This window comes from Vigna unguiculata, chromosome 6 (assembly GCF_004118075.2).
Source record: "Vigna unguiculata cultivar IT97K-499-35 chromosome 6, ASM411807v1, whole genome shotgun sequence".
Taxonomy (NCBI): Eukaryota; Viridiplantae; Streptophyta; class Magnoliopsida; order Fabales; family Fabaceae; genus Vigna; species Vigna unguiculata.
Genome location: NC_040284.1, coordinates 32,623,381 through 32,734,921, shown reverse-complemented (window position 1 = coordinate 32,734,921; position 111,541 = coordinate 32,623,381). Strand labels below are relative to the sequence as shown.

Sequence of the window (111,541 nt, the reverse complement as noted above, 5' to 3'; positions counted from 1 at the left end):
TAATTAATTTATAACTATGTTCTTTTAGTAATTGCATTTCTCTCCATATTAATTGATTGAACCAAATTTGGTTGAATTGAGTCTACGCGCCTGAAGATTGTTTCACTATTTCACTATTGCAGACAGTAATTGTATTATATCATATTCAATCTATTTGGACGAAAAGATTTATTGGCAAAGATAAAATAACTAAGATAATATTACTTTAACATTCTTATTTTTCTCTCACATTCAACTTACAACTTCATATCATATTATTTCATTATAATATTTTGTTTATATTTATTTTTATACATAAAGTATAATAATATTTTATTATAAATCAATTCTCAAGTGTACGTAGTTTAAAAAGGAGTGTCAAACAATATTTTTCCAAATAACTATTATCTCATTTTACAATTGTTATAGAAATATGGGAGAAAATAGATGAAGTTACTCCCAATTAACTTCAGAAAAATATTTCTTAAAGAACCTATGTGATTCTAGATGTTTAAGTCTTGGCTGGACTTTATCAATATGATATTCAAACCTTCAAGGAAACCAACCGTATAGAATGAAGAACATAAATAAAAAAAAAAAAAAAAAAAAGAGACTTGATGGAGAGAAAACATGAAAATGATGTATATTATTGAAAGATAGATAGTATCTCTATGGGCTGGAGTAGATGTGATCTAATTTAACCGATCTAATATAATTTAAATTTTTTATTTAAAATTTTATATTTGACGGTTCGATTTATTGGATTAGGCAGATATGAATTATTTTTATTGTGAATAATTTATATTAAATTAATTTTTTTAACAAAAATGTTTTAAAAATTATAATTTTAATAATGATGAAATATATAATTTTAATAGTAGTTATTATAAATTATAATTTCGTATAGTTTATAATAATTTTAATAATTCTAATAGTTTTAATATAACAATAGATTTTAAGTTCATTCTATCATTTTCAACGTTTTGAATTTAATTTGTTTTTGAATAAAAATATATGACACTAACATGAAATGAAAGATAATCATTTAATTCACTCGCGACTTTCTGTGTCTTTCGTTTTGCCAGTCAAATATCTACTGACAAATAAGGATCTTTCACACTGATCTGATAACAAAATGAGAATTTTCTCCTTCATGAAATGGAAATGGGATAAGGACATAGGAAGTACTCATACATTTTTTTTTTTTATCCAAAGAACAAATAAAACAAAACAAAAATTAATATATTGAGGAAAATCATTGATTGTTTTGTCGAAAAAAGAGAAGAGGACAAGGTTACAATTAAAAATGGAAAATTATCTTTTGACAAATTTTTTTAACAAACTTTTTGACAAAGTTTCTATAAATAGAATTAAATAGATTATTTTTTTATTTTTTAATCAAAATAAAGTAATAATTATAATATTTTTTTACTTAAAAAGGTAATTTGTCAAAAAGTTTGTCAATTTTTTTGTTAAACTATCATCTTCCATTAAAAATATATATTATATCACTGACTAAAAAGATTAATTGTGAGTGTTTTATTAACAAGTAAATTTTATTTAAAAAATATGAATAAAAAATTATCCAAAAAAAGTATTCATGCTACTTGAGGTCGGCACAAGATGAAGCGTTTAGACTTTTTATAATTTTTTTAGTAATAATATTTTTCTTTTAAATTAATTATAAAATTATATTTAAAAAAAATCTAAAATATTTTTTTAGTATCAATATATTTCGATTAAATTAATTATAAAATTATATTCTAAATATAAAAGATTTTAAAAAAATATTGATTCTAGTATATTTTTATTAAATTAATAATAAATTTATGTTTGAAAATAATAAAGATAGTATATTTCATTAAATTATTATTAGTCTCTGTTAATTTTTTATGTTAAACGAGTTAAAATAATTTTTCAATAAATTTTAATTTTTTTTAGGAAAAAGATAATAATTACCTATTTTTATTATTTTATAATCAATTTTTATTCTATTTTTTTTTATTTTTATGTGATATCAAATTTTTATTTTATTTTATTTTATTTTACTTTTTTATCTTTAAGTGACTTTTTATATACAAATTTCACTTCTTGCATTTCTTTGTTTTCTTCTATTCAAGAGTTATTTTTTTAGGGACAAATATCATTCATTGAATTTCATAATATGTGTGTCTACCAATTTTTTTATTCTCATTTTTGGTTAGTACGCTTTTCTTTTCATTTGTGCTGATGTTGTTTTTATTTTATTTAATGAATTTTACTAGGATTTAAAATGTGTTCCTTTTGTCACGTTTTGTTTTGGAATATAGTCCATAACAAGTTTGCGGATTTATGAGAAAGTTGAGACTTGAGAAAGAGAATGAGACTTTAAGATACTACAAGACTGCGGATCGAGTTTACTTTCTTATAATCAAAACTAGGTTTTATCGTTTTAAATCATTCTTTATATATACTTATTTTTATGATTTTTTTTATTTTATATAAAAATATAAAGATATGTGTTAAATATAAGATATAAGATATTAGATTTCTAATATATCTAACAATATGTCAACTAGAAAATTTGAATAAGGTTATGCAAAAATCTATAAGAGGAAAGTTGAGGCTTTAATTGCATCATAAAAAAGAATTATGAATAAATTTACAAATAATAGATGAGAAAAAGAAGTTTATTAATTTAAAATTATACTTTTTGAATGAATAAGATAATAACGATATATATATATATATATATATATATATATATATATATATATATATATATATATATATATATATATATATATATAAAACAATAGAATAAGGGAAAAGTATTAATGAGGATATGTCGAATCCTCAAAATCATGATAACGATTAAAAATATATGAAAAATATTAAATGGGTTAACTTATTAACTATTGAAACAAAAATGTCAAATGAAATTGATTTTAACAATCCTATAAATATTTTTGCATCAAAACAGCTCGGAAAAAAATTGAGAATATATATATATATATATATATAATTGAATAGAGAATAGTCGACGACAAATTCTATTTCTTGGCTAGAATTAATTATTAAGAAACTAAATAGATGCAAGGATGGTTATCTAAAATATAATATGAAATTTTGTAATATGACTATGTCTCATTTTGTCATGTTTTGGAACTTTTCTACTTTAAGCTCTAAATTTTATTTTTCATTTTTCACTTTTATTGTAAAGGTAATATAATTGTTCGTATTTGTGTTTGTAGAGATGATATTGTTAGGATCAATCATTGTTTGTAGAGGTAATATTGTTAGGATCATCATTATATATGAGATATTGTTTGTTTTGTAGTTTATAGTTTCGTCATTAAAAAGGTGCATAAGAAGGTTGAAGAAAGGAAGAATATTTAAAGTATGATTGACCTCGACTCTCAAATGATTTGAAACTACTGGGTGTACTGGAACAAGCCACCTAGTTGAGGGCTAAGGGGGCTTTCATATCCACATATGATACAAATGTTCCGATCTCAAGTCTGATGAGGTAGCATTGCAATGGTCAGTCTTTGCATCCCATGTATTGTATGTCATGTCTCATTTTGTCATGTTCTTGAGTTTTTCTTCTTTAGCTTTAAAGCTCTAAATTTGATTTTCAATTTGGTCTTTCCACTTTTATCTTAAAAGTAATATAATTATTTCCATCCAAGTCTGATTAGGTAGCAACGCTAAGGTCAACCATGAGGAATTGTTTGGTTTGAAGACTGGAGCTTTGTTACGATTTTGTCCTTAAAAAGTACTTCAGGGTTGAAAAAGGAAAGAGCATTTAAAGTGTCGTTGGCTTCGACTCCTAAGTGATTTGAAACTATTGGGTGTCTAGATCAAGTCACCTAGTCGAGGGCTAAGGAAATTCTCATTCTACATAAGATGTCAATGTTCTCATCCCAATTCTATGATGTAACCTTGCTAGAGTCGATCAACGCATCCAAAATATTGTCAGTTTTAGAGTCTGGAACTCTGTCACGATTTTGTCTTTAAAAGACTTATCAGAAGGTTAAAGGAGAAAAGATTGTTTCAAACATTTTTAATCTCCATTGCTAAGTGATTTTGGACTATTAGGTATACCGAAACAATAATCAATATTTTTTTTATTTATAAGAAAAAATAAATTACGAATGACAAAAAGGCATATGTAAAATAAATAAATGTAAGAAATTATTGGATATCAAAACATCTTAAATCATAAAATAGAACTTTCAAAATTGAAAAAAGTGGTACAACTTTTGTAATACTCAAAATTAGTAACCATTTCTGACACTATACACCACACTGAGAAAGCACACCCATATTCAATGACAAGTGCTATAAACCATGCAACGCTATCTATTTACTTGAAAAATAGTGGTCCTTTATCTTTTACATTTTCCATATGCTACAAACAAGTGTTTTTCATGCGTGGTATTGTAATAAAAGCCTTAAGAGGCACAAAACCTATCACTACTTTACGGGGCAACCATCAACGATTACGCCTTTTGCAGTTGGGCAAGCTGCGAGTGGACAATGTTCACCATCATTTCCCCACCAATTTAGACTTTTGTTTTCCAAACCCAATGAAAAGTATATTAAGACGGTCATAAAAGCAACCCCGCTGTCAAGTGCTGCTGACAGAACATAGTTGTACCTCTGCCACCACTTCTTTCTGTAACGGAAGATAAAGAAGTTGAAAATTGTCCCAACCAATATCCATGCATTGTAGTTCAATGGTGTTGCTGGTGGCATCGTCGCAGTTGCTCCCAGGAGAACTGGGAGATTGATCAGTGGAATCCATGACTGTTTTGGAAATGCTTTGTGCAATACCCAAACAATTATGGGTCCCAATGCACCTCCAAGAAAAAACCAATTCAATGCACTGTAGTTTCCTAGAGAACCGAAGATTCGCTTTGGTCCCACAAGGCCCCAAATAACTGATGCATCAAAGAATACACGGTCATCAGGGCATGTCCAGGGACTATCTGCTGGAAGGAGATCGTCATGACATATGTTCTTTATGGAATTCAGCAACCACCATGCTACCCAGATGTTGATGGTTCCAGCCAACACTGTACCTATGAACTATGCATTTATACATATATGTGTGAATAAATGTAGTGCACAGAAACTACAGAATAAATGCAATATCTTTGTCAGCATTTATACGAGGTGAATTGTTGTTGTGCGCGCGCTTTAAGAACGTACCTGAACTAAGAACATTGATCTTGGAGGGATTTTCATGTACTGCCCAAGTTTGAAATCACTGAGGAACGAGACAGCCTGGGCCATGCTTATGTAACCAAAGGTTTTGAAGCATACATTTGCAATCGGTCTTCCCGGGTAAATGAGACCAAAGACATACTCACTGATGACATTCAATCCTGGTGTCTGAACAGATAACAAAGAGGGCGATAGTTCAAACTTTAAATTTTGTGGTCCCATGAACTACGAACCTAGTTTAAAAGGCTAGGAAAGCTCTCGAGCTAAAATTAAATACAAGACGTAAACGCTCTATTTTCATCTTATCTCACATTGTTCAAAAATTCCCAAGTAACCATTGAGAATTACTACCTGAAAAGATGAAGTTTCTAACTCCATGTCAAAAAGGAATTCTTTATGTTTATCAAATTGAGATCGTATATATTCATATCATTTTGTGGGTAAACATTAGAAATAAAATATATCATACTTATGGAAAAGCTCAAGCCTTTTAGCATGGTTAGTATTTGAAACAATATTAAAATTCCTATGATGAATTGGCTTGAAGCTCGATCTATACCTTGTGTGGTCTTTCAAGGCATGTTTAATTTATGCACGACTACACATGTGCTATCATATAATGGGGGGCGGGGGCAAATGTTACACTCTCTAACCTGGTTTGTGGTGGCAGTGATGATGCTAATAGGGAGGGTAAATCCGAAAGCTAGGGCTGCAGCAAAGAGAAGTCCCCACCATGGCATTTGAACCTGGTCATTGAGAAAGATGCATAGTGCGAGAGAAACCACAAGGGTCACAACTAGCAATAAATAAAACCACCAGGAAGGTATGTCTTTGTATCTTTTCATCAATTTTGCGTGAATATCTTCTTCCCCGTTGGAAGAAGCACGATAGCGCTCCATAATCTCTCTGCATATTTAGTTATAGATCAGTATATATATATATATTTCGTTCAATAATATACCAGGTAGTCTAAATACAAATTGTTGTCACAATGTTTGATTTTGAGCTTCAGCTGTTTCATGAATTGTTCTCAAATGTTAGACATTTTGGTTTGGACAATATGTAACTGTAAAGGCCATGACATGAATGTTCTTTACTATCATCGGATATAGGTTAATACAGTATGAAATTAGGCGTCAGGGCAAAAGAATTTGAGAGGCATTTTACCTTCCATAGAAGCAGAACACATGTGTGAGGGTGGATGCTATGGTGGCAAATCCAAATCCATAAGTGAGGGCGAAAAACACACTGAGATGAATTCTACCTTGCTTTTCATACTCTGCAACATTCAACTCAAAATGATTGTCTACAATAGCAGGTATGTTGTACCACTGACCTTGTGCTGTAAACAAGTGTGAGGAGAAAATGGGAAACCTATTGGCATTGTAGACATTGAGTCCCCAGTATGCTATAGGAATAACAACATACACCATGAATGCATAGCCCACAAAAACATTGACAATGGCAAAGAAGGGTGATATAAGAGGGCTGGACAAGAATGATGACAGAGCAGCCCAATCAAGTGTGAGGGCTCCAACTCCAAGGCCCCTCATGCCTGACCCTATTTGTTGAGCTGTTACTGACTTGGAGAATATCCAACACACCCATGAGATATTTGTGAGCGTTGTGAACAAGTATCCAGGGATGACGTACCACGATGAACTGCACAATAGTGCATAGAAGAAAAACTTTGTTCTTGCTCTGTTGTCATTCGTTTCATGCATTGCTCTGCATGACAACAATATGTATAAGTATGTCATGATCAAGGGAAAACGTGACTCTTTATACTACTAATCCATCCACCCATAGAATATTCAAGGTAAGTCGAAATGATCCACAATCGATCTGAAATGACAACACCAAACATGTTCCAACTCAAGTGACACTCACATCACTTTCACTTGCTCGCTTTTAAAAATTTTAAAGAAATTATTTAAAAAAATAAATAAAAAAAACCAACACTCACACACCGGTAGTCATCTCTATCTGAAAAGATCTAATTAAAGCATTTTATTCAAAAGTTAGGATGTCATTGACATTCTTTTAAAAGTGACAAAACACATACCATACGAATAATTAAACTCGATTCAAAAAGATAATTTTTCAATTTTTTTTTTAAATTAGAATGAACTTTTTGATCCACCATGTTAAACTAAAATATATTTTTAATTAATGAAGGTAAAAAAGGATTTTGAACGGTTAAAAAATTCGTAAGTATTTGGATTTATATTTTTTATACTGGAGTTATGGTGATTGAAAAATCGTGATAATATATATAAAAGTATTTATTTTTATATAATTTAAAGTTTTATCTATTTTATTTGCTGAGACTTTGATTCATATTTAAATTATTTATAAAAATTTAGTTATATTTTTTATTTTTAAGTTTGTCTTACGAACTTTTAAACTACTTTGTACTATAAAACAATGCACCGTTTCAAAATAATAAAATGTTTTATAATAATATATAATCACAATATGAGAGACTAAACATAATATTAGATATAAGAATTAAAACCGATGACATAGGACATAGAAAAAGTTGAAGAACGATTTGATAAAAATAAATTATTAAAAAAATTTATCCGAAAGACTAAAATAAAAATTTGTTCCAAAAAAATTATATATATTTATCATATTATAATCCACTATCAAAATATGGTTGTCCGTAATTATTTAATAAAGATTTCTAATTATATATACCAAAATCATTACAAATTCAAACTAGGATGGTGAAATATTAATTGAGAGAATAAAAACAAAAATTTAAAAAAATCAAGGCACTAAAACATCGTGTTTATGCGAAAATCAAATTCAATTTATCTCTACCAATTTGGTGCATGTTCAAATGAGATACAGATGCATTTTGTAAAGTTACTGATTGACATCATATGTGTAATTTATAATGATATTTTGTTCTTCTTTCTCACCTCGTTGTTATGTATTTTTATTATTAAACAAGAATGTCTATCTGATTATGTTTAATTATCAACATATTATTTTTCTTTTGTAAATTTAGTTATTCGTGAGTAATAATATACCAACCGACATACATGCTTGATCAGCAAAACATGGATTTGCATTTTTAAAAATTTTAAAAGTTAATTTCATTTGTTATTAAATAAAACAACGAAAATTTTATAAAAACATTTTTTGAAAAAATAAATAAAAATTGAGTTCAACGATTAAAATTAACCGTTATATGTAGATATGCCTAAAGATATTTAAAAAAAATCATAATTATATATATTGATATAAATATGATTAAAGATTATGAAAAACCAAAATCTTTCAAAAATATTTTAATTTATCTTTTTTCATTTGATGTAAAAGAAATTAAAAAATTTAAAATTAAAATGAAATCCTTTCAAGAAAATCGTTGGTTAAGTGATTTATATATGTAGATAAAATAATTATAGTGTAATTTTGAAAACCAAATAATTGTACACACTAAATAAAATGATTTTCGTAAAAAATGTTATAGATAACACCATCAATTTAGTAGCTAATATTTCTTCTCTATTTTTTTATCACCTAGGAGTTTGTTTTTCATTTTGTAAGTCTAATAAAAATGCTGAATACTATTAAAATAAATATTGAACTCAATTTTATGAAAGTTATAATTAATTTCATATTGATTATTAACATAAAAAACGGGTCAATTATATTTGACTTTTTAGGTAACAATAAGCTCAAATAGATTACGAACCTAGCGCCATCAGTTCTATCCTGTACCGTTTGATTAGGGTTTACGTGGCCCATAGTCTTTGACTTCGCTTATACTTTGTAAGTCTTTCTATGTCGCTGGTTGGAAAATTATACTTTAATCACCTACTACTTCTCATAATAATAGGGATGGCAATCAGGGTCTGTCTGTGGGTCTGGTTTGCAAGCCCGTAGAAAAAATGCGGGACGAATCAGGGTAGTGAGCTCGCAGGCCCGTGCAGACCAAGTCCACATAGGTCTGCAGGCCGTGCAGGCCGGCCCGCAAGCCCGCATAAAATAAAAAGATAAAAAAAATTGCATTTGTGTATATTAATTACTTCTTTTATGAACTCTTGCATTAACGTTTCAAATTCTTGTATAACTAGAAAAGACAAGTATTATGTAATTTTTAATGTGCTAAAATTTAAAGAATACATTTTGTATGTCATAGTATGAATATGATGAAAATGTTGAATTATCAATTTATCATCTAATTCCCCAAAGTCTTTACTTAATTTTGTGAACTTCTTAAAGTTTCCCAACTTTTAAACATTAAAAGTTTTATCATAAAATAATTAAAAAAATAAATAAAAAAAATTATATAAAAAAAAAACGGACCGGCCCGCAAGCCCGCGGGCCAAAAAATATGCAGGGCAGGGCGGACCAGCCCGCGTTGTGCTGGCCTTATGCGGGTCGCGCCTAAATGGGCCGGGCCGGCCCGCATTGCCACCCCTACATAATAATTCACTATAATAATATAATAATACATTAATATTTAAATTTAAAAAATATATACATAATTGTTAATATGTTGATTATCGAGAGGTAATTTTTTTTCTGGCAAATTGATATATTAATTCTTGGACCACCAGATTACTTTTTTAAGTTTACAAATTTAAATATTTTTGTCTTAAATTTTTCATTTATTTTAAATATTGTTTTCTCTTACTATAGGAGCTTTTTTTTATTTTCTTTTTATTTAATGAAAATTAATAATTATTTATTTTAAATTGTTCACTCTATAGGTAAAAGCAGCAGTAAAATAAGAAAAAATAATTTGCATATTAGTAATGTTAAAAAGTTCATATTATTATTTAAAAAAATATTATTAATTTTAAATTTGTTAAGTTTTATAATTTTTGTTTAAAGAAAAGTCAATGATAATTTTAGATCGGTTTATAGTGTAAAAAACTGACATTAAACTATTAAATAATTGGGAAGATATAAAATATGTCTTGATTGAAAAATAATAGTTATAAATAATTTTGATTGACTTACCGGAAAAGTGATACTTGGACGAGGGTGCTGGGCCACCACATATGGGCTGGTTCAACAACGTATTTCCTTAGTATCCCAGCCCACCCGTATCCTAGCACCTGCACACGCATCTTATTACGTGAGTCAGCGAGTGAGTGAGTGAGTGAACGAGTGGTGATGTTTCACTTCTAAACCTGTGTAGTAACGATGAGAAGCCAAGAGGCGAAAAAAGAGATGCTGCGTCCGTAAAAGACTTTGATAATGGTAACGATCAAAACCGCGTACGGAGACCCGGTCCCAAAAGCGCTTCCGGCATTGGCGAACATGGTAATGAGCACGTGCTCCTTCACGTTAAACGGACCCGGGTTGAAGGAGAAGGTCCTGGGCCCAAACCCACGGATTGTGAACTTGGTCTTGGGTAGAACCACGGCCATGATGTGCGCGACGGGGAGGACAGCGACCTGAACGGAAATCTGAGTTATGATAAGAGGCTCGGTGCGGTAGGCGAAGAACTGGTTGAGGAAGGAGAGGAGGGAGCAAGAGAGGAGACCCAGGAACCACATACGGAAGGTCCATATCGGTTGGGTCGGGTCGTCAGTGTTGGGTACCGTGAGACGAACCTCCTCAACGGGAGACACCTCGTCTTCGTCCTCTTCCCTAGTGGTTGGGTTCTCTGTGTCGGACCACATGTTGTGGTGTAGTGTCAGAGACGATAGGTTTTTATGCTTGAGGTTTCAGAAAGTTTGAAAATGTTGTTTTTGTTCGGTTAATTAGATTTGGAAAGTGTAATAAGGAAAGAGTCGAGTTTTTTCTCGGAGTTGACCACATCATCCATGGTCGCAGACTAGTCTTCCAAGTCTCACAAGATCTTTCCATGCACACACATTTCACAATTGGGGGAAGACTAAGAAGTAAGAGTAAAGATGGGTTTGAAAGAATCGTTTTCCATCTCATTATGCTTAACCTTGTGTTCAGACGAAAGGATTTCAACAATTAAAATAATTAATAATTAAATAATTATTTTTTATGAAATAATTGAAATATTTTAAATTTCATTTTTTTATTAAACAAATTAATTTGTACTTTTAAGTCGATTTAATATGGTTCAATTTTTAATTTGGTATGATATATCTTGATTTTTGATTCAAGTCGATCTTAGGTTTAATTGAGCTCAACTTTCAGTTTGATCAGTCTTACTCAATCTTTGGTGTAGAACAACTCGACTTAATTTTTTATCTGGACTGGCCCGGTGCGACATTCGGTCAAGTCCGACCTAGCTCAATCTTTGACTCGACTTGGGTCGGACCAAAGACCGAGTCGACTCAACCTTCGACTCGACCCGTGCTAGCTCAACCTTTGGTCCGACTTTCGACCCAATTTGTGTTGATCCAACTTGACCTTGTGTTCAGCCTGAATTGATCTTTTGGACCTATTGACTTTTTTTTTCTAACCAATGCCTAATTCCAAAATTTGAGTGTTTTCTGTTTCCTTATTTTTTTAATGAATTTCAAATAGGGGTGGTAAAACAGGCTGGGTCCAATGGGCCAGCTAGGGGTGGCAATGCGGGCCGGCCCGCCCCGCATAAGGCCCGCACACCGCGGGCCGGTCCGTCCCTCCCCGCACATTTTATGCGGGCCGCATACTCTGGCCCGTCCCGCATATACGTTGGCCCGCGAACCTGCGGGTCGGCCCGCTTTTTTTTTTATTTTTTTATTTTTTTTATGATAAAACTTTCAATGTTTAAAAATTGGGAAACTTTAAGAAGTTCACAAAATTAAGTAAAGACTTTGGGGAATTAGATGATAAATTGATGATAAATTGATAATTCAACATTTTCATCATATTCATACTATGACATAGACAATGTATTCTTTAAATTTTAGCACATTAAAAATTACATAATACTTGTCTTTTCCAGTTATACAAGAATTTGAAATGTTAATGCAAGAGTCCATAAAAGAAATAATTAATATACACAAGTGCAAGTTTTTTTTTTTAATTTTATATGGGCTTGCGGGCCGAGCCCACGCGGGCCGCGGGCCTATGCGGGCCGAGCCCACGCAGGCCTGCGGGCTCACTATCCTGGCCCGTCCCGCGTTTTTTCTGCGGGCCTGCGGGCCAGGCCCTAATTGCCATCCCTACGGCCAGCCCATCAGTCGTGTTAAAAGGTACGGGTTGGGTTGAAGATTTCAACCCGTGAGTCCGTTTTGACCCATTCCATCTAACTCGTTAACTTCACAGGCCAAAGTATGGGTCAGTCCATCCTGACCCGTTGGCCCGTTTTAAAAAATTAATTAAAAAAGTTAATAATTTCTTTGTAGAATTTTATAAAAAAATTAAAATGCAAAAGGTATAAAATTCAAAAAGTCAAATTTAAATTCAAATTCAAATTAAATAATCATTTGTTTAATTTATTAGTTATTTAAATTAAAGTTAATAATTAGAAAAAATAAGTTACTTATTACTAAATTTTTTAGTTTTGGAAAAAAGAAGTTAGTATTACATGTTTAGTAAACAAAGAGTAAGATGAATTAAGATAATTGATTTGAATAAAATTTGACAAATGTAATTTACAGAGTTAAAAATTTATATAATTTTTCTAACTTATTACAAAAAAAATTACATAAATTATTTTAACCAAATAAATATATATTTATCAAAATTAATTTAAAAAAAACATTATTACAATATTTTATTATGATAAATTTTTTATTATCATAAATACAATGTATTTAAATTATCTTATTTATTATTACCATTTTTAAACTTTTTATTCTCAATTAATTCATAAATATTAAATTAAATATATTTTTAAAATTTATATTCAAACGAGTTTGTAAACAATTATAATTTTTTAATAAAATTAATTATTATAAATAAATATATAAATCTATGAAATTAGGAAAAAAAAATTGTTAAGAATTCGTTCCTAAAAAATATAATTTCAACCGCAAACAATCTACAAAATTAGAAAAAGAAAAAGAGAATTTACTCTTACGAAGTTATACTTGCAAAATAGAGAAAGTGGGACCATTGTGAATCATGTAATATTCAAAATTACTAGCCATTTCTGTCACTAGTTATACACCACACTGAGAAAGCACACCCATATTCAGTGACAAGTGCTGTAAACAATGCAACGCTATCTATTTACTTGAAAATAGTGGTCCTTTATTTTTTACATTTTCCATATGCTACAAACAAGTGGTATTGTAATGAAAGCCTTAAGAGGCACAAAACCTATCACTACTTTACGGGGCAACCATCAACGATTACGCCTTTTGCAGTTGGGCAAGCTGCGAGTGGACAATGTTCACCATCATTTCCCCACCAATTTAGACTCTTGTTTTCCAAACCCAATGAAAAGTATAGTAAGACAGTCATAAAAGCAACCCCGCTGTCAAGTGCTGCTGACAGAACATAGTTGTACCTCTGCCACCACTTCTTTCTGTAACGGAAGATAAAGAAGTTGAAAATTGTCCCAACCAATATCCATGCATTGTAGTTCAATGGTGTTGCTGGTGGCATCATCGCAGTTGCTCCCAGGAGAACTGGGAGATTGATCAGTGGAATCCATGACTGTTTTGGAAATGCTTTGTGCAATACCCAAACAATTATGGGTCCCAATGCACCTCCAAGAAAAAACCAATTCAATGCACTGTAGTTTCCTAGAGAACCGAAGATTCGCTTTGGTCCCACAAGGCCCCAAATAACTGATGCATCAAAGAATACACGGTCACCAGGGCATGTCCAGGGACTATCTGCCGGAAGGAGATCGTCATGACATATGTTCTTTATGGAGTTCAGCAACCACCATGCTACCCCAATGTTGATGGTTCCAGCCAGCATTGTACCTATGAACTATGCATGCGTACATACATGTGTGAATAAATTTAGTGCACAGAAACTACTGAATAAATGCAATTCAAGGTGAATTGTTGTGTGTGCGCGCTATAAGAACGTACCTGAACTAAGAACATTGATCTTGGAGGGATTTTCATGTAGTGCCCAAGTTTGAAATCACTGAGGAAAGAGACAGCCTGGGCCATGCTTATGTAACCAAAGGTTTTGAAGCATACATTTGCAATCGGTCTTCCCGGGTAAATGAGACCAAAGACATACTCAGTGATGATATTCAATCCTGGTGTCTGAACAGATAACAAAGAGGGCGATAGTTAAAACTTTAAATTTTGTGGTCCCATGAACTACGAACCTAGTTTAAAACGCTAGGAAAGCTCTCGAGCTAAAATTAAATACAAGACGTAAACGCTCTATTTCATCTTATCTCATATTGTTCTTAAATTCCGAAGTAACCATTGAGAAAGCCTTTTAAGCATTACTGTATCTAGTTTTGTCACGAGACACATGAAAAGATGAAGTTTCTAACTCATGTCAATTCAGAAAGGAATTTTTATCTATATGAAATTGAAATGTGTATATATTTATATCATTTCGTTGGTAAACATTAGAAATAAAATATATCATATATGCATGGAAAAGCTCAAGCTTTTAGTACAGTTAGTATTTGAAACAACATTAGAATTCCTATGATGAATTGGCTTGTAGCTCGATCTATACCATCCGTGGTGTTTCAAGTCAAGTTTAATTTGAAAGAAAAGTTGTAGTCTCTAACCTGGTTTGTGGTTGCAGTGATGATGCTAATGGGGAGGGTAAATCCGAAAGCTAGGGCTGCAGCAAAGAGAAGTCCCCACCATGGCATTTGGACCTGGTCATTGAGAAAGATGCATAGTGCGAGAGAAACCACAAGGGTCACAACCAGCAATAAATAAAACCACCAGGAAGGTATGTCTTTGTATCTTTTCATCAATTTTGTGTGAATATCTTCTTTCCCCTTGGAAGAAGCACGATAGCGCTCCATAATCTCCCTGCATGTTTGGTTATACGATATTTGTTTAATGATATACCTCATAGTCTAAAAAGAAATAAATTGTTGTCGTAATGTTTCATGGCGTTACATGTTAAGACATCGAAGATGAACTTCAAGAAAATTGTGGAAAACATAATATGGTTTTAACCTGAGTTAACACAACTTTTCAAGTTATCCTGTAAAGCATACAATTTATTAAGCTCCAGCTTGTATAAGTATATTGTCTAATCTAGTGTTCTGAGAATAATTCCTCAAATGTAAGACATGTATTGCTTTGCACAACATGCAACCGTAGAGTGTACATTACGTTAAATCACATTAAAAAAATTTACAACCTGAGCAATTTAGAATTTAAAACATTCTACTCTATGTTTATTCCAGAATTTCAAATGCAATAACATCAGTCTTCTTTACTATCATCTGATATAGGTTAATGCAGTAAGAAATTAAGCATCAGGGCAAAATAATTTGAGAGGCATTACCTTCCATAGAAGCAGAACACATGTGTGAGGGTGGATGCTATGGTGGCAAATCCAAATCCATAAGTGAGGGCGAAAAACACACTGAGATGAATTCTACCTTGCTTTTCATACTCTGCAACATTCAACTCAAAATGATTGTCTACAATAGCAGGTATGTTGTACCTTTGACCTTGTGCTGTAAACAAGTGTGAGGAGAAAATGGGAAACCTATTGGCATTGTAGACATTGAGGCCCCAATATGCTATAGGAGTAACAACATAAACTACTAATGCATAGCCCACAAAAACATTGGCAATGGCAAAGAAGGGTGATATAAGAGGGCTGAACAAGAATGATGCCACAGCAGTCCAATCAAGTGTGAGGGCTCCAACTCCAAGCCCCCTCATGCCTGATCCTATCTGCTGAGCTGTAACTGACTTGGAGAATATCCAACACAACCATGAGATATTTGTGAGCGTTGTGAACAAGTATCCAGGGACCACGTACCACAAAAAACTGCACACTAGTGCAATAAAGAAAAACTTTGCCCGTGAAAGTCCTCCTTCATCTTTCTCATGCAATGCTCTGCATATCAACAATTCATTTATGTAAGTATAGTGGTTTGTTAGTACATCAATACAGACTCTGCACACTATGTGATTGCATGTGAAACTTTAATTGCTTCGCACATGTTTCCCTTGTTACATACTTAATTTCTCGGTGTTCATTTTAATGTTGTTACCTCACAACAGTACTACACAGCTCATAAAGCTAGAGATGTACGAGTCTCATGTCCTACTTCCTTTAAGGTGTAGAAAACCATCCTAAACATCCACACAAGGAGAAATTAACGTTATGGTTGAAGACTTTGTGATTCCGGCGAAACATCATTTGAGACGTTTAAAAGAGTTATAAAGTTTTGATTGCATGTTATTAACAATTGGTCAAAACAAAATAGTCTGTATCATAGAATAATGTTTCCCATATATGGGTTGTCATTATCATAATATCAGAATCCAAGTCAAGTAAAATAGTGATGATAAAAAATCTTGTATCTATCGGTAGTCCATATCAGAATCCAAGTCAAGTAAATCTTGTAAATATTAATGGGTCAATTATATCTTACTTTTTAAAAATATAAATTCAAAATTGATTGCGAAATTAGCACGACGGTCACATGCTGCTGTTTCTTAGTGTCGAACGTAGCCATTTTCTCCATGTCTCATTCGTAGTTCGTAAGTCGTTTGCGCATAGCTGTTGATGCTTAATTGTGATCAATTTCAGGACCACATGTTTAAACAATATAAAAGGTGAGAGTAAATGCTTGATATTAACGTTATTTCAGTGAACTGTGAGGTAGTTCTAAAGTCAACTGTGATATAGTTAGACAAGAATCTTTGAAACCAGCTGGCCCAGCGCAGTGTCTTCGTTTGAACAAAAAATACAAAGTCTTCTTTTATGTCTCGCCCTCACTTTACGCCTTCTAGGAAAATCCATGAAGATTTGACTTAACTATTTCTATACACAAATAATGAATTTCCCCACCCTCTTGTACTTTATCCTCATTCAAATAGCTTTTTTTGTGAGTGCACTTCATCTAAATTCAAGTTAGGTTCATTTATGGGGTAACCTTGCATTTAGAGAGGTTTTAATAAACTCTCCCTTTTGTTTAAATCTATCCACCTCTATACATATTTACTGCGAGAGCGAAAAGAGCATGTGCATAAAAACATTCTACCACCAAGTGTACTATATGTGCATCATTGAATTTTGAAGAAATATAAATTAAAAGTATTAAAAGAATTCTTTTCACTACTCATAGAAAATATAATACAATAGTATAGACATTTAGAAATTTTTATCAAATTTTAACTTAATAATTAATACACCTACAAAACATGTAATAATCATATGAAAAGAAGAATGCTTGTAAAAATGATAAAAAAAATTAAGAAAAAAAAAAACAATAAGGAAGGACTTAACATACCGGAAAAGTGAAACTTGGACGAGGGTACTGGGCCACCACATATGGGCCGGTTCCACCACGTATTTCCTCAGTAATCCGGCCCATCCATATCCTAGCACCTGCAGACGCGCCGTCAATTAAAGGCCAATTATTTTTTATTTTGTCAACATTTTTCACAATTTTAGTCATCTACAAAAATCGATCAAATAATTTCTCTGTAATGATAACATAGTCATTAAAAATTTAATTAAACTAAGTATTCAATGAGTTTTCCTAGTTGTACAGAAACTTCAGTAATTACGATAAATTATATTAAATTCCAAATTAGAAATTAGAAATACGTTACTTTACACAACATGATAATTATAAAAAACATAAATATTCTCTTACATACAGGAAACTCTGGAAATTTATTGTTATCATTAACTTGAAGGACTATAATAAATTGCACTATTGATTCAAAAAAAAAAAAGAAAAAAGAGTTTATTATACGAAAATTTTAACTCGATATTTCAAGTGTAATATTCTTTTTCTACATAATATTACTTTATTTATTAACAAAATCTAAAGTTTGAATCAAATGATTCAACTTGATTCAACTGGGGTCAAGAGGAAAAAAATAATATACGCCGAATAAAATTTAGAAAATTTAGAAAAGAGACGCAAAAGGATTGATTAAAATAATGACATGAAATTGGCAAATCATTACACCATCGTGAAAAGGACCGGTGGAGAAGAGGAATCCTTAGATAATTAATATGTGATTTTATAGTAATAGGAGAATAGTTTAAGGATAATTAAAGTAATTAAAAATAATTAGTAGGTGAATGAAGTGGTGGTTGTCACTAACCTGTGTGGTAATGATGAGAAGCCAAGAAGCAAAAAAGGAGATGCTCCGTCCGTAAAAAGCTTTGATAATGTTGACGATACCAACCGCGTAGGGCGACCCGGATCCGAAAGCGCTTCCGGCGTTGGCGAATATGGTAATGAGGACGTGCTCCTTCATGTTAAACGGGCCCGGGTTGAAGGAGAATTTCTTGGACCCGAACCCGGGAAGAGTGAACTTGGTTTCGGGTAGAACTGCGGCCATGAAGTGGCCGATAGGGAGTGTGGCGACTTGAATGGTGATTTGAGTAATGATGAGAGGCTCCGTACGGTAGGCGAAGAACTGGTTGAGGAAGGAGAGGAGGGAGCAGGAGAGGAGACCCAGGAACCACATCCGGAAGGTCCATACGGGTCGGGTCGGATCGTCTGTGTTGGTGACCGTGAGACGAACCTCTTCGATTGGAGAAACGTCGTCGTCTTCTTCGTCTGGCACTTGGTCCGTGACCGGCTTCTCTGGGTCAGAAACGGTGGTCATGGTTAGAGAGAGTGGGTTTTGGATGATGCCAAAAAATTATTAGTGGTTTCTGTTACGTTGGATTTTGAAGATATAGAAGAAAAAGGATTTGGATTTCCACGTTCCAACTCCTTCTGTGGGGTTGGTCCCTTTTTTTCCAATCACCACTGTGCCTTCACACTTTGAATGAGATCACATTCTTCATTCTACTCAATATGCAACACACTCCTTCCACAAAACTATTAAATAATTTTTTTTTAAAAAATGTTTTAATTAAGACTCACATATTTATATTGAACAGTGCTTATCGTGAAATATTATCTTCTGTATAAACCTAAAAGGAATGAACAATTTATTAGCTTTTGTATCTTTTGGGATTGTGTGCTACTTGTTTCTCTCTTTATCGGCGAAATAGGTTATTTTTTGGGTAAGATTATGGCAAGTGGCTTTATGCAGATCCGCGGTCAGCACATGTAAACGCATGATTCCTTTACGCTGTTTCACCAAAAGTTTCTTTCCAGAGAAGTTGCCTTTTCAGAATATCTCACGGGTTTTTATATTTCAAAAATTTGTTCCAAGTTGAGATTTACTAGTGTTAGATACATTTTTTATCTTCCTTTCAAGTTGACATTTTTTTAAAAGGAGTAAACTGACTCTTAATTTTTGAAAATATATTTTAATCAAGTTTTTATTAGTAAAAAATTGTTAATATTATTAAAAGTGTTGATGTTTATATTCAAATTTAGTGATAAAAGTCATGAATTAAATTAACGATTTTAGTATTTTTTGTCTTAAAAGGACATGATTAAGACCTATTTTCAAAAGTTGAGAACACATTATTGAAAAATAGATACCAAATTGACACATCTAAATCAAAATGGATACTATCCGACTAATTAAACCTAAAAAATGTTAATGTACATAAAAAATAAAAAATAGTGATAACAATTTATGTACGTTTAAAACGTATATATGAAGGAAAAAAAATTTATAGAATATGCGACATAATTAAAAAGAAAGTAAAAACATATTTCTATCATGGCTCTTGTTAATATTAATTTTTTTTTCAATGTTTTAATATTTAATATTTGATGAATATGTTAGTGTAATATTAAGCTCTTAAATTATGAGCATGGCATGTACATAATTATCAGATATTTGTAATATGATAACAAGTAATATTATGAAAATTAAATATATGAAAATTGTTAATTCAAAATATTAAGATAATATCATGAATAAATTCATATATTCATTAAATGTTGAATTTAAAAACGTTAAAAAAATTGGAGTTGCCAATTTAGACTTTACATGTGTATAAAAAGACTTCATGTCAATACCACTTGATTCGCGTGCACATACTGTCTAAGGAATATAAATTCGGTGTGGAATTGAATTATTTGCATCAAGACGAACCGTTTATGCCACTATAATTAAAATAATAATTCTTAGACACTTAACTAGAAACGTATAAACAAAATATATAAATACAAATAACAAATAATAATTCCAAATATATTTTCAATATTTAAGTTGCTTTCGTCATTGATACAAATATATTTGTTTTCTCCTACTTTTAAATTATATCTCAAATATATTTTACTGTAATATATACTCAGTAATATAAAAAATGCACAGACAAAAACAATACGTGGGAAGCACTGGTTTCAACAGGTTAGACTAAAGAGAACATTTAAAAATTCTGGAAAATGATTAAGAAAAACAAATAGAGATCCTTCATCCCATACTATTTATAATCAAACAATTAATTTCTTAATCAGTAGTTTTAAGACACTGAATAATAAGACTATAATATATGGATAATGATATGATTTTATCGGTTGAAAAATACAGATATTAAAACCACTTTATCAAAAAGAAAATAAAAAGTCAACTCAATAATTGTTTCTCTCCCTCATTAATTGGAACTTTACCATAAGTTAAGATAACTTAATATTGGATTTATAGTAAACAAACTGGATTTTATTGTGGTTGTTATTAGATTAAGTGTTGCTTTTTACTTGTAAATCTTCAATAGCTATGTCAAGTCATATATATATATATATATATATATATATATATATATATATATATATATATATATATATATATATATATATATTTACAAAATCTTCATGGAAAAGAAATAAGATATTTAGATTCTTCTACAAAAACTCTCAAAATATCTAAAATGATAAAACAAATGTTATATTTTAAATTATCTTTCATATTAATAAAATAATGGAAGTCCTACAAATTTTTACTTAAAAACCTAAATTAGAACAACAAAAATAAGATTCTATATCTCATATGAAGTGCCTACCAAAAAATAACTCTAAGATCTAAAAATAATATATTACGCTAAGAGTGCTCTTAGGATCAACTAAGTAATAGATACAAACATATATAAAAATAGTAACCCTTACCATATTTATCAAAGACATTGACAAATATACACTAGTTTTGAAAGAAAAACAAAAATACAGAGTTAAAAGTAACTATAATATGGAAAAATAAAATAATGACCTCATTGGATAGTAAAAAATATTTTTTTATTATATTTTATTTTTCATTTTCGTAAGGAAAAAATAATGAAATTATAAATATGTTAAGGTTAAATGAAAATAGTTTGAAATTCTTATTCATATTGCCTACGAAAATAATGGTTTGTGATATAAAAAAGGTTCAATTAAGGTATCAACGAGGTGAGTAGGGTACAAGTAATAGTTTTTCTATACATTATTCGTTTGATAAATATATGTCTTCTATCCATTTTCATATTTGTGCAGGTATCCGTTACGTGGGTACTCGCATTTTTTTTAATATCCACAGATATCCATAGTATTTACGGGTATTTACAAAAAAATATATTTAACAATATATTTTAATCATAAACTCAAATAAAATAAAATACATAATATTTATAAATTTTAAATAAAGTTCAAATAATTTATTTAAATAGTGTTGAATGACAATTTAAGAAAAATCAAGATTTTTTAAAATTATTTGATAAAACATAACCCATTTAAAATCAATGTATTAGTATTTTAATCACATTTTTTTATTTTTAAGTTAAATTAAAATATATTGATTACAAATATGTACAAATATAAATATTATAATATTCATACTCACCCTATTAATAATTGATATAAAAAATAATTATATCTGCGAATATCATTTATGATATAATTTTTTATCCGTTACATGTTTTTATCCGTGAATAAACACATGTACCATTTCTTTTTACCTCCCTTAACAAAGACAAAAGGCACAAAGTGATTATATTCCATGGCAATGTCATTATTTGAAACGAAGATGCTATAGATATAGGTATCACAACTTTGTTTCTTTATATTGTTTAGCAAATCAGTCTATACCAACACTCTTAATTTATTTTCACCTTTTCCTTATTCAAGCAATCCATTCCCTGATACAGACAAAGTCTAAGTTCTGAAGTATCACTCAATTGACTCAAATAAATAAATAAATAAATAAATAATTACCCTCACGAAATTCGAAAATTAAAAATAATAAGTTAATTATGCAGCTGATATATTACACAAAAGATATGTCTTTTATAAAAAACAGTGTATATAAATTATATAAGATATTTTATTTACTGGAGAATATTTGCCAAGCCAACCACTTGAATTTTCCGAAATTAACATTACCCGGCGACATTTGTTTTATTTGATAAGTGATTAATATTATATGCCCGTAAAATTATTTAAAAATTTAAGGGCTTGTTTACTTTATTATTTAAAATGATTTTTAATTAAAATGTATATTTTTCAAATATGATTAAATAAGACTTGACAAATTTTAAAGTGATTTTAATACTGTTCTCGTAAATCGTCATAGAATGATAGTTGAAAACACTGATGCAAGCGTGATTTATGGTTAGATTTTGACGACTGAATTTTGATTGACATCAATTTCAATCATGGTTTTTTTAGTGGAATTTTATTAGATGCGTATAAGAAATTGTATTTATGATGCTGACCCTCCAATGGTCCTTTGCACTATCTAAATTTGGGAAAATTGGGAATCATTCACATTTTGAATGACTATTTTTTCCAATGAAAACCACTTTCAAATAATTTATTGTATTCAATAGTGTTAGAAAACCTTCTTTAGTAACAAAATTGTATATTAAAAACTATTAATTGAAGAAAAAAAAATACATATTGCACTCATTAAAAAAATTGAAAAAACTTAAAAAAGTTAATTGACAACTTTTTTCTAACCCAAATTTGAAATTCTCTTAAAAAGTATTATTAATGTAGTAAAATAGCATTAAAGAGACAACGAAAAAAATCATTTTTAATTGCTACAAATAAACGAGAAAATATACCGAAAGAAATATTAAATTATCAGTGAAATCACTTGTAATTCACCAACGTTAATATATAAAAGTCAAGAGAGAATGTTACTCGTATAATATTTCAGTATTGTTTCTTGTCCACTTTTTACTATTATTGTTTATATATCGTGATTGGCATAAATTTTAAATATTTATTATAATAGTTAATAGACGATGCTAATTTTCTATTGGATGATCAATTGAATTTACATATTAAGTGCATTTTTTTAAAATAATATTACAAGAGATATCACCTATTGCATGAGTAATGTAATACAATTTATTTTAAAGTAAGTTTGATCAGATAAAAAATATATTATTGAAAAAGGTAGAAATAATATACACGGAAAAAGAAGTTATTAATACCAATATCTTTAACTGTTTTTATGAAAAATTGTTATACTGATCAATACTATATTTCATAAAAAAGAAAGTATTATAACTTTGGAATTGTGCAATCCACCAGACTTTCAAAGTAAAACATTTTCCATATTAAATAATCTGAAAGTAAAGAAAAAACTTAAGAATTGTATAATATGGAGAGGAAAAAAGATAAGTTGAAAATATTGGGATTTATGTGGTGCGTAAAGTAAATACGGTGGTGCGAAATAAAATCTCCTTAAATAACAAAAACATACGCCGTAAACTTGGTACTGTGGCCCATAAGAAGACTATTGCACAGCTCAAGGCCCAAATAATACCAACACTCTTTTTTCTTTATTAGCCCAATTAAAGGTTGTGGCCTGCATTGACCCACCAATTTGGCATTTCGGCAACAATAATGTTTAAAGTTTGAATTTATTAATTATATTATCGTTATTATTTTACAAATTATGAGGAAATCTTACATAAATAAGTTAAATAAAATTTTGTGAGGGTATAACTTCAATTTATGTAAAAATTTTAACTATACATTTAATTCTTTAATTTTCAAAATTATTTTTTCTATTATATATTATCTAATTGTTACAGAAAAATGTCACATGTCTATTCGTTGTAATCGTGTCAATCACTACTTAACGTAAAATAATAGTAACAAAAACATTTAATAATAAGTGTCCATATATTAAGTTACAAGTGTTAATCAGTTATTAACATATGATATTAACAACGAAGTTCAATATAAGCACTGACATATGTAATTATATGTTAATTATGGATATATATATATATATATATATATATATATATATATATATATATATATATTTATTTAAATTGAATGATATATTTTATTTATAGAAATCAAAATTAAAAAATTTGAAAATTTTTGAAAACTAAAAGTAGATTTAAATCTGAATAAAAATAAAATGAAGGGATAAGTTATTATTTATCAAATACTCAACAATTTATTGCTACCATATTAATATACGAAATTCGAGTTTAATTTCACTGAGTGGAATCATATGTTAGTAAATACTTGTTTGTTAAAAAATTTTAAAAACGTAATTTGATGTAATAAAATAAAATGGTTTGTAAATAAGGGACGAGACAATGACTTGTGTCCCTAGGCGAATTCGGATAAACTAATGTTTAACATATTATACTAAAATAAGGTATAAACTATAAAAAACTAATCTTGCGTTTGCACAAATTTTCAATTTTAAAAAGAATGCCAAATCTGGGAGTTCATAACTGCTACCGAAGACAGATAAGAATTGAATTTTTATAGTAAAAGGGAAGTTTCCAAGAACCTCAACTATTCTACATTTCAATTCATATTCTGGTACTAGTTAATTAGTTTATGGTTTTCAAATCCCATCTGTCGTTACCAAGAAAAGGGATAAATAATTCCCTTAACCCTTTGAACTTTTCAATACTGAGTCGCTTTCGCTTTAGCCAGTTTCAACGTTTGAGGCTTTTGGAAATTCATTCGTTAGTTTCATAATCTGGGCATTCAACGAGGTAATGCATTTCTTCTCCAGTGTATTTTTATTTTTATTTTTTTCTTTTGATTTGGTTGTGTTACTTTGCTGAATTGACTAGAATCTGAAAGTTTGCAAATTTGGTTCAGGGTTTGGTTCGTAGTGAGCTTGGTGGGTTTTGTTTGAAGATTATTGCGAACCGACCTATTGGGGGTTGTTGGATGTTTTGTATACAATTGTAGGTGTACCTTACTTCCAACCAATTTGGATTTGTGTCAATAAATTGGATTGCGTTGTATCTGTTGACTTTGGTTTCGACGCATCCATCGCTTGTAGGTTGTTCTAAAGGACGTGAGATTTGAAGTGTCATGTTTATGAGATAGGAAAATTGAGTCTGTAAGTTGGGGGGTTCTGGATCAAGTTGTTTAGTACCTATCATTTTTTGTTCATTTGTTGGGAGGGTATTCAGGGTAGCTGCAGAAGGTTCATGGAACTAGCTCAGCATAGAGTTATGGAGAATGGGTTGGGCGAGGACAGTGAAACTTCTGCACGGGTTCCTCTCAGGGATCGCCGTGTCTACCCTGGTTATCCTGCAGGCTTGGTTAGGAAGAGAGCTTATATATTTGATGGCACCGGGAACTTTTATAACAAGGATTGGGATCTAGCAGACATTTTTCAGAAAGAAGAGAAGGATCTGGGGTCAGGGGAAGGTAGAGGGAAGGAGTTTTCTTGGTACCATGTGGAATTACCAAAAGGAAATCAGAAGTTGTCACAATCTGCAGAAGATTTGATTGGTGTTTTCTGCCCCCCATTGAAACTCCAAGACATTCTTGCACTTGTTAGTAACGGACCCTTTTGTGCACATGTAGATGGGGCACTTGTCTTCCGTGTTAATTCGCCTGGTCCTCCCTCCAGTGACTTCACATTTAGGATTGCTGCTAGAGTTACTGAACATTCAGTAATTACCGTGTCCTTGGGACGTGTTCCCAGGTTAGGCTTCTCACGCGTGGGTGAATCTCTTCTATCAGAGATTCCTAGTCTTGAAAGTTCCTCTTCTTTAACAGGTCAGCAGGAGGAAAGAGGGGGGATAGTGATAAAAGAGCATGTTCTTGAATTCTTATTGACTATGAATCACTCTGAGGAAGCTGACAACCCTGTGCCCAGATCTGTCTCAAATCTTGTAGTTCACATAATTGACACACATGTAGATCAGCTTCAAGATCTTGTGACTAAGCTTGAGATGGAGTTGGACTCTGTGGAGCTGGACTTGGATAAAGGTAATTTTTATGATACCCTCCTGATCCTCGCCTTCCCTAATTGTTCTCACAATTTCAGTACCCTTCAGAGTTCCAGTTACAGATTTGGGCTATTCTTGAATCCTGAAAGAATCTCTCAGTTTTTAACTTTCCATAATAAACTGACTCGAAAAAGATGCTGATATGAATTTAGACATATTCTGTGGCAATTCTAGTATAGAAGGGTCAAAATTTGTCCAACAGATGACATTTTGAAGTGTCTGATGATTAATTTGTTTGATATTTTTACCTCTGATTTCATTCAACAAAATTGTCGATGACATTAAGTGAATATAACCCAAAACTCTTTGTTAGTTTTTAGACAATGAAATTGGAAACACAAATTCAAGTTGTTATAATTGTGCATGAGAAGAGATGAAAGAGACCAAGTTGCCAAATAAAAGCGTTACCCCAAGGCCTCTTTCTGATTGTTTTTTTTTTTCATGTCTGTTAACTGAATTAAATGATTTCGTTATCTAGTATCTTAATGATGCTTCTCCTTGGAAAGGTTTTATATGGTGCACTACTAGTCTTTTCATTGTTGGCTTGTTCATTCTTGCATTCATCTCAATGGATTATTAATCTAACGGAAAAATTACTAACTAATTATCAGTTAAAGAGAAATGTAAACAACACACTTTTTATTTTTGGGTAAAGTCCATGTAGTACCAGTACCCACTACATTGGGATTGGGGATGTATCTCAATGGATTATTAATCTGATGGAGCACATTACTAACTATTTATCAGGGAAAGAGAAATGAATAACAAACTTTTTTTTTGGGGTGAAATCCATGTATTTCACCAAGTTCTGTGTGGAGTTCAAAAGATTTGCTTCATATTTTTTTCAGTATTTAGGCATACATTTAGTTAATGGTAATATGGTTACTGATTTTTTGAAAACCTGTGTGTGTGTGTGTGTCCATACATTTCAAGGCTCACTAAATATATTTTGACTCCAAAATATGGCATTGCCATCCTTGCACACATCCATCCTTGTGCCTCCTTTTGTTAAAGTGTTGTGTTTGAGGTCATCATATGCTCGGCAAATTATTTGTATCTTTAAATGTTTTGCCCATTATTATGCAATGGGGAGGACGCCACGTGGATACCTTTTAGAGCATAGTGTTTGACAGGAAGTGACTGTTTTTTTATGGACATTAAGTTGTTAATTGTTTACTCCACCGTTCCCTGCCCAAGAGGTGAAAATAGGGAAGTAATTTCTTGTGTAGCTGGTTATATTAAACTTAAATTTCTGCTTCCAACATGTTTTTCGGAAGTTTCTTCTAGACAACTTCCTCGATGTGCTATACTTTGAAATGGTTTTATAGAAGTGAGTAAGGAACAATTATTCTGCTTATTGTAGGTGGTTATGCTCTGAAGAAACAAATGTTAGATGACAGAAGATTCCCCAAACTGCATATTAATTTGCAGCGTCTCTTGCAGGTGATTCTTCACTCATCTGTTCATTGCCTCTTGTAGAAAGCATCAAGCTATGAATAAATCTTATTTAAACTCATTCTATTAGTGGATCATGAATAATTAAACATCTTAGTTTTTGTGATCCAGACATAAGAGTTGTGATTTCATCGTCATATCATAGTATATTCAATGCCATCAGGATAGAATAAGGGTGTCTTTTGAATTCACAAAAGCAGATAGATCTGGAAGAGGGAGGTATAAAAGAATAGTTACGTCTTTCATTCTGCATGGAGGAAAATAGGGTGTTCATCTTCCCTTTGCCACAATTCTAACTCCTTACTTAAAATTACTTTCAGAATGAAAAATAGCAAGGGTTTATGTAACCATAATTGCTACTGGAAAATGATTCTGCTTTATTGTATTAGGGGGGAAAATGAAGAAGGAAAAAGCAGATTGTCAGCATATGTAATAAATTACATCAATGAATACTGTTACCATGATTGGAATGACTTGACTGTCTCCATCTGATATGTTCTCATATTTATCGAATCAAATTTTATTTGTATGAACTAAACTTCCTTTTGGTTTTGTTTTAATTAAATTCCATTCAGGTGATTGCCCATGGAGAGCAAGTATATCTCCGAGTCAAAGAAAAATGCTCTTCAAAAAAATGGTTTGCCACTGATGACTTTAACTCCCTTGAAGAACTAATTGGAAGGTTAAGGAGGATGAAGGAGAATGTAGGGTTTATAGTAAATCGTGTCACAGCAATTCAGGCCGGTTTAGACAGCTGGCAATCGGAGCAAATAAACAGGAAGCTGTATTATCTCTCTTTCCTTTCAATCATATTCCTCCCTTTGTCGATAGTAACAGGAGGTTAGAGCATCTCAACCCAGTTCCTTTCTTTTTCTTGTCTCTTTACATGTGTCTGGAAAAGCCTAAATCTCATATCTATCACCAAAATATTGTATATAAGAAGGGACAATTTTCACCATATAAACTGGTTTTGTAAGGTTGACTTGATATAGACTTAAAATAGTATCAGAGTCTTCTCTATAACCATTAAAAGGGTCACTCACCATGTTATCCATGTACCTAACCCTTTATTGGACACTATTGTGAGAGAAAAATTCAAATCTTACTTTGACGGTAGATAATGCCAAAAAGTATATAAGTGCAGATAATGTTTCACCTTGCAAGGATTCAGTTAGAGTTAGACTTCCTTTTTGAGAATGTTGTAAGTTGGTCCCGCCATCATGCAAAACTTAATTTTTCACTTCACTACGAAACAAACACTTCTCTCTAACCTCACATCTTAATCCGACATTTTAAGCAACCTTTCTCCTTTACGATTACACATCACTTTTTACTTGTTTATAGAAGTACACAATCATGGTCCATAGTCCACAACAAATTGCATGCTTAGATTCATTCAGTTTTAATAAAAACCCGCATCCATTTTGCCTTTGATGGAAAAGCTAATTAATCAGTTTGGATGTGAATTTTTGCTTGTAAACATGAAACCAAACAGGTTAAAAGATTTTTGCACTGATATTTACTGGTGTATCACTGAAACTTCATAAGCACTCCGTCCAATGGTGGTCAATTCTTATTAACCACTGATGCTTAATCGGAATATATTTGTTATGAACTTTTTGTTATCAATGTCCCACGACCATTCCATACTGGTTTGATTTTGTTATTCTTGAACTGTGATTTCAGTCTTTGGCATGAATGTTGGAGGAGTTCCATGGACAGGTCAAAATGCCCCAGAGCTAAAAGATGGTTTTCGCAATGTCATCTTACTCTGCGTTGCAATGTTATTTCTTGTACTGCTCTGTTTCATTTTCCCGGCCCTTTATACTCGAATAGCTGCTGCATGGCGAAATAAGAGGGCTCTGAGCAGAAACTGGTCAGTGAACAAGAAACCATCGATGAGGAGATCATTGAGAATGGGAGATCAAGACAGAGGGGGCTATCTGCGGATTTAATGGTTCATGCTATCTACGAAAGAACAACATTTATGTCGATCAGTACTCACTTCTGTTTTCCCAGAATGCCTCGCTTGAAAGCAATTTTATCAGCTGCTTTTCAAGGACACATACATAAGAAACGTAATAAACTGACAATTGTTGTCGGTAAAACAATCATCTGAAGTCTAAATGAAATTCTCATGAGGCACGGACTTCTCTGAGGTTGTGTAAAATGGAGATTGTGATTAAGGCAAGGTATGTTGCATATTCTTTCATTGTTCCCCTCCCCCACGTGTAGAAGAGGATGTGTGGGTCTATTACTTTCTGTCATGACTACATTTCAAACTTGTACAGTGTAATTTTCTTTTTGGTTAGCGGCACAGTTTTTAATTTTTATTAATTGTCACTGATAGATCATGCAGAACCATGCCAAGTTGCTTCCCCGGGGTTGTAATTACTATTCTTCTGCTCTTCACAATAAATTTGTATTTTTTTTTCACCAGAAACAATCAAACAATTGTTCCTGTATCGATTTTCTTGGATCGGAAGTTCTTTATCCCCTTTTTCTTATTTTGTCTGATGAATTTGGCTCACAAAAACTTGATATGATGGATAAATGGTTTTCCAGGTAAACAATATAATAACTCGAGTTTGAAGAAAAGAAAAGGTTGAGTGTTTACTTTGTCTTGTGACTCGAGCTTTATGTCATCAATGGTAAACCTGATAAAGGCTTAATACGTTATAAATTTAGAAAAGGAAACTATTCCAAAGGCTTAATCACGAGTTAGACGAGAGAACAATATAAGAAAGAGAACATATAATTTTCTATATCAAGGTATTTGGATATTTTCAACCTGGATGTCACTTATTCATCAGGTCACAACAATTCAACTTTTTATTTTTTATTTACATTTTTGAGTTCTTAAAATAGTTTACTTTTAAAATAATCCTTAATTACTTTTTTATAATTTGAAGTAAGGCATGTCTTTAATCCAACAAGTTCAATTTTTTCCTTAAATTGACTTCACAAGTAATGACGAATTCGTGCATTTCATCCATAATTTTTTTCATTAAACTATAATTACTTGAACAACAAAATAATAAAATTATAGCTAATTTTTATGATCTATATCTTATCTAAAAGAAGTTTAAAAAGGCACCGTTCTTAAAGGAAGTTTAACAAAATTGCCAATATTATAAGAAAAAAATAGAAAAAAAAATTGGCAATATTCAGGCTGGCCTAAGTCCTATAAGTACGAAAAATAGCACGAAAAAAAATTCTCTATTTAAAATTGCGAACATATAAATTTTTAATATTTACTGTATCATTAACAAGTACTGCATTGCATTTTGCCTAAATATAGAATTATGACATTGTCAAAAGAAAATAGTACCAACCAATGAAGCAGTTGTGTGCGTGGTAGTCCTACGTGCCACATAACCCAACCAAACACCCGTGACGACACCGTTTGGGGTGATCATCTAGAACCTTCCTAGTCTGAGTTTCTCTCTCATTCAAAGTAGAAGAACTAGAATAATCTGCCACCTTCCTCTGGAACCGACACCGTTTTCTTTTCTTTTGCTATTACAAGGACCAAAACCCTAAACCCTTATTCTCAAAGATATAAAAACACATCTCCCCACCTTCCCGTATCTTCCATTTCGTCCTGATCAATCTCCCCTCCTGGCTATGGCTGCCGTGCTTCGCTCTCTCCGCCGCCGTGATGTCGCCTCCGCCACCTTCTCGGCTTATCGCTCGGTAGCACCTTCACCTCTTCCATGCCTCCTTCTTTTCATTATTTATATGATTACTTGTTGTGATGGTTGCTCCATGTTACCTGGTTTTACCGATTTGATCCATATAGGCCTTAACTATTTCTGTTTCTCATAATTCGTTTTGAACCATCTATTTGTTGATTTTCATCAGGTTTTGGCTCAAATTGTTTAGACTTTTAGATTGCTATTTTTCGTTATTCTAATTCTTTATCTAGTGTTGTCCTGGCTGTTGGATATCGATGTGTCGCTGCGAACAAACTTATGGTTAAGAAAAACATAAACAGGAATATAGCTCACCTGTCCTTATGGTGTAGATCCTTGAATTTTAATGTTCAGAAACTGTGTCATGAATGTGACTTTTATGCCAAACTTGTATACGGGTTATATAAGCAGTTATCAGTTTTGGTGGACTTCGCAGCTGCTCGATGATACTGCTTTTATCAGTTTTAATTGTGTTTTTCATGAATCATGGCCTGCTTTTCTAGCAATTCTTTAATTGCTTTATTCTACATCTAACCTGAAACCTCGTCTCCATTTTTTTTCGACTTTTGGGTACTCAAAGAAGTACTCGGGTTCTTGTTGTTGTTTTTATGCCGTTGCCCATTTTTGAGTTGTGTTATGAATAATATGTGACAACTGTAGTTTTGGTGGAAGATTTTTCTTACTTTCGCGTTTTTGTGCAGTTGACGGGAAGCGCTAAGCCAGCATATGTAGCTCACAAGTGGTCTTCTTTGGCTCGACCATTCAGGTGGGATTTGTTGTTATGGTTTTGTAATAATCCTCATCAGGTGTTGATCAAAATTACTCACTGTGATTTTTCATCTTCATTACAGTTCAAGACCTGCGGGAAATGATGTCATTGGTATTGATTTAGGTACAACCAATTCATGTGTTTCCGTCATGGAAGGAAAGGTAACAATAATTCGTGTTCACTTTTGGATTGTTTGTTCGTGTATATATGTTATTTGTGCTGACTCAAGATATATCTTTTCAGAACCCCAAAGTTATTGAGAATTCTGAGGGTGCTAGAACGACACCATCTGTGGTTGCTTTTAACCAGAAAGGGGAGCTGCTTGTTGGTACCCCAGCCAAACGTCAAGCTGTTACTAACCCGACAAACACTGTTTTTGGTACCAAGCGTTTGATCGGTAGACGCTTTGATGATCCTCAAACACAAAAGGAGATGAAAATGGTTCCGTACAAGATTGTTAAGGCTCCAAATGGTGATGCGTGGGTTGAGGCTAATGGACAACAGTACTCTCCTAGCCAAATTGGTGCTTTTGTTCTCACCAAGATGAAGGAAACTGCAGAAGCTTATCTTGGGAAGTCAGTTTCGAAGGCGGTAATTACTGTACCGGCTTATTTCAATGATGCTCAGAGGCAGGCTACAAAAGATGCTGGTAGAATTGCAGGTCTTGATGTGCAGAGAATTATCAATGAACCCACTGCTGCAGCACTTTCATATGGAATGAACAACAAGGAGGGTCTCATTGCCGTTTTTGACCTTGGAGGTGGAACGTTTGATGTATCCATCTTAGAAATTTCGAATGGCGTGTTTGAGGTATGTTGATTTGTTTCTTCTGCGTCTTTCATTCCTTCTTAACCTGTCAAAATTAATAATAGGACGAGATTGTACTAACAATATCTTCTCATTAAGGTGAAAGCAACAAATGGTGACACTTTCTTGGGAGGAGAGGATTTTGACAATGCCTTGTTGGATTTTCTGGTGAACGAATTTAAAAGAACCGAGAGTATTGACCTTTCAAAGGACAGGCTTGCACTGCAGAGGCTTCGTGAAGCTGCTGAGAAAGCTAAGATAGAGCTGTCTTCAACATCTCAAACTGAGATCAACCTGCCTTTCATTACTGCTGATGCTTCTGGTGCTAAGCATCTGAACATAACATTGACTAGATCTAAGTTTGAGGCCTTGGTAAATCACTTGATCGAAAGGACCAAGGCACCATGCAAAAGCTGTGTGAAGGATGCTAACATCTCTGTCAAGGATGTTGATGAGGTTCTTCTTGTCGGAGGGATGACTAGGGTACCCAAAGTCCAAGAGGTGGTTTCAGATATCTTTGGAAAGTCTCCTAGCAAAGGAGTAAATCCTGATGAGGCAGTTGCCATGGGGGCGGCAATCCAAGGTGGTATCCTACGTGGAGACGTTAAAGAGCTACTGCTCCTGGATGTAACTCCGCTTTCTCTGGGTATCGAGACTTTGGGTGGTATCTTTACTAGGTTGATCAATCGCAACACAACTATTCCAACTAAGAAGAGTCAGGTAATCCTTAATGCTACTAACGATTGATTAAGAAAATTCGTTCTAATTTAACATTGAAATCGTACAATACAGTCAATATATACAGTCAAGGTTGATGAAATATTGTTTAATTAAAGTTCCCCATGAAGTATTGTGTATCTACTGCAATATATACACAGTTTAGGTTTAAATAACAGGCTTTTCTACTTTGTAGTATTAATTATTGCTATGTTGTTGAATCTTTTCTGAATTGCATCATTGTTTCAGGTCTTTTCAACTGCAGCCGACAATCAAACTCAGGTAGGTATCAAGGTGCTACAAGGTGAGCGTGAAATGGCTGCAGACAACAAAACGCTTGGAGAATTTGACCTTGTTGGTATTCCTCCTGCTCCCAGAGGTCTTCCTCAGATTGAGGTCACGTTTGACATTGATGCCAATGGAATTGTTACCGTCTCTGCCAAAGACAAGTCTACTGGGAAAGAACAACAAATCACCATTCGGTCTTCTGGCGGACTTTCGGAAGATGAGATTGAAAAGATGGTCAAAGAAGCAGAATTGCACGCCCAGAAAGACCAAGAAAGAAAGGCTCTTATTGACATTAGAAATAGTGCTGACACTACCATATATAGCATTGAGAAGAGTTTAGGGGAATACAGAGAGAAGATTCCCAGTGAAGTGGCCAAAGAAATCGAGGATGCAGTTTCGGATTTGAGAAAGGCTATGTCTGGGGATAATGTTGATGAAATTAAGTCTAAGCTTGATGCTGCAAACAAAGCTGTATCCAAAATTGGGGAGCACATGTCAGGTGGTTCTAGTGGCGGTTCCTCAGCCGGTGGTTCACAGGGTGGGGACCAGGCTCCAGAGGCAGAGTATGAGGAGGTCAAGAAGTGAGGCGAGGAAGGGTTTTCTTCCCACTACATTCTGATGTATTGTTTAGATCATAAGTTAGAGAGATCAATCATCTTTTTCTCATTTAGCATATCATATAAGATCACTTATTTTTGTACTAAAGGTTGGAGTTCATTTTTTTTACCTTGAGGCCTTTCCAATATGTAGTACTGTACTTGCTATTTGAATGACGATATTCAAAGTTTTGCCTTCTCGTACTTTGCCTCCACTGACGAAGCCAAACTGTATCGGTCACTGGGGCAGATATCTAGTAACGTCTGCATCTCTACAATGCTTACTAAAATTTATTCAGAATCTGAGGTGTAATCATGATGAATGAGACAATTATTGTACCATGATAAAGGTTATATTTCCGACAATCATTCCATTTCAATTTTGTAATATCAGAGTTATGGGAGTTTTAGTAGCACTTGATCAATTAAAATGTATCGAAGTATTAGTGCTAAAAGCAATTGGAATTATGAGGGAGTACCGCTGCAGTATCACACTGACATGTTAGTATGTTGTGTGTGACTTTTCTAGCCATTTTTAGTGTGTAGAGTTAGCAAAACAATATGAACATATCATTCTCTTTACTTTCACCAATCATTACATTTTTCTATATTTTTTTTCTGTTTATACGCATTTGTGTATATTATAATTATTCATATGTATAAATGTTTCTTTCTTATTTTCAAAATTGATTGTTGTAGTACACAAATATGTTGTGTGATTTCAATATTTTACTTTACTCGTATTAAGGTGTTTATTTTATGTTTGAGACAAAATTAAGTTTTCCTCTCTAAAAATTAAATACAACATTTTATTCATTAGATGATTCTAGACTTTACTAATTAATAAAAATATTACTACCTTTTCCTAACTTGTCATGTTTTTAACTATTATATAAATCAATACTATACGAATAATGATATAAATTAGTGTATTTTAAAAAATAATTAAAGAATAGTGTAGGAAATTACCAACAACTTTTTACAAGTAGATCAGATCCCTGAAGTAGTGTAGGAAAACCAAAAACTATTGAGAGACATTCGACTATGCAAGAACAAGAGTTATGTGATCTATTATAACATTGAGATAATTACCAACAACTTTTTACAAAATAATTGGCTATAATTTATTATAAATTGCATTCTACATTTATATTTATTTTTCATTCATTTTTTTTCCTACTTTTTCTCCACTCGGAACAAATATTGAGGAAGTTTTTACCATACTATAATTTCTAATATTTAATCACTTATTGTAGAATTGTATTTACTTTTCCACAATTAAGTAATATAAAAAAAACTAAAATAAAATCTTTAAATAACACGAGTCTCATAAATAATATAGTCTCACATGTATTTATGGTCTCACTTATATTTATATATAATCATTAAAATTTATACTTAGCTATATGGTTAAATATTAAATTTTTAATTTGTAAATATATGTAAATATCCATAAATATTAAAAAGATATTTAGATACTTCCATAAATATATATATAATACAAATACAAAACCGAATTTTATCCAGCGTGGATAGGATATGGAAGAACTATTACTCATACTCTAATCGTTCCGTTTACATCTCTACATGTGAGAGAGTACACGTTCCTCTTTAATGCTTTCTCATCCTTTATATATTTTATTATCTCTCCATCTATAAATGAAGAAGAGAGAAAAGATGTTTTATTTTCCACTGATTTACATAAATAATAATAGGTATAATTAGTCGCATAGTACCCAGTTTGGTACTGAAGTTTCTAATTGGTACCCGGTTTAAAAAAAAGTATCAATTACGTATCCAAATTAGTTTAAGTGTACTAATTGAGTCCAAACCAATAAATGTTTCGAAACGGCGTTTAGAAAGTGGTGAGGTGGTAGTGCAGAAGGGATACGTGTCAAATAATAACACATGAGTGGTTGAAATTATAATTGTACAGTGACCACGTGGTATTTACATTTAAAGGAGATTTGCCCCCATTTTCGTTGTCTTCTTCCTCCCGTATCTTCTGCCCTAATCCAGTTTTTTCTTCATCAATATCCGCACAGTAAGTGGTGCCCTAATTACGTTTGTTCTTCCACTCGTTTTCCAATTCCGCAATGTCTCGTAAAGAAGGTTGTTCGTGTTCTTCGTGGGGTTCACAACAGCATAGCGTCTCCTCCCCTGGTGGTTGGAATATGGGTTTGGGTGAAAGACCAATGTGTTATTGTGGGGAGGTAGCCATGTTGAGAGTTGCGAAAACTATTAGGAATGCTGGAAAAGAGTTTTGGGGCTGTCCCAACTTCAAGGTTTGTACATTGATTTTAATTTCTTTTTCATTCATTCTGCAGTGTTGATTTCATTCAACAAATCTTCACACAAAAAAACCCTAACATCAGAACCCTAATAACATAATCAGACAAAAACACAATACCAACCTTTCATTATCAATGGCCAACAAGTAGCTCTCAAGTCTCCACTTCAGTGTTCCAAATCCGCCTTCAATTTTTCCACCACCTCGCGAACAATCGTGCACCACTTCGTCTCCCCTGCCTCAACTTTCCCCAATTTCACGTTTTTATCACAACCTTCTGTCACTTCTTTTTAACTTCTCGCCCCTAATTTTTATTTTCGTTCTTTTCTTTTTTTATTTTTTCATTACAAAACATGTTTAATATTCTTTCCCACATTTCCACGTTAATAAAAATTAATCACCACGTGTTCCAAATTTAATTCAGAGACCAACCACTATCAGTCAACGTTAACCTTTCTAACGGCGTCAACTGAAATGGACTCAATTGGTGCACTTAAACTAATTTGGGTACGTAATTGAGACTTTTTTTAAACCGGGTACCAATTAGAAACTTCAGTAACAAACTGGGTACTATGGGACTAATTATACCATAATAATAATATTAATAATCACTACAATATAATAAAATTTAATTTAAAAGATAATATGGCCAAGTTCTGACCTTATTTTATATGAAAAAAAAATTTATATAAGGGTGATATTATTTTGACATCTTTAAATCAAAAATATCCATTTCACAATTTAAAATAATAATATTTATTTTATTTTTAACATAAAATCTTAAAAAATACTCAGTCACTTTTAAGAAAATATTCTTATTTTACAACGTTTTTTGAAATAAATTAAGTTTTTAAGGTAAAAACTTAAGGTAAATATATCAATTTTGGCGTGCATTTTAAAAATATAAGTAGGAATGAAAAATAATTTTATCTTTGCCAATATTATTTAAATCTATTTGTTTTTAGTTATGATGAAATTTTTTTTGCATTAATTGAATATTAGTACGTGTAATAACATCTACTTTTATTATTGGATATAAGGATGAGAATTAATATATACATATTTATATACGTTTGCTTTAAATGAAAAGTAAAATAAGAATTATAATATGCTAATCTATCCTTGCTCTTTCTCTTTTAAATTTTAAACATGTAATTCAAAAGAAAATATTTGGTTTTCTAGGTTTGATAGATCAATTGCATTTCACACTTTATTTTCTTTTTCACAGTGCTAAATTGATTTGGTTTGTCAAATGCGTAAATACATATTTACAAGAAAAAAAAAGGAGGGGTAACTTGTTATTTTGCCCAACGCCAGTGATTTTTGTTTTTCTCTTATTTTCTTTTAAATGTGTCTATTTTTTATAAATTAGAAAATGAGACTTCAAATAAATAATATTTGGTATGGTTATTGATTTAGCCTCACAAATTTTTTATTTTGTTCAATTTGGTGCCTGAATTTTTTGAAAATTTAATCCGATATCCTTATATTTTATAGTGGATCATTTTAGTACCTTTCCGTTATAGTTCTGTTAATGTTATCTATAGATTGGTGAGCTGTTACTGTGCATCAAATTAAACAACAATATCATACTGAATACATTTATACACTTGTCAAGGAAACATAAATAAAAAGACTAAAATGATGTTAACTACACCCAAGAAACAGACAGACTCAATTAATAACTTCATCCACCTTTCTGTTGCATAGTAACAACTCACTACTATGCAAACGACATTAACTAAGATATAATTGAACTACTTCAAAAAATAAGGGTGCCAAGTTGAACTTTCCAAAAACTTTGAGATCAAATTTAACCTTTTAAAAATTTGAAGACAAAATTTAACCCACTCAACAACAAATTGAGGGAATAATCAATAATTATATCATAATATTTTTTATTACACTCACTCAAACACACTTAATTTTTGTTTTAATCTCAATTAAAGTTGTAATTTCACATGATATACATGTAACTAGAGAAAATCTCTTAGATGACTTTCTTCTTTCAACTCTATTTACACCGTCCCTTTTAATTAGTTTTTTAAAAATTCAGCTTACTGTTCTAAATTGACAATGGTTCAAAAACTCTATATTATAATTAAAATGATTCATTATAAATATACAACGTGTATTTTATATATTGAAAAAAGTTTTCTATTACAAAATTAAAATATAAAATAATTTATATTATCTTTATTTATCTATTATGAGTACACATGAATTCTGGTTTAATTTTGAAAAGAAAAATAAAACTAGGTAGAGGACGAGTGTAAGACATTGCATTTCCTAATAAAATGTATTGTAATTAAATAAATACAGTTATATTCTCTACATACTTTTCAAATATTAATATTTTATATTTTTGCAAACAAATTCCATAAAAATAAAAGGAGTATTTCGAAATAAAGAAATAAATATTAAGAGTCCGACATGACAGAAAGTCTATACTTCAATATTGTTAGCTTTGCTGGCAGAGAAGCGAGTGTGAGTGTGAGAGGTTTAAGAATCGAAGCGGAACCTAACCCTAACCTAAAACCCCGAACGACGCCGTCTTCCGCCGCAAAACCAATGGGTAGTAGCAGTAAGAAGAGGAGCTCCGTTGCCGAGGAACAAACCCTCGCCACCGACGATTCTCCCAAACCGCTCAACAAGAAATCCAAGAGCACTGCCGTCTCCGGTGATGGCCAGCAAGAAACTTCAGTCATGCCAATGGAGAGGAAGAAGAAGCGCAAAGCCTTGGACAAAGAGCGGCACCGTACGTCATCACAACCGCAACCCAAGCTGGTAGCGTCTGAATCCAAACCAGTTCCTAGTACCGCCGGCGGCGCTCTCCCTGAGTTTCACATTGGTGTATTCAAGGACCTCGCGGCGGCGTCCGAGGCGGCGAGGGAAGCCGCTGCAAAGCAAATGGTGACGGAGTTGAAGGCGGTTCAGAGCGCCTATGATGCGCGTGAGGAGAAGGAGAATGGCGAGGGTGGATTCAAGTTGGAAGCGGAGAAAGACGATGGATTGGATAACTGTGCTCCATCTGTGAGATACGCTGTTCGTAGGCTCATTCGCGGTGTTTCTTCGTCCAGAGAGGTTTGTGGTATTGTGTAATATTGCTCTTTTTTGGGTATTGGAGTGTTGGAACTAGCTTTCTTTTATTTAAAATGTTCGAATATGCTTTATGTTTTCATGATTTATTTGGTACCCGATTTTGTCATGTTTTCTTCCCTTGAGGTGGTAAACGTTCTGTTAAACTGGTTCGAAGAAGACTATGTTTTAAACTTTTAAATGAAAGAAGCATGGATGGATATTCACGCTTTTTATGTTTGAAATGCCGTTTATATGATGTTAGCATGGATCATAAAGCATTTTGTTGCAACTTTTATTTAGAAAGAGATCTCACGATATTTGATAATCGTCTCTCTCTCTCTCTCTCTGAATTGTGCCAGGAAAATGTTGCTGATCACGTTTAATTTTTATCTTGATGTTGATTGTATAGGTTTTTGCTGGAATAAGTAAATTCTGTTCGTTTACGCTGGAAGTTGCTTGCTGATCTTTTGCTAAAATAACACTTTTATTTCCTTTTCAGTGTGCGCGACAAGGCTTTGCATTAGGCTTAACTGTTTTAGCTGGAACTGTTCATAACATTAAGATTGAATCATTCCTTAAACTTGTAGTCAATTTGCTGGAAGTAACTTCATCAATGAAGGGTCAGGTAAGAAATCAGTGGCTTGGTTATTTTGTTTTAGATCGTTAGTTAGCATGATAAGTGCTATATTTGCATACTCCTTGTGAAATTTCAGGAAGCAAAAGATTGTCTATTGGGGCGCTTATTTGCTTATGGAGCTCTGGCACGATCAGGAAGACTTACAATGGAGTGGAATATAGATAAAAACACTCCTTGCATAAGAGAATTTATCACTGTACTTATCTCTCTTGCAAATAAAAAGCGATACTTGCAAGAGCCTGCTGTTTTGATAATATTGGACGTGGTTGACAAGGTTTGTAAATAAAAATCTTGAGAGTTTTGCCTATAAAATGAATATGTTTTTGATTGACTCGGGTTTCAATTAGTCCTGACATGATCATTCTTTACTTACATTCAACAAAAAGATTTTTCCATCCACCCATATACATGTGTAAAACTATGTGTGGGAGAGATTTTCTATAGCCATTGCCTGTTTCCTAGTAAGTATAGCTGTAATAATGTGAAAGTAGCCTTTTGACTTATGGGATATTTTGATGCATTCTAGGACTAAATTGCTTGCGCATTTTATGTCATATTCTTGGATCTTGTGTGTGATATTCTGCAATTTCTTCTGGGTCTCAGGCTATTATTATTCTCCTTTTGATGCTATTATATGATTCACAAACATTTCTACTCTTAGCATATCCTTGTATGCGTACATGCAACTGCATAGGTCCTCATAGGCACGTGCAAAACCACTTGCGTTGTTGGAAGTGTCTATGCTACAATTAGATCATTTTCTGATCGGGTCATCTGCTGAACCTTGAAATTCTCTCATGGGTCATTTTTTATGCAGTGTTTTATTTGACTAATTGCCACAGCACTTGCGTGTTATTCTGAAACTCACTTTACACTGCTACAGGCTATTGCTTATTACTTACTTTATTATTGTAGTTGCCCGTTGAAGCCGTGGTGAATCATGTTCTTGAAGCTCCAGGGCTACATGAGTGGTTTGAAGCTGCTATAGAAGTAGGAAATCCTGATGCTTTGTTCCTTGCTTTAAAAGTTAGAGAGAAGATTTGTATTGACAGCTCCTTGTTTGGCAAATTATTGCCAAATCCATTCAACTCTAGCGAGCTTTTCTCTGCTGATCACCTGTCCTCCCTAAGTAATTGCTTGAAGGTAGATTATATAAATTCACTAATGTGTGGCCGATACTGTTCTGGATGAAGTAATAGAAAGAATTTCTAACTTATTTTCCGAATTTGGCAGGAATCAACATTTTGTCAACCTCGGGTTCATAGTGTCTGGCCAGTTTTGATAAATATTCTTTTACCTAATACTATTTTGCAAATAGAAGATGCAGCATCAGCTTCAAATTCATTGAAGAAACACAAAAAGAGCCGAAAATCTAGCTCTTCTGATGAAGAGATTGCGAGGAATCTTCGGTCTTTTTGTGAAATAATTATTGAAGGATCCCTTCTCATGTCATCTCATGACCGGAAGCACTTAGCCTTTGATGTTCTCTTTCTTCTGCTCCAAAAGCTGCCTGCGTCTTTACTTCCAGTTGTTCTGTCTTATAAAGTTGTTCAGTGCATGGTAGACGCACTGTCTGCAAAGAACACATGGCTGTTTAAAGTAGCTCAGCATTTTCTTAAACAGTTGTCAGATTGGGTGGGGGATGACGATGTCAGAAGAGTTGCTGTTATAGTGGCTATTCAGAAGCACAGCAGTGGAAAATTTGACCGTGCAACAAGAACTAAACATGTTAAAGATTTTATGTCACAGTTCAAAACTGAACCTGGTTGCATGCTCTTTGTTCAGAACTTAATTAACCTGTTTGTGGATGAAGGTAATGCTGTGGAGGAACCTTCAGATCAGAGTCAAACCACAGATGAAAATTCTGAAATAGGATCTATTGAGGATAAGGATTCTCCCAGGTCCAATGGGAATTCTGAATTTTTGAAGAGTTGGGTTATAGAATCCCTTCCAAGTATTTTAAAATTCTTGAAGCTAGATGATGAAGAGAAGTTCCGAGTACAGAAAGAAATCATGAAGTTTCTGGCTGTTCAGGGTCTATTCACCGCCTCTCTTGGTTCTGAGGTAACGTCATTTGAGTTACAGGAGAAATTCAGATGGCCAAAATCCCCCACATCGAATTCTCTCTGCAAGATGTGTATAGACCAGCTACAATTGTTATTAGCAAATGCTCAGAAAGGGGAGGGTTCTCGTCCTTTGGCTAATAGCACTGAGCCAAATGATCTTGGTTCATACTTCATGAAATTCTTTGGCACCTTCTGCAACATTCCTTCTGTTTCCCTCTTCCGGTCTTTAGATGATGCAGATCAAAAGGCAGTAAAAAGTTTGCAGGCAGTGGAAGCAAGATTGTCCAGAGAGGTAATGAATCTTGTGACCTATTGATGCTTAGACGATGTAATTTTTCTTCACTATGATGAAAGCTAGGTAGTTCCATTTGCTAGGGAGTATTGTCCCATGTGTAAGAATCCACGAAATCTTCAAGTTGAATAGGAGGGTGGTTTGTTGTAAGTTGTTTTTCCTTGTGTATGTCCCCTACCATCCCTGTATTTTGGGCTTGTATGATTGTTTTAGAATATCTAAGGCATTATTCTTAGATTTTTTTTTTATACTTGTATGATTGTTTCCCAAGATCTGGTATATTTAGCTTCTTAGTGTCTCTGGGCAGATTAGCACAAAGTGTAGTTTGTTGTGTTTATTGTTAGTAAGTTAGGAATATGAAAGATAGAAGTGCTAATATATTCCTTGCAATTTACATGGTGAGGATGAAAAAATTGTTGAATCTGTTCAACAAAACGGAAATAGGAAAAATAAGTGGGTGATGATGGTACACCGTAGATATTGTGGTAATTTTTATGTGGCATTTGCACACACACACACACACACACACACACACATATATATATATATATATATATATATATTCTTGTGTAATCTTTGACCTCCATATGTATTATGTTTGATAGTCTGATTATCTTGTTATTCTCCAAATCAAGAAAGTATTGCTTATCATTATGTTTTGAATATATTAAATGCGTTTACGTTTCCAATTTGTACTGTAGTTATGAAGTATTAGGAGGATGAATACAAGCATGTTGTACTGTCTGTGCTTCAGTATTTTTACGATGAAATAATTTTTGTATATATATATATTAATTATATTCTTCCCTTTTATATTGTGGTAATGGTAATCAGGAACGGAGCCATGATTGTAACACTGATGCTAATAAATTACATGCACTGAGATACTTGCTCATCCAGCTACTTCTGCAAGTACTTCTTTGTCCAGGGGAGTACGCTGAAGCTGCATCTGAACTCGTTATTTGTTGTAAGAAGGCATTTTCTGGTTCTGATCTTCCTGAGTCCTCTGGAGAAGAAGATGTGGAGGTTGATGATGCTCCCGAACTGATGGATGTTCTTGTAGATACATTACTCTCTCTGCTTCCACAATCATCAGCTCCTATGCGATCTTCCATAGAACAGGTTATGATGAAATATGTTGTGTTTATCTTTTACAACTTTCATTGAAATGATTACGAAACAAAGAAAATTATCTTTTACAACTTCACAATTGTACATTCAGTATATCAGAATAACAAGACTATATGCAGAAAGTGTAAATTTCATGTTTGGGGATCAATGATTCTTGATTTTGTTTTTTATTGGACAGTTCAGATGTTAAGACATTCCATTAAAAATGGAAAGTATGTGGTCAAACTTCTCCCCAATTTTAACACCTTGTAAAAAAATCCCTTCCAATTTATCTTAACATAATCAGCTGCTACAGTGAAACGAGTCATTACTTCTCCAACTGGCATGTCTTATTTATTTTTTATTTTGTTGAGTTTAAATGAAATGTTACTAGATTTCTATGGTTGGAAGTAATTCTTTATATGGGCTTTATGGATCCTGCATGACACTGTAGTTGTACTGGTTTCATGGAGGCATGGTATGTTTAAAGCACCTATTCCATTTTAAGGGCGGGTGGAATACTGTTGTATTCTACTAGGAGCCAAAACCAGAATGCCCCATTCCCAACTCATTTCTTGAATTTTAGACACCGTCTTGATTTGTGGGTGATTGATGTAGCTTCCTCTAGATTTCTTTGTTTTTTTCCTTACACTATGCAACAACTATCATATCTAAAACCAGCATTTGCAAGCCTCGACGAATTTTTTCACCTTGTTTATGCGAGTTATGATTCTTGAACTGTCTGTTGATTGAGATCTTGAATCGATGATATGGACATGCTAGCCAGTATAATGAATGCAATCTTGGTTGGGGTATGAGTTTCGAACATGTTATGTAGATTTGTTTTAGATGGATTGACAATTGTGCAGTGTACGTAAGAGATTTGTTGGAAGAAAATGTCATGTCTTAGTAGGGCTGGACTTGTAATTTAAATTTGACCTAGATATCATGTCTTATCTACTTTTTTTCATTTTATCTAACACGGCTCTCTATGTGTAGGTATTTAAATATTTTTGTGGTGATATCACTGATGATGGACTGATGCGAATGTTGCGAGTCATTAAGAAACAGCTAAAGCCTGCTAGACATCCAGATACAGCGAGTGTCTCAGATGATGATGAGGATGATGACGACTTTATCAATATTGAAGATGAAATTGACCAAGCTGAGACAGGTGAAACAGGTGAGAGTGATGGGCAGACAGATGACTCTGAGTCAGTAGTTGAGGTGGAGGAGGCTGATCATGGCCATTCTGAAGCTTCTGATGATTCTGATAGTGGGATGGATGATGATGCTATGTTCAGGATTGATACATATCTTGCCCAGATATTCAAAGAAAAGAAAAATCATGCTGGAGGTGAAACTGCCCATTCCCAGCTTGTGTTGTTCAAACTTCGAATCCTTTCATTGTTGGAAATTTTCCTTCATGAAAATCCAGGTAAGAATACATTGCTTATAGTATTTATCGCTGGGTTAGCTTTATTCTTAGAGCACTACTATTCTCATGTTAGCTTTGTGGAGGTTCAATAGTTTCTGATTTATTGCAATACTAACGTGGTATTGACATGATTTTCTGACAAGCTTTTAACGTTTCCTTCGTCTAGTGTATTGCTCAATTGCTCATGGTGTTTTGCTACTCCTACAGGTAAGCCTCAGGTTCTTATGGTCTACTCAAATTTGGCTCAGGCTTTTGTTAACCCTCACACAGCAGAAGTTAGTGAGCAGCTTGGACAGCGTATATGGGGAATATTACAAAAGCAAATATTTAAAGCAAAGGATTATCCGAGAGGTGATGGTGTCCATTTATCCACTCTTGAATCTCTGTTGGAAAAAAGTCTAAAACTAGCTTCAAAACCGTTTAAAAGACAGAAGTCAAAGCAATCAGCTGCCTTGAACAGACAAAAAATGGTTTCGTCTCTTGCCCAAACCTCGACCTTCTGGATTTTGAAAATTATTGATTCAAGAAATTTCTCTCAGTCTGAATTGGAGAAGATTATTCAAATTTTCCGCGACGTATTAGTGGGGTATTTTGAAAATAAGAAATCTCAAATCAAATCTGGGTTTTTGAAAGAAATATTTCGAAGACGACCATGGATTGGACATGCTGTATTTGGCTTTATTTTGGAGAGGTGTGGAAGTGCCAAGTCAGATTTTCGACGAGTGGAGGCTCTTGATTTGGTAATGGAAATAATGAAGTCGCTGACGTCAGGCAACAGTGATGAACAGAATGCATCGAAAAAGATTCTTAAAAACAGTTTGGATAAACTTTCTCATTTAATGAAAGAATTAGCAACTAATTTGCCAAGTAAAGCGGCAAGGCGGAGCGAGGTACAAAAGTTTTATGTCAAGGCTTTGGAGATCCTGTCTAAGCTTAACCTCACCAAGCATTATTTTAAAGCTTTGGCACCTGATACCGAAGCTGCCCTTGCGGCTCAACTTGGTGACCAATTCATTACTTTGAAGAAGCTGGAAAAATAAAACATCACAATTTAGATTGCTGTGTTACCACACTCCACAGAAGAAGAAAAAACAAGGAAAAGACAGTGCCGTTCAGGAGATACTTAATTCATTCTGCTCGACTTGTATGGTGAAGACGGTGCTACGAATACCCTTGAGGTGTTTGCAGTGAGAATTTTTGGTAGAACTTTTAGTTAAAAAGATGTTATTTTTTTTATAATTGTTGGTCTTTTGGACATTATACTATTGATTTTGTAAACTTTATGATCTGGTGAAAGAGTTATCGTTTTAAATTTTATTGTCTCTCTCGAGCATTAAATTCAAAGGAAGTTTTGTCCTCCCAAGTTCGTTGAAGTGTGTTTGTTCTGCATTGAGTAATTTTTTCGTTAAGAATTTGGCATCAATTAATCTCCTTTTTTCCTTACTATTATTATTATTATTACCTTACCTAGGGCGGTGGTACTAGATTTCTAATTCTCTGGGTCCTTCCATCGCAGACACAAATTATACGGCTTAGTCGTTGTGATATCATCCCATTTCAGTTTAAATTATTCAATTAGTTTCCATCCCAGTTTTTTATAAATGTTCCTTGGGTGATTAAGCGATCAAGCATGTTGTGCTTGTCACATTAAATACAAAAAACGAGTTATCCCAAAATTCCTTTAGACCAATTTACGAAAATTTAAAAAGCACAATACACAAAAATAAAGCCTTTTTTTTCAAAAGAGGTTGTTCCATTCTATTTACTGTTGTAATGTGTACAAGGTAAACTCAAAAAACACTAATTCTCTCGGATCTCTATTCCTAATTTTTAACGATTCTATCCTAGAATTTTCACCACACTTAAGCCTACTTTCTGGCCTACAGATTGTCTTGACGATTACTGGGGTTTCGAAATCATTTGTACAACTATGACACCACAAATCCTGGGGCAAGTGGTCGGCGCCACAATCCAACCGTTACCAAAACGAACCAACAAACAACAGTCACAATCCCTGAAAATAAAGATAATCACAAATTTAGCCTAACATTCCATAACTTGAGAAAATAACACAACATGGAATAAAGCGAGCCCTCAGAGGAAGCAAATAAAGCAACCATTTTCTTTATCCGCCTACCCCACAAGATCAGTTTGATCATAAGTTCCAAAATCACAAGGAGTGGACTGCTACAAATGCCCATTGTCTGCTTCAGAATCGCTCCCCGAGGAACTCCCTGAATCCGAATCTGTAATAACACCATCAAACATTAGCATTTTTTCTTCGAAGAAATACTTTCAAATGCAAACCAAATGCTATATTGAGAACAAGTGAATACCACTTGACGATGACGAATCACTGCTTGAACTGCCAGAGCTACTAGAACTACTACTTGCATGCCCTCCAGCAACATCTTTATCTTTCTCAATCTCCACAGGGGGAAACATACTCATTGGCATCTCGTCTCCAATGTCAATATCCTCATCCCCAGCTTCTACTTTCTTCGGCTTCTTCACCTCAACTGCACCCCCATCAACCTTCTCGCTAGCAGCCAATTCCTGTCATTTGAATGGTATAAAAATCAACAGAGTTAATATCCCGTTCAACCCTATCGTCAATGCTAGGCAATTACGCAAACCCATTAAGCAAAAATTAGGTAGATAATTTACCCCATTCCCTCTGCTAGACTGCTCATTGTTGTTGTTAATATTTCCCATCAATGCCTGCCTCTTAATCTTGCTAACCATCTTCTTATAATTAGTCACTAACCGATCAAGTTCCCAGAGGGTCTCTGTGTCAACAGCCTCAATATCTAGCTCGATCTCATCCCCATCCTGCTTCAAATGCCCGTTCCTCCTCCTTATGATCTGCACCACCTGTTCCATTTTCTCCGCTGGCAAACTCTGCAACCCTAACCCCAATTTGTGTTTCTCCTCCAGACTCATCTCTCTCTTGTTGGGATCCTTAGCCTTCGGCTTCGGTTGTTTCAAAGGCTTCACAGGAGGGGCTCGCATTGGAGATGGCGTGCGCACAGGAGACTGCACCAATGGAGGGTTTGATGAACTTGCAGGGGGTTGGGGAGGCTCTTGTTGCAATTTCGGAGGAGGAATAGGATTCTCCTTCTTTTTCACCCTTTCCGGCTCAACGTGGCTCCAAGAACTAGCCTGCAATTCCTCGTCGTAATCTTGATCTTGTCTAATCCAACCTTCAGATTTGTCGCGCATCGGCCGATACAGCTCCTCGAACCTTGCCAGAAGCTGCTCCGCCATGGCGTATACATCATGACCCTTGGGGTTATAAGTCAGTGCATTGTTGAATGTTAACCTCACATCAGAAGCGAAATCCGCAGGCGTGGAGTACACGTTCTTAGAGAGATTCGACTTCACAGTACCAAGATCCATAGGTTGCTTAATTATATCATAGTAATCGTGGAGACCCATTCCGACAACATCAACAGGAACATTGAAGATCCACCCATGTTTGTGTTTCATCAGCTTCTGCAAAATCTGCGAGCAAACCTTCATTGAGTTCCCAACTTCCGAATGCGACCGTTTCAATTCCTTCACGGAATTCAACGGTAAGGGTCGTTTGTTGCCGGAAACCTTTTTGCTTGACGGTTTCTTCGGGTGACCGTTGGAGCTCTGCCCGGGCTGTAACTCGCCGGATTCGATTCGATTTCTGCACTTACGAACCTGTTCAAGCTCCGACACAAGGCGATTTTTTATGTCGTTGAGCTCCTTCTTTGTGCACGTAGAGATGCTGAAGCACACGTATTGAGAGTGACTTACGCCAGCGTCGTTCGATCTCCTGTTGATAGAGGAAGCATCGTCGGACGCCGATTGGGTCCTTTTGCTATTCGCTAATTTAGGATTGGAATTAGGGTTAGGGTTAGAGAAAGGTACTTTTCCCATGAATCCAGCTCCACCGCCTCTATGCTGTGGCCAATTCGGTTCGTTCCGGTTAGCAAGGACGGCGGAAGCCATAGAGGTGCGAAATCACGGCCGTCCGGTGAGATTCCACCGTCTCTCCGGCGTGAACTCTCCAATGCGGGTCGAACAACGCATAGGTCAGCGGTGAACTGGAAATCACGCGCGAACTGTACCCTCACGCGCTCTCGGAAACCCTTACGCGCCGCCGGCGGAGAGACCGATTTGAAAGAGAAGGCCGGAAAACTTTAGACGTAGCGTTTAGGGTTTGTAGCTCGGGTTACCCTAATCTGTGCGAGGAATGAAAGGGGCAAGAGCCGCTTCTTAAAGGCAATGAGATCTGCCCGTGGGTGCTTCGGGAAGCTCCATCTACCGTTGATTCATTCTTGATTCATGATCTAACGGATGGCGTCGTTTTCTCAGCTGTCCCGAAAGCTGACCGCAAGATCTGGCACGGAGGGTGATGATTTCTTGATTCTTCCACGTGTTGCATTCTGGACCGGTAGATGGAGGAGGCCCGTGTTTTGATTTGGATTTGAGTTTGAAGTGCATTTGAGGTGAATGTGTTGTGCATTTAGGGTTTGACAGTGGATGGGGTCCACATTGATGACGTGGATAGAAGCCAAACTGGCGTTTCCAGCGTGTGGGAGGGAAGTTACGCGCAGCGCGTGGTTACAAGGAAAACGCGTGTCAGCATGAAGGGTAGTATAGTAAATAACGTGTAGTTTGGAAGTAGACCGGTTCTTTGATTCTTATGTTTTCACCTAATTATAATATCACCCACATTGGCGCCTTTTATTATTTTCTGAACCATCATTTTTTTCTGACGCAAATTAAATTTAATCAACTCACTTATCAATTTATAACCTGTCAAATCTGAAAATGCATTGTAGAATTTAGTATCTCCTTTATTTATTTAAGAAAATATTAAGAATTTCATATCATTTTTAAAATTACCTCCAAAAACTAGGTTTTTAAAGACTAAACTATTAATTTAATATCAATTATTTTAGTTAAGTATAGGGATGGTTTAGCAACCTGGCTAAAAGAACTGGAAAAGGGATTTTGTTGAAGTGATAATAAATCCAGTTGCCACTTTTTGTCCTTTTGTAAGACGTGTACAAGAATTTTAACATTTCAAGTTTTTTATATAATTAAATTTATGTAAACAAATATTTAAGCGTGTAGATTTTATTAATTCACTGTGAATAATTATTTAAACATATAAAATATATTTGAAATGAACAAGTTAAATTGTTATATAATGCTACATTTAATTGAAGATGGTTGTCTCTATAGATAGGGAAAAAAATGTAACTAAAATATTAATGCTGTGACATATTAAAAAGGGAATAAAGTGACTAGTAGATTAGTGGTTCTCAAACCGTTTAACAAGTTATTTGAGATGAATTTAAAAATTTGTTCAATGAAATCAATATTGTGACATATAAAAAATAATTGCAAAAAAATATTCAAACATATTAGAATTTAGCTTAGCAAAATTCAGATCAGTAAAAATTGGATTTTACTATAAACTTTCGATTATTGTTTAAATTATTTTAATACTTACAATTTTTATTTAATTTGATTCGTATAATAATATATTTGATATGAGTATTCATGGATCTTTTATTTTTTATATCAAACTCAATTCAATTCGAATGGGTAAGTCACTATTAAGTGAATTTGATTAAATTCAATCAACATTTCAAAAATCTTCTATTAATTAAAAAATATAATGTTCAAGTGTAAGTATAATTAAAAAAATAATATAATAGTTACAAAAAGAAATTAAAGACATAAACTAAGTCAAACTATAATTAGTTTAATCAAATTGATTTAGAACGTAAAAAGGTAAAATTATAATACAAATTGTTCATTGGTCATTATAAAAAACATTTTGGATTAGATATTAGATTAATCATCTGTCCTATATAAAATTGGTTAGTTTTCTTGAATTGTGTTTACTCAATCATAAATTAGGTTACATTGGTTGATTTGAATTATCGAGTAATCTCACCTTATAAATATCTCTAATATTATCTTGATTAATAATTATTTAGTTGATAAATTGATATAATTGAATTATAGTTTGTATTGAACAATAATAGTGAAATTAGATATCAAGATTCCCCTAGTTTTTAGATCACTTAGGCAAAAAAATTAATTGTAAAAAACTTATTAGATAAACATAACGAAATAGAGCGTTTGTGTGCTATCATGAGTGGATAAATTCAAATATCAAGTCAACAGGTAGTTTTCAGTAGCAGAATTCTAAATTTTGTATTTTGTTAGTAAAAGTTTGCTTTTATATTTTTACATATTATATATATATATATATATATATATTTATTTATTTATTTATTTTCGACAAGTATGTTATAAACTTAATCAAATATTATAATATATTCATCAACATGAACCACGTATATTTTATGTTTATAAAAACAGATAAACAATATCACTCTATTTTATCTTATTCTGTATATTATTATATATTCATCAATGCACATCCTTAAAACTTATCCCTTTTGGGTTATCTATATTAGTAAAAAAAAAATGTATCAAAATATTTATAGCATTAAATGCTTTGTGGTTTTGAAATTCAATAGTGTTGAGATTAGTAGTTGGAAGCCATTTGGTATTAGAAAAGCAAAGGGGCTCATGCATGCCTCTCTTACTTCATTCCTCCACACATTCTAACTTAATTTCCTAACATTTGTTGCATCCTTAGATTTTTGTGTTAATTACTTTGTCCTTCTTATTTTGTTATGTTTTTTTGAATCATTTTTATTTAATTTTAATCAAATAATTATAAACTTTTCTATTTTTGAGTCTATTTGTTATTTCATAAATTGTTGTGAATATTAAAATTATAATATATAAAAGATAATAAATATGTTATTGAAATTAAAAAGACAGAAAAAGAAGAAGAAGAGTTTTCCGAATTGAAATAATTTAAAAAATAATCACATGCCCATCCGCAACTATAAAAAAAGAACGAAACATTTTATTTTCAAAATTCATAAATTTCAAGATTTATTTTTTAATCCCATATTTTAAAATAACAGTAGGTTAAAATACCATTTATTTTTTTAAAATATATTTATGTATTTTGTAAAATTTTTAAAATATTTCTTAACAAATTTCATATTATTTTGTTTTTTTTTAATTTAAATATATATTTTAAATTCATGTTGTTGGTACTAAAAATTGATATAAAATTAAATTTGATCACGATTTTAACATTTTAATTTCACAGTTATTTTATTTAAATGTATAATTAAATTGTGTATGAGACTGTTATTTAGAATATATATATATATATATATATATATATATATATATATATATATAAACGTTAGTAGATCTAAACATATATTTGTATTTTAGAAAGGAAAAAATAATAAAATAAAAAATATATTTAACATTTTACATGTATGCATTTTACTCTGTGCATATTTAAAGAACACGAATAAATACAGTTATACAATTATATGATTTCAAACAATTAAGGTGCAACTACATAAATATGTACTACAGTACTTTTAATAATAATTACAGTAAGTCAAGAAACTTGGAGAAATACAAAGTGACACATTATATCTATTATATAATTTTATAGATAAATTAAATAAATATTTTTTAAATAAGTGCATGCTAGACATTTATAAAAAAATTATTAAAATGTTGAATGAATATTTTGAATACTATATTTTTTATGGATATTTTTTTATCTTTATCTGGTATTGAATGTGAAAGATAGAAAATTTATCTATAATCCTTTTCGTGAGAAAGTTACAAAAAACTTTGTTCATAAAAAAAATGTAAGATAATATGAAAAAAAAAACTTAGGAATTTTAATCACATTTAAATAATTAATCATGCTTTCATAAAAAAAAAAAGAATACAAAATTAATAGAAAAATCTATATAACTATCCACTATAAGATGTGCAGGCTCGTATCACACTGCATAAGCACTTATTAAAATCATTATAGAAGCACGATATCTAAAATTTCACAGTAAAACATGTCTTTATCATCATATAAATTGTTTATCATTATATCTATAAATATACATGTATAACATTCGTAACTATGATGTAAAATGCTGATTCATGCGAAACGCTTGACTAAATTTAAGGTAGAAACACATGTATTTATTATTTTCATGTTTTAATATTAATAGTAATAATAATATTAATATTAAATTAATAATTGTTAAGTTTGAGATTAGTTCACCTATACATATAACTGACTAATTGTCAAATAATTTTTCAGTGTCATATATATTAATTATCCTTCTGTGATTTTATAGAAAATTAATTAGTTTTGTAGTGTTCATTTAATTATTATTATTATTATTATTTAACTTCCAGATATGGACTTCTTCCAATTATTTTTCACTAACAAAAAATTGTTAATCGAGTTCAGTGTTAGAAGATAAATTAGTAATATTTCACATTTTAATTTTTAATTAAATTATTTTTCATCACTTGAATTATTCGTATAGTACTGTGAGATTTTCATGGGTTGGTCCTTCTCGTCCTTCTACACTTTTTTTTTTCTTGCTTTTTGCGTCAATTTTGGTTTACTCTTGCGTCATTTATTTTTGTTTGGTTTCGCATTTGGAATGTGTGATCAACATTTTCTGTATTTAGCATTTATTGTTATGATTTTTCATATCTTCTTGATTTTTCTTATTTTAATCTCAAATATCCATGACTGATTTTTTTTATTTAAATGTAAAATCAAAAACTTTTTTCCTAGCCATTTTTTAGTGATATTTTTTTATTTCATCAACTAGTCATTTTTCTATTAGTATCACCATGAAATATAAATTATATACTTACCTTTCAGTTAAAATTGAGAAATAGCAATTTATTTTAGCGTAAGTGTTACATTAAAGTGCTTCTTGTACTACATTTTTAAAATGTATATTGAATCAATATTAATTTTACAAGAAAATATATAATTAATTTTGATTAACTTTATAAGATCTGAAATTTTAGTTGAGATCATTTCTAAATAGATAGAATGAAAAAATTATATAGATCGTAGACGTTTATTATTTATCTCTTCTACATTTTATTTCTTTAACTTTTGGGTTTTCTATTACGTTTGATAATAATGTGAATACTGTGGTAATGTCAAATTATAATCCTTGAGAAAAAAAAAGTAAGGAGGTGGATCAAGTTAAAATCATCATATTCTTTTTATTTAGGTAAGTAGTTCATTCTTTTATAAGGATTTAATCTTTCTTTTTTTCAATTTAAAGTGTTTTGTAAATGAGAGATATTATTGGTGTAAGATTTAATATATAGAACTTACCATAAGTTTATATGAGTTTCTATATGATTGTTAATATGTTAATTTGTAGTATTTATATATATATATATATATATATATATATATATATATATTTTTTTTTCGGTTGTTTAATTTGGTATATGTTGATTTAATTTAATGAATGAACATTTTGCAAGTTTAAAATTTATAGTATCCATTTCTTAATTGGGATATAACTGGGGCCACCTTAACTATTGTCCATTGCTATCCAAAACCCACACTATTATTACACTCTAAAACGTGCATTACACTCTCAAACACTTATACATGTGATATCCAAGTACCATAAATATATCATGTTCTTCCAAATAATAATGAATTAAAAAGCTAATAAGTTGTTAAAGTGAGACTAATTCAGAAATTAATCAGAAGACAAAGAAATTGTGAAAAATAATTCTACGTACAAAAGTCTTTTCTAGTACTATTGTTTATAATGACAAAAGCGGTTTCTTAAAACTGTATGAATGTATTTGTTACTTAATAATTATATTTAATATGTTACTTTAGAAGTATGACGGTGCCATCATTAATGATTAAAATAGTATAAAATATCAACGACGCCCTGAATCTATGGATGAATCTCAACAGAAAAATGGTCAAACACGATTCCATGTGATATTGTGGAATGACATAATGAACCACATTTTGTTTCATAGTTTTAATAACTCTAGTTAAATAATAATAATAATAATAAAATAAAAATAAAAAAGACCACTAATAACTTAATTCAAATCTTTAACCAAACAACAAAAACGGTCTCAGATCTGGCAGTTGCATATAATTAAAATACATATAATTCTGTGTTAAAAGTCTCACATTAACTAAAGATAAAATAATTATATAATAGGGTTAAATATGTTTTTGGTCCCTCAAGTTTCAGCGAAATTTGGAATTAGTCCCTCATCAAAACTTTTGCCAATTTAGTCCTTCATATTTCAAAATGCATGAATTTAGTTCTTTTAACCAAATTTTGTTAAGTTTATCTGATGTTTCAAGCGCATTTCATGATAGTATTTAAATTATTTACATTGTTTGACACATTTTTGCTTCAATGTTAACTTAAATACTATCATGAAATGTGCTTGAAACATCAGATAAACTTAACAAAATTTGGTTAAAAGGACTAAATTCACGCATTTTGAAAGATGAAGGACTAAATTGGTATAAAGTTTTGATGAGGGACTAATTTCAAAATTCACTGAAACTTGAGGGACCAAAAACATATTTAACCATTATATAATATACATAAGTGAGAGGTGCAAATTTCACATTACAAACTGGTTTTGTGGGAGTTGAATTAGATTTAAAAATCCATTTCTAACATAATATCAGAGTCATTGTTTAAAAAAAAATTCATCCTAACAAGATTTGGGTTTGTTGGAAGTCTCGCATCGACTAGAGATACGTTTATATATATATATATATATATATATATATATATATATATATATATATATATATATATATATATATATATCTTTTAATCATTTTATTTTTTTCCTTGTATATTTGATGTTTTAAGTTTTAAAATCTTAATTCTCAATTTATGATGATGTTGTATGGAGAAAATATAAGAGAAAGAATATATGTGATATTAATAGAGTATGTTAAGTAAGTCAACGTGTCTATAATTATCAACTCATGCTAACATCTTTAATGAACTTTTTATTTTAACACATTATCTTATTATTAAATATTTGATTTTAATATATTTATTTTCCCATGCTAAACATTAATATAAATTTTAACATTCCGGTTAGGGTGACATCTTAAAATCCATCAAAATAATATATTTATTTGGATTTTTACTTTTGTTTTTCTTAGACATAAACATTATTAAAGTTGTCATAATATAATTTCAATATCTTGAAAATAGAGTTTATAAACATAAAGCTCTTTAATCATTTACCAAACGAAATAGACTCAAATAGAGAATGGAACATTGCCTCTATAGTGAAAGTATTACACAGGTCCTTTTGCATTATACAATCATTAGGCAACATTAAAGTGTCAAAAAATCTAACATATGCACTTGTATTGTATATTATTATTTTGTGTGTGCGTGTGAGATGAGTCAAGAGGTACTTGCTTTTACATAATTAAGATACAGTAATCTTTGCAGGTAACTGTATTTTTTATGTATACAAAAGTATATTGCGTTCAATCTTCTTAACTTTTTATTTTTTTATTTTTTATCATTGTTACAGTAGACAATAAATATATGTACTGCTATTATTTGTGTTGGAGTTCAATCTAGACTTCAATGAAACTCTTCTTATCAATTCAAGTCTGGAGTTGAGAGAATCTCTTAGAAACTATTGATTTACGTTTCATAAAAAACTATCTATATTTCAGTATAAATAAAATAAAGTATTTAATTAAAATATACACTATAGTATAACACATAGATCAAACAAGTAGCATTGTTAATGTAAATATGCAAATAAATTTAAGCTTTATAATTTTGAATTAATATAATATATGTTTGTTAAAACTTTTATGCATCAAATTAATGTGATATGAATATATAAATGATAAAATATGTAAATATTAAAAATTCTTAATCAATTGAATATGTTGAATAATAAATAAGATTATAATAGTAGCTTAAATACTTATTTTTTCGATATATAACTAGATATTTAGTTTTAGATAATTTTACACTATTTGATTTATATTTGAAAAGGTCTTAATTATAACTTCAATCATAAACCAAACATAATATAGAATAAATAATAAATAATTATTTACAAACTTCAATATGAGATTGACTTGGTACAAATAAAAAGTGAGATTGAAGTATAATATTTGGAGATTCCACTTTAATTAGAAATAAAGTTAATTTATAAAAATATACTCAAGTGTAATCATCATTTTATAACTTAATTTTATAAAAATAATTGGGTTTAAACTTGTTTCCTAATATAATATTAGAATTTATTATAAGGAAAGTTGTTGGATTTAACGTATCACTTAGTACAAGATGCTACCAGATCAAACTTCAAGACTTGACTAAATAGTTAAAAGAGTAATTTCTCATGAGTGAGTTAGATAAACTCAAATTCCATTACCAAGTTTCTTATTCATGACAAGCGCGGGGGAGGCAATTGATCAAACTCTCTTAACATCGAATGCAGAAAATGATGATACGACCACGACTTAATCAATGACAACGAAACATTAGTTATGGGTCGACAGAGACTCGTAATGCTCATTCTGAAGCTTCTGAATGGATGAAAGATTCTTTTCATCTAAGGATGAATTTTCCACATAACACAATTTAAATCCTTTAGAAAACCACATTTTAAATAGTAATATAAACATATGGTTGATATTAATTTAAACAATCATTCAAGCACATTTATGACTTCAAAACCAACTTTATTAAACTTTAGATGGATTGATTTTCAAACTTTTCGGTATAAGCTTAGTTTATTACGTAACAACTTTAATGTGATCTCCCTGACAATAAAAAGAATGTCAAATAGTAATATTTTAAGAGTGTTATTCATGAAAAAAGAGGCTTTCTTTCGACTCTTGGTTGAAATAAGACACAATAATGCTGAAAAGAACATCAAAGTCTACGAAATGACCATAGTTAACATGAAAACGGATGTTCCAACTAGCCCCCGGATGCTCTGACAAGAAGAAAAGCAATAGGGAGAAAAAAATTCATATCCCCACAAGACCAAGTTCAAAGCTACTTGAGAATCCATTTCAACAAAATCGATGGTGACATTTAGGGATTAAAGGAGCGTTAAACCATGTCACAGAAAATAGGTCACCTGGTAGTTAATAGGGTATTCTATTGCATCCAATAGAAAATCATACCCCACTCTAAAGTTTGGTCATCGTTGAGTAGACAAGAGTACCAAAACTCCACAACCGGCAAATTGATAAGAGTCCGAGGCAACGCATATTAAGCACTTCAAACATCTTCCACGTACAAACGCCTTATGCATGCATCTCTTTAAACATGCAGAATGTTTTTGATCCTTCGAGGACCAGACGTGGCATCTTCAAATCTTTACATAGGAATAATAATCTGTAACCAGAGGTATAACCACAACCCTGTCTGATAGGACGACCTTAAATTGAATGATTCATCTTCGTAGCCTTTTCGCTTAGTTTTCATCTCCAAAGGATTCTCAGCGGCCATTTTTCCTCCCCTCATTACCCCAGTCTTTTAACTGATTAACGATCCAAAAAAATCCAATGCACAGATCCAAAAAATGGATTTAAGAAGTTCCATCTATATACTGTGGTTAATGTGTACAAGGTAAAACTCAATATTAATTCTCTGCATTCTATTTCTAAATCTCTTCAACGAGCCCATCCTAGGATTTTCACATTTCAGTCTACACTTTGGCCTACAAATCGTTTTGGTGATTACTTTAGTTTCCGAATTTATTTGTACAGATTTATATCACACCCCAAATCCTCAAGCAGGTGTCCAGCTCCACAATCCAAACCGCCACTCCCACACCCAACCCACAACAGAACCAACTATCACAATCCCTGAAACGAAAGGTAATCGCAAATTTAGCCAGACAATCACTCTATCTCTGAAAAAACTCACTGCACTGCACCAAAAGAATAACATACAAAATGAAATGAAGCAAGAATAATCGCACCTTGTCCATGTATTCAATCCACACCCTCAAAGGAAGCCAATGAAGCAAGAATTTCTTCATCCACCCACCAGCATGATCATGTTTGACCACTAGTAACAAATATCCCTGGCAGCTACGAATGCCCATTGTCTGCTTCGGAATCACTTCCAGAGGAACTACCAGAATCCGAATCTGCAAAGGCAATGAAACTTGAGTGTTTTCCTTAAAAAATTAGTTTCCATCACAAACCAAAGCCTACACTAGGACAGGGGAATACCACTTGACGATGGGGAGTCACTGCTTGAACCGCTAGAGCTACTAGAACTACTACTTGCATGGCCACCAGCAACATCTTTATCTTTCTCAATCTCCACAGGGGAAACACACCCATTGGCATATCATCACCAATGTCAACGTCCTCATCTCCTGCTTCTACTTTCTTTGGCTTCTTCAACTCAGTTGGCATCCCATCAGCCTTCTCACTAGCAGGCAATTCCTGTCAATTAAAGCCTCAAAAATTAGTATCTGGAAACGAAATCACTGTCAATGCTAAGTAAGAATTCAAGCCCATTAAAAAAAGTAAACTAACTGGTAGAAAATGTACCATATTGGCCTTGTTTGGCGCCACACTGTTGTTGATGTTGCCCATCAATGCCTGCCTCTTAATCTTGCTAACCATCTTCTTATAATTAGTCACAAACCTATCAAGTTCCCAAAGAGTCTCTGTGTCAACAACCTCAATATCTAGCTCGATCTCATCCCCATCCTGCTTCAAATGCCCGTTCCTCCTCCTTATGATCTGCACCACCTGTTCCATTTTCTCTGCTGGTAAACTCTGCAGTCCTAACCCCAGCTTGTGTTTCTCTTCAAGACTCATCTCCCTCTTGTTGGGATCCTTAGCCTTCGGCTTAGGCTGCTTCAAAGGCTTAACGGGAGGGACTCGCATGGGAGAAGGTGTGCGCACGGGGGACTGCAGCAAAGGAGGGTTAGAAGAACTTGGAGCTGGCTGCGGAGGCTCTTGTTGCAATTTAGCAGGAGGGATCGGATTCTCCTTCTTCTTCACCCTCTCTGGCTCAACGTGGTTCCACGAACTAGCTTGCAATTCCTCCTCAAAATCGCGATCATGTCCTACCAAATCTTCGAGTTTCTCATGTATCGGGCAATACAGCTCCTCAAACCTCGTCAAAAGCTGCTCCGCCATGGTGTACACATCGTGACCCTTAGGGTTATAAGTCAGTGCATTGTTGAACGTTAACCTCACATCAGAGGCAAAATCGGAAGGCGTCGAGTACTTGTTTTTGGAAAGATTGGACTTCACCGTTCCAAGATCCATAGGCTGTTTAATTATATCGTAGTAATCATGGAGACCCATTCTGACAGCGTCAACTGGTACATTGAAGATCCACCCATGTTTATGCTTCATCAGCTTCTGCAAAACCTGCGAGCAGCCCTTCATCAAGTTCCCAACTTCCGGATGCGAACGTTTAAACTCCTTCGTGGAATTCAACGGCAAGGGTCGCTTGTTGCCGGACACCTTTTTGCTCGAGGATTTCTTCGGGTGGCCATTGAAGCTCTGCCCAGGTTGTAACTCCGCTGACTCGATTCGAGTTATGAATTTCTGAACCTGATCGAGCTCTGCGACAAGCCTATTCTTGATGTCGTAGAGTTCCTTCTTCAATAAGGATCCGATGTTGAAGGACACGTATTGGGAGTGAGTCACTGCTTCATTGGATCGCCTGTTGATAGAAGAAGCATCGTCAGAAGCAGCCTGGGTCCTCTTGCTATTTGCTAATTTAGGATTAGAATTAGCGAAGGGTGCTTTTCCCATTAATCCAGCTCCACCAACTCTGTGCTGCGGCCAATTAGGTTCGTTCCGGTTGGCTAAGACGGCGGAAGCCATAGAAGTGCAAAATCACAGCCGTCCGGTGAGATTCCGTTGCCTCTCCGGCGGCACGAACTTTACGATGTTGGTAGAACAAAGCATGAGTGAATTGTACTAAGAGTCAGGCACACAAAACACCTAAGCGAATTGGAAGACGCTCTCACCGATTTGGAAGAGAAAATCAGAAAAAGATTTAGGGTTAGAAAGTCGAGTTACCCTAATCTGAGCGAGGAATTACATAGTGCTAAGGTTGATTCTTAAAGGCGACTAGATCTGCCCGCGGGTAGCTCGGGAAGCTTTCTCTGTTGTTGATTCTCAGATGAACTGTGATCCAATGGATGAAGGCGATTTCCCAGCTGTCCCGAAAACTGACCGTAGATCTGGAACATACGGTTATGATTTCCTAAAATCTACCACGTGGCGCTCTCATAGCTGGCGGATGGAGAAGGTGGTGCTTTGATTTTGGATTTGAGTTTTGTGCATTTGAGAAGAATGTGTTGTGAATTTTATATCTCATTCCAGTATGTCCTCTAGTATAGATTTTGGAAAAAATAAATTATCAGTATTCTTTGGATAAACACTTATTGCTTTTATTAACTATTTAAACAATAAAGTATTAAGTAATTTTAAAATATTTAATATATTATATATGTTATCATTTAGTTTTATATAGTTCTACACTCATCCTAGAATCACAACTATCAATAAAAACTATTCAAATCAGTTTATTACCTTTAAAAATGTTATCAAAATAATAATTTTGTCTTACTTTTAATATTAAAATCATCAAAAAAAAAAATACATACTCATAATATTTGGCATAAATAAAAAAAATATTATTATAAGAAAACTATAATACACCTATCATCTATTTTCTCTTAAAGATATTTTATAAGTCACATATATGTTTAATCTCAGTTAAAGTTTAATATATAAAACTGTATTTTATAAACCATCTTTGTAAATTTAACTTGGTTTTGGTTGGAAAAGAAAATGACGTCAGTTTTTTAAATATCTCTCAAGGGATCAGAATTTGGTAAAACAATCCAACACCAACAATCCTAAATAATATAATTTTTTATTAAATTTAGAATAAAATAATTATTATGTATGAGATTAATAAGTGATCATATAAACGTAGTTTTACAAACTTGTAATTATTGAAGTGTTAATATTTTTTTTAATAATATTTGGATTAGTGTCTATAAAATCCATATCTAATATTGATATATGATAAATGAACTAATACATATAGAAAAATCAAAATTCTTTGTTATTGTATTAATAAAATTTACTCTATATCTACCTTTTGCAATTCAAAGAGAAACTCCAATTTTTAAAATATTTGTATATTATGTATAATGTAAAAAATTAAGTGTTGGTAGTGTAAATTATAGTTTTCTTAATAAAAGATAATTATGCAAAATTGAACATACTTGTAACATTTTTTTATCTTCGTCACTAAGAAAAAAAAAATGCTTCTTTAATTATTATTTTATGTCGTTTTTATTTTACGGCTAAAGTTTAAACAATATTATTATGTTAATAAAACTTTATTTTCCTCTAGTGAAAAATAACTTATTTTTAAGACTATAATTTCACTAGTGATATACCATTATCTAATATTATATATAAATGGAATTTATGTTAAATTTGTGAAACCCATTTCATTTAGTAAAGGTAATTTAAAAATATATGAATGTTAAAATTATATATTGAGAATATCAATTATAATATTCAGTATATAATTATTTATTGAAAAAATGTCACTATTTTAAGTTTTTCTCTTTTGTATTTTTTTTACATTAGTTCTTATTATTTTTTATGATGAGAAAACATAAGTGAAACTATTGAAGATTAATTTTGACAAGTGAGAATTTAGAATATATAGTAGAATAAGTTTAGTTTTATTTTGTATTTTTTTTTCTTTACTTTTGTAAATTTTCTTTTGAGTCTTTGGATATCTCAGGTGTTTTGTGATATAAAAATATGATGTTTTTATTAATATCAACATTTAATCTTAAGGTTTTTAATGTTTCTTAGGAGTTTAGAATTTATAACAATAGTTTTAGATTATTTTATATTTTATGATAACTTTGTGGTCACTTCGAGCTTAGTTTTGACGTTCCAATTTTATATATAAATTAATATATAAATATTTAAAAAATATATATATATTTTACATTTTCATATTTGTTTACATTTATAAAAGAATTTTGATATTTAAAATATTTTGTAAACATATAAATGGTGATCACAAAATGTTGATTTTAACTTTATTTAGATTTGATAAATATATAATAAAATTGTAAGTTCTAAAAGTTTGAAGTACACATTTCATTTAATAAAATACATAATTAAATTAACTATATATCTGATTTTGAATATTGTCAAAATTATATATATATTATTTTGTTTATTAATGTATAAGTCTAAAGTTTATAATATGTAGATATATCCACACATTAAATATATATTATGCAGGATAATAAGATATTACAGAATTAAGGCAACATTTTGTCTTTTTATTTATTTTTTCTCTCCTATGTTAACAGCTATAGCCTTTTCTATCTTTTGAATGACTAAATCTTTTATATCCTTTAAATTACTAATCTATTTTTATCAGTTTCTTCCACCAATAAAGCATTTTATTTGTAATCTCAATCATGAAAGGAATATCATAATTATTAATCGTTTTTCGATCATGCTATTATTCAATAAAATATATAAAAGCTAAATTTTATTGAGAGAAATCATTTTTTTTTTTTCATTTTTGTGTGTGATGAATTGTGTTAGAACATGACCCACAAAAAGAAATCAAAGTTATTTTTTTCACAATTTTTTTATTTTAACACTCTTAATAGTCATTGAGAATTTATATGGAACACAAAATTATAAATTTAGATATGTTTACAGAAAGGGTTTTTATGAATACTTATACATAAACGATTTATCTCCAAACCTTGCTTCACAGTAGTTTTATTTGATTTTAGAAAAAAAAATACATTTAAATAGCACTAGAAATAAATGGGAAATAAAGATAATTATTTCTGTGTATCATTAATTATTCGAAGGTCAATAATATAATATATTCTATATATAGAAGGCGCAAAAGTACTTGGAATATGTAATAATAAGAAGAGCAAAAGAAGTATATTGATTACTCCCCATTCATAAATAATAATTTGATCGGATCCACTAAACAATAGAAACTGCTATATGAAAATATTATTACAATTGTTTCTTTTTTTTCATATTAGAGTGACAGCATATGCATTAACTAGCGAAAATAATAGTTGGGTCACAGCAACACTCGTCCAAGAGGCAACAGCAACACAGAGCCGCTAGACTGCATATAGGAGGAAAAAAAAACACTAAGTTAAGAATGTGGCTTTGAAGAAGAAAGTAAGATCTTTGCTAAATGTATCTTTTACTCATAGGGTATCCCTTTCAATTTTGTTTTAGTTAGTTTTCTAGATTTAGGAGAATAATTTTATCCTTTAAACTATAAATTTTATACTTTTAGGATTAAATTAATAAAAAAATTAATTACAAAACCAAATTGTTTTATCAAGATGATACAAGTTATTGAGAAATAATTTATATATATATATATATATATATATATATATATATATATATATATATTGTGTGACGATTTTCATTTATAAATTAGTTTTGAAAATTAAATTAAATCTAAATGGAATGTAAGTAATGAAGGAAAATTTTCTTTATTTATTACTAGCGAACACAAATGCACTTTAAAATTTGTGTATTCGTATATTTTTATTTTTATAAAAATTTAAATTAAGATCAATAAAAAATATATAATTAACTTTTAAAATAATTGTTAAATATATTTTAAATAATATATATATATATATATATATATATATATATATATATATATATATAAAAAAGAGAATTTTAAAATAACCACTAAAAATAAAAGAAGTTTTGAAAATAAGGTTTACGAAAAGTTTATTAAAATAACGGTTACAAATAAATTATTTATAAATTAATTATTATTTAAAATAATAATAAACCAAGTTTTTTTATAATATTTTAGATAGAAAAGAAATATTTAATTCTAAAATTAAAAAAATATATTATGTCAATTTTTATTTAATATTATAACGAATGAATTGTTGCCGATAAAAAAATTAATTAATAAATAAATAAATAATAATGAATTGATACGTGATTTTCATAAAAAGTTTTTACAAAATATTTTATAATTTAATTAAAAAAAGAGTCATATTTAAAGATGAACTAAAATTTGAAGAGAGAAAGCAATAAAAAGTAAGATTAATTAATGGTAGTTTTTTCTTAATTGAGAAGAGAGTGTAAAAAGCTTACCATCCCTCAAGAAAACCCGGTTCTCTTCTGGGCGGTGGAGCAGCATAGTACTGTGGAGGTGCCGCCACCGGAGGTGGCCCCTGATAAGGACCTGTGAGGGACATAACAACAACAAGTATTCAGCAATAATTGAGAAAACTACAAATTGTAAAATGTTTGAACTTCAGGCTATGACATATGCACTCGACAAAAAACTCATCACTCGCAACTAAACAACAACTTTCTTTTATTGCCATACCAACAAAGATGATGCATCAAATTCAATGTAACAGCACTTCATCATAATAACTTCACCTCTGTAAATTCAACACACCCTCTCTCTATGTATATATAAAAACTATACCTTGAGCTGGGTATGGATAGCCATATTTGATCTCACTCATCTTTATTGCAAAAACCAGGTAGAAGAGAAGACTTGTTCTGGGGTTGGAACACAAGAGTTTGATGTGTGTATGTATATATATTTATATGTGTATACATCATGTGTGTAGAAGAAGGTAGAGTATAATTGGTGGAGAGAAGTAAGAAGAAAGATCCAGAAATGGCATTTCATTTCACACAATTGGATGTTGGCGTGTAACTTCACAGCCACTATTTGATGCTATTACATTTTTCTATTACATTTTTCTTTATGTCTTGCTTTGCAAAAAGTGATCCACCACCATCTCACAAGAAGAATAATCAAACAACATCGTCTAAAACAAGTTCTGTCTTTTTTTAGCTGTGGATTCCAGAGGAAGGTGACTATTTAATTTAACAACAGAATGTTACAAGTAATTAGTTTTATGTTAATAATAATTATAATAAAAATATCATTAATGTTGGATTGACATCAATTGTCCCGTAACAGAAGTTAGATAGACCGAATCATAATCGAATGTTGAACCGTTACGGTATTGAGTAAAAAAAGTTTGTTAGAAGTGAGTTTTAAACTTAACTCAACTCCACAAAACTGGTTTGTAAGGTTAGGATTGCATCCATTTATATATTGTGAATTGGTTTTATCTCTAGTCGACGTAGGACTTCCAACACAGAGTTACTTAAGACCGATGACTATAATTGTTTGTATAATGGTACAAGTGGTATCATCATAAATGGTGCATATGCAGTTTATTTCCTTAATTTAACATCTGAGAAAGTTTTTAGGTTGTTTGTGAGACGTGGATTTATTGGAGGGCAAGAATAGTTTGTCTTTGTTGCGAAGGTTCTTTTGATGGTTGAGTTGTTGTAATTAATAGAAAAGTGGGAAAGGGTTGGGTTGGTGTTGTGAAGCATGTGAATACCAAGTTTGAGTCCAAAAGCACTCACATGTTCGTGGGGAATGGTACCTATCTTAGCATTTTGGGTTAGTAGAACCTTTAAAGCCGAATATATTCCTTCCATAGCTGTACACGCTATTACCGCGTCTTCCAACTTCTTTATGGAAACCTTTAACTTGAGTAATTATTTAAGAATCTAACAACTACTTCCTTTATTTAATCTTTCTACACAAATCTCTTACTTTAAAATGTTGATTCCCTTTTATAAGTGTGTTTTTGTAGATTATTTATAGGATTTTTTTTTTGTTTGCATTTTGAGATAATGCTTATTAACTAGTTTGTCTATGGGAAAGATTCAGAGGTAGACATCAATTTACACATCTATTAATAATGAACTCTTATTATGAGTTTTTGAAGTGTCTTTTTGATCACTAATTAGAATGATATATATTTGAAAGGCCCAATTGGTTGTGCTTCTTTTAATGATAGTTGTTTTTTATCACAATTAAAATCTTTGTGGATCATTTAGTTCTTTAAGGAAAAAATGGGTAAAGCTTGAAATATTGAAGTTTTTATTTAATGGAGAAGTTTATAAATTTTGATATATTTTAGTTTAATGACGTTAATATTTTTAGTCAATGATTTTATATTTAGTAAACAATATTTTAGATTGACATTTGAGTTAAAATATGTACCGATGTACATAATTAAGATGTCAATAAGATAATATTCTAAATTATCCATGACTTGAAATATTTTGGATTATATATTTTGGAAATTTATTTTTGATTGTGTAATGTATAAGTGAAAGATATATTTTAAATTATACAATCTATAACTTGATTCTATAATATCTAGAATACATCCAAAATTGTATTTAGTATTACTTAGTTAAAAACATATTCTAAACTATAAAATCCGTAACACATTTATAGATGACATAGTTTGAAAATATATTCTAATTTATACAATTCGAAACATGTTTCTAAATTATGAACTTCAAAAACAGAAAATTATATTATAAATTACGTAATGTAAAATATATTTTTAAATCATATAATTTAAAAATTCATAAATATATTTTGGATTATGCAATATAGATTACGTAATAAAACACATTTAAGATTGCGTAAGCGATAATATGTTCATGAATTCTACATTCTTTCATATTAACCAATCTAGCATGACCTTTTTGGCATTTACTACCGCACACCCCATAAAGGTGCATGAAGAAACTATGTGGTGCAAAAAGTAATGATTTGACCCACATTTCTTTTCCCATCCAATTTCGTAGCCCAACCCAACCTTTGGATCTGATTAGCTATTCTATTTTTGCTTCAAATTTTCCGGGAGAATAAAGGTTAAATAAAATGTATTATGAATAAAATATTGTTTTCTTAGTGATGATGAAGATATTTTTTACTATTTTATATTCTATTTGCATAAATATTATTCTTTAATCTAGAGTAAGTTCATTACTCTATGTTTACGATTACACAACTTTTATGGGTTTGTTATTATATATGAATTTATCTTAACTTAAATTATTTGTAAACGCGTGGTAGGTTAGAAATTATATATTAATGAAAAGAGTCCGTGAACACAATTATATATCCTAGACATATACTGATAACAAATTTATAGATTTATATTTAATATTTTTCACTTATATTATATTTATCAAGATAAATCATTGGTTATAGTATTATCGACGAGTTTCGTAAAAAATATTCAGAGAAACTATAATATTAATGAGCTTGAGTCCAACATGATACTATTAAAAAAATTATGGATGTTATTTATATTTATAAGGTTTCAATATTCTCATATATAATCAATGGATTTATACTCACATTTAATTTTAAATGTAAATTAACAAATGTGTTGACTTTTTTAAGTAACCATCTCACATTATAGAACTGTAGTTTGTATGTCTATGGTGCCCAATGATTTAACTTTTAATAACATTTCGTTTATTTTCTAGTGATATCTTTGAGGTTTTTGTTATCATTTATTTATATAAAACAATGAATTTAGAGTAACAACTCCTTCCACCTTTCCAAAAGAGATTGGCGGAAAGAGCCACGGCGCCTCGAAGTTTGTCATCAAAACAGCGACTTGTGGTAGTGTGAAGCCATAATGGATGTTGAAAAAAAAAAAAAAATGGGGTGAAAGAGACTCACCCTTCTACACTTAAATTCAAAGGGAAGAGGATATGGTGGGGGCAAGCATGGGCGTTTGATTCTGGAGAAAATGCACACCTGGTGTTTGAAAAAACGAAATTGTAATCCCACCTGTTATATAGTTGCGCTTTTTGTTTTTTCTACCGTAAGGAAAAATAATTATGATTTTGTTTTGGATGGGAGCGTCTAACTAAACCCTGCGCACACGTCAAACGCTGCTATATGGGAAATGAAAAGGTTATATCCCAAATTATCTTAATCGGCCATAATATCTGAGCTCTGATTGTAACACTTTTGTTCCCTTCTGTAGGACTACTAGCTTTTGATGCACACTCAAAGTCTATGATAGAAGGTGGACCAAGACCGAGACAATTTTTTTATTTCCCACATTTGAACGCCCTTTCTGCCATTCTCAACTACCTTTTCGTTATTCAACTTTTTACTGTATAATTTCACCCTGTTATTTATTTATAATTTCACTGTATAATATATAAACTATATCATATAGGCGTTCATAAGTAAAGATATACGAGACAAGGTTACTGGTTACTGATGAAGATAAATATCTTACTAAACTAAAAAAAAAGTGATTGACTTTGAGGGGCGATCTTTTTTGGACTCTTCAATGAAACAATCTGTGTACACACACCCCTTTGTTTGAATATGCTAAAAGCGTTTATGATCTGCCTTAAGAGATCCATGCTAAATAGAAAGAAATTCAAAATGGGAGTAACCTTTTTTCTAAAGAAAGAGGAAAAGTTCAAGTCATGAGACTCGATTCGGGGGAATTTTCTTAAACTCAATTTCAGTGTAGGAACAATACAAAAGAAAATTATGCAAAGGGAGTAGTTTTCTAAAGAATAAAAAGATGATTTATAGACTTTGAATTTCTTAATCAACTGTTTTTTGGCACGTATATAATGTTGAATTGAAGCAGAACAGAACAGAACACTATAGGCCAAACAAAGACGGGGTAGGATTAGACGTGAATCGGCGAGAAAAGTGATTGTTCCCTATTAATTTTTTTTTCCTTTATACGAGTTCGTAAAGATGATGGCGTAACAATGGCCAACCATGATATCGGCGTGATCATCATTACTTAAAAGAATGTTTAGTAGTGTTTCTTCGTTAATGGAAGGTACACACATTTATTTTAATATTGGGACAAGAAATAACCTAGGAGATCTTGCCAATAAAACAAACACCAAAAACGACATTGCCAAAGATGGAAACTTAAGAAATTACTGTCTCTAAGTTTTGTTCCTCAACAATTAACAAACAAGTATCCATGGCGTGAGAATGAAATGTTGGGAATTATTTCAAAGAAAAACAGAAAAAAGAATTAGAATGAAAAGTTATTAACAGAAAGAAAAACACTATGAAATGAAGACACAGATTAATAGTACATAGCATTATAATATATAACCATACATACGTAGTGTACAAAAATACTAATAATATTAATCCTATTATATAAATAGGATTTCAAACAAAAGATAGTAAAGAAGTAAAAAGAGAAGCATATTCAGCGATAAGCACGATCTTAATCCGTAATTAATCACACTGAACCATTATTTTTGGATAATCACACTGAACCTTGAGTAACTTTGTTCAACACTTTAACATCTTGACCCAACGTCACCGCAGTTTGTCTCAGATCAGAGGTGACCGGAGGAAAAACGCCATGGTACGGAGGAGCGTGCACTACGCCACCCGGTGCAGTATAATAAACCTGTCTCCCACCTGCACTATCGTACGCTACCTGTGCGTACGGCGCACCCGTATTATCCACTATCCCACTTGGCCGCATCACACCGAATCCTTCCGTATACGCGGGAGCCTTAACCGGCTGCTGCCCTGGCGCCAAGTTCGCTTGAGCCGCCGGTTTAGCCGGCGTTACACCGCCGTACATCGCCGCTTCACGGTAACCATCTGAAGCCATTCGCTGCACCGCGTAGTACCCCTGTGTGGCTGGAGGCCGCACCACCGGCGCATGATAGAACCCCCCCGGCGCCGGTATCATGTAAACCGGCGCATCTCCTCCACCGGACGGAGCGGACACCCCCGGTGGATAGGCTTCGCCGGAAACATGCTTTTCCGACCAGTAGCCCTGGGCGTTGGTCTGTAAATTCGCCGGAGGGAACTTCTCAGGCAGCTTCTGAACGTAATAATCACCGGCGGGGTAATTGTCCTCGCTCTTTCTCCGGTACGCGCCTTGCTCGCTCTCCGCAATTTGCAATTGCTGCAACTGGCGCTGAATCGCGCTCGGATCCGAGGCCGAAACTCTGTCCGCAGGGTTTAAATTCAGCCGCGACTGGTACTCCGGCGGTGGCGCGACGGGCTCCGGCACCGGATCATGAAATTTGACTGCCGCAGGCGGAATCTGAGCCGGCTGAGCCGCGACGGCGACACCGGCGCCCTTCTCGAGACCGAAGAGGAAATCGACGTTATTTGGTTTAATCACAGGTTGGAGCGGTGCGGAAGCAGGAAGCGGAGAAGGAAGAGTATCGGCGAGAAAGAGGAATAATCGCATGCGGGCGGGTCTAGCGGAAGCGCGGTAGAGGCGATCGTACTCGTGCATCATGTGGTCGAGGTCGTCGTCGTTGGTGACGGAGATGAGAGCGTCGAGGTCTTCGCCCGGGAGCTGGTACTTGAAGGTGAGGCTGCTGCCGTTGCTTTCTTGCGGCGCCACCTCGCAGAGGGCCGAGAGCTTGGCCAGCAGGGCTCCAAACTTTATGGAGCGGTCGACGGCGAGGATCTTGGTCTCGCCGCCGACGTATGACAGTTGGTTGTCGTGGGAGCGTGGGTGGATCTTGCCGCCGTAGCTGCACATGAACTTTACCTTGTAATTCTGCTGTTGTTGCTGTTGTTCGTCCCATGGAGGAGGAGGGTTATCAAAGTCGATCTCTCTGGAGCGTGGAGAGGAGTCGCCAGAATCAGGGTATGATTGGTATGAATAATTCTCCATCTTTATCTTCTTCTTCTTCCTTCGTTTTTACCACCTCTTCTTCTCTGTGTAAGAGTGTGAGATCTTTGTTAAGCTTCCATTATGCCTTGTTTTGTGTTGAGAGAGACAGGATCATGGCAGAGACACCTTTAAGACTTATGAGAGATCATTCATACTATAATATATCCTTCTTCCTTCTCATTTCAAATATCTTAATACTCACTTTTTTTAATACGTCTAATATTTTATATAATCTTTTTTTTTTCTGAAACTAATACTCTACTGCTAAAAGTAATAAATAAGTAATTGGAGAAATGAAATGCATTAAAACATCACATTTCTTTATAAGATTTAAGACATTAATTAGATGTTTAATATCTATTCATAACCTTAATATTATGTTGAAATAAGTCTGGTGTGGTGTTAGAGAAATTAATCTCTCCATGCCATGTAAAAGGGGAATTTAATTAAAGATAAGTTGAATTCCAAGTTATATTATAATTATCGTTATACAGGTATAACTCACTTGGATTGTTTATAATTAGAGTTGTGTGCCTTGTAAGGCTGGCATCTTATTAGTCAAATTACATCTATCTTCTCCACGAAAACTCTATTATTATAATTTCTACTTTTCATACTTATTGATGGTTAGTCTTCTCTCTCTATCTTAATATAATTAACATTTTAAAATTTTAAAGTCTAATTATTTTATCTCAATTATACTTTTATTTATTATTACTATATATAGTAGTCATTGTTGACTAGTAAATATCGTTTAACATTCAAAATTTTGGTGCAGAAATTTTAAAAATATGAGTATGCTATATTTCGTAATATTATTATATAATATCTTAGTTAAATTCTCACTTATTTTCCTTATTTTATAGTAAAACATTTTCCTTATTTTTGTTAAACACCAAATAAAATAGGAGAGAAAATACTACATAAAAGTATTTTTTTTGTCTGAATATACTGGTGATTTTTATATATTAAATACTTTTATGTACGTAGATTAACATAATAATGATGAGGTAAGAGTGTGTCCATGATGAATGTCCACGTTAGGTGAAACCTAGTGAATTTAGTAGACATGCACCTAAATTGGAGAAATAGGAGCTACTCCAGTGTACCAAAAACCTAGGTATATAAAATTGCATGTTAACATCAATTTTTTAACATGAGGAATGATATTTTCTCCTCAAAGAAGTGTATATTTTTTAGTTACTTTATAAATGTTAATAAATAAATAATTATGTTTTCTTCCATATTTTTATATTTATTTTTCATTTCAAATAAGTCTCTACATATTATTATTAAAATATAATTATTTTTTTATATGATAAGTAAATTGTATTTTAATAATAACACACAGAAACTAGATTACATTTTAATAGTAACATGTAAAGATTTACTCCCAGAAAAAGATTAATGTAAAAAAAATTAAAATTACTTTCAAGAATATTATTAACTTATTTAAAACTATTATCACTGCTATAGAAAAATTCGAGTTTAGTTATATTATTAAAATTAATGAAGTTACAGTATTGAGAAAACTAAAAGGCAAAATTAATCACCAAAAGTCTCTGAATGTGAATAATAGGTATTAGAAGGGATCAATGCAAATATTACTTGTATATAGAAATGAATTTTGGTGGTTACAGTGTGGTGCACACACATGGTGCTTCCACCACGGAGGAGTATGCTATTTCTTGGATTCAACTTGCGGCTGTAATCATTTGTCAATTTATTTATAATAAGAAGAATAACACTTTACTGTCCAAGGCAATTATTTAAAGCAGTTTACATTTTGTGTTAGCTTATTTCCCATTTTATCCTTTATATAATATTATATTCTTTAAAATAATATATAAATGTAGTCGTTGTCCCAAAATATTCTAGAGAAAAGAGAAAAAGATATTTAGAATGAATCAATATGATTTGGAAATTTTATGTATATTTGAGTAAATACTTCAAAGGTTTCATTCTTGATTAGTCTCTACTTTTTACAAAAATCTCTAAGTCTTTAAATTTTAAGTCATTTTAATTAAGTCTTAATTAGGTTAAATATATTTTTAGGAATGACTCACTGAACGAGCGAAGATGATTGTTAGGGAAGCTTATATATTTGCTGAGCAAAAGAGAAAGATTTTATATGTGAAATTAGCATTTAAGAAATTGAATTCAAAATGTGTGAGTGAATGGTCTAGTAGACTTGTGGTTTAGCTACAATTTTGTGTAGGTGAGTGGAGTCTAAATTTTTTACTGTTGTTCTGGTGTTATCATATGTTGTGTCTTTAAAATATATTGATGTTAGTATTTTAAAAAAATCTCTTTAATATATTTCAAAACATTGATATAAGTGTCCATCAATGTATTTTGAAGACACAATAGATGGTCAACACAACAAATAATCTGAATTCAAGTGAATGGTCAAATATAATCTATTGGGCAATGGTAGGATGACATACCTATGTTCATTTGACATTATTTTTATTGTGGGAGAGTGAAAAATAATGTTTTAAATGTGTGTAAATGCGTGTCACATTATGTTTTCTATAATCTATTAGAGTAATTGTCTATGGTGAAAATATTTTTATTGAATGATATTAATTAGTTTAAGAATGTGATACCAAAATGTGTGATTAAGACAAACTAACTTCATAATGTATTCCTTTAGAAATAATAGTTTATTTGTAAGATTTTGTGTTATCTTAGGTTTGAGATGTCATATTTTATACAAAAGTAGATGATGTTTTAGATAAAAGTATTTAAGATTCAACTAGAAAATATGTAGTTACACTTTACGTGGTATTTGTTATTTTTTCTAACTATTTATTATTTTTTTAAAGGAAAGTGACTTTTTAACTACTAAATTTTGACAACTTTCTCTTATAACTTTAGATATAATTTTTTAAGTGGTTTTCCATTTTTTTCATTTTCAATATTGTTAGAAATCCAAGTATGAGTCTAAGTCACACATTGGCTAGAAATGAGAAAGTATAGCATATATAAGAATGAAAGACTCATAAACCCACTACCTTAAGGTTTTGATTTAAGAATGGTGTCAATGTCTTATGTGGTTGTACTCAGGTCTCATTGATGTTGTATCTCTCCAGTGAAACCCCCTCCCTATAAACCTAACAAATATTCTAAAACCACTTAAATGATGTCACCCCAATGTTGTAAGAGAAAGTTGTTTAAATTTAAAATCAAAATATCATTTTTCTTTTTAAATCTAAATGTTGAGAGTTAATGAATTTGTGTATAAGATGATAAATTAAATTCATCTAATTAAAGTCAAAATTATGGGGATGAATTCGTGTAAACTTAGAATTAAATATTAAATCGGGTAGTTATGTTTAAAGTTTGAACTTGAAATTTTGTAGATCAATGGTGGACTGAAGAATTCTTTCCTAACAAATTACTGTGATGTCATCATACTTGAAAACATAAACCGCAAAACATACTTGGCTTCAAAATATGCACCTAGACTTTGATAGAAGGAAATCTATTTTCTACACCTAGTCTAGGTTTTTTTTACTAAAAGTTTATAGATTCAATTTTGAGTAAAGTTTAAGTTCACAGGCTAAATTTATAAAAACAAATCAATCCTTGTGACGTCCCATTTTAGAAGATTAAATTGCTAAATAAAACATCACACAGTTATAATAACGAGAAGCACTCAGATGAACGAAAACGATAGAGAATGGTAACTATTACAGTCATCCAGGAGTATACTGTAAAAACAGATTTAGGCATGCCACCATGCCATAAACAAAACGAATCTAAAGTTGAACAGTTGTGCAAAAGAGATACTCTAGGAGCATGGAATTACAAGGCACTAGGGCCATAGAACTTCTGCGAAAAACCATAACGACTGGTCCACTAGGCTGCACCGCTACGACCATCAGGCCTACCTCCAGAAGTATTCCCATCTGCTCCCACCAGAAGGTGATCATCGCAAAAGAGAAAACATAACAAGAACACACACGAAACATGCAAGGGTAAGCTAGTGTAATATAATACTTATCATGGTATAAAGGAATAAATGCATAAACATTCCCTGACATACAACACAGAGGCACATAGATCATGTTATGGCAAACAAGCAAGACTCTATGACTCAATTATCCGGATACATATATTAAGATCGGATTCACTGGATGCCTGCACTCGTGGTGGCCTCTACTGCTCTGCAGAGCCATTGCCAATGGGTTTCACCCTACCACTCACGAGGTTAGCCTTCAAGCGTCTAAGGCCATTATCCTGCCAGAGACTAGGGCCTCCCGCTACTCTCACCACTTGGGTCAGTTTGCTCTACTTGAGACTCACTGACCCTTTAGAGTTTCGGGATGCGATCCTTACTTGAATCCTTATCTTAATATACACACTACACGCCACCATAAGGTCTCCCCTTGGGACTCATGGAATTACGCCTATCTCATCATCATAATCATGTTTCTCATACAATTTCCACCTCTTTTTAGGTCATTCATCCAATTCTCATGCAAGCTCTCAACCAACCAACCAAACTAGACCCATGTGTTATTCATGCCAACATACCAACTTTTAGCTCATAAGGTTCAAGCAACCATGTATATATATATATATATTCGCACGCTTTGGGCTTTGAAAGAAAGGGGTAAATAAATAAATCACAACTTCACCCATCAAACAACGCGAGAAAACAGAGCTGGAACCTCCCGCTGTCGCAGCCTCGCTCAAGCTAGGAGCAGTCGCCCAGGCGAGTTAAGCTGTCTCGCTCAGGCGACTGGCTCTCGCTTAGGCGAGCCTACAACACTGGGTCTTGATGGTTTCTCGATTTCTCGCTCAGGCGACGCTGTCTCGCCTGAGCGAGCTGACCTGTCGCTCAAAAAAACAGCCCCTCGCCTAGGCGAGTGCTCGAGGCAGGGTAAACGTCCTGCTACTCTCGCCTAGGCGAGACGAGCTCGCTTGGGCGAGAATCGCAGAGCTCACCACTGTCCACCCACATGCAACGGTGGAAACCGCCCAGATCCACCCCCAAACCCACATGCAAGACAGAAAAACGGCACAGGGCAACTTCCAGAGCATAGCCAACCATTTATTTCACGATTTCAACACCATTCAAGCACACACAACATAGAACAGAACGTAAACATGCCACAATAACTTTAAACTTGAAAACCTAGCTTCCCTTACCTTGTTAAACGCTAGCAGAAGAGGGTAGCAACCCAAGAAAAGTAGTGGAGCATAGGAGCAGGGGACGGAGCTGGAAAACAGACCCACACAGAGTTGAGAAAAAGTGAACCAGAGGGACCCAAGACAGAACTTTAATTCTTTTACTGGAAAAAGGAAACGAAGTTGAGGTTCACTTACCCGAGAGTAAAGGAGCAGATTGAAACTGGCTGGTAAGGGAGGACTTATGCCCTAGCAGAGCCTCTTTGGTTTTCGTTGAGAGAGATGAGAGCAACTACTATTTTCTGAAACAGATGAAAGTAAGAGTGTGAGGGTGGCTGGTAGGGTAGGGTGCCCTTCTGTAGGGCAGGGCCTTGGGCCTCCGAAAAGGCCAGGCCCAACACTGAAAACACTAAAGAAAAATGGGGCTTACAATATCTCCCCAACAACAAAAATTTTTCGTCCTCGAAAAATTAGACTTACCAGAACAGATGTGGGTATGAACTCCTCATGTCCTCCTCTAGCTCCCAAGTAGCGTCACCTGTCCTCCGGTCCCAGATGACCTTCACGAGACTAGTGGCTCTTCCCTTGCGCTCCTTCACTTGGCGATCCTCTATAGCCACGGGCTGTACCACTACCTGAAGATTCTCCCTGACTTCCACATCTTCAGCCTCTAAGACGTGCGATGGGTCGAAGACATACTTCCGTAGTTGGGAAACATGGAACACTGGGTGTAGATTCGCCAACTGGGGTGGCAATGCGACCTCATAAGCTACGGGCCCTATCCTCCTCAAGATCTGATACGGACCCAAGAACTTAGGTGACAACTTCCTTGAGCGGATAGCCCTCCCCACACCAGTGGTTCGGGTCACCCTCAAGAACACATGCTCCCCAGCCTCAAACTCTAGGGGTCTCCTCCTCCTGTCAGCATATGCCTTCTGCCGACTCTGAGATGCTTGTAACCTGTCTCTCACTAACTGCACCTTCTCTGTGGTCTGTTGCAACAACTCAGGTCCAACCAAAACCGACTCACCGTCCTGGTACCAACATAAAGGAGTCCTACACCTCCTCCCATACAAAGCCTCATAAGGTGCCATCCCTATACTCGCCTGGTAACTGTTGTTATAGGTAAACTCCACCAGCGGTAACACCTCGTCCCAAACGCCAAGGTGATCCAAGATACAAGTCCTCAGCAAATCCTCCAAGGACTGAATCACTCTCTCTGACTGGCCATCCGTCTGAGGATGATAAGCAGAACTCATCCTCAACCTGCTACCCATAGCCTCCTGCAGTGCCTGCCAGAATCTAGAAGTGAACCGGGGGTCTCTGTCAGACACTATGCTACTAGGCACTCCATGAAGCCTCACAATCTCACGGATGTAGAGCTGGGCCAACTTGGCCATAGACATCCTGAGATTCACAGCCAAGAAGTGAGCACTCTTCGTCAAGCGATCCACCACTACCCATATAGCATCATGTCCTCTCACGGTGCGAGGCAAGTGGGTAACAAAATCCATGGCTATGCTATCCCACTTCCACACCGGAATATCCAAAGGTTGAAGCGTTCCACCGGGTTTCTGATGCTCCACCTTCGCCTTTTGACAAGTCAAACAGGCCGATACAAACTGTGCAACTTCCTTTTTCATGCCCTGCCACCAAAAGTTCTCCTTGAGGTCTTGGTACATCTTAGTCATGCCAGGGTGCAGACTAAGACGACTCTTGTGTCCCTCCTCAAGGATCAACTTTCTCAACTCTGCATCCTCTGGTACACAAACTCTGCCTCTGAACCTCAACACACCATCACTGCCCAAGGCAAACTCCTTGGCCTGATCCGATCCCAGTAACTCCTTTACCTTCTGCAGACTAACATCCGTTGCTTGTCTTTCCCTGATTAAGCCCAAGAAGTCACTAGATATAACCAAGGTGCTACACCTAATGAATTCCGGCTCCAACTCAAACTGTAGCTTCATGTCTCTGAAGCTCTCAAGCAACTCCATCTCTTTTATCATCAAGTGCGCCACATGCACTGTCTTCCTACTCAAGGCATCTGTCACCACATTCGCCTTCCCTGGGTGGTAGAGAAGCTCAAAGTCGTAGTCCTTCAAAAACTCTATCCACCGCCTCTGCCTCATATTCAGCTCTTTTTGATCGAAGAGGTACTTCAAGCTCTTGTGGTCACTAAACACACGAAACTGTGCACCATATAAGTAGTGCCTCCATATCTCCAAAGCAAAAACCACCGCTGCTAACTCTAGGTCATGAGTAGGGTAGTTTTTCTCATGAACCTTCAACTGCCTTGAAGCATAAGCCACCACCTTCCTCTCTTGCATCAAGACACACCCGAGGCCCTGATGAGAGGCATCACAGTAAACCTCAAAGGGTTTACTCACGTCGGGGATTACCAACACTGGAGCACTCGTCAACCTCTGCTTAAGCTCTCTGAAGCTCTCTTCACATCTATCAGTCCATGCAAACGGTTGATCCTTCCTGGTTAGCTGTGTCAGGGGTGCTACTATCTTAGAGAACCCCTCTATAAATCTCCTGTAGTAGCCCGCCAAACCCACGAAGCTCCGAATCTCAGTCACCGACTTGGGACATTCCCACTGTATCACGGCCTCTACCTTAGCTGGATCCACAGCTATACCCTGAGCTGATATAACGTGCCCCAAGAACTGCACCTCTCTCATCCAGAAGTCGCACTTTGACAACTTGGCAAACAGTTGCTTCTCTCTCAAGATGCTAAGCACTATCCTCAGATGCTCAGCATGTTCCTCATGCGTCCTGGAGTAGATGAGAATGTCGTCTATGAAGACCACGACAAACTTATCTAAAAACGGGCGGAAGATCCGGTTCATGTAGTCCATGAACAAAGCTGGAGCATTAGTCACACCGAATGGCATGACAACGTACTCGTAGTGCCCATATCTGGATCTAAAAGCAGTCTTCTCAACATCTTCTGCCTTCACTAAAATCTGATGATAACCTGACCGGAGATCGATCTTGGAGAACACTGACGCCCCATGAAGCTGATCCATCAAATCATCTATTCTTGGCAAGGGGTACTTGTTCTTGATAGTCAGCTTGTTCAGCTGCCTATAATCCACACACAACCTTGAGCCGCCATCCTTCTTCTTTACCAACAAGACAGGCGCTCCCCACGGCGAAGCACTCGGCCGTATAAACTGTTTCTCAAGCAGTTCCTCTATCTGCTTCTTCAACTCCACCAACTCTGCTGGCGCCATGCGGTAAGGAGCTATCGACACCGGGCCGGCTCCTGGTACCAAGTCTATGGAGAACTCCACTTCTCTCCTAGGAGGTAAACCTGGTACCTCTTCTGGAAACACATCCTCAAATTCCCTGACCACTGGTATTACTGTTATCCTCTCCTCTTTCTCAACATCCATCCTGGCAAAGACCATAAAACACTGCGCGCCGCTCTGAATTTCCTTCATCACCCCATGGAAGGACAACAACTCGGGCTCCTCTGAGCTGTGGAACAACAACTTCTTCTCCCGGCAGTCGATGAGAACGTGATTGGCAGAGAGCCAATCCATTCCCAAGATCACATCTAACCCTTGCAGAGGGAGGCATATAAGATTGACTTTGTATATGCGCCCCTCCACCTCAACTGGACATCTAGTACACACAGAGGAAGTTCTAACCAACCCAGATGCCGGAGTCGATACCACTAGATCAAACGGTAGCTCACACACCGGCAGACCCAACTCCCGCATACAAGACTCTGACACAAATGAGTGTGTCGCTCCAGAATCGAAAAGCACACAACAAGACTTGCCGGAAATCACACAACAACCAATCACAAGGTTACCTGAGCCCGCTGCCTCTGATCCGGTCATCGCAAAGACCCTGCCGGTAGCCTGAGGCCTGCTGCCTCCTCCTCTCTGCTGAGTCTGGCCTGAACTCTGACTCGGAGTCTGTGGTGGGGGTCGTGCTACTGCCCCTCTCCTCGAAGGACAATCCCTGCCAAAATGGCCTACCCTGCCACATAGGTTGCATCTGCGGAAACCTGGAAGCTGTGGGCAGAAGTTCTTCGCATGCGGTCCTCCGCAATGGTAACACTGTATCCTGCCGGGCGGGGAAGAGAAACTTCCAGATCTCTGTGGCTGTGGATGGGGTCTAGCATATGGCTTCCTCTTCTCTTCAACTCGTGGCCTGGACCCAGATGGTCCGCTAACTCTCTGCTGAGGCTGCTGCTGAGCTTCCACTTCTACCTTCATGCGCTCCATGACCCTGGCCTTTTCCACTAAGGCCGCAAAGTCCTTGATGGACAGTGGAGCTACCATCAGGCGGATGTCTCCTCTGAGACCATTCTCAAATTTTCTGCATCGCCACTCTTCATCTAGTGGCATGGTGTAGAAGCGCCCCAGGTGCTTGAACTGTTCGGCGTACTCAGCTACTGACTTGTTCCCTTGTGTCAGCTGGAGGAACTCAACCTCCTTAGCGTACCTCACGCTATCAGGGAAATACTCAGACAAGAACCTCTTCTTGAAGGCTTTCCAGGTGATGTCCTCATGCTTCTCTTCCATCACCAGCTTCATGCTGGCCCACCAATGCTCGGCCTCTCCTGTGAGCATGTAGACAGTGAAGGCCAGTCTGCTCTCATCGGGGCACCTCTTGGCATCGAAGATGCGCTCCATGTCCTTCATCCACTGGTCCGCCTGGTCGGGACTCTTCTTGCCATCAAACTTGGCAGGTTGGTGCTTCAGAAAGTCTTCCAAACTCCATTCAGGGGGTGGAGGTCGGGGATGAGGACCGTACACCGGAGCACCAGCAGCATTCTCCCCTAACTGACGGAGAGCATCCACATGCTGCCTCTGTGCGTCCTCAGCAGCCTGTCTAGCAGCTTCCATCTGCTGCATCATGAAGTGCTGCTGCTCTAGAGAGGCTTCCTGGCGCTGCATCGCCGCCTCATGCTGTTGCATCATAGCATTGCTCTGTTGCGTCAAGGCTGCAGCCATAGCCTCGATCGCCCTAGCCAGATCTTGCCCATCGCCCTGAGAAGGTTGAGGAGGAGCTACACGAGGGGGTGCCATATCACTGGACACACAGAAAGCACCATTAGAAACTGGGTTAGACTGGAAACTCACCTAAACATGACAGGAAAGACACAACGAAAGCTAAGCAAACACATAACCCACAGACACTTAGGAATGAAGGCTCTGATACCATAAAAGTGTGACGTCCCATTTTAGAAGATTAAATTGCTAAATAAAACATCACACAGTTATAATAACGAGAAGCACTCAGATGAACGAAAACGATAGAGAATGGTAACTATTACAGTCATCCAGGAGTATACTGTAAAAACAGATTTAGGCATGCCACCATGCCATAAACAAAACGAATCTAAAGTTGAACAGTTGTGCAAAAGAGATACTCTAGGAGCATGGAATTACAAGGCACTAGGGCCATAGAACTTCTGCGAAAAACCATAACGACTGGTCCACTAGGCTGCACCGCTACGACCATCAGGCCTACCTCCAGAAGTATTCCCATCTGCTCCCACCAGAAGGTGATCATCGCAAAAGAGAAAACATAACAAGAACACACACGAAACATGCAAGGGTAAGCTAGTGTAATATAATACTTATCATGGTATAAAGGAATAAATGCATAAACATTCCCTGACATACAACACAGAGGCACATAGATCATGTTATGGCAAACAAGCAAGACTCTATGACTCAATTATCCGGATACATATATTAAGATCGAATTCACTGGATGCCTGCACTCGTGGTGGCCTCTACTGCTCTGCAGAGCCATTGCCAATGGGTTTCACCCTACCACTCACGAGGTTAGCCTTCAAGCGTCTAAGGCCATTATCCTGCCAGAGACTAGGGCCTCCCGCTACTCTCACCACTTGGGTCAGTTTGCTCTACTTGAGACTCACTGACCCTTTAGAGTTTCGGGATGCGATCCTTACTTGAATCCTTATCTTAATATACACACTACACGCCACCATAAGGTCTCCCCTTGGGACTCATGGAATTACGCCTATCTCATCATCATAATCATGTTTCTCATACAATTTCCACCTCTTTTTAGGTCATTCATCCAATTCTCATGCAAGCTCTCAACCAACCAACCAAACTAGACCCATGTGTTATTCATGCCAACATACCAACTTTTAGCTCATAAGGTTCAAGCAACCATGTATATATATATATATATTCGCACGCTTTGGGCTTTGAAAGAAAGGGGTAAATAAATAAATCACAACTTCACCCATCAAACAACGCGAGAAAACAGAGCTGGAACCTCCCGCTGTCGCAGCCTCGCTCAAGCTAGGAGCAGTCGCCCAGGCGAGTTAAGCTGTCTCGCTCAGGCGACTGGCTCTCGCTTAGGCGAGCCTACAACACTGGGTCTTGATGGTTTCTCGATTTCTCGCTCAGGCGACGCTGTCTCGCCTGAGCGAGCTGACCTGTCGCTCAAAAAAACAGCCCCTCGCCTAGGCGAGTGCTCGAGGCAGGGTAAACGTCCTGCTACTCTCGCCTAGGCGAGACGAGCTCGCTTGGGCGAGAATCGCAGAGCTCACCACTGTCCACCCACATGCAACGGCGGAAACCGCCCAGATCCACCCCCAAACCCACATGCAAGACAGAAAAACGACACAGGGCAACTTCCAGAGCATAGCCAACCATTTATTTCACGATTTCAACACCATTCAAGCACACACAACATAGAACAGAACGTAAACATGCCACAATAACTTTAAACTTGAAAACCTAGCTCCCCTTACCTTGTTAAACGCTAGCAGAAGAGGGTAGCAACCCAAGAAAAGTAGTGGAGCACAGGAGCAGGGGACGGAGCTGGAAAACAGACCCACACAGAGTTGAGAAAAAGTGAACCAGAGGGACCCAAGACAGAACTTTAATTCTTTTACTGGAAAAAGGAAACGAAGTTGAGGTTCACTTACCCGAGAGTAAAGGAGCAGATTGAAACTGGCTGGTAAGGGAGGACTTATGCCCTAGCAGAGCCTCTTTGGTTTTCGTTGAGAGAGATGAGAGCAACTACTATTTTCTGAAACAGATGAAAGTAAGAGTGTGAGGGTGGCTGGTAGGGTAGGGTGCCCTTCTGTAGGGCAGGGCCTTGGGCCTCCGAAAAGGCCAGGCCCAACACTGAAAACACTAAAGAAAAATGGGGCTTACAATCCTTACTTCTCTATTATGGTTATTATTTTGATAAAATTAAAATGTAATATATATTTAAAGACAATTAAATAACTACCAAAGTGGAATTTAAACACTTATTTGCCTTTGAAAACAAATGTTAAAAACCATTACAAAATAGACAGTTAAACAATTATTACATGAAATATTGGTAAATCGTGCTTTCAAATATATTTTTAATATAAAAAAAACTGTTTCCTATTTTTAAAATGTAATAATGAAACTATGTTTCAAATGGAGAAAAAACTGTTCTATGATATGCCCTCCCTTTGTATCTATACTTTTTTTTTCTAATTTGTAGGTATTTTAGTCAATTTCTTAAAAGCTATCAAAAAATATAAAGACCCTTAAACATTCAAAAGGATGTGGAAAATTTGATCGTGGTTTACAAATAAGTCCTTTACGTTATCATCTAAATACAATTTAACTTATATACATGTGGACTAGATTGTGTTTTAATAACATACAGAAATATATATATATATATATATATATATATATATATATATATATATATCAATATAAAATAAAAAAAATATTTGTCAACAATTTGCTTTAATTTAAATATTAAATTAAACCTGTTATAAATTTTAAAGAATAAATTAGTAAAATTTTATTTATCTCTCTGTGGAATTAAGTTAGTCTGAAGTGAACTTAACACATATCATATACATGAAAAAAAAAAAATAGAGTGTTCACATTTTTTCTTAAGAAAGAAGAAGTTAACAGTGGTGTGTTTCCCTTTGAAGAGGGCACTGTTGTTTGTTATGGGTGTTGGCATTATCTAGAGTGATGGTAGGCCACACTAATTCAATAGTCTCACTTCCACTCTCTATCCTGAAGTCAAAGTCGTTATCAATGTGTGGTGGATCCCATTTTAACCAAACAATTGAAAAAAATTGGTTTATTGGTGATTGAAAAATAAAGGGTTAGGTTATGACCAAATTAGCAACTATATAATATTCATCTTTAATGTAAGTATTTTCTTTTAATACAATCATTACGTGTAGCAATCAAATTATTAATTTCCCTTCATTTTTTGTGAAAATGTTATGAATATATACTAAATTTATCTTTTCTATTTACATCTTTTAACATCAATTAAGCACATACTTATAAAAAAACAAGAATGTTTCAGTCATATAAATAATATAGCTTTTCCGTTTATGTTTTCCAAAGAGGAGTGATATCAAATTTTCACGCATTATTTACTGCTGTAAAAGGAAATCATCATATTTGTTAATAGATGAAATGAAAAAAAAAAAAAAAACATCAAAATTGAAGCCAGGTTCATGAAAAAAATTGTTGCTAAGTTTTTTTAAACTAAATAAATTGCCATTATTTTCAATTTAGTTTGTACAATTAAAACGATCTCTGCTGTATTTAACTTTAAATTTTGGTTGCTAAAGAATTTATATTTTAAATCAACCATTACATATACAACTTACCAATGGTTCACAAATCCACGAACAAAATTATATTTTAATTTGATTATTAAATATAAATTCCTTGCATTTTAGGGACAATGTCAATATCTGGAAGCAAATGGAATGACAAATATGGAACCTTGCGTGTCAAGCTTATCAACGTGATAATTAGCAACATACAGAGACTTCTGATGTCGACAAAATCCAAACACTTCGACCAGATAAGTTAGTTAGACTAAAGTTTGGAAAACTACTTAGTGCAATTTTACATTATTAATAATAAAAATATATTATCGACATTTTTTTTAAAATAGTTAACATAAAATTACTAAAGAGTAAAATTATTGATTTGGTATCCCAATTTCTTTTGTTAAGTTCAATTTGGTTCCCAATTTTTTTTTTTCAATTTAATACCTCAATTATTTAAAAGATTCAATTTGATCATATATATTAAATTGGAGTTAATACTAGTCCGTATAGACACATGTCAAGCCATAAATTTTTAATTTTTCTAAATTAGAAAAAAATTAATTCAATTTTTTTTTTCAAAAAATTATAAACTGTCACGTGTTAATTTATTATCGTGCCACATGACAAAATCATGACACGTAGCAATAATAATAATTGTTTTCAATTTAGTCCTCTATTTAAATTTTTGGTTCAATTCAGTACTTTGGTTCTTTAAAACAATCCAATTTTGTCATTTCCAATATGAGAACAAATTAGTAACTAAGTTTAATTATAACTTATTTATACATGTTAAAATAATTGTTTTGAATTTATACATCAAATCACTGTACCTAAATATTTAAATTATTTTATTTTTTACAAGTGTAAAAAATTTAAGGTGTAAAAAATTACAAAAGTAAAAAATGTAAAAAATAAAATAATTTAAGTATTTAGGTGAAATGATTTGATGTATATATTAAAAAAAGTTATTGTAACATGTATATATAAGTTGTAACTAAACTTATTTACTAATTTGGTCTCAACTTGAAGAGGACAAAATTTGATGTTTTAAAGAATGTGATACTAAATTAAACCCAAAATTTAAATAGAGGAAAGAATTGAAAGTAATTATTATCATTACCACGTGTCATGATTGTAAGCTGTCACGTCGCACGATGGTAAACTAACACGTGACAAATTTATAATTTTGTGAAAAAAAAATTAAAATTTTAAAAAAATTAAAAAAATTAAAAATTTCACAGCTTGAAACATGTCATGTATAGTGATGTCAACGGAGCGGGTAGGGTACGGGTAGTAGTTCCCCCGTACCCTACCCACTGGATAAATATCCGCCCCGTATCCATACCCATATCCGTCAGGTATCCGTTATGCGGGTATCCGCCTATTTTTTTCATATCCACGGGTACCCACGAGTATTTATAAAATTATTTAAAAAATAAATATTTAATCATAGATTCAAACAAAATAAAATAAAATACATCATTGTCATAAATTTTAAATAATGTTCAAATAAACTCAAGTTTATACAAGTCCAAATAATTATAAAAGTAGATATAAAATGACGTTCAACACAATGAAAATTTTTTAATTAGTGTTTTGATAAAAAATTTCACTTTCTCCAATTGATTCCTAAAAAATAAACAAATAATAAACCTTAATTGTCACATGCCAAGTATTCTTATTTTGATTTCATCATTTGACAACAAGCATAGTCATTGTCTATATAGGATTTGATGTATATGTCCAATTTCAAATAAAGGAAAGAGAAGAATGTCGAGGGGTGTACTTAAAAGAAAACAATATACCAATACTTTTGAAGTTTGAAAAATGAAGACATAAGACTAGATGTGCAACTTAGAAAAAATTAGGCCAAAATGTTTTTTACTAATATATATATATATATATATATATATATATATATATATATATATATATATATATATATATGAGAGTACTTTTGTGAATTAAAGATTAGCGGGTACGGGTATCCACGGGTACGGATACTATGATACCCGTATCCGCCCCGTTAATATGCGGGTATCAAAAATATCCGTACCCACGGGTAGCGGGTATCCATTTTTAATATCCGTTTCCTACCCGTTGCGGGTTTTATCCGCGGATACCCGCGGGTACGGATTTTTTTGACATTCTACGGTATTAACTTCAATTCAATGGAGAGGACCAAATGTTGAAATCTTTTTAAATAATTGAAGTACTAAATTAAACAAACCAAAAATATGATCACCAAATGGAATCTAACAAAAGAATTGGGGTACCAAATCAATAATTATATCAATTACTAAATTTATTATGTTAATTTATGGATTTTTCATACAAATATTATATTTACGACTAAGTTTGTAAAATTCAATTAATACAATTTTAAAAAATATTTAAGGACAAATATTTGAATACGTCTATAAAGTATAATTATAAAGCCTTACACAAGTTTGTACTACTTTAAAATTAAGGAATTTCAATTTTTAGTTTCAATAGATTTTATTTTTTATTAAGTGAAATTTGACATTGTTTTTTATTTTTCAAAAAATTATAAATTATAAATTTTGATTTTGATTTATGATTTTTTTTCTTAAAATTTGAAATTTCCAATATTTTTTTCCTAATAATAGTACCTATCTCACTGAAATTCCTAATATCTAATTTTTTTACTTGCTGATGTTATATTTGAAATACTGAATTGACTTTTGTTTAACATAATGCACTGATAAAATAAATAAAAAGAACACAATTATTTTCTCGGGATTAAATTTATATATCTGAGTTAATTATAAATTAATTAAGAATTTATCTCAGTGTTTGCAACAGTCTGAGCCAAGGTATAAGACTTTAATGCAGCAGAAGACAAGGTCAGAGAGTTTGTTGGTTTCACCAACTGTGAGAGAGATTTGAATGTGGAAGGTGATTTTTGCGATAAGAGCATTTATGGAACATCATCCACATGATAGCGACACATGGCCGGATTCTCAGAACCATCGAAGCTTCCCAACAAATGAGAAGCGTTAGAATCACTTTGTTAACTTCATCGCTCAAATAACAAATTGCTAGGTTTCCCCCTGCGATTTCAATTTCCAACTTCGTTTTTCGCTTTCGTGATTTCTTCTCCTGGTGATTAGAATTTACTTCTGTTATTTTATTTTTAAGGTCTAAATTCAGTTAAGAAGTTGAAAGGAGAGGATCGTCAGTGTTTTGAAATATCTGAAAATGGGAAAAAAACGTGTAATGTTGCCAGCCAAGGACGTTGACTTGTCCTCAGTTAAGTACCAACGTGAAATAGTTCAAGGTAATTTAGCTTGTTTATTCTGCAATCAAGTTGAATTTTCAGTTTCTACTACTATTTCTACTACTAACATCTGATTCAATTTTTCTTTGCTCTCTTTTGTTTGTTTGTTTATTTTTTCAGCTCCGCATTTGACTGGATTTATTTTTAGATTGTTTGTGAGGATACTAGAAGCTCCGCTGATCGGCCCTATCATAATTGATGTTTTGAAAAAGCAAAATAAAATTGAGGAGGTTTGTGTTTTGTAGCTGAAATTAGTGACTAATGTATATTCATACGTCTCACAGTTAACGGTGTTTTTGTTTCAGTTTGTCATTATTGTCTATGAACAATACTTGAGTTGAGAATGCTGGGCAGTAGCATAACAAATTGACTAAATGTTGTACGTCTTTTTTTTTATTATTATTATTATTATGACAGATATTGCAGCACACCGTGATACCTGAGGAGCCCATGTTTAAGCCTGAATATCCACCTCAAGGTGGCTCCCTCTCCTCCTCTATGAATGCATTGCTTCTTTTCAATATTGCAGTCTCAGTATAATTATACGCTAGATTGCAGGCTGGTTTATCTGTTGGATTTACTAAAATGTGAAGTTCTTTGATGAGAATGGGATAGGAGGAACAAAATTCCCTTAGATAATGGATATTAGTCCTTGTGTCAAATTATTTGCATTGCATTTGATGACTTTTGCTTATAATATAACCTGCCTTGATGTTTGTGATGTTACTTTAGAAGCGGAGTCTGGTGTTGTTGTCCTTGAAGAAGATGGGAGACCTGAAGATCGAGTTATGTCTGCCTTGCAGTGTCTTCCACATTATGATGTTGCTGAATTATGGGAAAGTTCACATGCATCCTTTCGGTACTGGAAAATACGTGACTATGCTCATGCTTTTCGATCTAGAAAAGTAACCCCATCCATGGTATTCACCTTTTGTTGGTATCGACTGAGTACAATTTTGTCTTCTCTTTATTCAAATTAAATTGTAAAATGAAACAATTTCACTTTGAATTTATAGGTTGCTGAGCGCATCATCTCCATTATAGAGGAGAATGGAAGAAGTAAACCTCCTATACCACTGTTGATATCCTTTGTGGCTGCAGAAATCCGAGAGCAGGCCGCAGCATCTACTCAGAGGTTTGAAGCAGGTAATCCTGTATGATTCTAATGTTTATGTGATGAACATGAATGAATGAAAGGTGAAGGAGGAAATTGCATATACGTTCCACTATGCTTTCTCTTTCTAGCTTGATTGTTGTGTTGTGCAGTTTGTTTGACATGTGGTTCCTACTACTTGTATTTTCAATTTCCTGGCTTTGTTCAGACACACAATTATACAAGTTACGTTCTTGGACTTTGATAATATAGGAAATCCATTATCGATATTGGATGGAATTTTTATGGCCATCAAAGATGACATTGATTGTTATCCTCATCCATCTAAGGGTAAGTATATCCCGTCTAAGGGCACGTATATCTTTGCACAATATTTTGTCCAGTAATTGAAAAAAGCCTTGCAATTTTCTTTTGACGATGACAGGTGCATCAACATGGATGCATGAGGTGCGCACTGTAAAGAAGGATGCAGTTTGTGTTTCAAAACTGCGTAGCTGCGGTGTCATATTCGTAGGGAAAGCAAATATGCATGAGTTTGGAATGGGCACAACAGGAAATAATCCTAATTATGGGTATGTTTATAATATATTGTTAATTTAAATATGATGTCCCTATCAACATAATTATCTCTTGTTCTACCTAATATATTTACAGGTTTTAAATTTAGTCCATTCTTCCTTCTTTCCATATCAGGAGACAAGTAAATATATTAACAAATGTCTTTGTGTTGTCATTCACTTCACTTGTTTTTCATCTTTTTTATTTGAAACTTAAGAACCATTATTGAAAGACACAAAATGTGATATGTCAATATGATAGACTTCTGCCCATAACAAAGTTGTGTCAATTATCATATAAAGATGTAGAAGAGTAGCCTGGTATTGCACCCTCGTGTAAAATGAAGAGAGCTTGAGTAAGGGGATATGCCAACGTGACAGTTACAAGCATGTAAGGAGTCTGTTGAAGGGACTAAAAGGAAGGAAGGGAGCGGGGTTGGGTTGGTAAACAGGAACTGAGTGTGGAAATAGGCGTGAGGTTAAAGGTCTGTCAAATGACCTGAATTGTCTTTTCTTCTTTGATTTCTGTTGTTTCTTTCTCAGTTTTATGCAATTACTGTGCCTTATTCCCTAGTTATGTGAATTGAGAAGAAGTTTCTATCACAAGGACACGTGTCAAAGACCTCTAGGAAGTAAAGGAGAGTTTTCCGCACCATTATTTCCCCTGAATCTCTTAACCTTGAAAACTGAACTGTTTGGTTTGCTTCTTGTGTTCATCAGAATCAATCTCTGACAATTACTCAACTAATTTTTCGTGATTTGCAGAACTGCAAGAAATCCTCATGCACCTGATAGGTATACTGGTGGGTCTTCTTCAGGTCCAGCTGCAATTGTTGCTTCTGGAATATGTTCTGCTGCATTGGGAACAGATGGTGGAGGTTGTACAAATCTAATGTATTAAACTAATTTTTTGGTTCTATCTTTTGTATGTAATTAATTTTTAAAGTTTTTGAAAAATGGCAGGTTCAATCCGTATTCCTTCTTCCCTTTGTGGTGTGGTGGGATTGAAGACAACATATGGGCGGACAAGCATGGAAGGGTAATTTATTGTACTTTTATGATGGGTCAATCATTATTAGTTCTTGTGTAGTATTTGCTCCTTAAAAAAGTTTTTCTTTTTGTACTTTTGTACCACATTGTAGCAAAAATTATGATTTGTGATCCTATTCTTACTAGTTGGGGTTAGGATTTTGACCATTTCCTATATGAAATGAAATTACTATTTTCTCACTGGGCATTCACATCAAAAGACAAGACCCTGAGAAGTTTGGTAAAGGGAGAAGAAAACCATGGTTGAAAACTTAGTTAACAAGATATTGAAGAAACTCCTTTATGACTAATTGAAGAAAGTCTGTTGTATTGGACTTAAAATACATGAACCAAATATCTCATGACTGAGGGAAAAAAATCAGTAGTTAAATTTCTCACATTGAAAATACTTCTGTTTCCGTCTTAGCTTATTTATTCAATGTACCATCAGATGGTGATGGTATGAAAGTATCTTACTTTATCAGTTTATCTGAATGACTAAAATCTAAGTGACTGAAGGCTCTGCCAGTTATTTGAGTTTACTGGTCAATATTCATTATAATATAGGGCAATTAGTCTGGTCTTCCAAGTGGTGAAGAAACTCTTTTTTGTTTGGATTTTTCTTCCTTTTGTGGTGGTTCTGCTTTTTATTGGCAGGCATTGTAATATAATGCAATTCTGTAGTTTCTATGAAATTTTCATTTTCTTGACTCTATTACAAGGCATTAGTGGAGAATAGATGAATAGGTATCGTGAAAGCAGGTTCTACCGATGTTAGCAACATTTTTCTATCTTTCAATATTGAACCGGATGCATTTTCTTGTCGCACTCGCTCAAGACTCTTTAAAATCATTTGATCCTCTCATTTGTTTAGCTAATTTCAAAAGGAAACATGCCTGAATAGTATGAAGTCTCCAAAATTTTGATGTGCCAGAGTTTGTGGAATTCACTATTCCGTTGGCTAGAATTAAAAAAGATATAGAAACAAATTATTTAGTTGTGCTAGAAAACAACTGAAGTGTTTGGCTAGCTAAATTTGTAATTTATGGAGCTTTCATCCTGTTTTTTGGTTTTATTTACAGGTCATTATGTGATTCTGGGACTGTGGAAATTATTGGTCCCATTGCTTCATCAGTGGAGGACGTCATGCTAGTGTATGCAATGCATACTTCACGCATTCTCTTTTATGCTTCCTTTTTCAGACTAACACGTATTTGGTTTAGTAATTCAGTTGTTGATATCGAGTATAAAACCCTTGTCAGTATGGCTTGATTTTTGAAGATATATAACAGATCTTTTGGTCCTAATGATTCAGGTATGCGGCAATGTTGGGGGCATCACCAGCAAATAGAATCAGTTTAAGACCGGTAAATTTTGTTGTTGTTGGAAAATTGCCTTAATTATGGTCACCCTAAGCCTGCCTTATTATGGCCTCTTTGGGCTGCCTTAACTGGAACCTCAAGTACACTAATTGCCTGAAGATGTGACCAATTTAGTTCTTATAAAGCTTGGACAATTCTCATCTCAAAAACTCGTTTTATTGAGTTGAATTAGGTCACAAGACTAAATTCAAGAATGAACTACATAGCTGATGTTGTGGATTGAGTTAGTCTCTTTGAAGTAATTTTTCATTAAATAACGCATAGTAGTTCTTGGAAAAATCCCTTAACAAAAGTTAGTAAAAAGAAAAACTATGATTGAACTTTGGAACATGGACCTCAGTCATTTAAAAGCACTAACTGAAAAGCGGATGTATCAAACCTACGAGAATAGATTGACATTTGGCAATTTCTCTGTCCCAGGCATAACCAAGTAAGCCCGTAACTATAATAACATAGTACGCTCCCCTTGTACTACTACTCTTTCAAAATCATATGGTCTCTTTTATTCCTCTAATTCTATGTTATGGATGTGTAAATGACATACAAAGTAATAAACAAACTCTTGAGTCAGTTATTCTATACTTTATTCTCTATACAAAATTTTGCCATTACTTAGTTTGACGCATACTTTTGTGTTGGTTGTAGTCACCACCTTGTTTGCCAACTCTGTCATCCAATGACTATTCAAATGCCTTGGGATCTTTAAGAATAGGGAAGTACACTCCGGTAATTGCCTTATCCTTTCCAATAGGTTTTGTGCAGTTTTATGTGACATACTTCTAAATAATATATTTATTCTTGTGAAGTGGTTTAACGACGTGCATTCAACTGAAATATCTGATAAATGCGAGGATGCACTTAATCTGCTGTCAAAGGAGCATGGTTGTGAAGTAAGTTCATCATTCTATCATGTGATGCACTAGCATGGTAGATTTAAACAGCGCTAAGTACTGTATATTTATTTGAAGATGATAGAAATCGTTATACCGGAGCTTCTTGAGATGCGAACTGCTCATGTCGTTTCCATTGGCTCTGAATGCTTGTGTTCGCTGAATCCTGATTGTGCGGACGGGTATGTTTGAATATATACTGAAACCTAGTACTGGTAATTTCATTTTGTAGTCCAATTGCTAAAAGACACCTTCTGATCTGTTATTAAAAGTCGTTAATATTTGGCTGTTGCTATGAAAGTTTATTGTGGTTTACTCTATTTCTTTGCTTCCATAGGAAATGTGCAAAATTGGCATATGATACTCGGACAAGTTTGGCACTTTTTCGGTCATTTACAGCAGCAGATTATGTTGCTGCTCAATGTATTAGGTGAGACAAGACTTTATATAAATATGACAATCTTATGACCTTGGAAAATGATATGTTACAATAGTAACAATATCTTGACATCCTTTTCGTATACAAGTACTTGAAGACATGTTATAATAATATAATAATATGGATGTTTAAATAAACAAGATAATTTTTAAATGTTATATTATTATACCATTATAATAAAGTTGTCAAGTAATTGTATCTTAAATAAAGGGTGTCAAAGTATCATTTTTCAATCTTTTAAATTAATTACCATCACAGCAGATTGAGCAATGTAAACCATACTAAAAATGTGTTTGTAGATTCTAAAATTTATGGTAAATGTTTCAGACGAAGGCATATGTATTACCACATGGAGATTTTCAAGAAAGTGGATGTCATAGTAACTCCGACCACTGGGTATGTATAACATGGTAGAGTTCTCCTTAGTGTAAAGGGCACCTGCACTTTACCAAATTCAGTTCAGTTGATCTAAAGCGGGTTTGCTTTCTTTTATAATTATTTAAATGGTTTGGGAATTAGTATTTTACAATATTGATAACAGTGTATATGCTTGATGGCATTATTGGTATGATTATAGATGTATTTTCATAATAGCATAAAGTTCTACTTATTTTTTTTTTATAGATAAATGAAAAGACACTTGAACCCACGACTTATGTGTTCTTCTTTTCTATTTTTTCCACCAAGTCATATGTTTCTTCCATCCAAGAAAGAAAAAGATTGAAAGACAAACGGTCCTATCAAATGTGATCGTCTCTGGTCTGTTCTATTAGTAACAGCTCTTATGGGTTATTTATTGATAATTTTGGGGAGGATGGGACTGAAAAACAAAGATCATTGACATGGAAATTTTAAAAAGTTCAACATCTTATTTTGGATGTAAGGTTTTGTTGTTTTGGCTGAAATACTTGATATGGAAGTACTGCACCTGAACTGTCTTTTGTTTATAACAGCATGACAGCACCCATAATACCTCCTAGTGCTCTTAAAAGTGGTGAAACAGATATGCAGACTACAGGTAATCAATTAGCGTCACCTTTAAGTCGCAGCTTCATGATACTTTTTCTTCTGAAATGATTTCCATTGCAGCATTGTAATTAACCTTATATCCGATATCACACACTGTTACAGTGTCATAATATAAAGGACAGTGCAAATTTATAAGCACTTTTGGTGTTCTCTTGTTAAAATTAATGTTTCCGGTAACTAATGATTACCTTAAATGAGTTAGGAGACTTTAATTTTTATTAGAAAACTGTATCAGAAGTATATAAAATTACACTGAAGTTTTGTAATTAAGTTTTTTAATCTAACACTGACATGTGGATGATTTTCTAACATTACATAGAACCTTCATTAACAATGACCCTGAATTAAAATAAAATTGTATTCTTTATTATTTAATTTGAGAGCTTAATATAATAATATAAAGAATTTATCTAAGTATTGCCCGAAGTAAATTTCTCCGTTGATACAACATGAGTGAGTGATCTTTTGAACTTGTAGATAAAAAAAATCAAAGTGTCACCAACTATAGCCGTAAGACTTTGAATCCATAAACTATTTTATCAGGAGTAGAAGAAGTTCAAGTTCAATGTTGGTGGCAATTATTTACACTGAACATTTGGTACTCCAGTTGAGCAGACCTTAGTACAAAACATGTTTAAAATTTTTGGGATTGGGTTTGTATTGAGACAATGGTCTCTTAAATCATTTTTCCTTATTAGAACAAAATCATTCAAGACCGGTCGAAGTAAAGTGTCATGCCATGATTACGACTACTCTGCATATTATGTAATAACTTTTCTCTTTACATGTGTTAACTCAGTTTTCTTTTTCAGCTAACCTTATGCAGTTCGTTGTTCCTGCAAATCTTCTGGGGTTCCCTGCCATTTCTGTCCCGGTGAGTGTCTGTCATGAATAATGTTTGTTATTTTGTTATGAAGTTAAAGGCCATTATTATAGTTAATTTTGAACAATATTTAGTCAGTTTGGATAAATTTCTGAGCAAGTGTTTATAAGATTAGAAAATAAAACGAATCAACGAAGTATAATGAATTCTGCTCCTTACATTTGTTAAAACCAACTTAATTGAATCAATGCTAAACTCTTGTGTTCTCCATAATAATTTATAAGGACTGTTCTGTAACTACGAAATTTGTATGTCTCAATTGAGAAGTTTCGATAAACTAAAAGTTAATCCAAACTGGAAACTTATCCTATACAGTATAATTGTACCAACTTTTTCTGCAGATTGGTTACGATAAAGAGGGACTTCCAATAGGTTTGCAAATAATGGGTGGACCATGGGCGGAAGCCACTATTCTGCGAGTAGCCTCTGCAGTTGAGGTTCGTACATTTTAATAAGGCCTCCCACTGTTTATATGTGATATATAACTTATTTTTGTCATTCTGCATATTTTATTATGATTTTTTTGGGTTAAAGTTGTTCCTAACTTGTTCAGAAACTCTGCGGCGAGTCGAAGAAAAAGCCCGCATCATATTATGACGTTCTGAAGGCCAACTGAAGCTAAGATGTTGTTGCTGCATACGGTTTATAAGTGGCTGGATTTATTATTTGGGGAATCGGCATCCATTACAGCAAATGCTTTGTGCTTTCATACTCCGGGCATCCGATTTTTCCAAACGATTTATGATTTCATAAGTTCATGGGAAATAATTTATGCAGAGAAGAGTGGTAATAATTTAAAGACAAAATCAAGCATCACTTAAAAAACCATGACTAAAAGTAATATGTCCATTTTATTTCATAATAGTGGAAACACGTGTGTTCTTCCACTTTTTTATCATAATCATTAAAAGAAATAATATAAAAATTAATAATTTTTATAACTTTATTCTAAATATGTAATTAATATTTAAAAAAACAATTATGTAATTTAAAAATTAAAATAGTAAATTAATTGATACTAATAAAGGTAAGCATAATTTTATTATAGTTATAAATTTTAAAAAATAACATAATAAAATAATTTATATTAATAAGAGTAGATATGAGACTATCAGTAATTCTCTTTATTAATAGGCATAAAAATGTATCCCACAATTATTCATTAATTAGAAGTGACAGTAAATCTAAATTTGTCCATCGACCTAAGCTTTACATTAATATAATAAAATGGATTGATATTTCTTATACGTCAATCCGTTCCAAACCCAGCCTACCAACCCGACATGCTAGAAGCGGGATGATCTAGTTTATCAATAAAATTATGTTTTTTTCAAAAATATCCTTTTTATTTTGTGTTAAAATATACAAATAAGTTATACTATTATAATTTAAATTATTAAACATAATAGAAAATTTTAACATGTATAACTAATTATCTTTTTAACTTAATCGATTCAAGATATTAATTAACTAATTAAAAACTCATATATATAAATTACAACAAAAATTTGGTACTCTAGATGAGGTTAGAACTTTCAAGCTGCCTACTTATGATGGGTCAATAGTAAGTAAGGTTAAAACGGGTCATTTTGTTTCCTCTATCGTTAATTGAGTTATTATTTGTTAACCTACCATAAGTATTTATAATCACAAGCGAACATATACATTCCACGTCACAGTCAATTGTCATAACTCAAGATTCATTTAAGAATGAGTTGGTTGGACAAGTATTCCATAAGCAATTTTAATCATGATTTATGAAATATAAAATACATAAATTTCTACATAACCTTTTAAGCATCCTGAAGGTCTCTTGCCTGAATTGCTGTGGTCAGGGCATCCTATCCTGTCACACTACAAGGTAAGAGATAAATCAAAAAATCTCGACTGATGAAAGGGGGCTCTTAAAATTGTTTAGAACGTATTCATACCCATCAACAATGACTACAGAGCGAAGCTCACAGTTGGCAAAGCTGCAAAGAATTATTGAAACCAGACAATTATTTCATATCGCTGAACATGTATAGACGCGCCAGTTACATGAACGTCAGCCGATGTTTAAAAATTTAAGGCACCGCATGAAACAGCATACAAGACTGAAAACAACGGGAATGGTGCTTTTTGAACTAATGCAAACAAAACCGGTGGGAACTAAATTGTTGTGAAATCCATGAATAACCAGTATGTTTTCATTTAAAAAGGATTACAACAATCAACTCAGTTCGCTCTAGAGGATGTGGATTACAAATAACTACATGCAAGGCATCGGTGAACTTACAGCTTTGATAATTCCTTCTTCTCCAAGTGATGGCTGTAATTTCCAAAAGCACTCAGAGTGTGAAACAAAAATGCTCTGTGCGTCACAATTGCTATCTCCTTCTCTTTTCTTGTCCCCAACCTGTGATGGATGGAGTGAAAAGTAAAGTGGGGAGTTACACATATGAAGAGATCATGCTGGATGGCAATTTCCAGTTAGATAAAAATCATCGAAGTTATTAGGAAAAAAACAAGAATATAAGGAAAATTTATATAAAGATAACTTTCAATATTAAAAGATATAAAACTTCGTATTTGATGGCATGTTTCTAAAAGGGTATTTGATAGTAAATTCAAGTGACAAAAACATAAAGAGAAAAGCAAAGTTACAGGAAGAAGGAATAATATTTATTGTGCTTTTCATAACAAATTGCATAAATCTTTAAATACCAATAATCACTAGATATACGAATTAATATAGCCAACAATACATCTGCTCCAATAACATAAAATAGTCTCTAAGAAGTTATCTATTCATTTTTCACAAAAGTGTGATAGACACTAATGATTCCCGTGACAGCCTCTTAGGAGAAGATTCACACATTACTCAGCAGTTTCTATCGACTACTAAAAATACTAGACCTGAAGGCAACATTGATTTCAGGAAAGACAATTTGATCTTATCTTTTTATTATAGAGAAGATATATACTATTCTAGTGTCTAAAAAGTAGGAATATACCAAGTATTAACTATGTAAACATAAGTTCAATTCTACTAATACTGTTCTAGTGTGATTCCCAAATTCAGTATAGCTGAGTAATATTTTACCAATAGATATCGTTCACAATAGGAAGAGAAGGTCAGCTTACTTTTCGAAAAAAGCATGGAATAATCACATGATTCACATCTACTACGCATGACTCTATGCAAATTATTCTCACACAAGTTCAAAGACCCGAAAAGGTAGTCCTCAGATACCTCTAAGACTTGGATATGTTCCTCCAATGTCACGGCTCCAACAACTAAGTGTTCACACAAATAGGGTGTTCTGTCCCGCTTCTAGGTCGTGGTTACTATGCACGATAAGGGAGATAAAGCTTTTTTTTTTTTAATCAGATTCACCTGACTGTAATGTACCATTTGGCAATGTTAAATGTGAATAGCATTATGTTCCGTAGGTTGGATCTAGTGTTCTAGTAGTCATATCTAATCTAGCAGTGGTGGGGTTGAAGGAGTTGGTCAAGCTATTTAAAGCCCCGGGGAAACAAAAAGTATAAAACAACCGGTAACTGAATCGTACCAGTTCATGAACTTCAGCCCTCTAGATGCAATTTCTTCTTTTGTCTCTCTAACATCGGTCTTCCACCAAGTATCCTCATTACTGTCGATCTGAAAAGAAAATAAAAAGTGACTGAGAACAAATATAATATGCCATAGTTTTGTACAGCGAAAGAATAATGATATCCGTCTTCCATGAAATCATAAACCACAAGGACGCATAACGTGAAAAAGTGTAGTTACTTGCCAGTGAAAAATCAATTGCAGGAAAGAGAGATTGATACTCGCTGATGCTTCTTCTTTTGTCGCAGGGATGAACCCCCTGCATGAGAAAACACATGAAGAAATCTGTAAAGGTTCACATGATGACCTCAATAACAAGCTTAAGGAAGCTTATATAAAAACTAAAAAAATGTACTAATATTGTCTGTAATATAAACATAAAATAGAAATTCTGACAATATTGTGGTGGGGAAAGTAAATGAAGAAGCAACCTTTAACCTTTTTAGTGATTTTACATGAAACCCAGATTCAAATTTAATTTGTGATTTCATATTTTTATACATCAATATCCAATAACCTTGTAAAATAATCTCAATCTTTCATAGAAAAATATCAAAGTTTATTGAACAGGATATTTCACATTTTTATTTCATTGAAGTCTTTATTAGAAATAAAAAAATGAAAATCATTTTATTCAATTTGTGTAAACGCCAACTAGCAACACCAGCTAAATGACTAAAGTTTGCCAAGCTTTTCCATCATGTATCAGTATGCCTTAAAATTGTGGCCTTGCTAGAATAAACCTCATCAAATAAACCATCAGAGTGCAAAACAAAAATATAATTAGAATTACCATTTTTTGAAGTGAATTATTTTTGCAAACAAAATTAGACTAGAATAAGATGGGAATAATTTGAAACTTGTGTCTTAAAAGAGTTGTGTAAATTTACACATCTGTGAAAGCAGAGTTATGTGGTAGATTAATTGTTGACTAGCTTACGAAAGAAGCTGACAATTGGGAAAGAAAACAATTTCTACCATGGTAATATGTGACATGGAACTAATAAAAAGAAACATTATTTTATAAAGATAATAATAGAGAGAAACATTATTTATTGGACACCAATGTGAAAACAGCCTCAAGGTTGTTTGCTGTGCTGTCTAAAGTTCAGAGCATCTAAACTTGAACATTTGGAACGCAAAGATGTATTGCACTAGGAAAGTCATTGGGCTATGAAGAATTCTGGATAGTTAAGGGTTGTGATCAAGGACAGACTTCGATACCATCTTGAATTTGAGCCATGCCTAACTTAAGCCCTAAAAGTAGTTCATCATGTGAGGATTGGCTAAGCCTTTATAAGCTTTATGTTGGCCATACATTTATAGTCAATATGAGATCTCAATAACAACAACAAAAACAACAATAACAGATATAGTATTTGACACATGCATGCATGAAACCAGCCTCAATGTTGTTGGCAATCTGAACTTATTTTCAATGCACTAAAAGCTCAATTTAAATATTCCTCTTCCTCCATCCTTCAATCTCAGTGCCTAACATTAAATGTTGGAAAAAGTCTATAGACTGGGAAGTGAAAACATTTTGAATTCCTCCCGCCCCCTTTTAGTTACAAGATATCCATTTTTTTGAGACTTGCCAAAGCCGTGAAGGAGAATGAAATTTCGCTGTAGTACATGAATCAATATGATACGTAATTGTCTCCTAGAAGAACGTCTTAATTTATAGAAAAATGTTAGATTGTAAATTCACATACCAGACGTTCCCGACAAAGTTCAACAGCAACAATAGGAGGGCAATTCAGACTCGAAATTGCAGCACGATTGCTGTTTCCTGCATTTTCCACCATAAGAGGTAGCACATCTGTTCTATCTGTGTAACCCTCACCACCTCCAAACACTCCAACAGCAGTTTGTAGTGTCCTAAAACCTTACATATTTTGGCATTTCAGACAATTCATAAGAAAAATATTCCAATATGAAGTACATAAGCCTAGAATATCAAAATATATAACCCAATACAGCCTTATTCAACCAATGCATCCTCATTCACGAAGACAATCCATAACAGGAACAAGTTAGAATAATAATTTCTAGGCTTAATTAAGTTTTAAGTACCTCATAAATTTGCATATTTCCAATTGAGTTTGTAATAAAAGTTTTCTAATGTCCAAAATTCTTTTTATTTCTACTTAAATACCCAACCATTTGATTTTGTTGTTAACGGAATGACATGACCACTTCTTTTATCTTCCGGTCTCCAATTCAATGATCAACTTTATCTTTCCGTCTCCAATCTCCTCCAAGACAAAAAAAATTCCCATTTAAAGAGACGGCAATTACATTTTGCCGCAATAATTTCTACCTGGAATACCAGGTCCAAGGATTTGCTGCACATGTTATTATTTAAACGATTAAGTCACACCAATGTTCAAAATGTGCAAATTTAAAGACTGCCGATCTGATGTTGCTTCAAAGTAGTCAGACACAACCATAGTCCACAGTTATCAATCAATAAAAGCTGATCGTGTTGCACAGTGAAGATACAACAAATATAAACACAACACACATTTACATTGCAAAATAGTGCAGTGCTCCCATACCAAAAAAAATTCCCAGAAAACACAGAGGAGGTCTAAGCCAATTAAAAATTAGAAGAAAGAAAAGCATGCCATGCCCACATGACATGGGAAATTTGTGAAAATGAAAAATGAATAATTACCCGATCTTCTGAAGATTTTTTTTGTTTTTGTACAAGAGTTTAGAAATTAAGTATTCTTATATTAATAAAGAGACATATCTCAATCCATATAAAGCATTTGAATCGCACACTAAAGAAGCAAACGCATGTTGCTACCTCAGTAAAGGAGATACTATGACTAGATCAATCTTCTTCATAATCCCAGAATCACGAACATGCTTTCGCAAATTGTCAACCTGTCAGAAGCAAAAAATATTACACATTCATGACAGTAAATAATATTTTCCCTCTCTAAACCACATCATGATTCATGGCATGTGAGCTTCTCCCTTCTGAGAATGTTTCACACAATAAGTTGCGGTGCTTTACCTCTTGCCAGCCTAACGGCGTAATATGAGCATCAAAATATTCAGGTTTCATGTATGCGTCGTAGTTCTTATCTCCCTCCACATTGTGGATCCCCTGTCCGTGCCTGACCTGGACATATGCGTTTTATAAGTAGGTAGTGCCTTAATTTGCATAGTGCAATCTTAAATGTACTTGATAATGAAATATATAACATGTCAGCTACAAATTCACAAGGGAGACAGTATGTTGACTGAAAACTTGAGTTAAATTCCAATACGAACCAGGTGAATGGTTTTGCAACGGTGCAAAGGAAACACGCATGGACCACCACCACCGCAATCCATAGTCTCTGACAGGCCTAGCAAACATTCACGCACCAGAACAGAACGGGAAGTAAAGCAAAATATATAACATCAGAATCCAAGCGAAAGTCGGAACGACAACATCAAAATTAAAAAAAATAAAAATAATACCGTAATCATTATTTTTCCGAACTAGTAATTCACTAAACAATGAGTTATGCACATGAAATCACGTCGAGAGCAAGAACAATTGCAGGAAATCTAAATTAACATGCAATTCAACAATTATCAGTAGATTGTTACAGTTGAATCAAATCGATAGGTTGCAATCATTCAATTATTTGTATCCTAATTCTCTGATCCTGCTTCGGTAGATCGTCTGTTCTCACACCAAATATACCTAAAAGTGCTTCTCTGACACGCGCAAACTACGGAAAGCAGAATTTGAGTGGCCATTGGAAGAGAAGGAAAAGCGATGTGAGTGAGGAGGTAGCTTACCAGAGAAGCAGAGAGCGGAACGAGGAGAAAGGAGCGGAAATGAGCGGCGACGAAAGCGTAAAGAAGAAGCAAAAGATGGCTTCAACGTTGAGATGCTGCAATTCACACTAACTGTAACTGTGCTCATGCTCTTGCCGCTGACTAGAACAACCTGCTAAATAATATTAGTTTGATCTTCCTTTTCGTGATGTTGATACCAGAGTTATAAACATGTTACACTACACGATAATTTCAATAACTATTCATAAAATACAACACTTTTAAGAGAAAAACGTTAAAATTAAATTAGAGAATAAAACGTTAAAATTAATTAAAATAAAAAGATTTTTCATAATTTATTAAAAATAAAATAAAAATGTAAACAGCATTTTATTTGTATAATATAATAAACATATTACTTCATTAGATTGCATGGTTAAAAATGAGTTAATTGTTGTATTTAAACTATTTTATTATCTTATTAATATTTTTATATTTTAATTAAATAAATAACGGATTAACTAAAATTAATAATGCAGACTAAAAACAAATATAAAGAAAATGTTAGATATCTAAAGATAAAGATGACAAAAATATTTTGAGAACCGAAATTAAATTTACGACTTAAAACATTTTAAATTTATGACTTGAAACATTTTAAATTTGCGCCAAGAAAGAAACGCTTATGATTTAAAAATTTTCATGTTACACTGGCACATTTCATTAAAACTTTATTTATAAAAAGGCAAACCTTATCTTTATCTTTTCGAAATTTATGTCAATTGATTATAAACTTGTTTATCTAAGCTTTGCTAATTAATTACGAATTTTAATACACTAATAATTAATAAAAAAATATCGTAAGACTCTAAAAAATTGACGGTGATAGTTGTTTAAAAATATGATATTATGTATTCAAATAATTGAGTTTAATGTGAATTAGAATTACAAATATCTTTATAGATATATTTTATACCATTTTAAACATTTTTAATATAAAATTATTTTCTATGTTTTGGATACTTGGATTAAGAAATTAAAAAACCTAATTTAAAATACACTCTGAATTTGAATTTCTATATTATTGAAATGTGCTGTAGTTTTCTAGATTATGTATTTCGATAACGTTCCTTTCTAAGTATACATCTTTTCTAAATTCAACGGTTTATAATATATTTTGAAATTATACAAAATCAAAAAGGTATTTTAAATTATTTGAAAATTTAAAATATCTTTCTCTATCGGAAACGTATTTTAAATAGTACAATTCAATATATATAAAAAATGAACATTTCAAAATATATTTTTAAATTACAAATTAATTATAATTTGGAGTATGTAACACAAAATTATTTTTATTTATTAATAATTTAAAATTTTTCCGTCTATAAGATATTATATCATCCAGAATATTTCTGTTTTACAGATAATTTTAACTTTTTCAAAGTAACATAAAAAAACTTAAATATATGTTTGATCTCTATTGTTCTTAAAATTATTCCATTTAGTTTTTATTTTCGTTACGTGGTTACTTATGTGTTACTTTGATCCTTATTTTTGTTCTTTAAAAAAATTATACATTTGATGTATGGATAATTTTGTCGTTTTGAAAGTAGCTCGAAAGAAATTATGGGCTGATAAAAATCCGGAAATCCACAAAATGGAAACATACCTTAAATCTCTCGCTCCTAAACAAGAACATATCAGTCCAATCCATCTATCCAAATGGCTCTGAAAATTCGGTTCACCTCCCCTCTTTTCTGCTCCGCCTCGCCCGTCACTCTCTCCACCCACAAACTCATCACACGAATCTCGTGCACCGCCTCTGGTGACGGCGGCATCAGCGACGCGAAGTTGGCGTCCGAGTTTGCGGTTAGGGTTGCGAGATTGCACGCGCAATCGTTGCAAGCGGATGAGGCCATGAGCAAGAGCAGAAAGCTTCTATTTGGAGAGCTGTGCGAGTATATGTGCCTCAACGAAGAGCAGGCCCAACATAAATGGAGCAGCATGGATGAAGAGGAGAAATTGGTTTTGGTGAAAGCTTTTCTTAAGGAGTGGGGTTCGCATTTTCATCCCTTGTCCGCGAGGTCCACCAAAGAGATGTTGGAGGAATATCTGCGACAGGGGAACGGACCTCCCAAGCCTTCTAGTTCTTCCTCCTTCTTTTCGGGACTCAATAGGATTATTGGTTTTCCGTAGACAGTTACTCCATTTAGTTGGACTCCATACTTCAATTTGGTTCCTTGTAATTTTCATTTTCTCTTACAAATAAAAAAATTGAGCATGGGGTTGCATGCCGTTATAGAAGAAATGTACATTTTTATGCAGTAAAATTTGAAGAGTTAAATGGTAGATGGTCTGAATTCGTTGATGGCCTGCTCTCTAGGTTACAGCATTTCAGTTTAGTTGTTCATATTTCATGTATCTTATAACCATCTATTGTCTATTTCATGATATTTGGAGTGAAGGTGTTCATCTATAATTCTCCTTGAAGGACTAGTTAAAAATTAAGTGCAAAGATGCCAAGTTTAGATATATTCTTTTAAATTGAAAATTCTTACATAAAATACTTTCTCGTAATACGCTAAAAAAAAAAAACATGTTAACCCGCTAAATAGTTAGGACATGTAGATCTAAATTCATTTACAGCTGAATACTAATTAATCAACAGAGCTACATGATTAAAACCACTGCGGCTGTATCTAATCGCTCACGTCACAAAATCCATTGTCATTAACTAGCGCTTTGAATGATTCCATGCTGAGTATAGTCCAAGCAGTGGCTGCTTTGAAATCCATATAGTAGTGCAATCATATAGTACATATAAATAGCTGTATGCCATCGCAGTACACAAGTCTGTAATTTTGTAGCACTAAAATCAATGAAGCATCTGAATAGTAGTTGAAACAGAAGAGCGAGAACGGTAGAGTGGACGGAGCTCCCGGCTATATAGACAGGTTCTTTCAAGTTTTATTCAGTCGTTGGTCTTATCAAAAGTAACAGATATTTGGAATATTTATATACAACCAGAAAGCTATAAACGATGTATTGCACAAATGAAATGTACGGAATACAAACATCATCAGAAATACAGTTGTCTGCAGTGTGTAACTGTCGCTTCGGCTGGACAATATGGACACTTGAATGTTCGGGTGCTGTTTTTTGATAACTTCATAATCGATTGCTTGCAAAGGACATGTAAGCATGGCAACAGCATTGGAGGATTCTCTTCACTTCCTTGGTCCCTACTCACAGGGCAAACAAAAATCGAGTGAAACTGAAATTCCTTACCCAATTCTACAGGCACCGGCAACTGTTTCATTTCCTGCCACTCCTGCTTCTTTGCTGCCATTACATTTGCAAGCTTTAACAGGGTAGGCAACCCCTCAACTCCTGCAGCAACTGCTACACTCAGTGGGTTCTCATAGGACTGCCCCAAGAGAGTGCAGAACTGCCGTGCGAGCTCTTCAGTTGTCATCTCCCAATGAATTGGGGACATCAATTCAGAATAAGGGGAGCTCTCTAGCCTTCCTGCATACAAGAGGCAACCCATGAGCTTTGGGAACTCGTCCTTGTTGAGGGAAGCAAAAGGAGCAAGATAAGTTCGGGCGTATTTTAATGCATCAGCTCGCGTCCCATTTTGCAGGACCTCTACAAACTGCAGTCTGTGAATCTTAAGCTCAAGATTAGAACCAATATGATCAAGTTTCTCTCTATTAGCAGAGACCCATGTCAGAGCAGGCTGAAGGTTTTTCTCCCTCATAGCTGCAATAATCTGATGCATTTCTAAAAATTGAGATCTAAGTGCAGTTGCATCAGGCTCTCCAGCCTCATTAACCACGCTATCTCCAAGATCAAATAAACCTTGACGGTAAAAGTGGTTCGCAATGATCTGATTGATAATACGAGTATCAAAGTCCACATTTCTGTATGCCTTAGATATGTCAGGGTTTAACAATTTTTCAAGGAGCTTTTGATACTTGCTAATACTTGCGTTCAATTCCTTATTTGAACCTTCCAACTGTTGAAGTGGTCCAATAGCATTAATCTTGAACTTAAGTTCTGTGAGAACGGATTTCTGGTCAACAGGAGAAGAGAGGTCACGGGATGACTGAATTGTTGCCAGTGCCTGCTCAATTTCACGCCCCACCTGGTCAACAACTTCCTGAGACTTGGAAGAGGATAATTTTTGCTTTTTTGCTACACGATCAAATGCATCTTTGATGCTACTCAGCTCCATCTTTATGCTCAGATCACAAACTCCTACAAAAAACGATACAAAGAACAATAAATCCTGTTCAGAAAGACACAACATACGGTTTTTATAGTGTTAAGGCTAAGAATGTAGCACTACACCATCACAGAACCATACACTAGCAACCGTTATAGTCCCCCATAGACAATTGTTAGTGCATGTTTGGAACGAATTTACATTAAACATAACTAGCTTTTTGGTAAAAGCAACAGAAATGTTGCTTCTGTTTTGGTGCATTGGGGAGTGAAATTTTCCCTTCAATTGCATATCCAAACATGTTGTTACTAGTTACAACTTAGAAGACCTTTTTAGAACTAAAGCAGTATAGCCACATTTTCAACCCAAGAAGTCGAAACTATTTGCATATTTGAAGTTGAAACTACAGCAATATACACTCACCTTAGTTCAATCGATATTTGAAGGGAACAATAAGTTCAAGCTGTTTATAAAACATCAATACAAAGAAGTGACCTACCAAAGATGTTGAAGCCCTATAAGCTCAACAACATGTATAGAGTTTGTGTTCACCTAAGTCTCAAAATAACAGTATCTGGGAATCTTAAACTGGATATGTTTTCTTATGTAAAATGGCCACTTAAACTATGGGCAAGCAGAAATATATACTAAGATGATCCTCCAACTTTATTTATAATCTTGAATGAGAAAGACTCAAAGCTAAATGTTGTACAATGTCTGCTAAATCTTCCTCTTATGGAAGGTTGAACAAGAAAAAAACTTACAGAAGACAAAGGTGTTACAATTGTCACTAGTAGATAACACCAGCAAGCAACTAGTGAAGGGAAGGAGGGAGCACTGAACTGAAAAAACAAATAAGCTAGAAATTTATATCGATAATAGCATCAGAAGTAAATGTAGATCTGCATAAAAACAGTATCAAGAGAACAATCTTAAACGTTTCAACATACATACATATACACATCAAATTCAGCCAAAGGATAAGATTACTGACTTCTTAAGTGAAAATGAAGTATCATGGCGATAATTGTATGGCCAAATGTCAGCAAAAAATAATGGAATAATGTAATAGGTAAGTTTCAAGGTCAAATTCAAGCCTAAAAGATCATCGATAAAATGTACCAATGAGAGCTGTTTCCTTGACAATAATTTTATCTCTTTTCTTCTTTAAAGCCATTATCTCATGTCCATAATTTGAAAATTAAAGGGTAGTTTCTTTTTGACATTTAAAGAATTCTCAGTTATACAAAGATTACAACTGGAAACCCAAATCGCATCATTATGTGTATTCCTAGATCATAAATGTAAATGAGTGATAAAAGTTGTTAAAAAAGGAAGAATTACAATCCTTATACAGGTTAATCAAAGAAATCTGAAACCTGAATCAAATAGTCTTATATCTTCAATCAATTAACAATGACAATGGTTCATCCATTTAGATTAATCATTATGTGGCAGCAAATATCTACAATCGTCAATTTGGCATTTTGGAGTTGAGCATGGAATTGAAACTTGAAACTGGAATTGTGTCTACTAACAAATTCTAATTTTTATATTTAGATGTCCTTCCAGAATTCAAATCACAAATTCCAAGAGCAGTCAAGGGAATACAAAATAACTAGCGTAAGTTATTTCCAAATCCTAAATAACACCCTGAAGTTGTCAATTCCTCACCCCCAACATTGTGCAACTGTTCTCCCTCTTTCCATTGTCACCACCACCACTGCAGGTACCTTCCTACCTTCCTACATCGCCACCAACCACCACTATAACCACGACTATAATCCTTACTACCGCCACCTCTGCCCTCATTATCATAGTTATTAGCAAACTTTAGATCTTACGATCACACAATTGAATTGAAATTGCACTTATAGTCCTAATTCCGTGTCAAACTCTGCATGACCATGCATAAAATCTATAATTCTAAACCAATTCCAATTGTCAGAATTGGAGTTAAGTTAAGATTACAATTCTAAACTATTATTCCAAATCCATCATCCTAACAAACTACTAATAGCAGTAATAATACCCATTGGTTTACTTTCAACATCCAATGAAAATAAAGCAACTAAGTTATTTGCCTACAATGACTTCACAAACTACATGACAAACTAAATACAAACAAATATATGTATTACAGTGTTCATGATAACTTACTGAAACTGAGACTTGCAAAGCCAGCATTGCACAACAAAATTTTCAAATCTATAATTTACTACAAGAGCTAAATAGTACATATAAGAGTATGCTTAATCTTTTCTACAAGAAAAAAATAAAAAGAAGGTAGAATGCAATATTTAAAACAGCAAATTTCTAAGCATCAGCTACAAAGCACGATGCTCAAATCTACAATTTATTAGGCACGCTTATTGGAAAAATCTATTTATAAAGAATCAATTTCACGACGGGTTTATATCAAAAATGGTAAACGAAGATTACAGTGTTCAAAGTGACTGAAACATTACAAAAATCAACACAGTTTACACAAGACCTAAGAGTATGAGACACTCCATTGTCAAAAGGAAAGCACAACACAACTCTTCAACGGCAGCAATCAAAAACCACAGAACTAAATCGGAAGGTGTAAGCAGTAAACAACACAGCATAAAAAACTGTTTATTTTCGATCACAATCCCTGGGAGCGAACAAAAGAAATTAAAAATTATAGGTAAAAAAAAAACCATTTCTATTCAAAATTCTACTTACTACGAACTTCGAAATCAAAATTATTAACATCTCAGGGAAGAAGGAAGCAAGAAAAACAAATCAAAAGTCGCATAAACTAACGAACGAAAATGAATTTATCGGTTATTAGTCATCGTTTTTTTCGGAGTAACTACGAATCGCGAAATAAAGTAACGGAAAAATAGAATAAATAATTCGAATGAGAGTGCGCGTTCTTGCAAACAGAAGAAGAAGGTTTAGATGGATTTGTGTTACCTGAGAAACAGTGTGAGGGAGAAAGCGAAAGCGTGTGCGATGTGAGGGAGACGAGACGAGACGAAGAAAGGAACCAGGCGTGCGACTAAAACGGGGTGGCCACCAGACACACGTGCGAAAACAAAAAAATCCTCTTCTGGACTGCAATTGCCCCTACTCTTGTGAATTTACTTTTAAACCCTTTGGGGTTTTGATGGATCAATTCATGTACATGATAATTGATCTATTTGTTCAGAGTTCGAGATCTGTGCAAGAGGATTTTGTGTATTTGAGAAGTAAGAATGGGCCTAAAGTGCAAGTCCAATAATGCCACGTGGCTTATTTGTGCAGATTAAAAACAAACAGCTATTATATCTAGCCTTTGGAGACTCACGTACTCAACAATAAATTGTCTTTTTCCTTTCATAAATCATATATATGGGTGAATAGTTTAAATTCATATCTAGGGTCTTTTTCTATAAATCTTTTAACCAATATTTCTGTAATTTCATTTAAAGTATTAAAAGGAAAGAGTTTACGT

At 33.5% G+C, this 111,541-nt stretch overlaps 12 protein-coding genes across 15 annotated transcripts; 5 read left to right on the top strand and 7 right to left on the bottom strand.

The window, feature by feature from the left end:
* Nucleotides 1–4,300: 4,300 nt before the first annotated feature.
* Nucleotides 4,301–10,860, bottom strand: LOC114187486 (oligopeptide transporter 4-like). The gene is made up of 6 exons (XM_028075747.1): nt 10,347–10,860; nt 10,174–10,271; nt 6,358–6,918; nt 5,844–6,096; nt 5,176–5,358; nt 4,301–5,052 (listed from the first exon to the last, which is right to left on the bottom strand). Exons 1-6 carry the CDS (start codon nt 10,839–10,841, stop codon nt 4,438–4,440), a joined length of 2,205 nt encoding a protein of 734 aa, XP_027931548.1. The 5' UTR covers nt 10,842–10,860; the 3' UTR covers nt 4,301–4,437.
* A 2,320-nt stretch (nt 10,861–13,180) lies between these two features.
* LOC114188161 (oligopeptide transporter 4-like) lies at nt 13,181–19,034 on the bottom strand. Its single transcript, XM_028076712.1, has 6 exons — nt 18,318–19,034; nt 17,489–17,586; nt 15,523–16,086; nt 14,786–15,038; nt 14,118–14,300; nt 13,181–14,013 (listed from the first exon to the last, which is right to left on the bottom strand). Exons 1-6 carry the CDS (start codon nt 18,825–18,827, stop codon nt 13,399–13,401), a joined length of 2,223 nt encoding a protein of 740 aa, XP_027932513.1. The 5' UTR covers nt 18,828–19,034; the 3' UTR covers nt 13,181–13,398.
* Nucleotides 19,035–24,775: 5,741 nt separating this feature from the next.
* On the top strand, nt 24,776–30,291 carry LOC114188037 (zinc transport protein ZntB). Its single transcript, XM_028076523.1, has 5 exons — nt 24,776–25,077; nt 25,187–26,314; nt 27,698–27,777; nt 28,365–28,629; nt 29,476–30,291. Exons 2-5 carry the CDS (start codon nt 25,525–25,527, stop codon nt 29,742–29,744), a joined length of 1,404 nt encoding a protein of 467 aa, XP_027932324.1. The 5' UTR covers nt 24,776–25,077; nt 25,187–25,524; the 3' UTR covers nt 29,745–30,291.
* A 949-nt stretch (nt 30,292–31,240) lies between these two features.
* Nucleotides 31,241–35,003, top strand: LOC114187741 (heat shock 70 kDa protein, mitochondrial). The gene is made up of 6 exons (XM_028076094.1): nt 31,241–31,485; nt 32,186–32,250; nt 32,336–32,414; nt 32,497–33,063; nt 33,160–33,780; nt 34,027–35,003. Exons 1-6 carry the CDS (start codon nt 31,417–31,419, stop codon nt 34,648–34,650), a joined length of 2,025 nt encoding a protein of 674 aa, XP_027931895.1. The 5' UTR covers nt 31,241–31,416; the 3' UTR covers nt 34,651–35,003.
* Nucleotides 35,004–39,363: 4,360 nt separating this feature from the next.
* LOC114186928 (rDNA transcriptional regulator pol5) lies at nt 39,364–46,938 on the top strand. The gene is made up of 8 exons (XM_028075007.1): nt 39,364–40,035; nt 40,532–40,657; nt 40,746–40,943; nt 41,585–41,812; nt 41,903–43,027; nt 43,862–44,149; nt 45,137–45,575; nt 45,783–46,938. Exons 1-8 carry the CDS (start codon nt 39,385–39,387, stop codon nt 46,613–46,615), a joined length of 3,888 nt encoding a protein of 1,295 aa, XP_027930808.1. The 5' UTR covers nt 39,364–39,384; the 3' UTR covers nt 46,616–46,938.
* Nucleotides 46,939–47,306: 368 nt separating this feature from the next.
* On the bottom strand, nt 47,307–49,791 carry LOC114186929 (transcription factor GTE7-like). 3 transcript variants are annotated; one of them, XR_003605174.1, is made up of 4 exons: nt 48,243–49,791; nt 47,912–48,131; nt 47,693–47,821; nt 47,307–47,589 (listed from the first exon to the last, which is right to left on the bottom strand). XR_003605174.1 is itself a non-coding variant. In XM_028075008.1 (3 exons), exons 1-3 carry the CDS (start codon nt 49,554–49,556, stop codon nt 47,763–47,765), a joined length of 1,593 nt encoding a protein of 530 aa, XP_027930809.1. In that variant the 5' UTR covers nt 49,557–49,791; the 3' UTR covers nt 47,307–47,762. The 3 variants fall into 3 exon arrangements, 1 of the variants encoding a protein (XP_027930809.1); XR_003605173.1 differs by having other exon boundaries at nt 47,713–47,821; XM_028075008.1 differs by having other exon boundaries at nt 47,307–47,821.
* An 8,565-nt stretch (nt 49,792–58,356) lies between these two features.
* LOC114187668 (transcription factor GTE7-like) lies at nt 58,357–61,585 on the bottom strand. Its single transcript, XM_028075976.1, has 4 exons — nt 60,067–61,585; nt 59,740–59,958; nt 59,484–59,654; nt 58,357–59,367 (listed from the first exon to the last, which is right to left on the bottom strand). The coding sequence occupies exons 1-4, from the start codon at nt 61,360–61,362 to the stop codon at nt 59,359–59,361; spliced, it is 1,695 nt and encodes a 564-aa protein (XP_027931777.1). The 5' UTR covers nt 61,363–61,585; the 3' UTR covers nt 58,357–59,358.
* Nucleotides 61,586–70,541: 8,956 nt separating this feature from the next.
* Nucleotides 70,542–72,270, bottom strand: LOC114188777. Its single transcript, XM_028077417.1, has one exon. The coding sequence runs from the start codon at nt 72,111–72,113 to the stop codon at nt 70,731–70,733; it is 1,383 nt and encodes a 460-aa protein (XP_027933218.1). The 5' UTR covers nt 72,114–72,270; the 3' UTR covers nt 70,542–70,730.
* A 16,400-nt stretch (nt 72,271–88,670) lies between these two features.
* Nucleotides 88,671–97,269, top strand: LOC114189004 (fatty acid amide hydrolase). Its single transcript, XM_028077698.1, has 21 exons — nt 88,671–88,905; nt 89,002–89,140; nt 89,261–89,370; nt 89,558–89,618; nt 89,873–90,060; nt 90,157–90,286; nt 90,507–90,584; nt 90,679–90,826; nt 91,577–91,689; nt 91,775–91,850; nt 92,923–92,994; nt 93,156–93,207; nt 93,868–93,948; nt 94,029–94,112; nt 94,191–94,294; nt 94,450–94,542; nt 94,879–94,947; nt 95,505–95,569; nt 96,393–96,454; nt 96,805–96,900; nt 97,017–97,269. Exons 2-21 carry the CDS (start codon nt 89,062–89,064, stop codon nt 97,077–97,079), a joined length of 1,824 nt encoding a protein of 607 aa, XP_027933499.1. The 5' UTR covers nt 88,671–88,905; nt 89,002–89,061; the 3' UTR covers nt 97,080–97,269.
* An 832-nt stretch (nt 97,270–98,101) lies between these two features.
* On the bottom strand, nt 98,102–104,053 carry LOC114187288 (phosphoglycerate mutase-like protein 1). The gene is made up of 10 exons (XM_028075499.1): nt 103,869–104,053; nt 103,350–103,426; nt 103,090–103,197; nt 102,877–102,956; nt 101,777–101,942; nt 100,246–100,320; nt 100,021–100,109; nt 98,742–98,861; nt 98,395–98,436; nt 98,102–98,317 (listed from the first exon to the last, which is right to left on the bottom strand). Exons 1-10 carry the CDS (start codon nt 103,993–103,995, stop codon nt 98,305–98,307), a joined length of 897 nt encoding a protein of 298 aa, XP_027931300.1. The 5' UTR covers nt 103,996–104,053; the 3' UTR covers nt 98,102–98,304.
* A 1,419-nt stretch (nt 104,054–105,472) lies between these two features.
* Nucleotides 105,473–106,318, top strand: LOC114188727. The gene has a single exon (XM_028077355.1). It carries the CDS (start codon nt 105,573–105,575, stop codon nt 106,044–106,046), a length of 474 nt encoding a protein of 157 aa, XP_027933156.1. The 5' UTR covers nt 105,473–105,572; the 3' UTR covers nt 106,047–106,318.
* Nucleotides 106,319–106,782: 464 nt separating this feature from the next.
* LOC114188064 (protein RMD5 homolog) lies at nt 106,783–111,261 on the bottom strand. Of its 2 annotated transcripts, XM_028076563.1 has the most exons (3): nt 111,022–111,205; nt 108,843–108,920; nt 106,783–108,110 (listed from the first exon to the last, which is right to left on the bottom strand). In XM_028076563.1, the coding sequence occupies exon 3, from the start codon at nt 108,085–108,087 to the stop codon at nt 106,930–106,932; it is 1,158 nt and encodes a 385-aa protein (XP_027932364.1). In that variant the 5' UTR covers nt 108,088–108,110; nt 108,843–108,920; nt 111,022–111,205; the 3' UTR covers nt 106,783–106,929. The 2 variants fall into 2 exon arrangements, with proteins under 2 accessions (XP_027932364.1, XP_027932365.1); XM_028076564.1 differs by lacking the exon at nt 108,843–108,920 and having other exon boundaries at nt 111,022–111,261.
* Between the last annotated feature and the right edge of the window lie 280 nt (nt 111,262–111,541).

Bases quoted from the DNA above. Each gene is read 5' to 3' on its own strand.
- LOC114187486 (XM_028075747.1), bottom strand. From the start codon at position 10,841: ATGTGGTCCGACACAGAGAACCCAACCACTAGGGAAGAGGACGAAGAC. The intron at 6,097-6,357 runs GTAAAATGCCTC...CTAAATATGCAG, and splicing joins GTGTTCTGCTTCTATGGAAG to AGAGATTATGGAGCGCTATC. The intron at 5,053-5,175 runs GTACGTTCTTAA...ATAAATGCATAG, and splicing joins GATCAATGTTCTTAGTTCAG to TTCATAGGTACAGTGTTGGC.
- LOC114188161 (XM_028076712.1), bottom strand. From the start codon at position 18,827: ATGACCACCGTTTCTGACCCAGAGAAGCCGGTCACGGACCAAGTGCCA. The intron at 17,587-18,317 runs GTTAGTGACAAC...GCGCGTCTGCAG, and splicing joins TTCTCATCATTACCACACAG to GTGCTAGGATATGGATGGGC. The intron at 16,087-17,488 runs GTATGTTAAGTC...GTTGATATGCAG, and splicing joins GTCCAAGTTTCACTTTTCCG to AGCATTGCATGAGAAAGATG.
- LOC114188037 (XM_028076523.1), top strand. From the start codon at position 25,525: ATGGAACTAGCTCAGCATAGAGTTATGGAGAATGGGTTGGGCGAGGAC. The intron at 26,315-27,697 runs GTAATTTTTATG...TGCTTATTGTAG, and splicing joins GGAGCTGGACTTGGATAAAG to GTGGTTATGCTCTGAAGAAA. The intron at 28,630-29,475 runs GTTAGAGCATCT...CTGTGATTTCAG, and splicing joins TTTGTCGATAGTAACAGGAG to TCTTTGGCATGAATGTTGGA.
- LOC114187741 (XM_028076094.1), top strand. From the start codon at position 31,417: ATGGCTGCCGTGCTTCGCTCTCTCCGCCGCCGTGATGTCGCCTCCGCC. The intron at 32,251-32,335 runs GTGGGATTTGTT...TCTTCATTACAG, and splicing joins TCTTTGGCTCGACCATTCAG to TTCAAGACCTGCGGGAAATG. The intron at 33,064-33,159 runs GTATGTTGATTT...CTTCTCATTAAG, and splicing joins TTTCGAATGGCGTGTTTGAG to GTGAAAGCAACAAATGGTGA.
- LOC114186928 (XM_028075007.1), top strand. From the start codon at position 39,385: ATGACAGAAAGTCTATACTTCAATATTGTTAGCTTTGCTGGCAGAGAA. The intron at 40,036-40,531 runs GTTTGTGGTATT...TTTCCTTTTCAG, and splicing joins GTGTTTCTTCGTCCAGAGAG to TGTGCGCGACAAGGCTTTGC. The intron at 40,658-40,745 runs GTAAGAAATCAG...GTGAAATTTCAG, and splicing joins CTTCATCAATGAAGGGTCAG to GAAGCAAAAGATTGTCTATT.
- LOC114186929 (XM_028075008.1), bottom strand. From the start codon at position 49,556: ATGGCTTCCGCCGTCCTTGCTAACCGGAACGAACCGAATTGGCCACAG. The intron at 48,132-48,242 runs GTAAATTATCTA...TTCAAATGACAG, and splicing joins AGTCTAGCAGAGGGAATGGG to GAATTGGCTGCTAGCGAGAA. The intron at 47,822-47,911 runs GTATTCACTTGT...GTGTTATTACAG, and splicing joins TGATTCGTCATCGTCAAGTG to ATTCGGATTCAGGGAGTTCC.
- LOC114187668 (XM_028075976.1), bottom strand. From the start codon at position 61,362: ATGGCTTCCGCCGTCTTAGCCAACCGGAACGAACCTAATTGGCCGCAG. The intron at 59,959-60,066 runs GTACATTTTCTA...TTTAATTGACAG, and splicing joins CGCCAAACAAGGCCAATATG to GAATTGCCTGCTAGTGAGAA. The intron at 59,655-59,739 runs GTATTCCCCTGT...TTGCCTTTGCAG, and splicing joins TGACTCCCCATCGTCAAGTG to ATTCGGATTCTGGTAGTTCC.
- LOC114188777 (XM_028077417.1), bottom strand. From the start codon at position 72,113: ATGGAGAATTATTCATACCAATCATACCCTGATTCTGGCGACTCCTCT.
- LOC114189004 (XM_028077698.1), top strand. From the start codon at position 89,062: ATGGGAAAAAAACGTGTAATGTTGCCAGCCAAGGACGTTGACTTGTCC. The intron at 93,208-93,867 runs GTAAATTTTGTT...TGTTGGTTGTAG, and splicing joins ATAGAATCAGTTTAAGACCG to TCACCACCTTGTTTGCCAAC. The intron at 95,570-96,392 runs GTAATCAATTAG...TTTCTTTTTCAG, and splicing joins AACAGATATGCAGACTACAG to CTAACCTTATGCAGTTCGTT.
- LOC114187288 (XM_028075499.1), bottom strand. From the start codon at position 103,995: ATGAGCACAGTTACAGTTAGTGTGAATTGCAGCATCTCAACGTTGAAG. The intron at 102,957-103,089 runs GTAAAGCACCGC...TGCTTCTGACAG, and splicing joins CGCCGTTAGGCTGGCAAGAG to GTTGACAATTTGCGAAAGCA. The intron at 98,437-98,741 runs GTAAGTTCACCG...AATTCTTTGCAG, and splicing joins AAGAAGGAATTATCAAAGCT to CTTTGCCAACTGTGAGCTTC.
- LOC114188727 (XM_028077355.1), top strand. From the start codon at position 105,573: ATGGCTCTGAAAATTCGGTTCACCTCCCCTCTTTTCTGCTCCGCCTCG.
- LOC114188064 (XM_028076564.1), bottom strand. From the start codon at position 108,087: ATGGAGCTGAGTAGCATCAAAGATGCATTTGATCGTGTAGCAAAAAAG.